This window comes from Podarcis raffonei, chromosome 14 (assembly GCF_027172205.1).
Source record: "Podarcis raffonei isolate rPodRaf1 chromosome 14, rPodRaf1.pri, whole genome shotgun sequence".
NCBI lineage: Eukaryota > Metazoa > Chordata > Lepidosauria > Squamata > Lacertidae > Podarcis > Podarcis raffonei.
The window spans coordinates 38,465,103-38,587,190 of record NC_070615.1 but is presented as its reverse complement, the minus strand read 5'-3'; the positions used below and the strand labels follow the sequence as shown (position 1 = coordinate 38,587,190).

At 43.5% G+C, this 122,088-nt stretch overlaps 6 protein-coding genes and 1 long non-coding RNA gene across 14 annotated transcripts in view; 1 reads left to right on the top strand and 6 right to left on the bottom strand.

Moving 5' to 3' along the window:
* Window positions 1-838: 838 nt before the first annotated feature.
* NTAN1 (N-terminal asparagine amidase) lies at window positions 839-16,235 on the bottom strand. Of its 2 annotated transcripts, none has more exons than XM_053364021.1 (10): window positions 15,880-16,235; window positions 10,826-10,928; window positions 10,678-10,743; window positions 9,519-9,627; window positions 8,635-8,708; window positions 7,333-7,386; window positions 6,208-6,261; window positions 4,432-4,529; window positions 3,765-3,878; window positions 839-2,260 (listed from the first exon to the last, which is right to left on the bottom strand). In XM_053364021.1, exons 1-10 carry the CDS (start codon window positions 15,883-15,885, stop codon window positions 2,081-2,083), a joined length of 858 nt encoding a protein of 285 aa, XP_053219996.1. In that variant the 5' UTR covers window positions 15,886-16,235; the 3' UTR covers window positions 839-2,080. The 2 variants fall into 2 exon arrangements, with proteins under 2 accessions (XP_053219996.1, XP_053219995.1); XM_053364020.1 differs by lacking the exon at window positions 15,880-16,235 and adding an exon at window positions 13,659-13,838.
* A 6,970-nt stretch (window positions 16,236-23,205) lies between these two features.
* On the bottom strand, window positions 23,206-38,897 carry RRN3 (RRN3 homolog, RNA polymerase I transcription factor). The gene is made up of 18 exons (XM_053364018.1): window positions 38,683-38,897; window positions 37,200-37,302; window positions 36,734-36,790; window positions 35,007-35,096; window positions 34,783-34,912; window positions 34,596-34,652; window positions 33,661-33,724; window positions 32,675-32,744; window positions 31,997-32,095; window positions 31,249-31,329; window positions 30,218-30,335; window positions 29,453-29,583; window positions 28,855-28,985; window positions 26,890-27,074; window positions 26,132-26,240; window positions 25,573-25,725; window positions 24,766-24,853; window positions 23,206-23,608 (listed from the first exon to the last, which is right to left on the bottom strand). The coding sequence occupies exons 2-18, from the start codon at window positions 37,290-37,292 to the stop codon at window positions 23,465-23,467; spliced, it is 1,800 nt and encodes a 599-aa protein (XP_053219993.1). The 5' UTR covers window positions 37,293-37,302; window positions 38,683-38,897; the 3' UTR covers window positions 23,206-23,464.
* A 2,482-nt stretch (window positions 38,898-41,379) lies between these two features.
* LOC128401245 (transmembrane protein 238-like) lies at window positions 41,380-47,339 on the bottom strand. The gene is made up of 2 exons (XM_053364022.1): window positions 46,117-47,339; window positions 41,380-42,521 (listed from the first exon to the last, which is right to left on the bottom strand). The coding sequence occupies exon 1, from the start codon at window positions 46,895-46,897 to the stop codon at window positions 46,193-46,195; it is 705 nt and encodes a 234-aa protein (XP_053219997.1). The 5' UTR covers window positions 46,898-47,339; the 3' UTR covers window positions 41,380-42,521; window positions 46,117-46,192.
* An 843-nt stretch (window positions 47,340-48,182) lies between these two features.
* On the bottom strand, window positions 48,183-49,526 carry LOC128401248 (uncharacterized). Its single transcript, XR_008327449.1, has 2 exons — window positions 49,174-49,526; window positions 48,183-49,131 (listed from the first exon to the last, which is right to left on the bottom strand). It is a non-coding gene; the product is annotated as an uncharacterized LOC128401248 (long non-coding RNA).
* Window positions 49,527-57,837: 8,311 nt separating this feature from the next.
* Window positions 57,838-66,583, bottom strand: RSL1D1 (ribosomal L1 domain containing 1). Its single transcript, XM_053364019.1, has 9 exons — window positions 66,469-66,583; window positions 63,762-63,904; window positions 63,175-63,313; window positions 62,478-62,626; window positions 62,282-62,383; window positions 60,919-61,012; window positions 60,582-60,704; window positions 59,904-60,128; window positions 57,838-58,543 (listed from the first exon to the last, which is right to left on the bottom strand). Exons 1-9 carry the CDS (start codon window positions 66,505-66,507, stop codon window positions 58,367-58,369), a joined length of 1,191 nt encoding a protein of 396 aa, XP_053219994.1. The 5' UTR covers window positions 66,508-66,583; the 3' UTR covers window positions 57,838-58,366.
* Window positions 66,584-73,193: 6,610 nt separating this feature from the next.
* On the bottom strand, window positions 73,194-108,286 carry GSPT1 (G1 to S phase transition 1). 2 transcript variants are annotated; one of them, XM_053364016.1, is made up of 15 exons: window positions 107,396-108,286; window positions 92,586-92,633; window positions 92,377-92,418; window positions 90,343-90,570; window positions 88,650-88,683; window positions 87,868-87,945; window positions 87,004-87,184; window positions 86,170-86,324; window positions 84,078-84,218; window positions 82,800-82,893; window positions 81,277-81,357; window positions 77,588-77,761; window positions 77,147-77,236; window positions 76,178-76,346; window positions 73,194-74,946 (listed from the first exon to the last, which is right to left on the bottom strand). In XM_053364016.1, exons 1-15 carry the CDS (start codon window positions 108,057-108,059, stop codon window positions 74,894-74,896), a joined length of 2,232 nt encoding a protein of 743 aa, XP_053219991.1. In that variant the 5' UTR covers window positions 108,060-108,286; the 3' UTR covers window positions 73,194-74,893. The 2 variants fall into 2 exon arrangements, with proteins under 2 accessions (XP_053219991.1, XP_053219990.1); XM_053364015.1 differs by having other exon boundaries at window positions 90,343-90,567; window positions 107,396-108,014.
* Window positions 108,287-111,995: 3,709 nt separating this feature from the next.
* The window catches only part of SNX29 (sorting nexin 29), a 213,788-nt gene continuing 203,695 nt past the window's right edge, over window positions 111,996-122,088 (top strand). For 4 of the 6 annotated variants that reach the window (XM_053364012.1, XM_053364010.1, XM_053364011.1 and 1 more), the window contains exons 1-2: window positions 111,996-112,156; window positions 120,792-120,856. In XM_053364012.1, coding sequence (XP_053219987.1) covers window positions 120,843-120,856 — 14 coding nt within the window. In that variant the 5' untranslated portion in view covers window positions 111,996-112,156; window positions 120,792-120,842. The remainder of the gene's footprint in view (window positions 112,157-120,791; window positions 120,857-122,088) is intronic. The other 2 variants (XM_053364008.1, XM_053364009.1) reach the window with 1 other exon arrangement.

Below are 122,088 nucleotides of genomic sequence, written 5' to 3'. Positions count from 1 at the left end.
ATTCTGTTCCTATTGAACTTGCATCTGTTCATGTGGTAAGAAAATCCTAGGAGAGAGTCGATGTGATCAATCCCCAGGCCAGTCTTTGATCAATTACTTCAAAATTCGTAGTTTTTGTTTTTTAAGGGGGATTTATCCCTTTTTTCCTAAAGGATCTTTCCTGGAGTTAATAGCTTCCTCCTTGCAATGACTGGTAACGAACTACAGCCTAATCCTATACTCACACGGATACTGAGTAAAACCATGGCAGTTTGCAAGGGAATATTACAGTGATTATATTTTGCCTTCCTAAATAATGTAGTGGCAGCACCCAGGCACAGAAAATGAACATTCAACAAAAGAGGAGTCCACCATGTCATAGTGGAAGAAGTTGCTTGTCTGAACTGCTTTGAAACTCAAGTAACCAAACACATAGTGAAAGTACATATAAGCTGAAGGTCAGACTGAAGGCAAAATGCACATAATTTCCCACCCTGCTATAAAGATAGTAACTTCTGGTCCAAGTTACATTAGCAGTCAGTTATGTGTGCCAGGCGTGGAGAAGGTAGATGGTGTGAGGGAATGATAGTTGCAATATCTGGTTTGGTCCCAAGGAAGCAAACTTCTCTGACAACAGGCTTGTAATATCCTTCAAAGTATTTTCTTTGCTAGTGGATTTTGATGAGCAAAATGCATTGGGCATTGCCTTGATGTGTGATGAGGACTACTGTTAAGTGTACTGTTGATTCATTCTTTACTCTTAAGGAACTGGGAATCCTTAAAAAACAGACAACCTTAATAGGTTTGCTTTGTTTAAATAAGAACTGGGGTGTTTTTTGTTTTCTTTTTAAAGTACAAATTCTCGTCTTCCTTGGCATTTTATTTGGTAAAATGAATATTAACTTGGGGTTCACTGAGGAGAAATGGGTTGAAGTTATAATCGTTAATACAAATTTTAATGTTTTTATATTGTTAAGCCAGCAGTTTTGCTGGGATACAGACCTAATTTAGATACTTCCCAAATGCTTCAATAAAGGTTCTTCAACTTGTTAGTATCTGAGTTTGTGTCAAGGTTTTCACATGTAAGCAGTTCGAGAGGAAAATAAACTTTTGTGCTCAGGCTATCTTCCCGTTACCCCAAAAAGGGTTTCCCATTCATATCCATGGGATTGGCAACTCCCATCATCCTTGACCATTGGCCATGCTGGTTGGAGCTGATGGGAGTTGGAGTCTGCAGGGCCAAAAGTTACACATCCCTGTAAAGCCGCCTGTCAATCACTGTATTGGCAAAAGCATGTTACCTTTTTCCTGTGTGCAATTTACTTCCCTCGGATAAGTGCAGATTGCTTTTCTGAGCTTCCATTTGAGATCTTTCCCCTTAAGGCCATAACTTTGCTTTGGAATCCAGTTCCTTCCGCAGATAGCTGTGCAGCGAGTTCCTTGCATGCAAACTGCTCCAGAGATTGCCACAAATAATCCAGAGATGTTCCATACTAGCTGCAATCCACCTGTTTCAAATAAAGCTATTAAGGGGGGAAAACACTGGGCAACTGGCTCGAGCTGGCCTTTTAATTTTTGGCAATGCCCGAGACAACACGACAGTGGGGAGGCCTTAAAAAATGAGGGCTGGACCCAGAATTACAATGCTATACTCAGCACTGCAAGCCTGCCAATTGTGGCTCGGGACAAGGGGAGAATGACAGAGGACTCTTGGCTCAGAGCTCCCACAAATCCAAACAGCACCCCAGAACTTGAGAAGGATGTACATGTCTGAAGGATACTGCACCCTCCTCAGGTGTGGAGGGTGACAGGCGTGACAGGGATGCCTGCTTTATACCTTGATCCCCACACAGACAGAATCTCATCCAGTAAAAATATAGAAACCTCAAGTATCTTTGTTATTATTTGAGTCTTTGAGAACTTTTTGAGGCTATGCCGCTGTGCAAACAGGGTCGGCTTCCACAGTCTTGTTTCATATTAGCAAAAGGGAAAAAAACGCTATTCATTGAAGTCAAGTGCAGTCTCTGCCATGTGGAATGGCTGTTCCTCCTTTGGCACAATTCACACCTCACTCGGAGTCTCACTCGGACCCTTTCAAAAGTCACATCTGGTCGGAAGAGACCTTCTCCCATAAGCCACTCTCATTTTTCTTGTATATCCAAGGTTTTCTGCTAGGAAACAGTGTCTTATCCGGAAAGGGATGCTCTTTTAAGTACATCAGAGTCGCTCTAATGTGGGAAACAAAGTGAGGCGGTTCAGCCAGAGGCGATGTCGAGAGATTCTGGAAAACAAATTGCAGAGTTAAAATACACCTTCGTCACTACTTCTACCTGTCCCCCATCCCCCCACCTCCAAGGCAATCACATCAGCATCAGAAAGGCCTGGAGTATCCATGGGCTAGAATGTCAGACTAGGGCTGGAGTAACCTAGGTACAAAATCTCCATTTGGTTATGAAGCTCACAAGGTGACCTTGGACCAGTTACACACACTTAGTCTAACTTGCACACAGGGTTGTTGCATTGTCAGGGTAAAGTGCTTTATGTGGGGATGCCTCTGAAAATGGTTCAGAAGCTTCACCTAGAACAGAAAGTCAGCTCCCTGACTTTTGACAGGCTTGAGGCAAACAGATCATGCAACACCCATTTTGTTAGGGCTTTAAAGCCCTAAACGGCCTTGGCCCAGTATACCTGAAGGAGCATCTCCACCCCCATCATTCTGCCCAGATGCTGAGGTCCAGCGCCAAGGGCCTTCTGGCAGTTCCCTCACTGCGGGAAGTGAAGCTACAAGGAACCAGGCAGAGGGCCTTCTCAGTAGTGGCACCCGCCCTGTGGAATGCCCTTCCATCAGATGTCAAAGAGATAAACAACTACCTGCCATTTAGAAGATATCTGAAGGCAGCCCTGTTCAGGGAAGTTTTTAATGTGTGACATTTTAATGTATTTTTAATCTTTGTTGGAAGCCGCCCAGAGTGGCTGGGGAAACCCAGCCAGATGGGCAGGGTACAAATAATAAATTTATTATTATTATTATTATTATTATTATTATTATTATTATTATTATTATTACTACTACTACTACTACTACTACTACTACTACTACTAGTACTACTACTACAGCTACAGTGGCTGTATGCTTCTGGGCCCAATTCAAAGTAGTGGTTTTATTCATTATTATTAAATTCCTATAGGTTTTCACCTATAAAGCTTACAGCTTATACCCCAATATATTCTGAAACACCTCTCCTAAATATAAATCTACCCAGAACTTCTGAGGCCTTTCTCCAGATCCCTGCTCTTCAGAATAGTGACAAGAGAGGGCCTTTTCAGTTGTGGCTCCCCATCTGAGGAATGTTGTCCCCAGCAAGGTCTGCCTGGCACCTTTGCCAACAACTTTCTGGCCTTGCCTTTCCCCTCAGGCTTCTTTCTAGACTGAGATCATGTTTTGTTTTTACTGCGCTGTCAGAGCTTCCTGCAGCTGTTGTTTTGTTTTTATGTTATAATATATTAATATCATTTTTTTTTAATGTGCCTAACTCACTTGGGAGAGCTTTGGGTAATGAGTGACTAACAAATCCAGTATTTTGTTTGTTTCGTTCTGTTTTTGAAAAGGAGGGGACAACCTCACATAAAGCCATTTGCCATCTTTCCCAGGAAGAAAGGTGGCAAATACATTTAACAAATAAGGGGCATGAAACTGCTTAATCTTCAGAAATGAAAGCACCCCCAAGTTTCTCTGGGCATTTCATTGGGATCCCGCCACCATCTTGTTCATAAGGACCAGTTACCTGCAAGATGTGTTGATCATCCTGGGCTAGCCAGAAGTCCACATGGGGAAAAGGCATCCAAAAGTAAGGGCCAATGCACAGTTGCTCCTTTCTCGAGTCATAAACATTAACCATCTACAAAACAGCAATTTCAGAACAGCGTGTTAATGCCCCCAAATGAAAAGGCAGCAGGAGAGTCATGTATGTATTTATCTGGAGGCTTTGCACATGTGCGTGCGCACACACACATAATTCCTGTGTTTGCCCATGCTAAAAATACAGTCATACCTTGGGTTACAGATGCTTCAGATTGCGTTATTTTGGGTTATGGACCCGCCAAAACCTGGAAGTACCAGAACGGGTTACTCCTGGGTTTCGGCAGTCGTGCTTTACGCATGCGCAGAAGCACCGAATCGCAACCCGCACATGCACAGACGCGGTGCTGCGGGTTGCGAACACTGCGGGTTGTGAACATGCCTCCTGCACAGATCACGTTCGTAATCCGAGCGTCCACTGTAATGAATTAATGGTGTTTGGGATTCTGATTTAAAACTCCTACAGTCTATACTGCAAACTGAGCACCAGCTTCAGAAACACATGTGACGCAAGGCAGGCAAATGCCACAAGAAGTTACATCTCACAATTACATTTTCTAATCTCCCGAAAACTGAAACACGTGTCTGCTTACCTTGGCTCCTGTTAAGATACTGGCAGACCGCAGATCCACATCGGGCCCCTTGTCTGGAAACGTTGCGTGGAAAATCTCTCCCGTTTTAACATTCGCAGCTGGAAAAGCAATATCAGATCACATGGAAAGGCGGTCGCACAGAGGGCAGGGGCAAATTTGCTCCCTGTTGCTCCAAACTCTTAGCATGGAGCTAAAGCCCACAAGTTACAATTACATGAAATGAGATCCAGATTAAACATTAGCATCAGCTTCCTAATGGTACACTTCTCAGCCGTGGAACAAGTGGCCTTGGAAGGTGGTGGGGGCTCCTTGGTTAGATCTTTCATTAGAGGTTGCCTGGCAAGGATGCAAAACACCATTGATCTCGTGCATCAGTTGTGGGTTCGACTAGGTATTTTCGGTACATGTGAATTCATATGATTCTGTATCCCATTGCAGTCATGCTCAGAGTAGTTCCACTGAAAGTAATGGACACTAGTAGCTTATGTCTTTTAATTTCATGGGTATACTTTAAGAGGAACTTTACCTTCTAGCTCAGCGGTTCTCAACCTGTGGGTCCCCACATGTTGTTGGACTACAACTCCCATCATCCCTGAGCTCTGGCCTTGCTAGCTAGGGGTGATGGGAGTTGTAGTTCAACATCTGGGGACCCACAGGTTGAGAAAGGCTGTTCTAGATCCATTTCAATCAAGGTTTAAGCCCTGTTTGGGCAAAGAAACCGCTTTGGTCAGCCTGTATGATGCTATCTGCCAGGAGACAGATAGGGGAAATGTGTCCCTGTTAATTCTCCTCAACCTCTCAGCAGCTTTCAATACCATCGACCATGAAATCATTCTGGAGCGGTTGTTCAAGTTAGGGATGAGTGGCACTGCTTTGTGGTGGTTCCAATTCTACTTGGATGGACTGTTTGGCCCTATGGAGCCTTCAATGTGGGGTTCGTCTGGGTTCAGTTTTATCCCCTATGCTGTTGAACATCTCCATGAAACCACTGAGCATGGTTACTCAAAGGTTTGGAGTCCATTGTCAACGATAAGCTGATGACACTCGGCTCTACTTCTCCTTTACATCTGCAGTTGAGGCAGTGGAAGTGCTGGACTTGGTAAGAAACTTGATGAGAGCCAGCAAACTGAAGCTCAATCCAGTTACGACTGTTAGTGTGTGGTTCCCTAGACTGGATGGCTGGGAGGTTGCCTGCTCTTGTTGGAGTTATACTCCCTCTGAAGGAGCGGATACACCTCTTAGGGATACTCTTGGATCTTTTGCTATTGCTTGAGGTTCAGGTGGCCTCAGCAGCACTGAGTGCCTTCTATCAGCTTTGGCTGGTAGCCCAGTCGTGCCCCAATCTGGACAAAGATAGCCTAACATCTGTCATCCATGCTCTGGTAACCTCTAGGTTAGATTACTGCAATGCATTATATGTGGGGCTGTTAGTTTAAAGGCAAACGTTTTATATCTCCTACTTCTCTGGCACCTAAGAGAGGAGAGGAAAATGCATGGAAGAACCATTGGTTGGGCAGCCTTATTGATACAAAAGGAAACCACGGTTTTACAAAACATCTGAACTTGGCATAAAATTAGAAGTCCAGGAAAAGTTTAGATTTCTGATCTGGTGAAAGCAGACAATATACCTACCAGAATAGGAGCTTCTCCTTTAGCAAAAAACCAAAACAAAACCCTGGCGATTTCAAAAGGGAGAGTGTTTGAACCTCTCATTAAACCACCTGCATCGTTTGTAGCCAGCTTGATAAATTGACACCAAATGTGAACGTTACTCACCAATTCCATAAATGAATGGCAAATGTTTGCCTTTCTCTTGCCGGTCATTTAATTCTGTTATTTAAAAGAGAGGAGGAGAGAGGGAAGGAAAGATATAACTAATTCTTCCATGGAAGAGGACCCGTTTAAAAAAAAATCAACATCAAGCTTGGGAAGAAACTGAGCTATAAGTCCCTGCCAGGTATACACAAATATAGGACTCATCAAATATTCATTCAAATTTGTGACATCAGTCTGGGGTTGGGAGATGCTACTTTTAAGAATAGTCTCCCCGCAAGGCGACCTGAAAGTCAAAGAAACGCAAAAATACAATGCGGAAATCCTTCTCCAGAACAAGGACTGGGATCTGACATCAACATGCATTGTGACATATGGCTATAGTTGCCATATGCATACCATACATTTAAAGCATGATACAGTACTGCTTTAGGGATGTGGGTGGCGTTGTGGGTTAAACCACAGAGCCTAGGACTTGCCGATCAGGTCGGCGGATCGAATCCCCGCGACGGGGTGAGCTCCCGTTGCTCGGTCCCTGCTCCTGCCAACTTAGCAGTTCGAAAGCACATCAAAGTGCAAGTAGATAAATAGGTACCGCTCCGGCGGGAAGGTAAACGGCGTTTCCGTGCGCTGCTCTGGTTCGCCAGAATCAGCTTAGTCATGCTGGCCACATGACCCGGAAGCTGTACGCCGGCTCCCTCGGCCAAGAAAGCGAGATGAGCGCCGCAACCCCAGAGTCGTCTGTGACTGGACCTAATGGTCAGGGGTCCCTTTACCTTTACCTTTACAGTACTGCTTTAGCAGGAACAGCTTTTCCCAAAGGATCCTGGGAACTGAAGTTTGCTAAGGGTGCCAAGAGTTAGGAAAACCTTATTCTCTCACAGAGCTACAATAGCCAGAGTAGTTTTTCAATCAATCAAAAAATCCATTGATTGCTCTGAGGGAACTCTGAGAGCTGTAGCTCTGTGAGGGGAATAGGGGGTTTCCTAACAACTCGCACAAGACACAACTGTTTAAAAGTGGCATCACGGTGCTTTAAACATACGGTGCTGATGTGGCCAGAACACCTTAGGCCAGGTAGCTGAGAAGATGGGGAGCAGAGGAAAGTTGCCCATTGGAAACAGTTACCTGTCACACAGAAGGTCACTAAATGGACATTATCCTGCAAGCGGTCAAACGCTCCTAGGAATAACAAGAGGGGAAACTGTGAGACCTGCGCAACAGAACGAGATACTTCCAGGCTACATAGAAAGAGTACTTTTTTAAAAAAGAAAAAAGGCAACATTGGATAAAAATCCTACATTAGTCCCACTCAAAATAGACCCACTGAAATTAATGGACATGACAGGAGCTGGCCTATTAATTTCAGCGGGTATCTTGAGTGGGAGCTGGTTGACTCCAAGCCATATTAATAACCAATTCATTCTACTTTAAGCAGTCATGGTTTCCCCAAAGGACCCTGGGAACTATAGCTTGTTAAGGGTGCCAAGAACTGTTAGGAGACCCCTATTCCATCACAGAGCTACAATTCCCAGAGTGGCTTAACAATCAATCTCTCTTACAAGGAAACTCTGGGAACTGGAGCAAACAGGGCTTAAACCATGAGTAGGCAAACTAAGGCCCGGGGGCTGGATCTGGCCCAATCGCCTTCTCAATCCGGCCTGCGGACGGTCTGGGAATCAGTGTGTTTTTACATGAGTAGAATGTGTGCTTTTATTTAAAATGCATCTCTGGGTTATTTGTGGGGTATAGGAATTCGTTCTTTTTTTTTTCCTTTCCAAAATATAGTCCCGCCCCCCACAAGGTCTGAGGGACAGTGGACCGGCCCCCTGCTGAAAAAGTTTGCTGACCCCTGGCTTAAACCTTGATTGAAATGGGAATTGCTGTTGCCTCAGAGCCATATCAAGAGGGCTCATAACTCTCATAAGATTCATAACTCTAGGGCAGTCCTTCTCAACCTTGAGTCTCCAGATGTTGTTGGTCTAGCCAGCATGGCCAATGGTTGGGGATGATGGAGTTGTAGTTCAAGATCACCTGGGAGCCCATGGGGGGGGGGGGGAAGGCCCCAAACCATGGTTTGCAAACCCACTGGAAACTGTGCTGTCAGATTCTAGTTTGCCAACTGATCAGAAACTGTGGTTTGCCAGCTCAGCCATCACGCCAGGCCACACTTAAACGTCCTTCCATCGCTTGATGCAATGTCTGAATCCAGTCTCTGTGGCACAGCAGAGGCTGAGGGGCATCCCCAGTGGGCAGGGCTTAAGTGCCATTCATTACTCTTTGTCCCTCCCCATGGAGGACCTGCATGCAGGATTTGGTGTGAGCCCTTGCTATCCCCAACAGTGTAAACCTCTCAGAAGCTCTGCAAGCTTTACCAGCATCCAGTCGGAATTCTAAACTTTAACAGAGGGAGTGGGAATGCAAACTTACTCAGGAGCTGATTGGTAAGTCGCTGGGATAAGTGCCTGTCATCGCTGAATCCACCAATCAGGTGTACTTCCAACCTAACAACAAGGACAGAAGCTGGAGATATAACCTGTTACCACCGGTAGATTAATCGACTAAAGCCTAAGTTGAATGGGATCCACTGAAATTTAAGATCAAGCGCTTTATTCATTTATTCACTTTTACTCTTATCTTGATTCTGGTGAATAGAAGAAGAAGAAGAAGAAGAAGAAGAGGAGGAGGAGGAGGAGTTTGGATTTGATATCCCGCTTTATCACTACCCGAAGGAGTCTCAAAGTGGCTCACAATCTCCTTTCCCTTCTTCCCCCACAACAAGCACTCTGTGAGGTGAATGATGCTGAGAGACTTCAGAGAAGTGTGACTGGCCCAAGGTCACCCAGCAGCTGCATGTGGAGGAGTGGAGACGCGAACCCGTTTCACCAGATTACGAGTCTACTGCTCTTAACCACTACACCACGCTGGGAATGTAAAATAAATTATTACAGGGTTCTGTCATCCGTCCGTCCCCTCCCCACTTATTATTGAGTGGTAACAAACTTATCATAGTTTATTTCATCTCAAATTTCCTTAAACATTGTCAAAAAGGCATACATATCTGAAGAGTTTGGAGGGGCAGTGTGGCCTAGTGGTTACAGTGGCTAGACGAGGGTTCAAATGCCCACTTGGCCATGATGCTCACTGGGTGACCTTGCGCCAGTCATGGCCTCTCAGCCTAACCTACCTCACAGGGTTGTTGTGGGGATTAAATATTAATAAAATATCCATATTAAGTAAATTAACTGTTAGTTGATCATCTGCCCTTTTCCAGTTTGCTTGACAGCCACCAACAGTTAAAGGGAAAAGCTGACCTTCCACATTCCGTGTTAGGAGAAAGCACTTTCACTGCATTTGTGATTAATAAAACTTCTGTCTCCGTATCCGATCCATCACAGTGAGTCAAACAGATAGCCCCGCTGCCTGAGGGAAACAAAAATACAATATGGATGGCTTGCATGTTCCAGGCAATGGCAACTACAGTCTGCAATTGCTGCCCGTATGCTATCAGGTTCAAGGTACCTGTATTACTTTAAAAGATAAAAAGGTAAAGGACCCCTGGACAGTTAAGTCCAGTCAAAGGTGACTATGGAGTTGCGGCACTCATCTCGCTTTCAGGCCGAGGAAGTTGGCGTTTGTCCACAGACAGCTTTCTGGGTCATGTGGCCAGCATGACTAAACCGCTTCTGGTGCAACAGGACACCGTGACGGAAACCAGAGCGCATGGAAACACCGTTTACCTTCCCGCCACAGTGGTACCTATTTATCTACTTGCACTGGCATGCTTTCAAACGGGAGCTTATTGATTTGAACCGCCAACCTTCTGATCGGCAAACCCAAGAGACTCAGTGGTTTAGACCACAGCGCCACCCACGTCCCTGTATTACTTTACAAGGTCCTTAACAATTTGGAGCCAGGATATCTCAAGGACCACCTAATCCCTTACATCTCTGCCCAGTCACTGAGGTCTTTGGGGGAATCACTGTCAGAAGCGCATCGTGACTTGGATGTGTGGCTCAGATGTATCCACCGGGAGTGTGCATTTAATATTGTGAACCCAATTTTAAAGAACTCCCTTCCAGTGAAGGTCAGACAGGCCCCCCTCCCTACTGAACTTCCAGCAAGCATTTTAACTGAAATCCGGTTTCTTTTTTTGTTTTAACCAACTTTTTTTTTTGCACTGTACCTTCATACAAGAGGCTATTGTAGTTCATCAGCATATAGATTGTTTAAATAAAAATATGCAGTGCTCCAAGCTTATCTGGAGTTCAAAGCCCTCCCTGGACCACACCCCAGAATTTATACTTGGTTAAGCATGTCCCTCAACTCTTAAAATGCTTCTTGCCTTCCCAGATACTTGGATGTCATCAGCCAAAACCTGTTGTACTGGCTGAAAAACCCTATAAATCAGAGGCATCGAAATCCAGGGGCATAGTTCAAAAGCAGCAAGGAACCCAGAGCCCAATGACATACCTGTGTGTCTGAGGACCACCAAATGGCAGGTAGTTGCATCATCTGATCCGAGAATAGAGACAGAAGCTGAGGGAAAAGGAGAAGGAAAAGTGAGGTCCTGGTGGATATTTTTTAACCTTTGGATGGAACTTCCTTAGCGCCAACCTACCATCCTTAGGAGTGGTGACTGCAAATTCTCTCTGCTGGACGTAGAGAAGTCCTTTGGGGCCCACTGATTGAGCAGGCTGACCTCTTAAGATTTTGGCTTGTTCCTGTAGAAAATGGGGAAACAAAGTCGTATTTAGGTTCCCAGCTAGCACAATCATTCTGAGATCAGAAGCCCTCAATTCTGAAGATGCACCTGTTTATGCAGGCATTCCCTTGGTCTCCCAACCAGACTCTTAACTATTTTACTGTATTTGAATGGGAACGTTTGACTGTGTGCTGCAATTATGGATGTTCGTAGTTAAATCTTTGTGTTAACTGCTTTTTTATACTTTTGCAAACCACTCAGAAGCATTATTTTGGGACGAGGTGGTCTACAAATAAATAAATAAATCATTTCTGGCACCTAAATCAGCAAACAAAAACCCAAGAGCTTTCCTTAAGAGTTGGAAGGGGCCCTAAAGAGCATCTGGTCCAACCCCCTGTAATGCAGGAATATGCAGCTGTCACTTACAGGGATCGAACCTGCAGCCTTGGAGTTATCAGCACCCAAGCTCTAACCAATGGAGCTATCCAGCTGTCAAAGCAAATCTTCTGAGCCAAATTACAAATCACTTGGAACTGTATAGAGGATTTATTGCCATAAACACACCATGGTGTAACAAACATGGGATGGGAAGAGTTCAGCCCATGGTGATGTACAGTGGTACCTCGGGATAAGTACTTAATTCGTTCCGGAGGTCCGTACTTAACCTGAAACTGTTCTTAACCTGAAGCACCACTTTAGCTAATGGGGCCTCCTGCTGCCGCCGCGCCGCTGGAGAACGATTTCTGTTCTCATCCTGAAGCAAAGTTCTTAACCCAAGGTATTATTTCTGGGTTAGCAGAGTCTGTAACCTGAAGCGTATGTAACCTGAAGCGTATGTAACCCGAGGTACCACTGTACCAATATTGGGCCATTTTGTGAGGACACGTCAAAAGCCAGCTGCTTCATCCTATGGGCCAAGATGGTGACAACCAGACATGGGCTGAATTTTCCTCCATGGAGTGGCTGCTTGCAATAAATTCCAAAACAGGGGTCACGGACATGCTGCCTGCAGGTGCCAGTGTTGCCACCAGTACCTCTTATGGTGGCCAAGAAAGTTCTCAGTCAATATCCCCTCAAAAAAAAGACCACAGTTCACAAGAGACCTTTGGTTTTCCTGCCCAGTTCCTGTTTGCACTAGCTTGGCCTCTCCCACATTGGCAACCTTCCCAATCATGAATTGAACCAACATTGGACATCCTCTTCCATTCCAAATGGAGAAGAGCTACAAAAAGCTCTCTGTAAGAGGTTGGATGACGTGGGTGCATTCTCCCCCACTGACAGGGAAAACAAGTCCACACCATATTTTAGATGTGGCAGCCATTTTGTGATCTCTCTCCTCTTTCACAAACGCACACATACAGTAGCCATTTTGTGGTTTAGTGGTTAGAACATCGGACTGGAACCTGGGATACCAAGATTTGAATCCCCACTCAGCCATGGAGCTCTCTAGGTGACCTGGGGCCAGTCACTGCATCTCACGTCTAACCTACCTCACATGGCTGCTGTGAGGATAAAACCATGAATGCCATCTTGAGCGCTTTGGAGGAATATAAAAGTGAAAATAAATAAGCGAGATATTAAAGACATTCCAAAATTCCAGACTGGCCCCCAAAAGGTGGGCGGTCCCCGTTAAGTACATAGGGGAAAACCTGTTTCTCAAGTATTTCAGGAAGCAGGGGAGAAAATCAGCGAAGGTTTGAGGAAGACACAAGAAGGGCATGAAAAGAACATCTGCAAAAAGAGCTGGGGTGGGAAAATTTGGTTGCATTTTTTAAAAAAAGGGCAAGCTGATGGAGAAAAGTCTGAAAGCAGCCCATGTAAAATAGAAGTTGAGACTTACCTTACATCAGGACATTCAAAATAAATTAAAAGTCACAAGCTCTCAAGTCATTACCACCATTAACACCAAAACAATGTGCAGCATATTTGACTGATTGTATTTATAGCCTACTTTTTTCTCCATGGAACATACATGGTTCTTCCCCTCATTGTTTAATTCCCACAACAACCCTGGGAGTTAAGGATGCCCAGTGAACTTCATGGCTGAGTGGAAACTGAACCCTGTTCTCCCAGACCCTAGCCCTCTAACCACTGCACTGCACTGGCTCTGTATTTAAGCTAGAAGACACCACCTTTTGGTAGCATCCATGCACCCTGGCATTTGCATTCCAAACACCTGTGTCCCAGTGCATATTTGCTCAAAAGTAAGGCTGTAATCCTTTTCTGCGCCAGGGGTGGGTGTAAAAACATAGCTTTCCAGATGCTGCTGAACTGCAACTCCCATAATCTCCAGCAAGCGTGGCCAACAGGCCACTTGATTGTGGAAACTGACCCTGGTGGTCCCTTCAAAGTCTACAAGTCTGCGATCAACATCTGGAGGACCAAATATCCCCGCAATGCTGCTATACAAGCACAAGTGCACGCGCACACACTCTTACCTGAGAGTCATTCCCATTGAACTCGATGGGGCTTACTTCAAAGTAAGCATGCACATGATTGCACTGGCATTGTTGTTTCTATTTTAAAAACTCCCATAGAGTTCAATGGCGCTACTTTCCAAGGTAAGCGGTGCACAGAGACGCAGCCTCCGAAGGGTACCAGAGCAGAGCAAACGAAATACATTTCATTTTATTTTAAATATCTGCATCTAAGGACGCACCCTCCAACTCACACCCTCAGCCCTGCCCCCCTTTCTTCTCTCTTCTATTAATGAATAATTCCTATAATCAGCTGCCAGCTCGCAGCTCACCTCCAGCTCCGGGAAGGTGTAGATCAGCTCCCTCGTGGGCTGCGACAAGTCGACCCGCTCCCCATTGACCAGCAAAGGCATCTCGGGGAAGCGCCCAGCCAAGGAGCCGCGGAACTTCCTGCCGGGGACTCTCAGCTGAGCGCCGCGCCACGAGGGCGAGGCCAGACCGGGCTGCAAAGGGCGCTGGGAAATGTAGTCCGCGGGTGCATTGGGAAGAAGGTGGGGCGGCGTGGGAGGAGGGTCGCTCTACACCACTTTGACGTTTTCTATACAAGTTAGTGGCATATAAAATATTTTTAAATTAAATAAATAAAAGCTATGCCCCTCCCATTTCTTGCTTTTGTGGTTTGTTTGTTTGTTTTGTTTTGTTTTTTGACCAAGTGCCTGTGCTCTCCAGCCTGTGAGCTCTTTTCAGACTCACCCCCTGCCTCTGAGAAAGAGGAATAGCTGCTCAAAGTGTTCCTTGGAACTGGCTGTCTATCTATCTCACTGGGCAGCTGGGAGGTTAGCGAATGACTGTTTGCCCTAAAGGGAGGGGGAAAACTCTTAAGAGGTGGAGGAACTTAAAGCAAACCACTGTCGCCATGCTGGAAACAAAACAAAACAAAAAGCCCAGTTAAGTTAGCCCTTTCTGGTAGGGCTGCCAACTCACCAAAAACAATTGATAAAAACAGGAGGAGGAGGAGGAACACCAAGCACACCTGAAAGCGCTTTGCTCTGATGCCACCCATCATCTCACCTGCAGGCAGCAGCACCAAGAGGGACCAGGGCCTTCTCCTGCATAAGGACACCTAGGCATGGCAAGTGCTGAGGTGGCCACACATACCTGAGAAAGCCAGCAGCTCCATATGCTACAACAGCAGCAAGAGTTTTACTAGCAAAGTATTGGAAGACACAAGAACTACCCACGCTGGAAGAGTGGCAGACGAAGGTGATTGACTACATGGGACTGGCAGAGATGACGGGCAGAATCCGTGACCAAGGGAAAGAGACGGTGGAAGAAGATTGGAAGAAATTTAAATTTTATCTTAAAAATTGTTGCAAAATTAGTGAGTGTTAAAATGTCATGGGTAAAGCATAGCAGATTTGCAGCGATAAATGATTGGATAAGAGGAAAGAAAAGGGTTAAAGAAAGGGATTTATAAGTAATTTAGAACAGGGGTTGCTGAAAAAGTTTAAAACAGGGATGCAGAAAAGGGAGGCATGGGGAAGTCGTTGAAATTGGGTATAAGAAAAAAAGATTATGAAATTATACATGTTTATATGTTTGTTTGTTTGTGTATTGTTGTTTGTAATGTCTTATATGTTGAAAAACTAATAAAAATTTTATTTAAAAAAAAAGAGAAAGCCAGCAGCTCCAAAAGAAGCGATTTGGGGCTTATTCCAAGAGAGACCACAATTTTTAAGCAAAACCTTCTATTCCGAAATGTGTTGCCATACAGCCGGGCTTCCCCGGACTCCCCCCCCCCCCCAGTTTGCAATATTTCCCCTGTAGCCTTATGAGGCTTTGCCCTCGGGTGGGAAAAATATTGCGCCCGGGAAAGGGAGATGGGAGTCAACAGACACTCAAGGAATAGTTTCGGGGGGAAAGCTTTATTTCTACCATCCATGAACTTGTAGAAGGAGCAAGTGTGATAGTTCACAAAACAAGCACAGGTTCACAGTCATTTGCACAGAGCATATATTCCCCTTCCAGTTCCCTCCCCTTTCTCCTCCCTCAGGAGTCCTGCCCCATGAGTTCCCCTGAGCATGAACAGAAAGCTGTTGTCTTGGGACTATTGGACTCTTCCTAGGAAAGGGGGGGGGGTGAGAAGCCAAGGGGTTTCAGAGTGTTCAAGATGTTGCAACTGAATGAGATAAGATTCAGTTCTCAGGCCTGCTCTGACAGAGTCTATTCATTAGCTTTTTGAAGCCTTCTCGTGCTGATAAAAAGAATAACGTTTTGCCTTGCAACAGCAGAGCAAATGAACAGATGCTTAGCTGCTGAGAAAATGATTTTGAAAAGCTTTGAGCCTGCTTTTGGGGGGGGGTGACTTCGGGTCTAGGTGGGGGTCACCTGTCCTCACTTCCTTCACCCCCTGGACGCCATTTGCAACGTCAGAATCCCGTATATGTCTGGGGAAACCCGGACATTTGGCAGCACTCGTTTTCTGAAATGGGGTGGGGGGGACGCAAGTTAAGAAACAGGAGAATCTTAAGGCAGAAATGAAAGAACACCAACTTGCATAAAATTGTTCTACTGGTCCTTTGCCTTCTTTCATCACACAAAATATTGTTGGTTGTATTTTCAGGAGCTGCAAGGTTCCACAAATTTTTATGGCACTATTCAAGACAACAGATCATTCTTCCATTTTTTTTGTGTGCAATACAAAGTCTGGCAGCTGCTAGAAAGTAAGTTAGCAGTGCCTTCAAAAAGAATTGTTTTAGACTCTAAAATTTAGAGTATCCTCTCATATATGGCCTCCAGGAATTGTCCTTCATCTTCAGGAAACTCCTGCAGCCAATTCTGGAGATTTGACAAGCTGCTGCTGCTGTCTCACCCCGTTGCCTGAGCCTTTAAGCAAAGGCCACAGCCACAAGCGGGTGTTGCCTGCCCCAGCTGTGGACCAGGGCAGTGGCGGAGGAAGCCCAGGTTACTTAAAGTGGTTGCATGGGAATCGAGAAGTCTCGGGCAGGAAGGTGCAGGAGAGGCAAAGAGGGCAAGGGCTTAGTCAGTAAAGAGCGGGAAAAACCATGGCAACCAGTCCTGGGTCAATGTTGCAAAATGGAACTAGGAGACTAGAATGTGGGTTGAGACACTCTTAAGCAGCAATGGGTCTTATGGCTCGGGGTTGATTCACTCCCCCAATAAATCTATTTTCCTAATAGCTTCCCGTACAAACAAAGGGGAATCCTCTAATCTGCTGGAAAGAAGTTTTGCCTGAAATCTTAGAAATCATCTGCCAGTCGGTGGGGACAGTACTGAACTAGATGGAGCAATGGTCTTGTTTTGGTATAAGGTAAATTCCTCTGTTCTTCCTACCAGGGGGCGAGTTTTTAATTTAATACATGGGTAGGCAAACTAAGGCCCGGGGGCCGGATCCGGCCCAATCGCCTTCTAAATCCAGCCTGTGGACGGTCCGGGAATCAGCATGTTTTTACATGAGTAGAATGTGTCCTTTTATTTAAAATGCATCTCTGGGTTATTTGTGGGACATAGGAATTCGTTCATTTCCCCCCCCCCCCCAAAATATAGATTGGCCTGAGGGACAGTGGACCAGCCCCCTGCTGCAAAAGTTTGCTGACCCCTGGTTTGACGGCACAATTGTGGACCAGGCAGGCTGAGTGATAGTGTTCTGAAGGTGCAAGTTGCTTTTCAATCTGGCTCCTCTTTATGCTAATTTTTCATCTCTGTTTAGTTACAGAGGTCTGACTCAAGTGTTTATCTGATTTTTCCAAATCTGCACCCTGAAGTCTCCCAATGTTCACCAACTGTTTAAAAGTGTGTTTTGTTTTTAAAAACGCATGCTTGCTTTTCAAGTGGCTTTTATTGGTTATTGGTGGTGTTTTTGTTATGGTTAATATTACTCATGTTTGTGGTTCTTTGTTCTACAGAGGCAGTCTTGGGAGTTGCAGTTGCAGCAGCCCCCTAACAGCTCTCAGCTCCCAGAATTATTTGGGGCAGCCACGACTCTTCAAAGTTGTATCATAGGGCTTTAGGATTGATGGTGTGAATGTAGCCCTGCTCTAGGACTTTGGCATTGTTTTGTTGCCAAACAGTTTAGCCAGCATATAATAGGTTGTTGAACCAATTCTTTTTCCTACTTTAAGTTACAGGATTTTTATTAAATTTTCTGTTTTACAATTTAAAATACTCATTTAAACACCCTTGAAATATCAGTAGCTTCCCATCTTCTCTTTCCATGGTTCATTTTGCATATCATAAATCCCTGTGTATTTTACAAAAACTAAACCATTCAGGATTCCATTATTACATCCATCAAAACTGATTTACATGGTTGAATTTATCTCAATGCTGCCAAAGTTTTCAAGTGTACACCATTTCCCCTCCCCATTCAGTAAACGTTTTCCAATCTTCTCTAAACATATGTTCCTCTTGTTCTCTTATTCTATATGTTAAATCTGCAAGCTGCGCATATTCTGTCAACTTAAGTCCTTCTTTAGTTGGGACCTCACTCGTTTTCCATTTTTGGGCTAACAAAACATGGGCCGCAGTAGTGGCATACGTAAATAACCTTTTTTGAGTCACTTTTAAGAAGATTGATGGATGGATGTAGCACGTGAGTAGCTGAAATGGAAAACAATGATTACCGTATTTTTTGCTCTATAAGGCTCACTTTTTCCCTCCTAAAAAGTAAGGGGAAATGTGTGTGCGTCTTATGGAGCGAATGCAGGCTGCGCAGCTATCACAGAAGCCAGAACAGCAAGAGGGATTGCTGCTTTCACTGCGCAGCAATCCCTCTTGCTGTTCTGGCTTCTGAGATTCAGAATTTTTTTTTCTTGTTTTCCTCCTCCAAAAACTAGGTGCGTCTTGTGGTCTGGTGCGTCTTATAGAGCAAAAAATACGGTATTTAGGGCCTCACACAGTTCAGGGCCCCCACTCTCACCTGTTAGCTGAGATTCTGTGGCAGGGGCCTCCAACAATTCCAAGTATTTACTCTTCCTTTACAGGAAAGGTAGCCAGTGTGGACCCACCCAAAGGTTGTTGGACTACCATTCCCATCATGCATCTGGCGTTGATGGGAGTTATAGTCCAGCTACACCTGAAGGGCACCAGGCTGGTGAATTAGGTTCTGCAGCAAGTGGTTCTCAAAGTGTTTTAGCTAATTTAATTTTTCTATTTTGCTTTTCCAAAATTGAATGTTGCAAGGTGCCGCCACCTGATTTTTGCTGACCCTCACCCCGTTCCACATTCAAGGCATTTGTGGATCTCTTGGTGTAACTCTCAGACTTTGGAAGGTTGGCATCACTGAATCAAGTCAGGTACCCACTAGAAACAGGTGGTTGGCTCGGGTACAAATGTAGAAAGAAGGAAGCCAACACAGGAAATGCAGGTAAAAACATCACGTTTAATTGCAAGTTATTTCAGTATGAAGTGTCCTGTCTTGGCCTAGCTGCAGGGAGGGAAGATTTAACAAGGATTTAATCAGAATTGGCGTCAAGAGGGTGGGTAGTTGAGAAAACCTGCCACCACTCTTCCCAGGGGCTAAAAGGTGAATTGAAGGGCTGAAATGAGGCCTATAAATCCTAACCAGTGTTTAGACAAGTAACTCATCGTGTAGAAATTAGAATTTGGGGGTTTCCTTAGCCAGAGCTGGCAACCCTACTTGGTTGGCAGAGAAAATAGCCTGGCTCACATGAAATGGGTTTATTATGTAGGTTGAAAGTACAGTGGTACCTCAGGTTAAGTACTTAATTCGTTCCGGAGCTCCGTACTTAACCTGAAATTGTTCTTAACCTGAAGCACCACTTTAGCTAATGGGGCCTCCCGCTGCTGCCGTGCCGCCGGAGCACGATTTCTGTTCTCATCCTGAAGCAAAGTTCTTAACCTGAAGCACTATTTCTGGGTTAGCGGAGTCTGTAACCTGAAGCGTATGTAAGCCGAGGTACCACTGTAGTTTTGTGTTTTGGAGCTCAGACCCCCACTTCTACCTTGTGCTCAGTTTCTTGGACAAGTTACCTGTATTCTAGCCTCACCAGTTTCACCTTGTATGAAATGGGTGTTTTGTGTTTGCCCATGTCCCCCATCCTTGGCAGCCATTTTGTGACGGTGAAGTTTGGTTTACATTTACAGATAGGTAGCCGTGTTGGTCTGCCATAGTCAAAACAAAAAAAAAATTTCCTTCCAGTAGCACCTTAAAGACCAACTAAGTTAGTTCTTGGTATGAGCTTTCGTGTGCATGCACACTTCTTCAGATACATGGTTTACATGCCATTGAAAATTTCCGAGAACTTTCAAGTGCCACTGTGTTGTATGCTCCAGGGCAAAGTGGGAGATTAAAATTTCAGCTCCTTACCACATTTGGAACATTGCTGCTGTCTGGACCCATTGCCAGGTATGCATCAGTTTAAGAGGGGGCCTGACTAACCTCTCAGAACAAGCCCTGAGCAGAGAGGGCTCTTAAGTTTTTCAACTGCAGCATAATGGAAACAGCAGGCTCAGTAAAAATAAACAAATTACCTATTTCCCAGAAGACTTACGGAAGAGGGGCAGTTACAGAAAGGTAGCCGTGTTGGTCTGCCATACTCAAAACAAACAAACAAACAAATTTCTTTCCAGTAGCACCTTAAAGACCAACTAAGTTAGTTCTTGGTATGAGCTTTCGTGTGCATGCACATGCACACGAAAGCTCATACCAAGAACTAACTTAGTTGGTCTTTAAGGTGCTACTGGAAAGAAATTTGTTTGTTTGTTTGTTTTGGGAAGAGGGGCAGTGTGTTATATCCATTCTGGTTGTGGAGAAAGAGATTTTCTTCCTCAGCAGATAGCATAGAAACTTAAGTCGCTCTTGGTTGGAAGAGGAATGGAGTGGCTATGGACAAATCCTGCTCAGTGCTTTCCATCAGCCTGCTTTCTCCCTTGTATGGAACTCCTGGTCGCTTGTGGCGACCAGGCTAACTAGCTCTTCACCACAAAGCTTCCTGGCCCTTTTGGAATGTCGACGCAGATCTTCGCTTGGCTTGTGAGCCTTTCAAAGTCAGTTTGAAACGTTGGTTAGGGCTGAGCAACCGTTAAAAGAGCAACCCTATCCTGCACCTGGGATGCAGGTGGTGCTGTGGGTTAAACCACAGAGCCTAGGGCTTGCTGATCAGAAGGTCAGCGGTTCGAATCCCTGTGACAGGGTGAGCTCCCAGTGTTCGGTCCCTGCTCCTGCCAACCTAGCAGTTCGAAAGCACGTCAAAGTGCAAGTAGATAAATAGGTACCGCTCCGGCGGGAAGGTAAACGGCGTTTCCATGCGCTGCTCTGGTTCGCCAGAAGCGGCTTAGTCATGCTGGCCACATGACCCGGAAGCTGTACGCCGGCTCCCTCGGCCAATAAATCAAGATGAGAGTCACAACCCCAGAGTCAGCCACGACTGGACCTAATGGTCAGGGGTCCCTTTACCTTTAAAAGCATGTCTACTCAGAAGCAAATTCTTTTGGATACAATGGGGCTTGCTCTCAGGCAAATGGGGTTCAGATTGTAGCCTTAAGAGATGAAGAGGGAGGGAAGAGCCTTCTTTTGGTTTATAGTCTTTGGCTATCCTGGCAGTTACTTACAGTGTGCAATAGGGGCTGTTCGCTCATTATTTTTCGATTGATTTTGCACATCTCCTTTGACAGCCACCGTTTCTGCCCCTTTCTTCAGCCTGCAGGTCACACTGATGATCCTTGCTCAGCAATGACGCCACAGAGAGGATATTGCCATAGTTACTTCTTGAACATGCTCGTTTTTAACGGAGATGTTAGGGAGCGTGGGAGGTGTCGGGAATATCATCCGAGTTGTTGCCCAAGAAGTCAAGGTTCCTCTTTCTTAAAAGCTGGACTGATTGCAGTGAAGATATTGCGAAGGAAAGAGCTGAATATGCTTGCTGTTTGGGGCCCAGAAATGCATTTTGTAAAGCAGAGGTGAGGAGAATCTCTAGCCTTCCAGATGTTGATGGACTACAACTCCCATCATCCTTTGCTGCCTGGGAGGCTGATGGGAGCTGGCAATCCAGCAACACAACACCTGGTGTGAAACTATTAAGTTTGGGGAAACACAAAGCGACTTAAAAATACATTCTATATCCTTCCTGGGATTCTTCATACTCTCACCCTGAACTCCATTGTCTCCAGGATTATTATGTGACCCCAACGTGGTGCGGCCAGCACTGTGGAGCAGACTTCACCGCTGTCTCTTCCTACCAGCTCTTGGCTCTTGCCGCTCAGCTCACCGCCCTTCTCTTGCATTGATATTTGGGGCAGCAGCCAGCTGTACTCATAGGAAGAGCATGGAAATGGGCAGAAGCAGGAACAAAAGCCTCCTGACTTGGTCGTCGTCGTCCCCCCACACACACAACTGATGTTCGGAAAAAAGAACTTGGGCAACCTCTTGAGTGCAATTCTCTTCCTAGGAACGGAGGTGCTGGAGAAATGCTGTCCAATCCTAACCAGTAGATGACCAGGGACCAGGAGCTGGAGTTCAGGAGAAGAGAGGAAGTCGCTCTCCTGTGTGAACTAACACAAGGGGCTGCTGCTGCTGCTGCTGTTCGGATGATCTGCAGCCCCAGGAGGTGTGACTTTATCATGTATATGACTATCTGCCTGCTTAACTGTGTAAGTTTAATAAATTGGAATTATATAACCTGTAAGTGTGAGAAGGAAATGGATTAAGAATCGAAGTGGTGGGGCATAGCAATTAACAATAATTTTGGGTTTGGGTGCCTGAAGGAGGGCTGTAGGGTGGGGAGGGGGCTGCTGGGACCAAAAAGCTCAGCATTAGGAAGAGCTGCCATAGGCATCGTGGGATGAGCATTTTCATCTCTACCTACATTCTTTTTTAAAGAAAAAAATCCCAGTTGAACTATATAGTAAAGCTGCAACATAAGCTCCCTTTACATACACGGTTGCAACCAGAAGTGGTTGGGTTGTTGTTTTTTTCTGGGGGGGGGGTGTCAAATAAAAAATAAATAAATGGGAGAGTGGAGGAAGTCCGCCATTCCTGGCTTGGTATTTATTCTCTCTCCGCCCCCCGCCCCCAATGTACCCAGTGGGTTTTCTTGTTTACCAGGCGCTGGAAAGGTTGTAGGACGACTCTGGAAAGCTCCCAGAACCTTCATGTCTTCTCCCCTGAGGTGGATAAGCAGCCCTCCACCTTGCGGGGTCTAGGGATTCCAAACTTTGCACACAGGTCCCTGGACCTGAACCCATAAGTAAGTTGGAGGGGTTTTGGGGTCCAATGTGCTATGTCTTTGTGCAGAGCTTTTGCATCCGGCTATCCTTACACATGAAACATACCCCTAGCACAATATGGAATCCAGATCCAGCCTATCAACGAAACTTGTAAATGGAACTATGCATGGTTGCCATATAATCCATGGTGAACTTAAAACTTTGGGCGGCGCTAGTTTTCTAGAGAGAAAGGTGCCGGAACTCTCCACGAATGCCCCCCTTGTTCTCTTTTAATGGCAATGGTGCCCACCTGAGAGGTGCCGGAACTGAGTTCTGGCAAGTTCCAGCTGGGAGGGAAAGCTCTGACTTTGGGAATTGAGGATTATCTGCACAGATGAGTTCCAAGATGGTGGCGCGTTCATACGCTGCGGCTCTGAGCCTTCATACAGAAGGTTGCAGGATCCACTCTTGGCATCTATAGGTTGGGCTGGAAACCCTAGAAAACTATTACCACTCAGTGTAGGCAAGACTGAGCTAGATGGTCTGACTCAGTATAAAAAAAGCACCAGTTTTCGTATTATATTTTCCATGCTTTGGCAAACGCTTAGTTCCAAAACTTGGAATGGAGCTCTTTGCTGCTGGGGCAGGACATAGTCAAAAGCTTGGCTGGGCATCCAAGAACTAGCAACACACTTCTCTGATTCATAGTCTTTCATATATTTAATACATTAGATGAGCCATTGCAAATCAAAAGGAAATTGTTAAATTCATACAGCTTACAAAATGAAGTGAACACACCCCAGTTGAAAGTTATCCACACGCTTGTTTCAGTTTTGCTTTCAGTATTGTTCCAAGAAATCGGTTTAGGAACTGTGCAAATAAACAAAAGGGTCTCTATCAGAACGATTGTCCCAACGACTTTGTATATGCTCTTGGAAAGTCACAGCAGCATCTATAGCGATGGAACTGGCAGTGACCCTATGCAGTTTTCTGAACTCTGAAGTGTAGAGTCAAAGGAGCCTGATGTCAGTCCACCAATGCCATCATTTTGAGGAGTTTCGCCTTTCAGAAAGTCATCTTCCTCTTCACCTTTGCTCTGCACACACACAAAAAGGAAACGGAAGTGCTTTTCACTTGATTTCAGGAAAGAAGATACAGCAACAGGTTAAGAGAGCAATGGGAGGAACCTCCCCATTTCCTCCAGGAACCGTACCCTAGTTTTCATAGCCTTCACCACAAAGCCCGCTACCACGTGAGAAATCCGTGGATCGGCGTCCACCAGTAAAAACTTCACTTGGTCCTCAGGGTTGGCTATTGATTTGGGAATAGTTTGTAACATCGCATCCCTGAAGGCCGAATAGATGGGACAATACAACATGTAATGGGTGAGATCCTCTTTGGTTCTCATATGACAAGGACATATACGCTGCTCTACTGGGATTTTTGCATATCTGCCTGACAAATAGGCCGTAGGAATGGTTTGAAAACGGGCCATGGTGAAAGCTCTCCGAAGGGTGGGGTTGGTGATATTCGCCAAGTAATTGGCGCAGGTTTTGACTGATTTCAGTCGGGGAAACCAGTGGGAGAACCCTGGGTTCTGTATTTTTGTAATATCTAACAGAGCGTCTCTCTCCAGGATCCATTCCCGAACTTTGTCCGGGCTCCACAGTTTGAGAATATTAAACTCCGGTAGGGTGTATCTAACCAGGATCTCAGATAGGTTTTGACGCCAAGTGGTGTTCTTTTGAAGAGATACAAAGGCTTGTTTGGCCAATAAGGTGTTTGAAGTGTTTGCAAGGTTGATGTAAAATCGTAGGAATCTTAAGTGGGCCCTGGCAGACACAGAGGGTAATCCAACTTCCACCCTCAAGAAAGCTGCTGGTGTTCCTTGAGGAAGGCCTAGAATCCTCTTGAGGTAATAATTTTGCAAAATTTCAAGCCGTTCCAACAGTCTCTGGTTCCACCCCCAGAGTTCTATCCCATATAACATCTGGGGAATAGCTTTCCCAACAAAAGCTCTTAATGCTGGGATCACCAATTGTCCTCCCCGGGTATGGAAGAAACTAAGCAGGACACCAATTGTTCTTCGTGTTAGGATGGTTACAACCTTAAAGGAAATTCACTTGATTTGTTGTTTCACTCCGCTATCTAGACTCAGGATTTTGTACCAGACCAAAAAACACGGGAACAAACATACTCCAAGGCAAGGCATCACATCAGAACTAAAGGCAGTGTTTGAATAAAATTGCTCACCTCATTAATGGAGTCTGTAGCCTCTATGAGGTCTTCAGAACACTCCTCTTCCCAAAACTGATACAATGGGTTGATTATGTTCTTTGATCTGCAAAAGGCATGAGATAAAGAGAGTAGAAGAAAGCAGATACATGTGCTGATCACAAGGCCATTCCAATGCCATCCAGATTCCCCTACAGTGGAAGAAGCTGTCCTTCAATGGGTTAGTTACCCCAATGCAATAGGACAAAGTCAATTTAATGGCCATTCTATATAGTAAAAAGTCTTCCTCCAATTGGCTAGCTCTGAGGCCAGGTGGCCACGCCAATGCTTTCTAGACTTGTCCTCCCCTCTGGCTGAAAAGGACATGGAAATTTTAATAATGAAACCATCCTACATGCCAATAGCAAACTCAGTTTGAGCAGCCAAAACAACACTTTGTATGAATGAGAGGGGAGGCATCAACAAGCTCAGAGGTTTCAAAAGTAAAAAATGGAACAAGCACCAAGAGGAAATGAGAACCCCACAAACAGTGTAACTGGTACTGAGGAAGGACTCTTTCCCCCCCCCCCCCCACAATCCTATGCTGGTGCTGCACCACCAAAGTATCCAGCTGGACACAGCTGCACAAGATTGGCATAACACAGTTCCTCCCCACCCAGATCGCCACAACACTACTGCATCAAGAACTTGTAATGGGAAACGAAAAGCAAAATACAGCCTGTAAACCTGAGCTGAAAACAGTAAGGAGTGCTTTGCTTGGAAGTGCCAAACGGCCTCTTTCCATAGTAAGTAAAAGAAGGTTCGCTGATGTCTGGAATTAGATACCTTTTGAGAATATAAGGGTCAAACGGGAAATAGCTGTCAAGGGGGTTTGTGCAAGTCTCAACAGAGTCACCCCCACAGCTGCTTCTTACAACTGGCAAAACTTGCCGCCTGTTCCTCTCGATGATGGTGTCACAAAATGCGATTTGGTATTTCCTGGAAGAGAGCAAAAATGGCTGGCTGAAGTTTCTCTTTTAAGAAGAGATATGCAGCCACAAAAACAAGCGCACCAAAAACAGCTAAGCCCCTTTCTATTGGCTCAGGTGGGACCCAATCACATCTGGCTTCTCCCCTCCCTGTACAGGCACTCCCACAATGAGGGACGAAAATTGCATATATTGGGAGCACCCTGGAGGGGTAGCAGGGCTTGCACAGCTGAGATGCTGGGCAGGGGGTTGAATTTACTGTCACAATTCGGCCTTCCAACCTACAAGCATTGTCCAAACAAGCAGAACACACATCTGCAAGGGCCTATTATTAGAAAACAGAAACATATTTTGACATCTATATTTCTGTATTAACAATATTCAAGAGAGCTTTTTTTTTTTTTTAAGACACTTACCTGGTAATGGCAGCAAAGAAATTCACAATGGAAGGCAAGCTGACCTTCAGGGGATTTAGCTGGCACATCACAATGCGTTCAAGGTTTAAGCTCTGCAGGAAAGCCAAACCTTCAAAACAAAACGAGCAAAGAACATTTAGCACTTGGGAAAGCAAAAACTGTTTAGCCGGTATGCAATTTTCACAATGCACATGAGGCTCGGAGCTGCTTTGAATGCTACAGGAGAAAAGTGTTTGTTACTAAAAGCTGCACACATGCAACAAGAAGGCACGGTCAGGCCTGGCTTCCTGGCAGATAAAACATACAGCATGCATGCTACTAAATGCTTTAAATGCATTGAATAGGAATGTCTAAAACAGTGTCCAGTGGAGATGGTGTTATCTGGTGGGTCAAAGGAAAGTTAGGAACACAGAAAGCTGTCATGCCAAGGCAGACCATTACTCAGTATTCTCCACAGATGGCCAGTAGCTCTCCTGGGTTTCAGGGTCTCAGCCCTACTTGGAGATGCTCTACCACTGAGCTATGCCCCTCCTAATTCAATTGAATTAACTCCAGTTCAGAAGAGGAATCTTCTAAATGCTCTTCCACCCAGTATTTGTTCTGCTCTGTAAACTTATTCATGGCTCCCCAACTGAGAACGCCAAAGATGTGCCCAAGTACTAATGAGAACAGTCCCCATGCAGCTGCTTCTCGCTGTGATCCATTCAGCTATTAAACTGCCAAATTCTGCCTGAGCTGTGTTTTTCCCATATACACACCTTTCTTTAGGTTTCCGTCCACTATTTGCTTGTGACGAAATATGATCACGTAGAACACAGCCTGGCAGGCGGCATAAAAGGGCCCGTGAAGAGTGATGTCGCAAAAGGCTTTCGCCCCTGTGCCTTGGTTGTCGATGTACACGTGCAGCCAGTTGACCAGCAAGTCCAGGCAGGTTTTCACTGTACTGCAATGGGACCAAAGAAAAAAAGCCTAATTAAGGGCAGCTGTCCCGCATTTCACAAGTGAGTTGGTAGCTACCATTTGGGACAAGGTGCAACGAGGCAACTACATTCTTGTTAGCAGTTCAGGCTTGGTCACAAAGCCAAAAATGCATCTGGGCGTGCCAAAAGCATTCCATCTTTTTGCAAAACAAAACCAGTATTTGGAAATCAGCTGAAAGGACTCCAGCTACAGAGCAGAGCAATAAGGGAATTGAAGCAAACTAGAAAGGGTGAATGGCAGTAGCTGAAGTCCAGGTGAAGACTGAAGGCTTAAGGTGTATACAATGATGCACCTGAAGTGAGGGAAGCAGATAAGTAAATACAGTCATACCTCATGTTACGTTTGATTCATGTTACGTTCTGTCGGGATACGCCCTGCGGCGACCTGGAAGTACTGGAAAGGGTTACTTCCGGGTTTCGCCGCTAACACATGCGCAGACGCGCAAAATGACATCACACGCATGCGCAGAAGTGGCGAATCACAACCCATGCGTGCGCAGACGCACCGCTGCGGGTTGCACTATTTTCATGTTGCAAACGGGCCTCTGGAACGGATCCCGTTCACAGCCAGAGGTGCCACTGTACCAGAACACTGATGTAAGATTCAGAGCAAACAGAAGGAAGTACAGTGGTACCTCGGGTTACATACGCTTCAGGTTACATATGCTTCAGGTAACCCGCTAACCCAGAAATATTACCTTGGGTTAAGAACTTTGCTTCAGGATGAGAACAGAAATCGTGCAGCAGCAGCACAGCTGTAGCAGGAGGCCCCATTAGCTAAAGTGGTGCTTCAGGTTAAGAACAGACCTCCAGAACGAATTAAGTTCTTAACCCGAGGTACCACTGTACTTCTTTCACACAGTGCATCATTAAAGGAGTTCGATCCTATAAGATGGTAGTGATGGACAGCTTTAAAAGAGGATTCCACATATTCAAGGAGAAGGCTGTCAAATTTCTACAAGCCATGCTCTCCTTCCACTGCCACGGCCAAGATGCCTCTGAAGACCAGCTCCTGGGAATTGCAAGCGGGGAGTGTGCTGTTGTGCTCAGGTCCCGCCTGGGGGCTTCCCACAGGTTGAGCAAAGCGAGAACATGATACTGAACTAGATGGCTTTTGGCCTAATGCAGGAGGGCTTCTCATGTTTTTGCACAGACAAGTCAGAGCAAGGGCTGACTTGAAGAAGGGCTTAAGACAAAATTCCTTGTGTGGTTCTGGATATCAGAGTCTTGACCACCAGATGCCAGAAAAGAAGCTTGGTTATGGGGACCTCTCTACCTATAATGCTAGTCAAGACTTAGCTCAGGGGTAGGTAACCTGTGGCTCTCGGGATGTTCTGGGACACTCCATCTCCCTTTGCATTCTACTGCCCCAGGCAGCTGCCTGCACGGCAGAATGGGACACCAAAAATAGGAAACACTTAGCAGTCCAGGATAAGCTAGTCCTTGGGAAAGGTATGTAAGCTCAGTAGTAGAGCATCTGCTTTGCATGCAGAAGATCCCAGATTCAATCCCTGGCATCTCCAGGTCAGGCTGGGAATGTTCCCCACCCAAAACCCTGGAGAGCTGCTGCCAGTCAGAGTAGACAATACTGAGCCAAATGGGCCATTGGTCTGACAGTGTAAGGCAGCTTCCTATGACAGCTGAGTCTCCATCGCATGAGCTCCTCCACTGCACTCAATTCCACATATATAGCCTTCCACAGCAGATCAGTAACTACAAAAAGGAAGTTGGTAGGCTACTTACACAACCGGAACAAACTTTGCCCGTGCCAAAAAGCTGCCGGTGTAATTGGCAGCAGCCTGCCTGATCACGGCCGGAGTATTTGGATTACGAAGCATTTTCCAAAGATGCTCCGCAAAGGCTTCTGCAATCCCCTGTAAGACAGAGTCACACGTGGCAAGACATCAAATGCTGTGGAAACTAAATCCATGGACTCTATTTGCAGGCATCAATTACTTCTGGGAGTAGGGGTGAGGAACATGTAGCCCTCCAGATCGGCTCCAACTTCCATCAGTCCCAGTCAGCACGCCCAATGATCAGGGATGAGGGGAGATGTGAGTCCAGTAACATTTGAAAGTCCACCCTGACTTCAGGGAGATACCCAGCAAATAGGGACCTTTTTGGCAGTGAAAGCAATCAACATGCCTGCGTATGTTGGAAGTAGTGTCCTTTCTCAGATCTTGCTCACCAAGAAGACTGCGGATGCTTTTAGCTCCAACCCCCAAGGCCTAGGCCACAGTTCCTTGCACCCCCCCCCCACACATTTAGGGGATCTGGGATGGCTCCCCATATCAATACGTGGGAGCAAAGCACAGCAAGAGAGGCAACTAACTATACGCACCAGTTTGAAGCTAGAGAGGTAGAACATGATGTACTGCACGTGACATGAGCCATGGGTCGGCAAAATGAGCTTATCAAACACTGTCACCAGATCCCGATACAAATCCTTGGTGTTGCCAATATCAAGCTTCCCTGAGAACAAAAAAAAATTCTGTTACCGCAGCATCGTACCAAGAAACAGCATGCCTATTTTTCATGTTTACAATAATGTTTTTCAAATCAAGATTTTGTTGGCCAACCAAATGCAGGTTATAGCAAAAAACAAACAAACAAAAGAAAAGCAAGCAATTTTAGCAAGCAAGCAGTGGCAGTAAATATAAACGTATGCAATAAAACACATGTAATACACAAAACCATACACATATATCAGGTTGCAAAGCTGGTCTCATGGGTTTTCCCAAGTTGGGAAGGTTTCACAGCACACACAGCTGTATTGAACATAACAGGCTTAGCCAAATTTGATTTTGTTGATGTCACTAAGAGTGGCAATCGGCTCTAAAAAAATATTTACCGGTAAATATTTTGCCTAAAAAAACACTGATAAAACTCCACATGGTTAATCTCATCTGGCATAACTTTCTCCTGCCCTTAATACAAACATCTACACACAGGCCTGTCTTGCTTCCTCTTACCCACTTTAAGCCTGCAGCTCTGTATTCAGGAATCTCCTGCTAGGTTGTCCCACAGATTATTTCTATCATCTCTGCTGCCTCCTCACTATTGATCTCAAAGAAATAATTTAAGCACATTGTGCAGGGGTAATTACCGTTCACATGGCAGATATCTTTAATGTATGAAAACAAGACAATCATCAGGATGTCTAGGCGCTCTGCAACTGGGTGAGCCATCACCTCATTCTTCTCCGGGTTTTCTCCATCTTCATCCTATTAAAATAAAAGGACTGAATAAAGAGTACTGAATTCTGGTAACGTCTGGAAAATCACCATTGTGGAGAAGCTTATGTATCAAATGTACATCATCAACAACATTAAGGGGGAAGTAAAACAGGATGCCTTCTGTTCAGAAGGGAGGTTTATTTTTCTTGCTAATGAGAAAAATTCAGGCAAATGTGTCTTCATCTAAATTATACACAAAGTAGTGAGAATTTCAGAAAACATCAAAAACAGATGTTATATATATTAACTACAGCAAGGATATTTATTATTTGCTAAACCATGGAAGCAAAGCCAGGTTCTGAGAAAGCAAAAATTAATTAAAAATATATGGGAAAAGCTGGAATTTATAAAGTTAACAAGGATGGTACATCCATATAAAATTGTGAGAAAACTGGTAAATGGAATTCAACAATCAAATACACACACACACACACACTATGTATGTATGAAATAGGTATAACATTCAGGTTCATATTGTTTCCTGCTATAAAGGAAATATAAGCAAATATTTAAACATTTGATATTGAAATTTTTTTAGAGATAATTTGAACATTTATTAAAAGTAGACTGACATTCAACCTATATTTTTGAAAGTGCTACAAAAAATAATTGTCAAAGGTTTCATTATCAAGATATTGTAAGAATACTGAAAGGCTTATATAATAGGATGTGTTGCATTATATAACATTCTTACTAATATTTGTATTATCATGTATTATTCGTATTACCAAGAACATGGATTCCCCCAAAGAATCCTGGGATCATGATTTGCTAAGGGTGCTGGGAACTGTAGCTCAGTAAGGGGGTAAACTACAGTTCCCAGGATTCTTGGAGGGAAACCATGTGCTTTGCACGTATGGCTCGGATGTGACCCATTGCACTGCTCAATAAGCACACTTGCCATGTCAAAGAGTCCTTCTTCAGCAGCCCCTTCGCTCTCATCCTCTTCAGCAGCTTCAATCTCTTTTCTCGGAGCGCTCACCTGTTGTAAGGAGTAAGGATACTGAACATTTCTAAAGGCGTTTGATACGCGTGCAAATGAAGGCACACAACAATTCTTAAAACTTAGATGTCCCGCCCCCAGCTGAAAAGGTAACGAGTTGGATTGAAATATTACCAAATGCCACATTTATATCCTGCCTTAATTGCAAGGAGCTCAAGGCAGCACACATAGGGGAGAATACTCCATTGTGCAAGCAGAAATCCTCGCGCTGATGAAACTTTCAAAAAATCGTAGAATTGTAGAGTTGGAAGGGACCCCAAGCAATGCAGGGATCTCAAGTGCATGCAGAGCTACTTTGGACACAACCCCTATAATTTACTTTCCCACCCAGGAACAGGGCAAAAGCAGGCTATCCATTAAAGCCAGTCTAATAAAACCATCTATACAACCATCTCTTTTGTCCACTTTTTATAAACACTGACCTGGAGATGGTATGGACCAGGCATAGGCAAACTCGGCCCTCCAGATGTTTTGGGACTACAACTCCCATGATCCCTAGCTAGCAAGACCAGTGGTCAGGGATGATGGGAATTGCAGTCCGAAAACATCTGGAGGGCCGAGTTTGCCTATGCCTTCCTTTTCTAACATGTAATACAAAATAAAGGTGAAAGAATTAAGTCTTTTACGAACCACACTCTATACTTACATCGATCTTTAATACCCTTTCAATAACCAGCTCCAGAATGTCATGCCTCAGAGCTGGGATATATCCGCTGATTCGTAGCATGTTATGCACGTAGCACTGCTGCAATGGAATTCCCCCACAAAAATGATAAATTAAAAAACATATACAAAAAATGTTCTTCTTGTATAGAAAACCATTTGAGTACTAAGACTCACAAGCCTCTTCAATTTGTAGTTTAAACACACTGCAGATTGGATTTTCTCAAGGTGGGCCTTTGTTTTTCAGTTTCATACTGCTTGAGCTTCAGCAATATAGGTTTGGGTCAGGGATTTTTTTATGGTGTAAGGCACCACACAATAGAAGGGACCACAGCTCGTGTTTTGCATGAAAGAGGTTCCAGGTTCAATCCCTGCCAATATTCACAGTTAAAAGGAAATCGGGCAAAGGGAGATAGGAAAACAAAACAGCCAAAGCAGAAAATCCCTGGTGAGATGGAAAGACGAAGAAGGCATTAACACCTGAAGGAACAAAAAAGCTTCTTCATGCTGACAGTTCTTTATGCTCATCCTGTATCTGCACCATCAAGGTCTGTGGATGCTCAACTTCTGCCACTTTTATTTCAAGAGGGTCATTAACAATAGCACTGACGCAAGACACACAAAGGAAAATCCCATTTTAAACTGAAGGCTGATTACTCACCAGGGTTCTTTCTGATTTGTTAACAAAGGGAAATTTGTCAACGAGCACCGGCATGAGAAACTGCGGTGTCCTGCAATGCAAGTGTAAAGAAGCTTCAAAATAAGTGTGAACACAGGACAGCCCATTAAACAATCTCAGCAAACGAAACATTTCAGGAGCTGAATGATGAAAGTCTCATAAAAAAGAGGCACAGGCATTGATTTCACAATACTGTTTTCCACCCAAGTTTGAGATAGATTTCTTAACATAAATATAGGTCTACTTAAGGAAAGTAAACAGTAATGCTATAAATAAGATTACTGGGCTATCGTGCACATATTATCTCTCAGTGGAGCAATTACAATTTAATCCGTTTATTAAATAAATTATTAATTTCATTTATTGACTGTTTTTAATTGGTTACATCTAGTTTATCAGGAAAAATAAGAAACAAGCCCCAACAGCACAGTGTACACATGCAAAGTCTTTAGTCTTTTAAAAGACTCATTGGAAACTCAAGATGGAGAATTAGATCTGTCTTCAGGGAAGAATAATCACACATGCGGTTAATCGAGAGTAATTTATTCCCTACCAAGATAGTTACTTCGCAATCATACTCCACCTAAAATCATGCACTGAAATGGGGGGGGGGATACACTTTATACATTAAGCAATTTAATTGAAAATACAAATTATTATGATAATTCAGTAGCACCCTAAACACAGGACTAAGGCTTCTCTTTCTTACAACCTTTCACACGTCATACCGTAAGCGATTACAACAGTAATACAGAGGAACCAATCTAGGGGAAAACATAATTTGAGGGCTGCTAAACATATTTATATGAATTAATACCACTGACCTATTTTGAACTGCAGAATATTATCAATTTAGGTAGCTTTGTCACTTGAAGTTAATATGCAAGATGTGTGATTGTGTTTCAGCTAGCAGGTAGAAAAGGCTATGAATTAACTTAGGGGATGTACCAAATCAATTATGTACTTACAAAGGGACGTATTTTGCAATTGTTTGCAGTGCTCTATGGCAAGTGTCAAAGCCTTCGGTAACATCTGCAAGAATTGAACATCATCAAGCATGTACGTTAATCCAGAAGTTTTTCTTATATAGATTTTCATGTTATATTTTATGGGAGCACTTCCTTAATCACTTAAGGTAGATAGATTTGGTGCAATTATATTGTTTAAACCAAGCATAGGCAAACTCGGCCCTCCAGATGTTTTGGGACTACAACTCCCATCATCCCTAGCTAACAGGACTAGTGGTCAGGGATGATGGAAGTTGTAGTCCCAAAACATCTGGAGGGCCAAGAGTGCCTATGCCTGGTTTAGACTCTATATCTAATGTATGTGAGTGGCAGGGCTGGGCGATAACTGGTTTTCATCATTGTGATATATCACCTGCTACATATCATAATATACTGATATATCAAGATGTCTGAAATAAAAATGGAGCTATGTAGAGACATTAACTGGCTTCACGGTTTCCCCCACATTGTGATTTTTGCATAGCACACATACAGTACACATCATGATTTGCGATATATCACCAGGTCAAAAATTATGAAACCGAAATCATGATATGGACTTCAAACCGGTTTTGGACAATATATTGATATATTACACAGCCCTAGTGAGTGGCAACGGCTGCTAGCTTAGATAGCTTTTAAATCGAATTAGGTAAATTCAGGGAGGCTCCTGCTGTATGCAACCTCCAAGTTTCATTCAATGGAAAGCCACAAATATCAGAGAGAACTAGATTTCACCCTTAACCTTAACACTAGAAGCACCAGTGTAGTAAAATGGAAATAATATGGAACACAGGAAGCTGCCTTATACTGAGTCAGCTTACACTGACTGGCAGCAGCTCTCCCAAGATTTTGTGCTAACATAACTGACCATTAGACATGAAATGGCTACTCACTTTCATCATCATCTGAATCCGAAATCTCCACATCGTTCTCTTGTATGGTTATTCGAGCTAGGTGGAAACAGCATTATTCTATTATTATACACTTCACGTGAGAATCTGATTGCCAAACTTAAGTTCGAAATGAAAATGACCACCTGGTCAACAATACAAGGCAGAAGAAAAGAAACCCAAAACTCACGCGGTACAAAGTGCGAGACAATCATTGCAAGACATGGTCTAAGGTAGATCGTCTGTGCTGACACCAAGTTGCTCAGGAAAGCCAAATACTCTTCCACCACAGGCTGGCTCCTTTTCAGCCACTGCACCCTCTGCAAAGTTACACATATGCTTAAGTTTGAATGCACGTTGCACAGACTGAATCAAGACCAAGTACAGCAAACATTAGAAATGGCACACTCTTACCAATAAGATGCTGACTAGTTGTTCAAACTCCTTGGTCAAGAGTGTAACGGAAGACCGAAACTCACCCAGCCAGTTTATAATCTGGTCATCCTGCAAACAGAACCAATTTCTCTTTAATAGTCTGAACTTTATAAGGTGTGTAAAAAACAACGACAACCTATTAGTAACGGGGGTATTTTTTTCAAAACTGAGTTAATCCAACAGAAGGGCTATTAGCTTCCACATATCACTCATTACTGGGAGTGTGATGCCACCCTCTAGTGTGATGAGCGACCAGTCTTCCTCTCTAGTTTGAAGCTGGAGAGTGTGCAGGGTTCATCTATGCAGTTAAGTAGTGATCCTAACCCCACCCCAGCTCTAAGGCTGGCAGGAAGGCCAGGAACTCTGTAGCAGTTGTGTGGCTAAGGTGTCCAGGGCACCTCCGGATGACCCCTGCTCCCACCCACCTCTCCTGCGCGAAAGGCAACTGAATAGTGGGCTAGGATGGCAGCTGCCACACAGAGGCACTTCCGGGTAGACTTTCCTGTAATGAAGGTAGAATGGAGTGGGGTGCCTCTTGGGCTGTTCTTGGGCAGTGGCCAGGCCAGGAGGGAAGGATGGCAACATGGCAACCAGCAGGGCCAGAAAAAAACCTGCTGGGAACCCATGATAGCAATTGCAGAGATAAAGGATAGGGCCTACTTGGAAGTGGCTCCTTAATTACAGAACCCCCTCCCTCCATATGCTGTCAATTATGATGATTTTGAAGTACACTCAAGTCTGTTTTCCAGAGCTTTTATTAACTTGTTAGTGATTTTTCATCATTTAATGACTTACAATGGATCTTGAGGTTTCGGCTGCTGTTTTGTTACTGGTTCTGGTATACGTAGTAAATTTTACACTGAAAAACTGAGTGAACTTTTCTTTTTTTGTAGATACATAGTTGACCTTAGAATTACTTAAAAGTTAAATTTCTGTTCACGTGAATGAGTTGGCAGAGGGGGCAGGGAAGCCAGACACAATAACACTGCCTTCACATCAGTCAAAAAACAGACATATTGCTGGTGGTACTGGGTGATTTCCCCTAAGTCAGATTTAGAACTGAGCTCTTAAAAATAGGGGAAACAGCTGAGTTCTTTTGAACCCAACTGTGTGCATATTTCAGACCCTGTTATGCCTCCAGTAATATCACTGGAAGCACAACAAGGCCTGATCCCTCTCTCAATGAGCCCCCAACAACCCCATTCCTTATCTTTGTTGCTGCTCTGCCAATGGAAGCATAGATGGTCTCTTTTGCCCCATCCCTCTTTGACACCAGACACAAAGATTCAAGAAGCAATGGGTAACATACAGAGCCAGCAGCACTGAGCAAACCACATTACCTAGCATTGCTTGTGTCTGACATGCCGCATGACAGGCATTGAAAGGATTGTGCACAACCCCCCTCCACTCCTCTAGTGTCAGAACAATTACAAGGGTAAAGGTGGGAGTGAGCTAGGGATAGAGGGAAGCCATAAGTTCCTATGTAGCTTAGATTTTATCCAAGTCTCTGGGCTTGTAAGGCTTCCTTGAAATCAAGTCTAGCATTACACGCCTGTATTCTAAGCTGTGGTCAGATCTGTTACTGATTATCCTAGTTATAATCATAAATGGTACACAAAACTGCAACAATTCATTTTGGTTCATTTTTTTCTTACATTTAAGAAGTCATGCAGAGCACTGAAATACTTGGATGAAAAAATCCTTACTTTTAAGTCTGGATCTAACAGCTGATGCTTCAACAAATCAAATTCAGTTGTCTCACCCTTCAAAACAAAAACATGAATGAAGTTGTACCCTAACAAATCATGCAGCCTTGCATCAAAGCTTATTCGATCCCTATTGAAAATAAATAGAGAGACACATTGGGTATATTACTGTTTCAAAGCATAAAAGCAATTAATAGAGGTTCTCTTCTCTCTCTTTTTGCAACATATGTTACTAACTTTACTGTAGCTCCCCAAAACCTTTTTTTTCAGATTTAGTGACTATATCTTGTTTTCCTTTCACTTCTTTTGGTGAAAATAACTAAGATACTGCCAGAGACAGTGGGAGTATACAGCTAAAAGACAATCTCTTAAGGCCAAACTTGCATTTTTCATTAAAAAAAAAAAGCAACAACCACCTTTCAATAGAGTCAGAAAATACAAAAGATGAGACAGATAACCATACTACCTTTTGGTATTTTAGAAGGATGTCTGTCAACGTCCCACCAAATCTGACTGTTTTCCTCGGTGGAGATTTTAGAAACTCATCTGCAGCCAACATGTCAGCAGTCCTAGGCAGAATAAAATATATGAATGAACACAGTAAGCCAATGCTTGAAAGTGTGTGTGAGAAACCAGCAAGGAATGAATACGTGTGTGTGTGTGTGTGTGTGTGTGTGTGTGTTAAACTCCATACAAGCAAGTGTTCTGAACACACTTCCAATGTTGAATTGCAATTTCAATTTATTCCTTATGTTGATATCCCACTTTACCTCCAAAGAGAATTAATGTGGCATTGATTGATTGCATTTATATTAAACCATTCCTCCAAGGATCTCAAGGTGGTGATGTGCATGACCCTCCCCTGTTTACAGCTAAAGAGTGTCAGGATAGGTCCATATATCCTCTTGGCCATTTAAGCTCCCAGGGTCAGTGAAGACCTGTCACTGCCGTCGCAGCCTAGCCTACCTCACAGTGCTGTTGCAAGGAGATAAAATGTAGGTTTGGTAAAAGGATGGTAAAAAAAAAAAGCCACACCCCAAGTCTTATGAGGAACAGTTGAGGGAATTGGGTGTGTTTAGCCTGGTAAAGAGGAGACTGAGGGTAGATATGATAGCCACCTTCAAATACAGTACAGTGGTACCTCTGGTTACATGCTTCAGGTTACAGACTCCGTTAACCCAGAAATAGTACCTCGGGTTAAGAACTTTGCTTCAGGATGAGAACAGAAACTGTGCGGCGGCAGCGGGAGGCCCCACTAACTAAAGTGGTACCTCAGGTTAAGAACAGTTTCAGGTTCCTCTGGAATGAATTAAGTTCTTAACCCGAGGTACCACTGTATCTAAACGACTGTCACATGGAAGATGGAGCAAGCTTGTTTTCTCCTGCTCTGGAGGACAGGATTCAAGTTACAAGAAAGCAGAAAACATCAGGAAGAACTTTATGACAGTGAGAGCCGTTTGACAGCGGAACAGACTCCTAGAAGAAGGTGGATTCTCCTTCCTTGGAGGGTCTTAAGCAGATGTTGGATGGTTACCTGTCAAATATGCTTTAGTTTATCCAGATAAACTTTCAAAGCATGCCTCAAAGCACGCTGTTTTCTTTTACACAACCTTCCCAAATTCCTGCATTGCAGGGCATTGGAACAGATGACTCTCGGGCTCCCTTCCAACAATTCCATGATTCTTCGGAGATTCCGAGGATTTCCACTGGGACATCCCTCCCCACGCCCCTAAATCTGCCCTAGGGGATCCCACCTAAAAGTAGACTTAGGGAGCAGGAGAAACTTCCCACTGCGTCAGCAGCAGAAGTCCTTGTGCTGACAGGACACGTTGGTGGAATACGATTTGGAGCAGCTTTTTGGAGACGCAGGAGGCAAACACGATGCAGTCAATGAGCTTCCCCCCCAGCGCACCTCCCTCCCACCCTGGCAGCCTCCACCTCACCCTCACCTGCGCTTCGCCGAGGCCTGACTCAGGGGCTCAGCCTGCCGCCCAGCCCGCGGGGCCGCCGTTCTTCCTTCCCCCACGAAACCCACGAAGCCGCCGCTTCTTCCCTTTCCATCCTCCTCGTGCGCGCAGCCCAAAAGACGCGAGTCTTCCCCACGCAGCACAGCCAGCGCAGAAGTCTCCCTCGGACGTCCCCGGAAGTGAAACAAGAGGTGATTTCCGGGTCGGCGGGGGGGGGGCGGGCCTTCCGCAGTTTAAAGGGCCACCCGCAGGACCGAAGGCGCATCGGCACTTGTGGCTCTGCGTCCCGGAGCGGCTGGAAAGAGGCTCAGTCGAATGTGTAGGCGCCGCGGTATCTGGTAATACGGAGCCCGTGGTGGTTTGGACCGGCGGACTAAGAGCGGGGTTCGAATCCCCCGGCGGGTGACGTTGCCTCTCCGCTTGACCTGCCTCACAGGGTTGTTGTTCTTGTTGGGTGAGGATTCAAATGGGAGAGGGGGCAAAATTCTGGACTAAATCGCAGGAACATGTTCTGGTCTTCCCCGCAAAAAAACACAAAAAACCCCACTCTGGTTTATACGCGTGGAGTTCTGTCGATATGTATGTGATAAAAATCATTTTAAAAGAATTAATAAAAGTACTTTTTTATTTTGAAAAAACGGAGGTGGAGGGAGAAGCGTTGTTCGCTACCTTGAGCTCTTTGGCGGGGGGGGGGGGAAGGTGGGACGCGAATGGAATGATTTGTTTGTTCCGTACAACTGATATAGCACTTTGATTGTATAAAAAAAGACTCAAAGCAGTTTACAAAAGATAAAACGGTAGGATCAAGAAAGGTTCGCAAGCCTACTTTAAAACCTACAAGTTTTTTTTAAAAAAAAAATGCTACATCAGATTAAAACGACCTTCCTAAGCATCTGAGTAAGCTTGTCTAAGCAGGAATGCTTTTAGCAAGCACTGAAAAAGAGTACAGTGAAGCTGCCTCCTTGATCTCAATAGGCAGGGGGTTCCAAAGTGTAGGCGCTGCTACACTAGATCAAGTTCTTGCAAATGAGGGACAGGTATTATGCGGCGTCTGTAATAGTGCCAATTCCACCAATCGGGATGGGGTAAGGCGATCTCGTAGGGATGAAATAATGAAATACAAATAAATTCAGTGCAGTTCTGCATCGTATGTATGTCTACTTGGAAGTGCTGCCAAGATCTAGGATTTCATCCTTAGCCTAATAATAGATCCCTGCCTATTTCGGAACTGTGTGTGGCAGCACACATCCAATGTATGATTCCCTGTGTAACCTTTCACGTGATCTCTTTGTCGATTTAAACTCAAAGGGGGCACACTTCTGAACAGGTATGCATAAGACTGAATTCTTAATTATGCAAAATACACTATCTGTTTTGCAGTTTGTAAAAAAAATGACAGTATTTGAAGCTGGAGTGGCTTCAATACTTTTTCACAATTTAATTTTTGTTACGTTTTGCGGTTTATTTGATTTTCCAGTTAGGTTTTGGGTTGAACATGGCAGGAACCACAAGTAAAGGAACGTCTGTCTTAAAGGACGTGATCATGAATTATTTCCCTTACACGGGCTGCATATACACCATGCACGACTTCCCTCAAAGAATCCTGAGAACTGTAGTTTGCTAAGGGTGGTGCAGGTAATAGTAGCTCTGTGAGGGTAAAATATGCCAGTATTCCTCTGGGGGAAGCCATGTGCTGTAAATATATGGCATGCATGTGGCCATGGTCCCATTCTGCCCTGTTCAAAGCCAAATGAAAATGAAGGGGAATTCTGACCATGCTTCACATACAATTTCATGTGAAACCACTGTAAGATAGTAGCGAAGTGTTGTACTGAGGAGACCCAGGTTCAAATCTTCACTCACTGGTCGAACAATGGCTGGCCCTACCATTAGGCAAAATGAGGCAGCCACCGCAGGTGGATGCTATGGGGCAAAGATAAAAGTTGTATGAGCCATGTGGTGCACCCTGTGTCTTTTAAGCTTGCCTGTTGCTCTTAGGACTCTGCACCCACCAAAAGCACATGGTTCCTGGAATGTTGATTACTAGGGAATGGAGCATGAGAGGCAGGGGCTGCCAAATTTTAGCATCATATAGGTGCTGAATTTGAGCATCTGCACAGCAAGGCATTGAAGACATTGCTACATGCTACGACTTTCAGGCATAGGGGTCAAATGAAACCTGGATGGACATAGATAACATCAAACATGCCAAAGATAGAATTGACTTGAAGGGGATTGTGGGGTAGAGACTGTACAAATCCACCTTCTCAAACTAAAAAGACAAGTCCCCCCACAAATATCTGATCCTAGGAAGAAAAGGTGGGTGTGTATGAAGCAAGCATATTTCCAGTGGGTCTGCTAATGAAATCTTGCACACAGAGACACAAGCTCAACATGTCCCTTTCCCAAGTTTTGAAAATGTTTTGTTATGCAATGCTTTAGCTCTGTTGTGGACAAGTTAGTTAGTGGTACTTAGGAATGTGGCCCCAGAATCTATGAATAGATTCTGGGGCAGGCAAGTGAGCTGAAGGAGGTGAAAAAGGGAAACCTAAGAAGCTAGTAACAGTATATTTTTAGTAATGGAATGCCAGATTCTTGTTTGACGCAATATCTACTTTTCTCCTTGTTTAAAATAATCTCTGCCTGTTCCTTCATTCTATCAATTCAAATGTAAAGCAGAATCACAAAGAAAGACAACAATTTTTATTAACAACAATTTTGCCAGTAGCAGTATTGAATCAAGGTGGCAAAACTTAATTAAAATTTAATGAGGTAGGTAGAAACAGTAGACCTTCTAGTTGCCTTTGTCATACCAGCATTCTTTAGAAACATTTCTAGAATTATTATTATAATTTTTAAAAAATCAATGGCCAAGTTTCACCTATTTCACATTGTAGTAGAATCTAGTGCATTTCTATTTTTTCTCTAAGATGCAACATTTCTAATTCCAAGCCAATAAAAAAAGGGTGGGGGACCTGAGAATTTGGAAGACTGGACATTTCATTCAGTACATTTTACAGTATAAAAATCCACAAAATGACAAGGATGGATCCAAACTTAAGTTCACCCAACTAGGTCCCACTAAAAAACAGTAAGACAAGTCCCATTGGGTAGATCCAATGTCAGTCATATTCAGAGCAGACCCACTGAAATCAATGGACTTAAACCACTTGCCCATTGATTTCAATGGTTCTATTCTGAGTATACCTTAGTTGGATATCACCCATTGATTTCAAAGAGACCCAGGTTCAAACAACCTAACCCAAGTTAAGTCTTGGGATCCAACCCACTTCAACAATCATTCATAAAGCTCCCTTCACCAACGGATCTTAAGAGCATTCATATAAATAAGACATGTCATGCATTTAAGGCACTTTTGAGGACTTCTAAACCCTGCTTTCAGGGTGTCAAAACTACTTCTCCAAGATCTTAGTCCTGTGAATACTTCCACATAGAAGTTTTAGTCAGTAGCGCACAATTACAGTTTGAGGATCAATGCCCTTGTTTTAAGAGTAGGAATGTTATTCAGTTTATGGAAACATTAAAAAAAATATAAATCCTGTTGTCCTTAAGTAATTGTTAAGTTGAATAACTGAATATAAATCCTTTTACACTGCTTAAGATATAGGCAATGCTGTTTTCCAGCAGAAATTTGAAGCATAAATATTTGGCAGAAATGTGGTTTCATAACACAGTGCAGATTCCAAAGAGTTCACAGATGGTTCTATGTAGTTTTTCCAGCATCTGGTGACTAAGATGATGTCCACATTTGTTTTTCATCATAACTCACAGTAATAGTAAGTAACAGTCTTTGATAATTCCTGAAAGGAAAAACAAACAATGTAAATGAAATATTTTAAGTATCAGCCTTTTTGAAAATATAGGAAAATATTTCCTATCAAGAAAAACAATTATGGAATCAACAAAATATGCCCTGAAGAGTCTTCAAAGCATCTTAATTACCGGTAAGTCTGATTACACTGTCAGACTCAGATCAATGTATTATACATTTTTACCATTCCATGTAACTTAAGTATTTCTTATAATACTAATAGTGATGCTATTCTTAGAACATCAGTAAGCCAACTCTTCCATATCTCAAATCTTTCAGCGTGTGTATCCAATCCCATTCAACCTGATCACTTTCTTTTAGACTAGAGCTTATCTAACAGTGAGAACTGTTCTTTGATTAAAAAGCTACTATTCTTAGAGGACTACTTTTCACAAAACTCATTAGGTCAATAGTTTCAGCTCATTGGTATAAGAAAATCAAATTAATTATAAGATGAAAGTCAGTTTGTGTTCTGTATTGTACTTGCATATTTAGAGTGGTACAGATGTAATTAACTCTGGTTGTAGAAGTGGGAAATTATGCAATCACCCACTCCTTCCCTCTCTTCCTCTATCTTGTGTGAATTCCCTTATACCCGGATGTTCTGCATTAGACCATTGCCAATGCTGACTCAAGCTGCTTCTGATCTCCATGATGCAATTCTAGAAAGAAAACCAAGAAGCAAACTTAAAAACAAAGAAACTCGTGCACAAATCAAATGTCTTTTGAAATAAAGACTGGACTGTGCTCTTAAAAATAGGTATTAAGAAGGCACCACAGGTGTGGAAACTCTCTGCATCATGCTACCCCATATTTAACCTCACAAACGTGAGGGGTCTGGAACAGGACCGTTTTGCTCAAAACACAGGAAATGGGGAACCTATGGCACCTCCAGATGCTGTTGTACTCCAACTCTCCTCATTCCCAACCACTGGCCATGCTGATGGTGTGTGAAGGAGGAGGGTCCAACATCTGGAAGGTGACAGCTTCCCCATCCCTGCTTTAGAAATGTAACCAGCTAGTACCCAGAAGCTTATAGCCAACCAGTCTGATGAGTACTGGTGTAACATTAGGTCCTACACCCACTAAAAGCCAATCAGGTGCATTCTTCTGACACCATTAGCAGTTTCCCAAGTTATTTTCAACAGTAGCTTTGAAAATAGCATGCTGCAATAACTGATCCAAGGGGTTGCCAAGGAATCGAGTGGCACAGTCCCTGTGCTCCAGACAAGCCTAGAAAAAGCACTCTTCACCGTGACCAGAATATCCAGAGCAAGTTCAGTTCAAGGAGTACTCCCAACAGAAAGTTTAATCCATAACTCAATTCCACTCTAGAAGGGGTAGATCTCCTTGACTATGTGCCCCCCATCCCTATGTAGCATTAACATTTCCATCTGATCAAAATAAATAAATAAAATCTGGATTCAGTTTCAGTTTGCTAATCGTTATTTAGCCCCAAGTAAGCTCCAACATAAATTTGGAGCCATTACTGCTGCTTGAGTTTGAAGTTACTAGCATATTGATAGTGTACTGATCATCCATATAGTACCTCCCACTTGAACAACTGCCTCACATAAATACAAGTCTGTAAAGATTTAACACAGTGATAAAATAAGGATAAGATAAGGAGCATTGGGAAGCACCAAAATCATTTGTTTTCCTTTTCAATAAAACAATTTGGATCAGAAAAGAGGAAAAACCCTACAACTTTACTTAAACATTTAAGGTTTGTAGGAAATAATGTATACACATTCGTAATGAACTATGAATTATTACTTATCTTTAAGATAAGCAATTCATTAAGCTTGCTAAAGGACTCCACCAAGTACAGTCATCAAACGATCAATGGGAGGAGGCAGTGTCAGGTACGAAGTACTGACCTAAGTTATACTTGTTGGCATCTGTCTGTCTAGAGAGACAATGGAGTGCGCCTCTGGGGGTGAAGTCAAACCGCTGTGCTAGCAGCTCCAAAGCAGATTTTTCCCTTGTTTGAAACCTGAGAGCCAGTGTGGTATAACAGTTATAGTGTGCAAAACTAGGACTAGGGAGACGCCAGTTCAAATCCTCCACTCAGCCATTAAGCTCTCACTTGGCCCAGTCACTGCCTTGTTTTGAAACAAGTGACATGTACCGTATTTTTCGCACCATAGGACACACTTTTTCCCCTTCAAAAATGAAGGGGGAATGTGTGTGCATCCTATGGAGCGAAGACAGCATAGCCCCGCTTACCCTCTCCCAGCTAGAGAGGTGACACGCAGCTATTGCAGCAGCCTCTTTAGCCGTGCGCCATCTCTCCAGCCGGGAGAGCACGCGCGGGGCTAAAGAAGCCCCCCGCGACCCTCTCCTGGCTGGAGAGGTGACATGCGGCTATGGCAGGAGCCTCTATATCCGTGCGCCTTTGTGCTGCTCCCCGACCTGCTCTTTGGGGCTGGTGGTGGGCTTCCCCCCGCCAGCCCCAAAGAGCAGGTCGAAAGGAACCTGAAGCCTGGAGGGTGAGAGGGGTCGGTGCGCACCGACCCCTCTCGCTCTCCAGGCTTCCAAGGTAGCCGCCTGAAGGCGTCTGAACACACCTTAAACGGCACCTTGTTTTAGAGGGGGAAAACAAGAGGGGAAAAATTCTCTCCCTCTCTGCGCAGTGCCTCCTGCCGCTTCGCTGAAGGGGCGCTGGGCAGAGAGGGAGAGAATTGTTTTTCCTTGTTCTCTCCCCTCTAAAACAAGGTGCGTCCTATTGTCCGGTGCGCCCTATGGTGCGAAAAATACGGTAACCAAGGTTTATTGCTGGTTACAGCTCCTAGACGAATGCTTAACCATGAGCCCTGGTTCAGACAACATGCTAAGCCAAGTATCAGCCAGAGAGACTGCGGAAGAGCAAAGCCATGGTTTGTCTTAACAGGTTACCAGCAGTGCTCAGCCTGACCTACTTTACAGGGTTGTTGCGAGGACAATGATGTACTCTGGGTTGTATTCAATGTTATTCCTCCTCTTAGAAGACCCACTGAGATTAATGGACGTGACTAACTTGGCTCTATTAATTTCAGTGGATCTACTCTGAGTAAAAGTTAGTAAAATATTGTAACTCACTTTTCAGGAGGGAAAAAACCTCTTTACAAAGTGGCTCACAATCACAGTATCAAAACCATCCCTGACACCCTGCGGGGGTACCATACACATGGGCATAGCCAGGATTCATGTTTGGGGTGGGGAGGACACCCACCTGCCATCATCCTCTGTCTATCTAGAAGATTCGGAAATGTCTCACCAACAGTGGTTTTAAATTACTTTCTTTTGACCCCAAGTGATTGGTGGAAAAAAAATCTTTCTACAAGTTCCAAGTATTATTATTTTTGAGTTATTTACCTGGCTGTCGGGGGCGGGGAGCTATAGCTGCCCTCACCCACCCCACTTTTGATCTCCTTGGGGCTGGAAACGCAATATAGGAATGAATAAAGGCAGGCAGTTGGAGGAGGAGAGGCAAGACACACTTGTCCTAATGATGATGATAAGGACCATGCAGCTGCCATGAGCGAGTGGGGTCCTGCGGGCCCGTCGGGCGGCGCGTCCTCCTTCACCCCCCCGGCACTCACCTCGCCGACCCGGCCCGCCTCCCGGGCCTCGCCGTCCGTCCTCGCCTCGCCTGCTTCCTCCTCCTCCTCCTCCTCCTCAGGCCGCCTGCAGCTCCACCGAGCTGGATACCGTCGTGGCCACCGACGCCGACGCGGCGCTGGCGAAGTGAGCCCTCCTGACGGAGCCCGGCTGGCCCTCGGGGGTCCGGGAGAAGGCGGTGAAGGGCCCCGAGAAGCGCATGCTGAGGTTCCTGACAAGCCGGGCCAGGCCGTGGCCTGCGGGCGCCCCGACGGGCGCCGCCTTCTTCTTCTTGGTCGAGTGGCGCCGGAGCCCCACGTCGTCCTGCAGCTCGGCGGCGGGCACCTCCAGGTTGCCCACGTACCAGAAGACCCACCAGAGGAGGCTGAAGAAGATGCCCACGCCGCCGCCATAGATGAGCAGGTCGGCGAAGAAGACGTCGACGAAGACGCCCACCAGCAGGATGGCCAGGCCCACCGCGTCGAAGAGCAGCGCCATATAGAAGGCGCCCGCGCACCGGCCCAGCCCCCCGCCCAGCGAGGCCATGGGCGCCGACGCGGCGGGCAGAGAAGTGGCCGACTCCGGAGGGGAGCCGAAGGCGCTCGACAAGGAGACTGCGCTGGACCAAGGCGAGAGCAGCCCGTCCGAGGGGACGGCGCCGGGCACCTGGAGCACCTGGAGCGCCGCTGGCCCGCCCCGCGCACCCGAGGCCACACCTGCCGCCCCTGAGGGGGGCAAGCTCCCCGCCTGAGGCGGCGGCGCCTTCCCCAGCGCCACAGCCATGCTGGGCGAGCAGGAGAGAATCCCGCCTTACCTGAGGGACGGGGAAGGACACGCCCTCCTCCTCCTCGCACCTGGCGGGGCGGGGCGCGCGCACCTTGAGGAGGCGCGCGCGTCCCTCCCACCGCCGCCACCCCGACAGGTGTCCCCTCGTGGACTCTCTTTCCCAGACGCCTCAGGCGGTTCCCCATCGCTTTTCCTTCCCAACCCAAAGGGGAGAGAGCAGCACACTCGTGTGTGTTTGTGCAAAACGCACACCAGGGATAGCTCCGTCGGTGGAGTATGAGACTCGTGGTCTCGAGGGTTGTGGGACTGAGCATGACACGGGGCAGGGCCGGATTTAGGTTTGATGAAGCCCTGAGTTACTGAAGGTAATGGGGCCCTTTATATGTCCAGCTGTCCTTTGTCAACAACAAATTGTCGCTGTTTTTGTATTGAATATATGCTATATGGTAATTTATGGACCTAATAGGTATCTCAAGCCGTTTGCACAGGCAGAATGTAGGCACCCTATATATAGAAATGAGCAAATCAGTGATATTTTAGGGAGCAGGCTAGCAGGCGGAGGCATTTCTTACATCATAGGAGCCTACACAACACTGTTGCTGTATGTAGGTTTTATTTATTTTTTTAATCTTATATTTTGGAAATGTACATCCAGGTTTTTTTTCCTTTAAATTTTTTTGGGGCCCCCAACTAAACTATAGCTTATATGATTAGCTTATAAGTAAATCCAGCACTGACATGGGGTTTGGACTAGATGACCCTGCCAACTCTGTGAGTTGCATTCTGGCCAGTTTCGGACATCATCATTGCGAATGATTGCAGTTTATTTTAGGGCTAGTGCTTTACACCGTGGTTGTGCATAAATAACCTCCTGCTTTGGAAAAAGAAGTGAGATAATCCTTATCTTACCAGGGAAGGACTTGCAGTATTAACATCTATGCATACTTACTCAGAAGTAAGAATCACCAAGAGTATGCCATAGTGAAGCCTCTCAATTTTTGTATAAAGCTGCAGCTATTCCTGGTTACTGTTCTTAAAAAATTTCATCTCTTGGAAAGCTGTTTATGTGGTCTGTACTATGCCAAGTGTATTTGAAAGCAACCTAATGAAGTTTAGTTTGTTAAAATCCATTTCAAAATCAGAATTAGTGTTCCATGAGGAAAACACCTCAGGGCTCAGGGTAAGAGCACTTTTTTCCATCGGCTGTTGCGGGGGTGGGGGAAGCATACTTTGTGCAGGTTAGCTGTGTTAATGCAACAAAAATAACAAAGAATCTAGTGGCTCTTTAAAAATAGATTTATTGCAGTAGTTAAGGGAACAAATGTGGAAACTGAGATTCTGTATACATTACTGTTTGCTTCAGCTCCAGTGTGCTCTCACTTTTTAGAGCTGAGTACACATGATATTATCCACAATCCAGATGTACCCTGTAGTTTCTTGAGAAATATTGCTGCTTGATGCATTTTCCCTCAGACCAGCTTCCATCCAATTTGAAAACATAAGCTATGGTTAAGCTATGATGTGTATATTTCAGACATCGGTTCCACTCACACAGATGACAGCACATGAGCAGATGACGGCTTTGTTGAATAGGAGTTGGGGTGGCAGCGCCAGGGTAATGGTGTGTACAGCAACATCAGACATGACTTGAAAGACAGTGAGGGTGCTAATTTGTACAAGCAAAAGCTTAGTCGCTTGAACTTCATCTTTAAAAGGCACAGGAAATCTGCCAGAGGAATTTTTTTACTGTGTTTACTCGAGTGTAAAGCACCATCGAATCAAATGCACACCTTAATTTTCGCAATGTAATTTGGCCAAAAAAAGGTGAGCATTAGATTCGAGTAAATACGATACATGGCATAAGACCTCTTTCCTCTCTACTATTTTTTCCTATCACCACTGCCAATAAAAATGTTCATAAAAGTAAGTGGACCCCTAATGCACTTTAGGAGGAGAAATATAAAAAGCTCTCCCCAGGCTTTTGGCACAAGCATTGTTTGGTTCCTCCTTAGAGGAGGACCGTTCTTCCTCCTGTAAAAAGCTCTGGTGGTTTATATCTGCTAGAGGTGCAAAATTTCTCATGAGGCAAAAAATTAAGGTAGTCATGTTGGCCCATTAGAAAAATTCTATGCACAACTGCACTACTTTTATTTGGGAACAACAGAAAGTGGTGAGCATGTTTCCTTTACGCAAAGGAGAAGACCACAATATTTATAGGAAAAAGCAAAATCCTTTAGCACAAATGTCTGTTAAACCAAAGATAGTGGGAAAACTATATTTGCAAGCAGGATATCACTTTAAGTATTTTTTAATAAATGGGGTTTATTTAAAAATTGCATTGATTGTAATAATATGAAGTCTATGGTAGCCTTTGAATAGCTTCTATAATTCACTGAATAAGTTAAAGAAAGTACATTATATTTGAAAAGGAATTATTATAAACAGAGATGAATAGTGCGGTGGATAAATACATAGTTAAAGCTATATGGAATTGGTGGGATGTCACTGGAACCAAAAGAAGACTGTGATAAAGTGTAACAGATATTGATATTTTTTGTTGTTTATTTTTTTATTATGGATAACTATGATTTTGTGTTTTGTTTTTTTAAAGTTCAATAAAGCAATTTAAAAAGATAAAAATAAAAAAGGATATCACTTTAGAAAGTATGGCTCTCAAGCGCTGAAGTCTGTAGGGCTTCCTGTTAGAAGTCCATCATATCTCAGGCCGTGCTTAATAATGGGTAGCCACACCATTCCTGTAACGAAGAACATGAGTCCAATGGAAAGACAAACAGGCCCCAGGGCAGATGGCACATCTACAGTGTGGACCAAGTGCAAGGCAGAAAGGCCAATCCCACTAAGAAATACAAGGAGTCCAATGGCAATAAATGTAAGAGGCTTATTGTAGTACACCCAGTTGCTTTGTTCCCCGATTATAACAGCCTCGTTCCTTGTTCCTGAAGGGAAGATTGAAGCATCAAGAAGAGATGGTAGCCCCTCCTGGGTGGGGATTGGCTTTATCACAGACATGCCACAAGATGTACTCCAAAGAGCAGAGGACCTAGAAAGTAGGACATGCTTCAGTCATTTAGTCTAACCAGTTAGAATATCAAAAAGACTATTCAGTAGAATGTAAGATCGTTATTCCCACTCTCTCCCCCTCCCTCTCTCCTTTTCCCTCCTCCAACCACATGGTGTCTAGGATAGGGGTCAGCAAACTTTTTCAGCAGGGGGCTGGTCCACTATCCCTCAGACCTTGGGGGGGGACTAATTCCTATGCCCCACAAATAACCCAGAGATGCATTTTAAATAAAAGGACACATTCTACTCATGTAAAAACACGCTGATTCCCAGACTGTCCACTGGCCAGATTTAGAAGGCGATTGGGCCGGATCCAGCCCCCGGGCCTTAGTTTGCCTACCCATGGTCTAGGACATCAGGGTCCCATACTGAAAGCAAATGAATTGTGAAAAACACTCTGTGAATTGAATATGCAGACACTATATGTACTTTTCTTTGTTTATTAGATTATTATTTTTTTGTACCACAAGAAAATACTTAATAAAGACTAATTTTTAAAAGATGACATTATTCTGAAGTTAGGTCCATCCATCTGAGCAGCAGATGCACAGAAGCTAGCCCCAGCCCTGAACTCGCAAGCCCTGCCATCTCTGCAAAAGGGAAGATTTCATGTTCATGGTTTCACATGCTTTCCTTTTGCAGACATCGGCATGGGGACCAGGATAAGTTTTCAGTTCAGAATTTATATCCCACAGTGGTGGCTGATGCAAGCAGGATGCTGCACCACCAACCTCAGTCTGCCCTTTAGCCAGCCCCCTCCTGTCTCACTTTCTTACAACCAGTTATGGGGTAGCTCTAACTGTCATTGGCTGTACCATCACATACTGTTGATCTCCCTGGATTAAGCGCCATGGCCACCAAACACCACATGGAATCCAACAAAACGTAGTTATGACAAGTGGGAGCTCAGAATGAGAAAAACTGGTAAATGAAACAAATATTAACAAAATGCTTTAAATGTCCACTGTGCATTCTCATCTAAAGGAAACCAAAACCCACTGCAGTAGCCCTGGAATATCTCACTCATGAAAATGGGGAGCCATAATTTATTGGCTCAAGTAACATTTCCATAAAATAGCATTCATTTAGTGTGCTAAGACAAGAAAGTGAGGAACCGGGACCAACCCATCCCCACCCCCTGATCACATTCAGTAATAAAGAGAACATAAATATTAGCCCTAATCACTAATTGGCAACAGGCACTTGAGATGTGTATTTGTAATAAACCATATTGAATTTGGAGTTTATGTTATTGAATCGTGAAGCAAGCATTCAAGTGGTTCCCCCCCTCCCTCTAAAGTTAATAAATGCCTGCTTTAATCTAATCAGTTAGATATATTGATCAGATTACAGAAAGAGTTTATTAATTCTAGTGAGAAAAACAGCAGTTGCATGCTTGCTTTAGAGATAAATGTTCTGTGCACATGGAGAAACTAGAACACATCATAATGCTATCTAATACCTAGGGACAGGTGTGTAAATACACAAGTGGCAACACTGCAGAGCACTCAGGACCTCAGCGTCTGTGCTGTTTTTGCCAAACCTTCCACAATTTCTTCCAACTGCTAATAATGGGTGCGGTGCTAAAGTCAGAAAATATAGAGGGGTGTGTGTGTCATCTTAAAGAGTTGTTTTTAATGGTTCATGCAAGGAAGAAAATAAGATCTATAGCAAAACAAACACCATAGGCCAGTTCCCTGCTATTAGCTGAGATAAGAGTTCTTCCATTAGTAAGGACAAAGTTCACGATAGGAAACTCTACAATAGCTTATCTTGATAGCCTGGCAATGTGAAACTAAAACCTGGCAGTATTGCCTGTAGTTCGCATTATACAATTCAGAAAGCTGAAGCAACAAATTATTTAAAAAAGAGTGCATAAGAGCATATTAATGTTCTGAACCTTTAAATAAACAATAGATCAAACCAAGGGTCCATCATTTTAAATTAGGGCACAAAGTCTCTGTGGATCAGTGTTAGAAAAGCTGTTGTTGGAATTTAGGTCCCATAATGATCCCACTGCCTGAGGCTTGATGGGAGTTGGTGACCAACAAGATTTGGGGGGCTATTCCCAGACTTGCAACAGGAGGGCAGCATTTTGCCTTATAGTATAATCCAAGGATATGAAACCTATACTACTACAGCTGTTGTTGGACTACAGATCCCATCGTCTTTGACCATTGGCTCTTCTGGCTGGGGAGTCCACAGCTGGAGAGTCACTGTTTCCCCATCCCCAGTAATTCTATACATGTTTATGTGGAAGCACGTGCCATTGTTTTCTCTTCCGTATAACCATGTGCATAGGCGGTGGCAGCCTAAATTTGTTTTAAAAACTGAACTCTTCACCGTTTGCAAAACACTTCTTCAGGCAAGATTATCCAAGGAAAACATTTGAGGTACTATTTCAATAAAATAATGTAAACAGGCAGAAAAGCTGGCAGAGAGATGCAACCGTTTATTTGGGGCTGGAAGAAATAACGACTGACAGCCTAATCCTGTGTACTCAGTGCAAAAGGTATCATCAGCTGCAGCACCAACTCATCACTGTTGTGCCTGGACTTTCTGCACAATGAAAAGGGCCTAGCTCAGTGGTAGAGCATCTGCTTTGCATGCAAAAGGTGCCAGGTTCAATCCCCAAAATCTCCACGTAAGGCTGGGGAAAGACTCCCTTTCTAAATACCCTGGAGAACTGCTGCCAGTCAGTGTAGACAATACCAGGTGAACCAATTGTCTGACTTGGTAAAAGGCAGCTTCCTTTGTTCTTTAGAAAAGACTCTGCGTTCTAATGTCAATCCAGGCTGCTTTGCATGGGAACCTTTTATGTGAGTTCTTTGCATATGCATCTCCATGGCAAAACTTTCACACTTTTGTTTTAAAAGTGTAGCTTAGTTTCTTAATTGTGCTAACCGTAACCTTGCTGCTTTCTGCTGCCAGTTGTATGGATGTTTACAGGTAAGTCCTATTGAAATCAGTGGGACTTGCCTCCAAGTAAACCGCTGAGGTTAGGCTACTTGCCATTTTGAGCAATTGCTTCAAGGTCTGCAGGCAGGTTTTTAAATGAAACAAAAATGAAAACATTTATTCCTTTAGGGTGCCTTGATAAAGAAAAGTTTATCAGTACACACTACAAGGTGGTTTTCATAGCCATTTTATGTAATGCTTCTAGAATTATTTTTAAATTTCAGTTTTGTTAAAAGTTGTGGTTAAATCTACATTGCAGGAAATTTAAAAATACACTGGTCACATACACACCATACATTTAAGGCACATTTATATTACAAATCATTGCTCCCACCACAAAGAATCTTGGAAACTGTTGCCTCTCCCTCAGAGCTACAATTCCCAGCACCCTTAGAGAACTAAAGTTCCCGGAATTTGTTACAGGGAACTATGTGCCTTAAAAGTGCTTTAAATATATGGTGTGGATGTGACCACTTTGACTAAGAGCAAAAATCCAGAGGCAGATTTTTACATTTTAAAACCTAAGCAGACATCACAAAAAATTAATTGAAAGCAAGATTGTTCACAAAATGCCTTTAACCATGCAACCCTAAGAATACTTACTCAGAAGAAAATCCCAGAGTTTAATGGGATTTACTCTCCAGAAGCGTGTTTAGGATTGCAGCCCAAGATAAAGAGCACCTAAGGGTATGGCTGCTAAAACATGCCGACTATAATTTCTTCAGAGACATTCTTCCATAAAAAAAGTTGCACTGAAAATTCAGTTTATGTCCACTTGCAGCCCCTCTCATAAATGAAGTCTGATGGCGTCTGCAGGGGGTGAAAGCAACCCAGTCTTTGCTTTTAGCACAGATGTATTTGACATGGGTGAGTTTTGCTATTCTTGTGGAACTCACAGGATTGGACGATTAAACAAAACAGATTCTGCACACAGCACATTTCTGTAATCTGAGATGCAACAGATTATAGTAGAGAAGAATTGGGACAATATGGAGTATCATTCCTTTGAAACATGTTAGAGTCAAAAAGAAGTACGCATTTGAGGACACCCCCAAATCTAGCTCATTGCAAGAGGCCCACTCCTTACTATTGCAGAAGGTTACATGCTCCAGTTCAGTCATTTACAGCCTGCTGATTTATAATGCCAAGAGGGTGATAGTTATTTTATTAGTTTATTGATTGCCTTCCCCACACAAATCTCAAAGTGATGTACAATAAAAGAACTTAAAAAACCCAGTTAAAAGCAACACAGAAAACAGCAGATATATTTGAAAACAAAACCAAAACACAACCACCCAAAATAAGACACCCATGGCAGAAATCCATTGATCTGGCTGGGAAGATCAAAAATGTTCTTCTGTTGTTTCCAGAAAGTGCTGACAGTGAACTTCTCCTGTATCTTGACAGGAACGCTGTTTAACAGAATAGGGGCAGCCACGATGAAAGCCCTGCACTAAGCAAAGGGAGATTTAGGGGAGCGTGACCAGTTCACCCACAGGGTGCCACAGGGGGAGCTACAACAAGGACTTAGAACAGAAGGTGAGGTAGCGGAACCCAATTTTGGTGTTGCACAGGGCACTGCTGAAATTCGAAAGCCCAGAGTCCACCACTTCTCCAAGTTACTGTGAAGTGGGCTTCTAAGATCTTTGGACTTGGATAAACTCTCCTGCAGAACACAGGGGGATACATAAGGGATAAAAGGGTTTCTCAACCTGGTTCTCCTCATATGTTAGCACCAGCACCTTGAACTTTGCCTGGTAGCAGAAAGGCAGCCAGTGCAATCTCACAACCAAGGTGCTGTACACTGGCTGCACTTTGCCTTCATAGCCATCCTTGGTTAAAGATATACTAGGAAGCAAACAAACATGGTTGCTGTAGATTGTCAGCCATTTCAAATAAACCCGGAGATCGCAAATGTGAAACATATGAACGGCATGTTGCCTTAATGTTCATGTGCCACGTTTTCTTGGGGCTGATTTACAGAGGGTTAATTAAGCACCTGGCAACAAAACCAAGAGTCCTGTGGAATTTTAAAAGCACGTTATGGCGTAAGCTTCATGGATTAGAGCCCACTTGGTCAGATGCATTGAGCATCAACCTCACTTGTCAGATATATCCGGACATGGGTGGAAGTAATGTAAAGGTGAAGCTAAATAGCAAGGGAATGAATAAACCAGTCTGTGGCTGTGTATGCGCCATATTTTTAAAGCACATGGCTTCTCCCAAAGAATCATGGGAATTGTAGTTTAATCCTCACAAAGCAGTTCCCAGCATCCTTAACAAACAAGTTCCCAAGATTCTTGGGAAATTCTGCTTCATATATATGGTGTGTGCACACAGCCTCTGACAACAACTTAAACGTATCCTCATAACAGCAGTAAATGGTGACAGCACAACCACCTTCACTTTGCTAAACAAAGTAACACTACTTGTGCCACAGGAAATTATTGGGTAATATCCACTGGCTAGTGCTATTCATGTTCATTAGTTTCAATGGATCTACTCTGAGTAGGACTAGCATTGGATAGAACCCATTTTTTTTCTATTCCAACCCTAATGAACAGAATCAAACTTACCAAAAAAGGCGGAAGCAAGTCTTAAAAGTTAGTAAGTTGCTTCTTACAATAACTCCGTTGGATTCTATTTTAAGAGATTCTAATAGATGATAAATGTTTTGCACTTAAGACTAGACACGAGTTTAATTTACTTGCCATATGCCTTGAAAAATTAGTAATTGAAAATAGCTTGAAGAGATGGAAGCCAAATTAGCCAACATACACAGATGCACACAGACAACGGAGTAAGAAAGTTTACTAAAAATGTTATGATGTAGAAATTGCAAGATTGTACTTGATGACTCTGAAATAGAGTGTTTACATCTGACCTTGACTTTGTAAAGTGCATTGGATCTGGCAACACACAGTACAGCTATTAAGCACTAATCTGAGTGTTTTTGCAAAAAACCTTGCTAAATACTTCTCAAGATAAAGAGATAATGTGTGCAATTTCAAACAATTTTTAGAAGGTTATCTTTGATCTATATGTACAATACAAAACCATTTGCTCAGCTTCAAAACCTTTTGATAGAGATGTAAATGCTTTATTGCATAAATATTAGGACTACTGACGTAAAACTCAGAATTTCTATAAACAGCATTTGACATAGTCCATATTAACTGACCTCCCTAACTAAAAGCCACTAATAGCACAATTTCAAGTCCAGGCGCAACTAAGCATTTAGATTTACAAGATTTTTGTTATAGTGAAGCCAGTACTTTACCCTTAAATAAAATCACCAGCCTATAAAATGCATAAGGCTGAGAGAGATTGTCCTAACTTCACTCTGTGAGGTTCAGGACTGAGGGGATCTGAGCATCCTCAGTCTTAGTCTCACACTCTAGCCACCATTGGCTCTCTAATCCGGGGCTTTCAGTACCTGCACTTACAAAATTGGAGATGTGGGAATTGCAATCTTGGGGGGGAAAACCCAAAAAAATTCCCTCTTGCAGAGGAGCAAACGCCTCTTTTGTTATTCTTGCTGCAACATATGCCTGTATCATTTGAAAACAAAGGAAATGTGCTATTCTTAAGTATTTGGTTTTATTCATTTGCAAATTTAATCAAAATCTATTAGACCAACTTTGCTTTCTTTAATCACGTGGCAGCCCCAATTTCACTGGATGCAAACTCTCACTATACATGTTGGGTGGATAGGAACCTCATCCCCGGGGGCCACATGCAGCCCTTCAAGCCTCTGCAGGGCCATCTGGATTCTCCCCAGGCCACTCCCCTCACTGGCCCTGCTTCAACCCCCCCTTGCTTTTATGCCTGGCTGCAATGTGTGAACTATTCATACCTCCTGTTTGCCTTAATGAAGGACAGAGTGGGGTGTGTGAGTGTATAGAAAATAGCCTCCTGCAGAAAAGCAAACTTTGTATTTGTTGCTCAGTTCAGATTTGCCCATGGCTGGCATGTGGCTCCCAGAAAATTGCCCAGAAGGGAATGTGGAAAAATCTTCTCCAGCCCTGATGCACATATTCCATCTCACTAAAGCAGGGCTGTGACACCTTTTGGAGCCCAAGACTGAATTTCCTCAGACTGTTGTTGAACTACAGCTCCCATATAGCAGGCCCACCGATCAAGCTTGTTGGGTCTACCATGCTTGCGGGGCTTTTCTTTCAGATCCACAAGTCCTGCAACTCACAAGCTGATCTCTGAAGACCAGTCTGGCCACCAGTCTAGATGTTAAACCAAGTACACAGGGGTCAGAAGAAAGTAAAAAAGTACAAAAATCAACATCTCCATATTGAAACAGAGTTTAAATGTAGAATCATTTTTGTACTTTTTTTTCTTCTGTTCCACCCCTACCTGCACCCTGTCCAAAACAAAGAAACAAAATATCAGACCCTACTCTTTGTAACATCCAGACTGATGGAGAATACCGGAGAACTGGAAAGCTTTTTGCTATTTTGGTTGGTCCTGATCAAAGTCATACCCAACTGTGGATTTTGAAAATAGCATGCATTCTAGAAGATGCAATTACTAATAGCAATCTGGAATTGATATTGGGGTTACTAGCAGTTTGCTAAATTAAGTATAATTTTCAACTAGGGTTAGAAGACAACAACTCAATTCTGTTGATGTCATGGGCTTAATGAACTTTTAAAAAATAAAATAAAATAAATATTCTCACCAGGTGAGAAGTATCTGAATAAATAATATATTTGGAGTATTAGGAGGTGTTTTGTAAAAATAAAAAATCCTTGTTACCCAAGAGACTAAGGTTAGGAAATAGGTCCATTATTTAACTTTTATGCTATAATTGTAAGTCATATTAAATTGTATAATTTAAAATAGATAATGAAGTACAGGCAAAAAAAGATGCAATGCACTTGTCATAAAAGGAAAGTCTGACTTTATATAGATCTGAATAACACAGGTCTGTATTAGCAGTTAGAAACAAGATTACAGATTGCTAAGAAAAATGCTGGCTCTCTATAGCCACCCTATTCTCAAGGTGACTTTTCTGCTGAACTCCATTGACGTTTACAAGTTGTACTCAACAAAGTCATCCTATTGGTGCAAGGACATCCAGTTGGGACACAGAACATCTCCCCTCTCTCCTTGCGCTCTCCACATCTGCTCCAGAGGGTTTGGAAGGAGGTGGGGTGGGGCACACGGGAGGACAGAAGAGTGAGCGGACAAGTCCTTGTGCTAACAGGACAACTTTGGTGGCTACAACCCTATGTTGAGGAAAGCAACTTGACAATGTGCTGCAACGCTGGTCATGTTGACTGTGGCACCTTCATTTCCCCAAGTTTAAGGAGCTTTCCTGGCAGACGTGACCAATTTCCCTGGTTTAGGGGTCACAGAAGACTTTGCTTCTGTCTTCTTTGGGGTCTTTGTCTGCTCCTCCTCCAAGACGTTTTAGCTTCGGGTCTTGGGTTTCTTGTCTCGTCCGAGCAATTTCGACCCAACTCCAGGTGTTTTCAGTTGTGTTCCTGGAGACGGGGATGTCTTCCTCTTGCCAAGCAGAGTTAGAGTTGCTGCAGCTTTTTTGCCTGCTTTGATTTCTTTTCCTGTGGCAGGACTAGGCTCCAGCACCTATATTGAAGAGGGAAAGCAAGAGAATAAAGGCACCCATCAGGAGTCAACAGGCTTTTTCCTTTTAAAAATTGATGAGGGGAGCAATGATGAGCAGAATTCGGAACACATGGTAGTTTGATCGATGAACTCACCTGTGTTTGTTCACCATGATATGTGTTGAAAATAGAAAGATTTTATTTTTCTCCCCACTCACTACCAAATGTCACTGAGAATAAAAGCTAGTGTTGGCTCTTACTTTTAAAGGCCTAAACGGCCTTGGCACTGTATACCTGAAGCAGCATCTCCACCCCCGTTGTTCAGCCCAAACCCTGAGATCCAAGTCTGAGGGCCTTCTGGCAGCTCCCTCACTGTGAGAAGTGAGGTTACAGGGAACCACGCAGAGGGGCTACTTGGTAGCGGCGCCCGCTGTCTGGAATGCCCTCTCATCAGATATCAAGGAGATACAACCTTTAGAAGACATCTGAAGGCAGCCCTATATCAGGAGGTTTTTAGTGTTTAATGTCTTATTATGTTTTTGCATATGCTAGAAGCCACCCAGAGTGGCTGGGGCAACCAGTCAGAAGAGTGAAGTACAAATAAAGTAACAATTATTATTATTCCTATCTGGCACAAACTGCACCTGAACATCATTACTGGATTTTCTTCAAATCTCAAGCAAAAGATCCCCTGCCAGTTTGTCGCTTTCCCTTTCGACATTTTCTGTCCTTTGCAGATACAATGATCCCTTTCACGAAGCAGTGTAAATGCTTTTTCGTCTAGTGCACTCTTATTAAAATGTATTTGCCTATTTTCTTAAGTAAGTTATGTATTATATTTCATTTATTTTACAAGATTTATAACCCACCCTCCGCTGTAAGATCCCGGGGTGGGTTACAGAAGTTGTATCTAGAAATGGATAAAACGATCAAAATGGTAAAAACAAGTAAAATGGTTCCTGATGAAACGAAACAGTGAATCAACAAAAGACGTGGAGTCCCCTTGACAAAAACCATATTAACTCCTTCAAAGGAAAGGGTAAAGAGTTGTCTCTTCCGCATACGGGAGAAAACCGTAGAGTGAAGATAACCAAATTCACCTTTGTGGGGATGGAGTTCCACAATTTAGAGGCTGCCATGAAGGCCCTTTCCCGGCCTACTGTTCCCCCTGCTTCCGAGGGTGGCAAAATGATCACACAGATACCCGCACATTCCATTCCATGAAAGTACAACCCGTGTCCCTGTGCATACAAATAATTCACACAAACACCCACAGCTTGTGTTCAGCATACCGTGTGGACAGCCCTGCAAGGTATCTGGAACAGAATCTTCAGTCAAGTTGAAGCTCCAATTTCAACTCAGCCAGAACAAGATTGGTTTACCTTCTCATTTTTCACACCGGGAGATGCTTCAATTGGAACCAGCTGTGGAATGTCTCCATCCTCATCTTCTTCCGCTTTGACAACGGCAGAGACTGCTGCTGCTGCCTTCTTTTCCCCAGCAATGGCAGGAACCGGGCTGATTTCTCCTGTTGCCCCGGCTTTAGCCAAGTTCTTCTTTCCAGCTGTCTTTTTCCCTTTCTTTTTCTTCTTCTTTGCTTGGTTTTCCTGGAAGGTATTTATTAATTTCCTTAGCACCTTCATCAAAAGACCACACCAATACAGACAAATGGGTACACACCATGTACCAATGCACATTTCCCAGAACGTTTTTGGATCTTCCCCCTAGTTCCACATAACAGCCAACCCGGCACCCTCCAAATAGTAGAACTACAATTCCCAAATGTGCCTACTCAACTGCTTTGATCTGTGGAACCCAATATTCATTCTGCAGTCATAAGAAATCCGTATTCCAGCGGGGCAACACCTACATTTTGTAACTCCCCGTCTATTGACCTTCACCGCTCTCTTTCCTGTGCCTACTTAAAACATTTTTGTTTAAGCAGGCCTCTTCAGACATACAGAAGTTACAAAATACTAAATAGCTGTAGTTATATAACCAGCCAGGAGGACCACCCTTGCTGAAAGCGCCCACAATGTATGGATGAGTCAGTTTCCTACCTGTTCAACTTCGGCATCTGACTGTTTCTGAGGAGCGCCTCTTATGGGATTACTACAGGTAAAGATCGGAAGAGCAACAGATTTGCTCATCTTGAGATGAAGGATCTTAACACTTTTCCAGATCTGCAGCAATTGTTGTTTTTATTTAAAAGAAAGAAAGAAAAGGAGGTTAATGAAAGAGGGCAGGCACAAAGCAAACCGCTTTAATAAAAAGATGGACGGCCCAATTCCATGCATATTTACTTGGAAATAAGCTCCACCAAGATTAATGGGATTTACTCCTGGATGAGTGTGCAGAGGAGATACCTTAACCCCTCACCTGACTGAGCATCATTACCTGGGGGGCTTTCGTGGCTAACACTTTCACGGCAGCAACAACGTTTTCACAGATCTCCGAGGCCTCCATGCCACTGTGACCAACACGTATAGAACTGAAAAGAGAGAGCAACATCTGGAGTCAATACCCTGCTGAATGGCAGTCCTTCAACTGTCTGTTCTTTCCCTCTAAAACAGGGTGGTGCAGACTTTGGGGGAATGGTCTGGCGGGCCAAATGCGGAGGCCAGGTGGGGAAGGTTCAGCCTGTGGGCTGGAGCTCCCCACCACCTGCCCTGGAGGATCAGACTGAAGGCCCATCTAGTCTAGTCTTCCGTGTCTTACAGTGGCCTCTGGGAAACTGAGAAGCAGGGCACAAACACAACAGCCCTCTCCTGTCCGTATTTCCCAGCATTCCTCAGAGGAATGCTGCCCTTGAACCTAGAGGCTCCACCTTGGTGCTTCTGGATTGCTCTCTGCCACAGTCTCTTCCTGCTCACTAAACCCTGTTGCCTATTCAGCTTCTGACACCTCCTCCTCCTCCCAGTCTGCTCCCTCTGACCACTGATCATCATCCCACCACCAGTTCCCTGGCTCTGAGCCTTCTTTCCCTGGGGATTCTCCAGCTTGCTGTCTCCCACCTCTCCTCTGCATCCAAGCCAGTTCATGACATCTTCCTTAAAATAAATACCAGGGGGAAGAACTACAAAGCACATAATGATAATGATAACACAGTCAACTTGCAACTCACTGGGAGATTGTAAAGCCGAAATCGCATATAGCCAAGAGATTCCCGGAACTGCCTCCCACCCACGACCACCCCTACCTTTCTGAAGTCGGTGCGCTGAGCGGGCTTCACTTACTGGCAACTGGGAGTCTCAGAGCCCAGTAAGAAAACCTGAAAGCTCTTTCCACACTGAAAGAACCGTTAAGCTGTCTACCTTGTGTGTGTTTAATCTGTGCAATTTCAGACGGCCAACTGCCAAGCCCGTAAGGCTGCGATTGTGCAAGTTAAATGTGCACAAGTTGAGAGTCAACTGTGGTTACCAATAATAAAATAATTTATATACCACCTTTAAGTTAAAGAAGAAATACCATGACTAGCCTGAGACAAGTCTCCTTTATTAGCTTGGGTGGTACTCAACTAAATTTTACGCAGAGAAGACCCACTGAAATTAACAAACAGGACTGAGTCAGGCCCATTGATTTCAAAGAGTGAATGTTGAGTAAAAATTGGCTGAATATTCCCCTTTGTCTTTTGGAATTTCTTTGGGTTAGCATCATGTTGTAAAATGTCTCAAATGCCTGAGAAGCAACACATAAACGCAGCCACTAAATAAATTCATAGCCTGGTTGATGAAAGTTAAGTATCAAAATTACTACTTACTAGCAACAGCCCTTGTTCGTGACTGGAAGAATAGTGCCTTGGAGATGCTGGTTTATTTCCTTAGAGAGGTTCTTCGCTTTTAGATTCACAGATACAGGAGCCCTTATATGATAGAAAAATGCAAGAGTTCAGGAAGAGTTCAGCATCCTTAGTAGAATTTGGTAGAAATGAAACATGGACAAGTGAGGGTGCTTACTTTTTACTCCTATAGAAGTGTTTCCCTATGTGCGATGGCAGAAGCCGTCGAATCCGGTCATCAGCCAAAAAGAGAGAAAATCGACTCAGGAGGCGACGCTTTGCTTCATAAGGTTTATATTCTTTTTTCAGTGTTTTGTAGGAGATGACCTTCAGATACAGGAGTGAGGTTGGTTAGATTACACTACAGCATTTAATTAAAAGATAAAATAATGATGATTACAGTTTATTTATATAGCACTTTAGGCTCCAAGCGAAAAACAGAATATTGAAACAATAAAATAGAATTTGAAGGAACATAAAATGACATAGATCACAATGATTCCAATGTATTTTATATGCCGCTTTAGACCTAAAGCAGTGAAGAGCATTTTCAAAATGAAATGTACAATAAAGCATAACGTGACATGGATGCAAACCAATATGAGGCAGATTACTGCATGGTATATAAATACTTTAAATCAGTTGTGGGGAACCTTTGGCCTGTCAGATGTGACAGGAGAACAACTCTAGTAACCATGCCTGCTAGGACTGATGGGAGTTCTAGCTCAGCAACATCTGCAGGGCCAAAGGTTCCCCACACCTGATTTAGGGTACTTATATATCACTTAAATCACTGACATTTCTAAGATGAGGCCTTAGGCTGCATTTGTATGTCAGGCTAAACCAATTGATGAAGCTCAGAGTTCTCTCTGTACCTCGCTGATCCTTGTGATCCCATGCTGGGACAAGAGTTTCCTGTACAAGTTCTCAGTCTGCTCAGCTGTTAAGCCTGGCTCATCTTTTGTGAAGAGGCAAACATCTGATGTGGCCGGCAAAATATCATGAGGCAGTGTTCTAGAATGAAGAGAACAAGATTTTAAGAATGCACAGTAGTTTCTAGATGGAGTCCAATCTCAAAAAAGGAAAATAGATTATTTAATCAGTTAACACAGATAAGCTGTGAAGGCATGTTACCGTTCTGATTTTTTTTTTTTACATGATTCTAATTATGTTTTTATTTTATTTTCTCAATTATATTGAAAAGGTAGGTAAGGCTGAGAGGCAGTGGCTGGCCCAAGATCACAAAGTGACCTTCATAGCTGAGTGGGGACTTGAACCCTGGCCTCCCAGATCAAAGCTTGCTTGAATGTGGGTAGTGTCATTTTGGCTACATAAGTGATGTCACTCACAGCCTGGCCATTGGAAACAGAGGGAATGACTGACAATAGTCATGAATACAACTGAAGCAAAAGGCATCATGGTCAAAGACATTACAGCAGAGCAGCAAAACCCAGAGCCTTACATTTTGATGACTTGTTCACGTGGAGGGATTTTCCAAACGGTGACCATCAGAAATACATGCTGGTCCTCATTCAACAGAAGCTTCTCTGCCTTTTTTTGCTTACTGGCGCTGAATGCAAGGAGGGCCTGGGCTGCTTTTTTAATCTGAAAGAGCAAATCCACAAGAAAGTATCATTAAAAAAATAAATAAATCTCAAAGCAGGTAATAACCTCAGCTGAAACCTCAAATGAAGCATTACAGATGTTATAGAAAATGTGGGGTTGGCTATTGCTGCCCAATTCCCCAAGGCACTGAGTCTCCTAAGTCCATGATTGGTCAGAGATGAATGGATGGAGGCAAGGATCCAGTAGAAAGCAAGGCAGATCTTTTTTTCCTGGTTGCAACAGAGTCCCCCCCCCCTTGCAAGAAGGTGAGAAAGACCCAAAACAAGAGTCCGTAAGCCCCTATAAAGACTTTTGAAATTGCCCACCCCTTAGCCCAAAACCACCCCAAAAAACATCATAGAGACATCACAGAAGGAGGTGGTCTCCAGCAGTACTGTGAGTGCAACTTCTCTCCTGTCTATCAAGGTACCTGATGAAGCCTTTCTGACTGCATTTGTCTGGGTAGCCCAGCCATTACTTTCAGGCTGCAAATACTTCTTTCCTGACTCTTTTTAAAAAAAATTACGCCTGTTGATAATTTGTTCACCTTCCAAGATATTTGCCAGACTGGGTTTGCAGGGAGGATTTGCAAGTGAAAAGAAAGATTGGAAAGTTTTCCCCATCCTCCTCCTGCAGAAAAATATTTGAGGTACTTCAGAATTGCTCTCCTGTACTATTTTAGACACATGGTTTATATACTTATGTATGTGTGTTTCTCCTGCCAACCTAGCAGTTCGAAAGCACATCAAAGTGCAAGTAGATAAATAGGTACCGCTCCGGCGGGAAGGTAAACGGCATTTCCGTGCGCTGCTCTAGTTCACCAGAAGCGGCTTAGTCATGCTGGCCACATGACCCGGAAGCTGTACGCCGGTTCCCTCGGCCAATAAAGTGAGATGAGCACTGCAACCCCAGAGTCGTCTGTGACTGGACCTAATAGTCAGGGGTCCCTTTACCCCTTATGTGTGTTTACTGTATGCAATTATGAACACTGTTCTATATCTGAGACCTTTGAATTCTTATAACACAGATGAACTCCACAAAACAGCATGATTAGCAACTAAACAAAATTTCTAATACAGAAACTACACCCACACTCCCCTTCCTGATACAGCAACCTCTCCAAAATGCATCCTTAGCAATAAAGTACTCCACATCCAAGCACCACTCTAGGCATTCCAACCAACCATACAGATAACTAATCCCCAGCCAACCCATTATTAAAGAGCAAGTGTTTTGTCTACAAAAATACATAGTGGCATTAAGCATAATTTACAATGAGCTCAATCCTTCACCTCCATCTAGTGTAGAGATGGGAAACCTGCGGCCCTCCAGATGTTGATACACTCCAACTCCCATCATCTGTGCTGCCTGGGGCTGACGGAAGTTGGAGTCCAGCAAGAGCAAGATCTGGAGGGCCCTCAGGTTTCCAACCTCTAATCTGGGCCAACGCATTGGCATCCAAGCAGCAAACCGCTTCACACCTTCCTCCATGTCATGCATAGTCTTATAACCTTCTATTATGCCGCCTCTTACTCACCTTTTCTCTAACCTAAAAAGGCCCCAGAGCTGCAACCTGTCCTCATAAGGGTTTTGATCTATCCCTCTATATTTTTGGTTGCAGGGGCTGTCCTTTGCAAACAGTTCCAAGTTCCAATGTGTTTAAAAGTTACTTAGCAGTCGGGTTTCTCTCCTATGGGGTTCGAAGTCACAACCGGCTGTTCTCTCTCCTCTCCTCTTCCCCCCTTAACCCCCCCCCCAAATTTAGGGCTAGGCTGAGAGGGCCTGGCCCTGCTGAACTTCACCAGGGCCAGATTTCGGTTTAATAAGGCCCTAAGCTACTGAAAGAAATGGGGCCTTTTATATGTTGCCATGCAACCAGTCCATGCAAAATGTAGGTACCCTGTACAGTGGTACCTCGGGTTACATACACTTCAGGTTACATACACAGACTCCGCTAACCCAGAAATAGAACTTTGCTTCAGGATGAGAACAGAAATCGTGCTCTGGCGGCACGGCGGCCCCATTAGCTAAAGCAGTGCTTCAGGTTAAGAACAGTTTCAGGTTAAGAACGGACCTCCGGAACGAATTAAGTACTTAACCCGAGGTACCACTGTATGCAGAAATGAGCAAACCAGTGATATTTTAGAGAACAGGCTAGAAGGGGTCCATTACTTACATCACAGGCGCCTACACAACACAAAACACTGTTTCTGCATGTGGCTTTTATTTTATTAGTTTTTTATCTTATATTTTGGAAATGTACATCCACCCCCCCTTAATTCTTTTGGGAGCCCCCAAGAGAGTGGGGCCCTAAGCTATAGCTTGTTTAACTTATACATAAAGCCGGCACGGTCAGATCTTGATGCCAGCTCCCCTCAGTCCTACTCCAGCACCCGTTGATCGCCACCCCGCCAGACTCCGAATCGCAGAACCGAGAGGCGCCCGTTGGTGCCGCAGAAAGCCCAGCGGCTGCCTCCGCTCCAGCGGGGACCACGCCGGAGAGAAGTCCCCAAGTGCTGCATTCCTTCCCCCTCCCCGCCAAAGCGGCGGCCGCCTCTTCTTACCTGCCCTTGATCCACAGGAAACTCCGTAGCTGGATCCATGCTGCCGCTTCTCCTCGTGCGCCAACACACCTCGGCGAGCGGCAATGACGTCACCCGCAGCCGACGCGTAAAAAAGGCGAGAGAAGGGAGGAGTTTCCGCGGAGGCTGAGAGTGAACCAGCTAGACTTCCGGTCTTGTCTCCATAGGAGCCGAGGGGGAGACGCTTCCTCTCTATGGTGAAACTGGAACGCTAGAGCGGCAACGCTCGAATCTTGTTTCGTTCGGGAGCCATTTTTGGACTCTCTCGGGGCGCAGATGCAGAGGGGAGAAAACCCGAAATTTCAATGCAGCTGTTGCTGTGCTGTTAATAGCCTCCCACCCGCTCTAAATAAAAAATAGAAAAGTCAGGAGCTGCAGCCCTGATGTCTTACCACATGTTATTATTATTACAGTACTATGATCATTGTTATTCCGCCTTTTCTCTAGCAGGGACTCAAGGCGTCTTACAGATAAAATAGAAACAGCTAAAAGCATTGGGGAAATGCGCTTTGAATTTTTCAGCGTTTCAGAACGGGAATCGTGCCTGTGCAAAGAGTCCAGTGGAGCACCGTGTCTTCTGCTAATGGATCTGGAATGAGAGGAAGTCCGAGGGGACGATTTAAGGAGATTGCTGCAACCACTGAAAGGGTTGTGGTTTTTCTGCAGGGACGGAGTACAGGGCGTCTTTGGGATTTAACTTTTATTTCATAAAAATGTATACACCGCTTGTTTGTAGAACAACTGCAAAGCGGATTACAAAAAACAACAACAGTGGAATTGCAGGTAAAACAATCAAAACATTCAGAAACAATAGTTAAAAAACAACCCAGATAAAAGTATGCATCAGCCTTAAATACTTGGGTAGGCACCAATGGGCCGAAGATTCCAATCTGATAGGCCATGAACAGGCCGGGTTTAGACCTAATCGTGCTTCTATTGACCATGCAATAATTCTACATCATTTGGCGCGGAAGTATTCTTCCCCCACTCATGGTCTTTTATGTGCCGCTTTTATAGACCTGAAGGCGGCTTTCGACAGTATCTCTAGAGAGCTGCTATGGGAAAAATTGGCAAAGTGGGGTATAGATAAAAGGCTGTTGTGGCTAATGATTAAATTACATGAAGGGACAGCCGCTAGGGTGAGGTTAACACCTGAGGGCGATCTCACAAACTCTGTTCCAATAAATAAGGGGGTCCGACAAGGGTGCATCCTTGCCCCCTATCTCTTTAACCTCTATATTAGTGACATGAGAACTCCCCTAGTTGAGGCCCAAACCACCATTCATGCACCCAGGCTTGCAGACTATCGCTGCCCCTTACTATTGTACGCTGACGATGCGGTGATCCTCTCATATTCAAGAATCGGTTTGAGGAGGGCCTTTAAGATCTTCACGTTATACTGCCAAACAAATTTACTTACTATTAACCATTCCAAATCTAAAGTCCTAATTTTTTCCAGGAGTCGTAAATTGTATAGGTGGGAACTCGAGGGGAAGCCAATTGAACAAGTCTACAAATTTCAATATCTAGGAATTTACTTTCAGTATAATATGGGATGGAAAGCGCATATCACATACTTACAAAATAAGGGCAAAGCCCTTATCTACGCTCTATTACGCTTTTTCTTTACAGAGGGGGCTATGCATGTTCCATCTGCCTTAAAAGTTTATAGTGCAAAAGTGGTTGCAACTATGGCCTATGCGGTCCCTCTATGGGGCGCTTTTGTAAACTTCATGCCTCTGGTGACATTGCAAAATCTTTTTCTCAGACGCCTTTTGAAACTACCCTCCTGTGTAAGCAACTCTGCTATTCGCTTAGAACTCAAGACCCCCTCCTTAGAGATCCTGATGTGGAGACATGCCTTTAATTACTGGCTGTCCCTTTGGCATAAATTGCCCAATTACCATCTTATTCAGTGCCTTTGGAGAGATGAATTTACCAGCCCATGGGCAACAAAAATCCATTCCAAACTGTTGTCTTATGGAATCTCTCCTTCCGATATACTAAATTTAGATCTAATTACAGCAAAAAAGGTCATCAAACAAAGATTGGAGGAGGTTGATTTGCAACAAAATCTTACTACAGGTGGAGGTACATGTTCCCCGATAAATCAGGGCATTACATTTATGTCCCAGATACCTCGATATCTGTCTACCTTATCGGTTGCGTCGCATAGATTCGCTTTTGTTAGAGCCAGATTTAATGTGTTCCCCTCAAATGTGCTGAGTAATAGATTTTCTAACGGTAAAACCTCTGTTTTATGCGCATGTGACAGCAAATCAATAGAATCCCTTTATCATATCTTGTTTAATTGTCCTTTATATATTGTTCCCCGATCAAGGATTCTGAGTTCAATCATCTTGGAAACTGTTACTAAACCACCTGAATTACATCTAGCCTATTTACTCCAGGACATTGACTCTTATAGAACATTACAGGTTGCCAGATTCCTGAATTCAGTTCTTTCATATAAAAGACTTCATGGAATGCTGCATGACTATTAAAAATCTAGTAAACTTTATCCACCATCTTTATATTCAAGGCCACAATATGGTACATCTAGAGATTGTATGTAACGTGAAGGAGATTATGCGTTGAAATATTTTAGTTGATATTTTAGAATGTAAAATGCTATTTTATTTATTGATTGGTTTTACCTTGTGGGCTTATAGCCGAATAAAGTATTATCTATCTATTGGGTAGGCTATAAACAAAAGCATGTGCCCAGAACTGCAGAGAAGGCACCTATGGACGCTTACCCGAAAGTGGTCGAGTCGGCAGATCACAAGGAAAGTTGTCAAGGGTTTTATATGCTAATATAAACCTTGAACTTGTCTGGGAATCTTTAGCTGGGAATGCATACCAACTTAACCTTAATACTTCTGTATTTCATAGTCACTGCTAGTGCTTAAGAGTGTCAGACCAGGGTCTTGGAAAGCAGGGTTGAAATCCCCGCTTCATCCAAAAGGCTTATCTGGTTAGTCATTTTCTCTCAGCTTTAGAAGAGTCACAGAATTGTTGAGATGATAAATTGGGAAAGTGGGTAACTATGTTTGCCACCTTGAGCTCCTAGGGTGGGGCAGAGGGAAGACAGGATGAAAATGCATGGGAAGCCCTCTCAGTGCTATGCATAGAAATCAGAAAACTGAAATAATAGTTTCATATGGATATGGGGTAATGTTGCTGTTTGGTCGTCTTAGTCGTGTTCGACTCTCTGTGACCCCATGAACCAGAGCATGCCTTGGAAACTCATTTTCTTCTCAGGGCACTTCCCTCTTATTTGCCAGGTCTTGGTTTCTAGTTTTTCAAAATTATATACTTTATTACATATTTGATACCACTGAGTTGGGCAATGGTTTAGATTCATGTAAGATGCTTTAAGTACCGAGTCGTCAAAAACCTGCAGGTAGCAGGAGTATATTGTAATTTCATTTAAATGGAAAATAATGGATAAAATGATTGTCCGTGTAAAGCAAAATTCTATAGCTGGGCAACAGAACACATATTTGTGTCTGTTTACTTGAGAAATACCTCCAAAAAGTCCTCAAGCTCTGCCAGATGCAGAATTTGAAAAGCAGCGGGGGAAACTTGCACTAATAAGTAACAGTGGTGCTTTTTACATCCCCAAAATGCAGCTTCCACATCACGGGTGGAACCTTTTTCAGACTGAGTGCTGCCAGGTAAGCCTCTCTGGGGAGAGCATTCTACAAATGGGGAGCCACCACAAAAAAGGAAACGTAGCATGTTAAGGAAATTTCTCATCCTTGGGTATTCCTTTCCTGCAGTCTGATGTGATACAGCTCAGAGACAAATTGTTACAGGCTTAGTGACAAGGCAGCAGTATTCCCTTCACACTTTCATCTATGAGAGCAGTAGGGAGCCTGTGGGCCTCCAGGCGTTGCCGGACTACAACTCCCATTAGACCCAGCTAGCTGCTTGTAGTCTAGCAAAATCTGGAGGTGCACAGGTTCTCATTCAAATACTATAAGAAGCTAAGAATGCCATACATTGTTAAACTGCATTCTCCTGTCAGGCAAAGGCACTTACTAAATCTTTATGTGCAAACATTCTACTCTTAATTCCCACCTTAGAGCTGAACTCCTGTATTTGATGGCACCCGTTAAAATGTCGTAATACCCTAAATAATTTTAGATGTACAGTGCATATGTATGTCAATTATTTCCAAATATTTCATATTTAATTTGATAAATTTAACTCTGGCTTTGCCAGCAGCCTAATACCACTATCATCCTATCCATGATTTAGGTTCACATCCAATATTCAACCAGCAAAACAAGCAAGCGTGTTTCGATTGGTCAGAGACACGACACTAAGCCTTGAGTTTTAAAAGAAGTCGCGGGAGGCGTGACACAGGTTTTTAGTACTCTTTATTGGACCACAGTTTATTCAAGTTGTTTGACATGGAAGGTAAGGGGAGAAATAAGACTGGAAAATGTGAGAGATTTTAGATGTTTTATGATTCCAGCAAAAATGATTGACATTGGATGGGTAGACTCTTCTCAAATGACATCTTCTGCGACACATAAAGGGCAATGGATGTAAGATTTGAATCAATAAAAACCCTCAGTTTTTGCAACAGAGACCTGGGATTGGCATTTGTCATTGACAGAAGGCAACCTTCATGCCACTTTCATTCATTGCAAGGACTGGGTTTGTTCAACTGCGTGCAGAAAATGCAGCAGTGTTTCCAATTTGTAGGTAGTAGAGGGCCAGGAACCACAGGCTCTGGGGGTGAATGCAGCCCCCGCTCCTGACTCTGCTTAACACACCCCTTGGGTGTTTTCTTCCTAGCTGGAATGTGTCCTCATAGTGACTCCCGCTTGCCTATGCAGGGTGCATATAGAAACCAGCTTACTGTACGAAAGTAAAATTTGCATTCATTGCTCCACCTGCCACTGGCATGAGGCCCACAGGGGTTGCCCAAGAGGATCCTCACCCGTTACAGAATATTAATCAGGAGGCTTTTATGGCACATTCAAGTTTTGTGTTTAATCAGTGCTTGCATTACTAAGCTTTCAGATTCAAGAACACACTCCAAAGTCATTTATCATCAGCAGAGTTTGAAATAATAGTTTTAAGTCATGGCTATTAACACAGTCAATCCTTTCCAATCTCACATTTCCAAGCTTTTTCCTCAAGCCTAGCCAGGGTTTCTATTTTTTTTCCCCCGAGAAGAAAAATACATAACAGCCATGAACATTGATGAAGTGTTTTTACATGATTAGTAGCAAGATGTGGTCGTAGCACAGCTGCAAATTGTTTAACAGGAACTTCATTACTTGACTTAGAAACATTCATAAAATTGTAGAGTTGGAAGGGACCCTAAGGATAATCTAGGCCAACCCCCTGCAATGTAGGAATATGCAGTTGTCCTATACAGGAATTGTACCTGCAACCTTGGCATTATTAGCACCATGATCTAATCAACGAAGCTGCCCAAGCAGGAATTTATGTATATAAATTTGTGTGGAATGAGTAAACCAGAGGGTTTAAATTGGAACCTTTCTATCTTGGGGAGAAAAGATGGAGCTTCCAGAATTTACTTATTTGACTTAGGATACTAGCACTATCCTTCAGTCAATGCTTTCACAGCTCCTGAGGCACACACCTTGGGTTTAGTGATGCCTCACATGAGCTCTGGTGCATGTAGGAAGCTCCCTTACCAATGAAGGTGCCTCCATTCAGTTCAATGGGCAGGGCAGAACTTGTGTGTAACTGGTGTGGGGGACCTCTGACCCTCCAGACATTGTTAAATCCCATCAACTCTGGACATTGGCCAGGCTTGCTGAGGCTGATGGGAGTTGTAGTTCAGCAATACCTGAAGTTCAGCATGATTCCTCAGACCTGCCCAAGAGGTTGCTTTACATTTACCAGGCTTGATTTAATACAATGAAGAGAAGCTTGCAATCTAAATCACGTAATTGGAGAAGTCTTTGGGACTTTAAAGCCTGAGGTTCTGAATGCAGTGGTAACACACATTAACACCCAAAAGCCCCAGTTTTCTTGAATCAAGTCCTTTCCATTTCAATTATATTTAACCCTGGAATGAGTGCATTCAGCACTGCAAATATAGCTGAATTCCATATGCCATATGACAACTTCAGTTAGCATTCCTATTCTTAAGTCCTGCAGTTCCTCAGCAAACGCACATTTAGGGCAGTGTAACTGGTTCACCCACACTGATCACTGAGCCAAGGGGTGTGCTGCAAGTATGATATAAAGCACATGCAGAATGGAAGGCGAGAGGGGGCTGAATTTTCGCACAGGGTGTCACTGAAATTTGAAAGACCAAAGTCTGCCCCTGTCCTCAAGTGCAACTTTTGCTCTAAAGAATGACTGCATTCAACGACTACTAGCTTCTTTAGCTGCATCTCTGCCTCCAAGAATTGTCATTTGCTATATCAGGAAGAAAAAACCCTTCACCAACTACATTATTCACTAGCAATCATCTCAAAGGAAAGAGGCGGAGCTTGAGAGACAAACACAGCACAACGTAACACCTGAAAATGGTCAGCTCATCACCTCAGGCAAATCTTTCAAAGACTCTTCCTTCAGCTTACGTTATAAAGTAAGAAAAAGAAAAATCTGGATTATTTCTGAATTTTTCAGCTTTATCTGAATTCTTTGTTTTAAAAGTTATCGACTTTAAAAGCTTTCAGATTCCCAGAAAAATAAAAGCCCAGAAATTTGCAGACATAATAAAATTTATTTAAATTTCATGCATTACGGTAGCTACAAGTGTAGTCATATGAAATTGAAGGACAATAAACTTTGCTTCGTCCATACAATGTAGCCTCAAGTGAAATGGATGGGAGGTTCCACAGTTACAAAGAAACAAAAAAGGGCAAACATTTTAAATTTAGAATTGTGTAAAATGAAACAGTCACATGACTGTAAACTTTAGGGGAAAGGGCACATTACTATTTGAACATACACTGCAAAGGATTTAATTGGAGAAGCACTTTGAACAATATTGGAAGTCAGCCTTCTTATATGAACCTAATAATGGAGATTTGCCATTAAACACTTTGAATATCATTGCACCTCCCTTTCAACTCTTTCCCTAATTGTTTATAGCAATGGTACAGACCAACATTCAGCCAAGTATAAAGTTTACAACCCCTGTTCCTTTGAACTGCCAACCACAAATCCTTTTATTCACTTTTGCTTTCCCTTAACTCAAATTGCTTTGATATGCAGAAATTTATAGACTGTGCTTGATTCTACTCTCAATTTTAATGAGCAAACAAACCTTCTGGATTAAATAAGTGGCACTTGCTGAATGAGCCATCATTCAGCTGCTGCCAGTTGAGTGAATACCTACCACTCCTCTATGGCCTATTTGGTTTGCTTCAAATCTCTTTTTTTTAAAAAACAAAAACAAAACCCAGCAACCAAAGATTCTCCCATCTTCCAAGTTAAAAGGTAGAATGAACAGCGCAACTTTATCATAAACTGGTACTTGTGCTTAGTTTTTAGACCAAACATCATGTACCAGCATTATTGCCAGAGATGTCACGTAACAGTCCTACTAATTTTATTGGTTAGCATTTTCTGCCAGAAAGGATTTGATGGTATAATTCAGGTCACTGTAGGTAGATCTAGCTCACCCCAGTGCCTAAAAAAAATCAAGTTAAGTTTGTTTGTAGATAAAGTGATGCAACACTAATTAAATAGTACCATACTTGCATGAACATATTTAATTTTTTTTAATCCACCATAAGGAAAGGGAGAAAGAAAGTTTCTTTAGTACAAATTTTGTCAATTGTCTAATTGCTTCATTTATAACTTCGTCCGGGAGGCGGCAAAGGGAAAGAGTTGGGTTTCAGAAAAGCCTAAGTAATTGAATATTCAGATTACTTGGCAGGTTAAAAGCTAATGCAACAGGTGTTACATCTGGATAAAAACATTATTCAAAAGCAATTAAGATACTGAAAAAAGATTTCAAATTGAATAGTTTATTAACATGGTAATTGTCTTTGTAACATGTGCACACACGCTTGCACACTCTTAATGATCTGCCTTGAAAAATGTTTCAATATGCTGGGAGAGGGGAAATAAACATAAATCCTATAGATTTTTCATAATTCTAGGCAATTATGTCCACATCACTTACAAAGCTATTGCCAAATCTTTCCAAGGAAGCAGAATTTAGGAGGAAGGGAGAGGGAAAAAAAACTTTGGGGGGGAATTCAACAGTGGCATAGCAGAGCTCTCAATATGAGAAAGCTGACATAATGTGGACCTTTGCTGTGAAATCTCATCTTTGCAAATATAGGGAGAAGGTTATCAATGGGAAGAAAATAAGAAGGCGATGTGAAGTAGGCTTTTGCAGAGTCAATTTTTTCCCCTCACAGTATTTGTGCAGGCTTGTCAAAAACAATGCTTAATCCTTCTCTGGAACCAATTTCAGAACTTTTCCAATTGCAATGGTCTTACCTAAACAAAACACAGAAATGGTTTGTTAGGAGACATACATGTGTGAACCTTTAAAAAAACCTTCCAAGTAAACAAACAGTCACACAGATTTCACACAAAAGCTGGTTTGCACTTAACAATGAACTCTTGGGGGGGGTTAGCTTATTTGTACATGCAAGCCTGTCACAACCAACTATGGTTTGTTTGTGGTCAACAAACCAGAATATGAAACCATGCTTCGGATGTTGGCTTATGTATCTTGGCTTGCATTAAACATGTTTTCTCTTTACCTCTGAACCTTGGGCTTAACCCTCCTTCGTTTTTGCATCTTGCCCTATACGCACATGGCGATAAAGGAGCAAAGCAAGAAAATATAGAAAATCAAACCAATGTTAAGTGGAACAAGCCACAGTTATTTTGCTTGTCAGAACCTGGTTTGTTCAACAAACTATGGCAGAAACAAACCATTTAGTGCTGCATATGAATGTAGAGAGTGCTACCTCAATCTACACAGTAGTTTTTGCAGAGAAGCTTATTCTCTTCTTAATGAACTGTAATAAAATCTTCCTTCCCAACAATGGAAATGGATACAAGGCTTCTGATTATTATTTTTTGTACCAGAGAATCTGCATTTCAGCCCAAACCAATTTGCTCCCCCAAAATTCTATGCCAATTTTTACATTCCTCTGGATATTTACTAAAGTTCAATTGATTTTCAACAGCTGACATGCAGTGCTGTTTATATATGACAGTCAGCAGTTTGCAATACAGTGGTACCTCAGGTTACATACGCTTCAGGTTACAGACTCCGCTAACCCAGAAATAGTACCTCAGGTTAAGAACTTTGCTTCAGGATGAGAACAGAAATCGTGCTCTGGCAGTGTGGTATCAGCAGGAGACCCCATTAGCTAAAGTGGTGCTTCAGGTTAAGAACAGTTTCAGGTTAAGAATGGACCTCCGGAACAAATTAAATACTTAACCCGAGGTACCACTGTATCATATTCCAGCCTTCCCCGCCCTGGTGCCCCTGCAGATGTTTTGGATTACAGCTTTCAGCACCCTGACCACTGGCCAGGTTGGCCAAGCCTCACAGGACTTGTAGTCCAAACATCTGGAGGGCTGTCATATTTGTGCCTTCCAGAATTAAAGCTGGCCAAAGCCAATACATCCAAAGCATAGAATTTTATTTTCTATGATTCAGCAACACAAAGTAAAACAAACAAACAACCAAGCCATTTTCAAATCCTCTTACCCTCATCTCTTAAGGTGAATCGACCCATCTGAGGGAAGTCTTTGAATGTCTCAAGGCAGATAGTTCCTGCCGTCCTTAAACGGGCAATACATACTTGATCTTGTTTAACAAAACGGGGCCGTGTCTTGCTTTTCTCTCCTGATTTTTTGTCTACCAGACAGATTAAGGCCTACAGAAGGAAAGAGAAAAGATAAAACATGGGCTCTCTTTTTCCAACAGAAGCCCCAGTCCTTTGATAGCTGTTTATGAGGTGTCCAGCAGGAAAAACCACAACAGTTTCATTGTTATTTGGTTCTTCCCCACCCCCTTAACCTGAAATAAAGCCTCTCTCAAAAGAAGCTCAACACCTCAACTGAAGTACAGGAAGAATGATAGGTTGTATCCAATGCTAGTACAATTCAGAGCAGACCCACTTAAATTAATAAGCATGGCTAACTTAGGTCCATTAATTTTAATGGGTGTACTTAGAGTATAACTTAGGTGGATGTACCACTATATATTCCTTTCACAAGTAGTTTTACCCCATGTTACTTCACCTGATACACACTTTTAATATTCTTAGTAAAATACTGTTTCAAATCATGATGATTTTGAACTACACAAATGCACTGGGCCATTAAATTAGGCATGCCCAAAGTCCGTTTTGGGGGCCTAATCCGGCCCGCCAGTCAGTTTAATCCGGCCTCTGTGGCAGTTTATGTCCTAAAAAAAGCTTAACAACTTTGGTCGGCCTTCACTTCATCAAATCTGACCCTCTTTGAAAAAAGTTTGGACACATTTAGACTGCATTTAGCCATAGGTCATTACAACATGATGCTGAGACCATCTAATGGTGGCTGTGGGAGATTACTAAATATACAGCAAAAACTGAGACAAAAAACCCCATCTGCACAATTAATAGACACTTCACTCAAACCTTTTGCCACAATTGTGTATCTTTTAATCTAAGAAGATGAGAGCAATACTCACTGTGATCTCAACTTCTTCAATACAGGTATGAATATGCAGCACCGCATTGTACCCTGGGCAGATGATGGATTTATGCTCAATTATCACTATCTGTAATCAATAAGAATAACTAAGTAAACATAATGTAGAAAAACACCAATTTCTTATGGGTATTGGGTAGTAATTCCCTCATCTCTCTTTCCCTCTGGAGGAAGATATTGCTTCAAGCAGAAATATACGCTAGGACAATTAACCAACTTGCAAGCAAACAGAATTTCTTTTCTAGAAGGTGAAGACTTTCAAATCAAAGGATTAACAATTTAATTCGCACATTTATACCACTGATTTCTGAACAAGATTTAATTGCTGATATACCCTCAACCTATGCAAATCTGGATCAACCAACTCTAGTATTATTCATTTATCGGTTGAAAATCAAACATGGTTTTCCAACAAACATACCTGAGCATCAAAAGTGCGTCCTGAATGACACAGGTTATTAAGATCACAGAGTATAAACCCTGGGAGGATCTCCTCCTCTTCAATTCCTTTCAGTCGAATCTTCAGATTTTCACCTGGAGCTACGGATTCAGTTTCTACATCATCGGAAAGGATTCCAAGGACTTCCACATTATGCTTCAAGAAAGCAACGTTAAGGCTTTAAAACATTTCTATTTATTCATCAAACAAAATGTATATAACACTTGGTTGCAAAAAGCCAGATAAACATATAAGCCATTTACAGCAACATAGAATTAAACATTAGAATTGACAAAAACAGTTATCAGGAGCAGTTATCGGCAATAAAACACCCGTTGTCAGTGAAGTTAACGTTTTTCAAATAAACCAAAACAGCACAGGCCTAGTGACCCCAGCAACTCTTCCCAGTAGGTCTTGCCCCAATGAGGCAGTAAAGTCCCCACCTTCTCATAGCTGCCTAAGGTGGAATCCACACACATATATAAAACGTTCTGAAAATGCTTTTTTTAAAAAAATACATTGAATTTTCCATAAGGCTCACCATCGCCATCTAGTGTCACATTGTATGGTGCACTTAAAACAATTAAAACCTTTTATTTGCAGCTGTATAGCTGAGTCCTAAGTCCCCTCTTCGCCAGAGTTTTTTCCAAGCCACCTGAGACTTCTCTGTCTTTGCTCCACCCTTTTCGTCTCCACCCCCATCATTCTGCCCGGACGCTGAGGTCCAGCGCCGAGGGCCTTCTGGCGGTTCCCTCATTGCGAGAAGCAAAGCTACAGGGAACCAGGCAGAGGGCCTTCTCGGTAGTGGCGCCCGCCCTGTGGAACGCCCTTCCAGCAGATGTCAAAGAGATAAACAACTACCTGACATTCAGAAGACATCTTAAGGCAGCCCTGTTCAGGGAAGTTTTTAACGTGTGATATTTTACTGTATTTTTGGTTTTTATGGAAGCCGCCCAGAGTGGCTGGGGAGGCCCAGCCAGATGGGCGGGGTATAAATAAATTATTATTATTATTATTATTATTATTATTATTATTATTATTATTATCATCATCATCATCATCATCATCATCATACCTCTTCTGGTTCTGGGAGACCAGGAGGCAGGGAAGCTGGCTTTTATATTGTATAGCTAACTCTTCCCCCCTTTAAAAAAAGTTTTATATATTTGTACATTTGTACAAAAATACTTTTTAAAGTTTCCTTTTCTATAATGCGGTATGTATTCATTGCCCTGTTATTCAATATTTTAAAAAGTCTAACACAGAATCCCACATAGTGGGATCACAAACTGCAGAGAACATTCATGTTTGCTTATGCTCAAGGCAAGCAGATTTAATTCCGCGGCTCCAGAGTTACTGGTAAAGTAACTGAATGCAATAGCCAGGAAGTCACTAAATATTTGCAGTCAGTAGAACGTTTAAGGCAAAACTAACATATCCTCTTCTCCCTGACCTTTTGCAAGGAAAAAGCCAAATACTGTTACAGAAGGAAGTGATTTGGGAGTGAATCACATAATACAGGGTGCCACTTTCCAAACATCTCCACTTGCAAGCTACTCAAACCTTTCCTTGCTCCAGACCGTTATAGCAATTTGCAACATTTCTCCACCCCCAACCCCCAAAGTTGCTTACAATAATTTAAATACATGAGACTGTATCCATTGCTAGTTTTACTCAGAAGACCCACTAAAATTAATGAACATGATTTATGTAGGTCCATTAATTTTAAAAGGTCTACTCTGAGGAAAACTCCATTGGATACAACGAAGGGCTTGGTAAAACTAAACTATCAAATCCAGAAACAAAACAAAAAAAACCCCCTAAACAAAACAGTGCTTCCCAACACATCTACTTTGCTCAACCTCTACCCTTTATACCTCGCACCAAAGGATCCTCTCCTCTCTCCCAGAAGGCTCCTCTATTAGCAGAAACCTCCCTTCCCTCTGCCTCTTCAACACAATGACTATCAACTTAATATTGCTCTTTGGTAAGTAAGTGTAGAAACAAATTTAAAATTTGTATTTTGAACGTTACCCCTCCAAACCCCACCCTCTGTTTTATTGAAGACTGGAGTCACGAAGGTAAGCAGAGAAAACTGGGTGCTGGTTATTTAGATCTCTTGCAACCAGATGCCCCAAGCTCAGATTTCAGACACAACATGAAACCAGTACAGGGTTGTGAAACAAGGCAACTTGCTTGGAGGAGTATTTCTGAGAAACACCTGTTTTGAAAGGAGCCAACTCCTGCCAAAATCAGATAAACCTGATGGTTTGTAGCAGTGTGTAGCAGGGACTTGGAGTTCTTAACATATAGCTTTTAACTTTCCATTGGTCTGTTAATAATGAACAGGGTTCACATAAAGTATGCAAGGCAGAGTAAGCTGGGTTTCAAAAGTTGTTCCAACAGATACAGATTTCAGAACCACAAGGTATGAATTTTACATGGGTGCGTGAGACCCAAGCTCTGGAAAGCTTCCAGGGAAAAAAGTGCAACAGTGGAATTTTCTGCCTTAAAGACGGAAGAGACTGGTGGTTCAGGATGACTCGTTCTCTACTTTATCAAAGCAACCTTTTTTTAAAAACGGAAAATCTGAAATGTTTTAGGCTACCTAGCACAGATATTTGAGCTGAAACTTAGCAAGCCTTGCATAAAAAGTAGCCACAGCATACACTCAACACTAAAGGACAGCATATTTCAAGCAGCTCAAGAGCTTGTCTGCGTTGGCGGCAAGATGAAACAACCCAACTCTGGGCAGGGTAAACCACAGCATTTCAAGGCAGGATATCAGAATATGTTAAGGTTCCCCTTTCCACCCCAAATTCCAAACACTCGTGATGATTGCAAAAATGCCAACACGGGACTTCAAGAGAAGGCCTAAGTTTACACTGCTCTTGTTTTGCCAACAGATGAAAATATACCTTTTCCCCTGGACTATGGGAGAAGGTGAGGTGCACTGGGGACTCAGTGTTTCTTTGTTGCTGCTAATTTGTCTTTTAACTTTGATTCTGAATTTTGTATTTATTGCTGGTTGGGTTTTTTTACTGTTAAGTTTGATTTCGAGGTTTATGTATCTCCACCTTGAGACCTTCAAGAAAAGGGAGGATTATAAATGATCAGTGCGTATGTGTGTGTGTACGCACTGGGTGCAATTTTCTTTTTTGGGGGGAGAGGCAGATGAGGTAAATCTGCTTCCCTTAAGAAATTAGGGTTTCAAGGGTATAGCAGAAGGTTTAACCTCTTGTGTCTGTGACAGTACTCATTCACTTTTTCTAATCAAGTCAATGACTGCCATCCACTCTTATGGGTTGGGGGGTGGGGAAAACAGTAAGATCTGCTTGTGGAGACTTTATTGCCTATGAACCAAACATAAGCCTTCTGCCTATTATCTTCCACACTGCAATGTGTGTCCCCTGCATAGAATCCCTGGCCATCCCCGACTAGGATCCTGCTAATTGCAACTAAAAAAAAACAGCAGCACATGTTTCAGGAGTTCCTCAAACTAAAACTAGGCTGATCATGTGCATATTTCTGCTTATTAGTGCCTAAGCAGACTAAGCCTTCTCAAGAGCAGAAAAGAAACCTCATAGGGGAATGCCGATTTTCAACATCAGAATTATTTTGTAGGCTTAACACTAGAAAGTTAAGCTTCTTAAGAGGAAAACGTGCCGTACCTTGTTTGGCATCATCACAAGCTGCTGTCCTTTGCAGATAGAGCCTGATTCCAGCTTTCCCAGAACTACCGTGCCCATATCCTTCAACATGGAAAGAAAGGTTGTTTTTTAAATCAGCAAAATAGAACCTACTGCACTTTACAAAAGAGAACATCTGGCATAGTGCTAAGGAATTTCAATCAAAGCAGTAAGGAGCTTTTGCTGGAGATAAATTAAACCCAAGGGGTAAAATATTGGGAGTAACCACTAGTTAACTGTATGCTCACATCTACATGTTATCACCCTTATATTTAAGATCACACGAGAGCACCACCTTATCACCAGCAACTGCACCTTGTTAGGTGGCCACACTGACACTCTGAGGATAGGGTAGGGTGCAAAGACAAATCTTAATACTTAGGGGAGGGGATAGATCTATTCAGGGCTGAGGTTTAGGAATGCTAAATTTCAACTGGTGTTAGCTGAATTTTAACTGGGTTACTTGTTTTTGTGAGACCTTCAGGACCTGGTGGATTTAAACAGGTAAGCATGACATACTACCAACTCAGCTGTAGAATTTATCAAGTCTACCATAGACTAATGAAAGTCCTGCAACTATGATGCCAGTTAAATGCACTGGATTCTATTCCAAAGGCTCCTGCCCCTCATTCAAGGGGGACTCCCTTTGATAGAGGAAGAAAATCTTTGTATCCAACTCCATGTGTAAGCAACTCTCAGGCAGCGATGCTGTCCAATTTTCAGTAGACACTTAAGACAAAGCTATGCAATTTTTAGTCCCACTGATACCAATGGGGAAAGTTTAATGTTTAAAATTCTGCTTAATTCTCTCATTCAAGTGAATGGGACTCAGTACTCAATGCTCGCTGAAAAATGTGACACATGTATTTCAGTTCATCTCAATCTTTTCATTGTGAGAAAATTACACAAATTGCTGTGACACTACATTTACAGAAAATGGAACCAGAAGAGTGCATTAAGGGTGCACGCAGGCACACTCCAGTTCAGTCACAGAATAACAAAGTCTTCAGCTTGAGACCTATAGGTTGCATGTTTTAATAATTTCACTGAGTGCAGGGAAATGTTCTGAAATATTACTATGAGTTGTATTCAATGTTTCGCTAGAGAGATCATTTAGTGAGTGCAAATTATCTCTCCTCTCCTCTCCCTGCACATTCTTCTAGGGCTTCTCTCCTAGATCTGAGGAGGGCCTGGGGGTGTAAATGGGGGAAGTTCTATCATGCTAGTGGAAAATTTCGTGCTAGTGCAATGAGTTAGCTGAATATGGCCCTATGTTCTTAACACTCCCAACTGTCATATGTCACCAAAACAGGTTAAGGTACAGTACCTAGATAATAGAAGAACAATTCAATTGCATTTTGCACATTTTAGTCCAATGGCAGGCTTTGGATTAACGTATTTGGGGGGAAGGAGGAAGCAGCCATGAGACACAGCCAACTATAAATGAGAAACTGAGCAACTAAAGCAATTGTGTCAAATCTTCAAGGTAGCTGTTATTTGAGTACCTTATATTTATCAACAATTGGCAGCCTGATTGGTCCATCAACCGGTCTGTTGAAATTTGGCAAGTTATCCAGATATGGAATAAACGGTAGCCCACTGAAAAAGAGAGGAGGGAAAATAATGTCATGCAAATCCATGGTATGTCTTTGTCTTGTTTAAGATTTTGACCTATAATGGTTCTTGGAGACAATTAACTTCTGAGACAGTAACATTATTCATGAGATGAATATACCTGCATCACATTCATGAATTACCAACTTTTAAAGGCACTGTATAAGCAGAAATTCTACCAAATCTGATATAAAGTTATTTTCCCTACGATCATAGAGACATTTAAATATTCCTAGGAACTGTAAGAGTTCTTGCTTGCCATCTTAACTGAGGCAACAAAAAATACAGACAGGTGCCCTAGCTTTGATAATGGTTCATTTGAAAATGTAGTTTGAAAATAGTTCAAAGCTACCACCCTACCAGCAGTGCTTAAGTTTTAACATGGATCAAATCTGCAGATAATCAAATTTTAACAGAAAGGATTTGCAGAAGGGCTATTTGAGCAGCCACTCGCCTTGTGATCACATCAGTACTGGCCTGATCACTTTTCTTCAAGCACACAAAACAAATATCAGCTCACAAACTGGGGTGTCTCTTAGTAGCCTGCAGCACTCTCCCCACCTCAGTGCTCTAGGCAATCACTAAGAGGCTGGCCAATGGCAACCTTCCCATGGGCCTGCTCTCCCCAACACTCCGAACGACTACCTGGGCCTAAGCGGAAACTGCCTGTTTCAGACAGTTTCCTCTTGACCCAGATTGGAAGTGTGCTGTGACAGACACCAACAGGTCTGTCAGGCTTGCTCTCGTCAATAATGATGATGATGATGATATTATAATAACAACAACAACAACCACAACCACCCAGCCAGCCACTCTGGGCAGCTTCCAACATAATATAAAAACACAGTGAGATATCAAACATTTTAAACTTCCTGATACAGGACAGCCTTCAGATGTCTTTGGAAAGTTATGTAGTTTAGGCAGGTGCTTGAAACTCGCTTGTTCAGGCAGGCCTTTTACAGTTAATGGTGGTGGCTTCACTGAAGTGTGAAACTGTTTTGATTCTCTGCTGCTATGTGGGTCAGTAACAGCTATTTTTATTAAGACTACTTAAATTTGATTTTACAGGGTTTTATGACATGTGGCATTTCGCATTTGCTGCTTTGGAACTAGCTCTCCACAGAAAAGCAGGGCATCACGTTAAATAAAATAAAGATAAAGATACATACATATACCAAGGACAGAAGTCCGATTGTTCCTTGAGGTTTGCTCCAGTCAATCCAGAGCAGGGCATGAAGTGAATATCTTTTTTCGGATTGAAGCCAACTTTCTTCAAGAATGGCACCAATTTCTCTTTACATTCCTCATACCTGAAAGTTTCACCCAACAGAAGAAAAACTTTAACAGACTTTGGATGGTCTTGGAACAGCTATGTCAAAGGTGCTGGGGTGAGACAATGGAGCCAGGAGTTGTGTGATACTGCCAGTTTCTCTTTACATTTCACCTCGCAATGCTTTCTTGATGGATCTGAGCTTGAATCAAGTTTAAGTGAACATCTTTCCCAAATAGCAGACCTCTAAAACTACCTGCCTTTATCCAGAAATTTTGATGGAGCTGTTTATCTGCCAACAATCATAGGCACCAATGTAGAATGGAGACCACAGAGAGCAGGGGTGGGCAGACTTGTTAGATCTGCTTTGTATTAGAATCTGAAAATCTACCAGCAAGAGCCAGATGGAAGAGACACATGCCAAATGAAAGAAGAGGGTGTCTCTATGTACATTCTGATCCTAGGATTCATTTTCAGCACCAGAACTGAACTGACCTCAGGGTTCTTTCATACAAAAGCCCACTCCTGGTTACCCTTTCTTCATTATAGTGGGCTAATGGAAAGGGAAGTGAGGCAAAAGGTCCCTTTTTGTCATTGTTAAGCAATTGGGAGCCACAAATCCTTGCCAATCTACTGTAAATTTCGCAGGTATCTTTGCCCTCCTCTTCTATAAGGGATAGTCCTTGTATAAACAGGGTTAGAGGTTTGTGGGAATCGAGGAAAATGACACTGTGGTAGTCCCTGTAAGACTGTACTGTGTCGGAATGCACATGGGTGAATCTGGCAGTGTTCTTTGCAAAGCACAGGCTTAGTATGTAAGAAGGAGATTTGAATTAGCAATTGTTTACTTATACAGTGGTACCTCGGGTTAAGCACTTAATTCGTCCCAGAGGTCCATTCTTAACCTGAAACTGTTCTTAACCTGAGGTACCTGAGCTAATGGGGCCTCCTGCTGCCGCCGGAGCATGATTTCTGTTCTCATCCTGAAGCAAAGTTCTTAACCCGAGGTACTATTTCTGGGTTAGTGGAGTCTGTAACCTGAAGCGTATGTAACCTGAAGCGTTTGTAACCCAAGGTACCACTGTACTAGGTCAGACTATTCATTCAGCTAGCTCAGCAGTGACAGCAGGTGCCCAGTCTCTCAGACAAAGACAGGGGTCTTCCCCCATTACTTACTACCTGAACCTTTAAAGGGGATGGCAGGAACAAAATCTAGGACCCCTGAGCTATTAAGGTAAAAGGTAAAGGACCCCTGGACAGTTTGGTCCAGTCCGCTATGGGGTTGCGGCACTCATCTCACTTTCAGGCTGAGGGAGTCAGTGTTTGTCCACAGACAGCTTTCTGGGTCATGTGGCCAGCATGACTAAACCGCTACTGGCGCACGGAGGACAGTGATGAGTGCCATGAGCTATTATAGTCCTTTCTACAATATTCAAGGAAATATACAGTATTTAAACTTATTGTGAAGGCAAAAATGACAGCATGAAAACTTCCTTGAGCATCAGCAGACCTCCTGAAATAAGCTGCTATAGAAAACAACCAGAGATGGGCTCTTCATCATGTCTAATTTGAGGGATTATTCCAAATTCTAGGGGCCATTCCAGTGAAGTCCTTGCTGTCCCCATTCTAACTAACTACTGTGAGGGCATATAAAAGATGGTTTGATGATGTGATCGCCACATGAATACTAAAGTAGTAGAGCCACATGCAGGAATTTTAGTTATGGGTCAACAGGGCCTGTGTGAAAAAGAGTCCTGTATTTCTGCAGCATGCATTTCAGTCATGTAATGGGAGTGATCTTGCACCCCAATGGCAACATTTAATCTTCCCTGTAGCTCTGGAACAACTCCACCTAGGTTTCCAGAATTTAGGACACCAGGGTATATTAGGTAGGAGAAGACCAATCCCATTTCTAATACAAAAAGATAACATACGCACTGTAGATAAAACATGTAAAAACAAAACAAGAATTTAACAAGAGTTCTACTCACCTTTCATTGCTCCAGTTCACAGTTGGATCATCCATTTTATTAATAAGAACTATTAAATGTTTTACGCCTGCAGTTTTTGCTAACATGGCATGCTCTCTCGTTTGTCCCCCTTTCTCAAAACCAGTTTCAAACTCTCCTTTCCTTGCAGAGATAACCTAGTTGGAAGGGAGATAAACCAACAATGTTTGAATTATTAGGGCTATAGCTCAATTCCTTGCTCTTCTCCAGTTAGAATTAAGAACTGTCAGAGATTTTAGGCCTTGCAAGGTGACCTATATTGAGGATTGCTCCTTTAAGTCAACTGTTCAAATAATCTCAAGACTACAATTTTTATATTAAAAGCTATTATCTTACAACTACTAATTCCTTAGGAACGGGGGTGTGGAACCTCAAGTTCAGGGGCCAAATGTGGCCCTCCAGGCCTTGATGTGGCCCTTGAAATTTTCCACAAGCCTCACCATTCATTGTCCCTGCTTTCCACTCCAAATGTTTTTGTATGGTTAGGTGTCCTTGAACTCTACTAAGGGCTCTTTCTCGTCCAGATGGAGGATCAAGATGGGTGTGCAAACAAGTGTAGGAAGTTGTCTACTATACCAAGGTAAAAATTAAATTTGTTGCTTCATTCAATTTTGCCTCTACACCCACCCCTGCACTGGCATGTGACCCCTGCCTTAGTTAATGCATGTACAAAGTAAAAAATGAAATAAAATGAGACCATGAAGCAGGTCACTACAGCTGCAAGAAACGTACTTCAGTAAAAAAACAGTAACAGGTCATCAGCTAAACATCTGCCAAGGACTCCTTAACCCAGAGAGGGACTGAATGATTTCTTACCAACACAGCTAGATCAGCTTGAGAAGCACCACCAATCATATTTGGGACAAAGCTCTTATGCCCTGGAGCATCTAAAATTGTGAAGTGTTTCTTCTCCGTTTCGAAATAGGCACGGCCCACTTCCACTGTTTTACCTTTGTCTCTTTCTTCCTGGTTTGTGTCCAAGGCCCAGGAGAGGTACCTACAGGGAGAGGGAAAAGAGTGATCACATGAGCACTGTGCGGCTCAATGGTTCTCAAAAGCCTTCTAGGCACAAAATTGTATCTGAACATTCCCAGGAACTCACAAGAACTGGGCAAGGCAGCTGAGTGTGCTTTCAAAGTCCAGCGTTCTAGCATGCAACTGAAGTAAAGGAGAGCATTTCTAGAAAATGTATACCCACTGCCTTGCTAGCCATCTTCAGGAGAAGAAAATGTTAGGGAGTAACCCCTACATAAATCCAGAGTGGAGTCCCTAAGGAAGCTGGATGGCAGCTAGATGGCATCTTGTACGCTTCCTTTAGGCAACTCCTGCAGCCAAGCTGGTGCTGATATATTGCTTTCCTTTCCTTTGGACCACATCAGTGAGGCTGAGAGGGGAGGTCCTGTCGTCTGGGCAAGCCAGGACCTCCATATACACTGCCCAGGCTTGTGCCCTAGAGACGTCACTTCAGTGCTGCTTACTCTGAGTAGGACTAACAATGGCTGCAACCCATCAACTACGACAGGTAACAGAGGCTCCTCCTCACTCAGCCCCTAAGCTGGTATTCTCCTAAGTCAGAACCTGCTCTCCAGGAACTTTATCTATTTCTTGCCAAAGAGAGAGGAAAAAAACAATCCACACAGGTTAAAGCATGTTCATCATAAGATGTAGGGGAGTTCATACCAGGTTTCTCTGTTTTTTTCTTTAGCTTCTCTTTCATATTTTTCAAGTGTTCTTTTATCAACCATGCCTGTCAAGTACCTAGAAAAAAATAGATTCGTATGTTGTTTAGAATGTAGAAGCTGCCTGCAGAAAGCAGCTTTATTTTTAAGGAGATAGAATGAGGTGGTAAATAAACCATCAGGAAGGTAAATAAACCATCCATACAGCTCACTGCTTCATTGGCATACACAGCAGCATATAAAGATAGCCAATCCACAGAAAATAGTTAAGACAAGCTGTTTTGGGACTACAATTCCCATCATCCCTGATCATTGGTTCTGCTAGATAGGAATGGGAGTCATAGTCCAATAACAGCTGGAAGCCCAAGTATGAGAAAACCTGGACTACAGTGCTGCATGAGAAGCAGGTTTTGATCAAACATTTACATTGAGAAACAGCATTTAGTATGGGCATATGACATTTTGTAATTTATATCAGGACTGGGGAAACATGTGGCTCTCTGGATGTTGCTGGACTCCAACTTCCATCATCTCTATTGGTCATGCTGGCTGAGGCTGATGGGAGATGGAGTCCAATAACATCTTGAAGGCCTCATGTTCACCATCCTGGTAGAACTACAGGAAAGTTTAGGAAAATGTCTATGGACATTTACAATAGACTTCACAATAGACAGAAAACAATTGGTAAGAGATTCAGACTAATGCTGCACTGCAGGTAAGTCTACGTCAACAAAAGCAATCAAGCACAAACATTTCAAAGATTTGATAAATTAAGCTGCTTACATTATTTGTCCTCCAATTGTTGATTTGCCAGCATCTAGCCAAAAAAATGTAGAGAGCAATTTTTAAAGAAAAATGGATTTTCAATGTATGCTTTCCCCAACCACCTATGCTACTTCTCTCATTCTATTAAAGTGCTGGATTTCCCCATCATAATGTTCTTTTGTCTTTCATATTAGTATTGCCAATGATGCGGGGTCAAAAATTGTCTGTGGAAATGCTAAGAAAAATCTTCCATTGTTAAATTTTTTTCCTTTTCTAAAAACGCATTGCTTCATAAAATGAACTAGCAACAAAATGAGTGGATCCAATAACGGAGTTTAACTGGGCAGTTTGAGAGGTAAGTTGTTCAGTAAAGGAGGATGTAATGAACATATGAAGGCACACTAAGTGTGCAAATGATTCTGAAAGGATGTGAAGCAAATATGCCCTTTTCTATTCTCTGTATGCTGCTGCTGCTGTTTTTTGTTTTAAAGTCCACAGCATTAGTTCTAGATGTCAGTGTCCTTAACAAGCATTTTATTTATTTTACTCTCCCTGCAAGGAGACTTTTTATTAAGGAGAAAGAGCCCAGACACCACGTCATATGAGCAAGCAGGAATTCTAATTAGCAGTTCCTCCCCCCTCCCTGCTGCATTATGCATTAACCAACCATTATAATTTCAGGTTTATCAGCTTTATGCGTAACTGCAACCAAGTCATTTAATTGACAGGCAATGCATATGCTAGAGCAAGTGTCGGAAAACTTTGGCCCTCAATGTTGTTGAACTACAACTCCCATCAGCCTCAGCAAGCGTGGTCAGTGGCCAGAGATGATGGGAGTTATAATTCAACAACATCCGGAGGGCCAAAGGTTCCCTGCATAGCCAGAGGGTATTCCTGCATAGCAGGTACCACTGGACCTACCCTTACACACCCACTTGAAGGATTCAGTAGCAAGCACTGAAAACACTGCTGTCTGAGACTCTAGAGCAGGGGTCGGCAAAGTTTTTGTGGCTTGGGCCGGTTCACGGTCCTGCAGATGCCACTGTGGGCCGGAGTGCGCACATGCACACACGCGCAAACGCTATTTCCGGCGCTCCTTCCAGCACGGAAGAGGCGTGTGCAGCTTCTCATTGGCTGCAGGAGCTTCCTGTAACCAACGGGAAGCTGGCCAGCGTCATGGAAGGCGGTCCCCGCTTGTGGCCCATGGGCCTTAGGTTGCCAACCCCTGCTCTAAAGAGCTGCTTCCAGTCAAAGAAGATAATACTGAGTTAGGCAGGCAGACAACTAGATTATGACAGCTTCCTGTGCTTCAGATGTCTACTCAGCAGTAATCGTGAATGAGTCACTCTCTGCTGCACCTATTTGTTTTGGTGAGACACGGAATAAAGGAAGGCTTGACTATGCACACTATTCTGAACTCTTCCGAGGAGGATAATTATTAGGTTGCCATCCTATACAATCCTCTGGGACCAAGTCCCACTGAACTTCAAAGAAGACATGCCTAAGCCTGCACTGTCGCTAGCAAACGTACCATATTCTTTAAACTTTTGCCAAACTGTATGAAAGGCAAACCTGCAATTTTATATAGAATCTAACATTAGCATCTAAAAAGGTATACTCCGAAAGCATTAAAGATGGTCCCAGTAATAAGATCAGGTTAAAAAACATATAATGCACCCACCCACCCTCCCTGCACTTATCAGCAGCTTACCTACATGTCCAATGAATACTACATTTACATGTTCTTTTTTGGGAGCACCTGGTGGTGCCATCATAGATTTAGGTTTTGGTAGTTCCTCTTCCTCCTCCATCATTTCCGGGGTGCCTTCCTCGGTAGGTCCTGCATCTCCAGAAGGTCCACTTGCTAACTCAGGTTCAATAGCTTCTTCTTTGTGATCCCATGACTCTTCAGGGGACATTTCCGTTTCTCCGTTTTCTACTGGAATTTAACAAAGAGTTTATCTGAACAAATGGAAAATTTTCATCTGCTTTCTTTTAGGAGAAAACAAAAGGTTAGCGGTACTTCAAAGGCAGGTATGTTACATCTAAGCAGTTAAAAGTTCTACTGCTGCAAGTTCCATCTTTTCTGATCTTGTTCTGCTGGCTGAGGCTTCTTTTCCAAAAGCTTTGTTCTAAACTGGATATTACAAGTCATTTTCAAAGCATGCTACAATTCATAGGTATCAGCAGACTATTTTAACACAATAGAATTTTCAGTTGCAGAACACACACAAAACACATCAAGATTATACAGTTTTTGAAGAGACTATACAGTTTTTGTATACCTATATTTATTAATTATTATTATTACTCAGTTTATGAGGATGACTGAACACTTGCTCCCTTCCTTCCTCATGTTCAAATTGTTTCAAATATACGGTAATCACAGAAATGGAAGGGACCACAAGGGTCATCTAGTCCAACCCCATGCAGTGCAAGGATCTTGCCCAACATGGGACTCGAATTTACAAACATGAGATTAAGAGCCTCATGTGCTACCTACTGAGCTAAGTTAAAATTGCCCATGAAAACTGGTCAGTCTACCTAAAGTATGAGACTATTTGAGAATTTGAAGCATGACATCAATATACTCTTACTGGACATTCCACAATAGAGGTGGGAAGAATATGGGTAGGCAGATTTCAGGTGTTTGAAATCTACTCATAGTGACACCAGGTGACACTATGCTTTGAAATCTTGACTGTTGGGACTTCAAAGTGCAGCAGGAGACTGGATGAAAACCCTTTTGGAAACAGCCCTGTGCTGCTCTTTGAATCTTTGGTTTTTGAAGCTTTAAAGAGCAGCTTGGGACTGCTTGCAAAACAAAGGGCTCTGCGCTGTTTGAAAACTCATCAGCTTTTGCAAACAGCCCTGCACTGAGCTTTGGTTGCATGTGCACAGTCAAACCGAGAAGGGTTTAACCCCTGTTCACCAGCTGATGAGCAGAGTTAAATCCGGCTCAGAGTTTGGATATGCATACTCTTCCACAGCAGTGGAATTGGGGTGTACAGTCAGTGAAGAACCAACCCCCTGCCCTGCCCACTAGCTGGCACTGGATCGACAGCAACTGTTGGGTAGGTAGGTAAGGCTTTAAAAGAATGGCCTCACGGGCCTAATTAGACACTCTGGAAGACATAGATTGGCTTGTGTGCCAGAGGTTCCCCGTCCTTCAAGTGAGGCAGGGACAAAAGGGTGGCTTGAGGGAGAGTACAACACACTTGGTGGTATTCAAAGTTCTTGCTTCATTCAAGGAACAGTATGCTCATGGAAGGGGTTACTGTGTGAATGGAAGCTTCTTCTGTTTGCAGAATGAAAACATTAGATACCATTCACTTAAGGAATTAAGGAAAATGCTTGACCACATGCTGATCCCAGAAGGAGTTTGTTTTCCGTATAAGATCACAGTCATTTTACAGAAGAATTCAGTTCCATTCCCTCTCCTCAACCTGCACTGCTGCTTTTAAAAGTCCAGTTTAAAGTGGAAGAAGCCCTTCTCAATACTATCGTTTAACAAGTGGTAGTCAGAAACCTTTGCACACCAACTTCAAATCACCCAGACCTTTTAGTAGATGCTCAGATCTACCTTCTGCCCACTGGCTTGAAAGATTTTCAAATACAGGTACAAAGGGGCTACACTATGTTCTGTCACAATAAAACAGCAAAGACTCAATTAGCAGTATCTTCAATTAAACAAGTCTAGTGCTATCAAACAGCACTTCTAGCTGTATTACATAACTGCACTTACCAACTGGCTCTGAGATTTCCATACTGACTGCAGCATTTGACCCTGTTGAAAGAGAATCAAATACAGAATGTTAAATATGTGACGTTAACTCAAGATGCCATGGTTAAACATGTGTTTAGAACACAGCATGTTAGCAAAAGTTTAACAATGTATCCTAAATCACATAATTAGATCCACTTTAGATTTTCCAGCAAACACATGCATATTACCTTCACAAGGCGACGGTTGTTCCTCTTGTGAAGATTCTGCTGATGCCCCTTAAACAAATAAGAGATTCAGCATTGATATAAATACAGATAACTGCCTTCAATAAAAGCTCAAGAACCAGAAAAGCCAGCTAATCTGAAGTAGATACAAGGAAAGGGTTCTAGGCTTTTCACCCTACTGTTTGCCCCCTTCCTATTCCCTGAACTCCTTAAAATTGCACGTGTTGAGACATGCACAAGAATCTGTTCGGTGAGGTTTTTGGGACACTTTGCCCTGTTTTGCATGCGATGCTAACCCATTGTTTAAAGCAGCAGAAAGCCTTGAAATTGTGTGCTCTCTCTCCCCTCTTCCAGCAATGCCACAAGGACATCAAAAGCAACCACTTTTAAATGAACTAAAGTTCCCTGTAACACTCAAACTCAGGGAACTCTGATTAGCCAGCGGTTTGCTAGTAAGCCAGGATCATAAGCCATGGCTTGACCCTGGCTTGCTCAAACAAGCCATAGATTAAACTAATCAGTCTTGATATTATGTGGAGTTCTGGTCAATTAAAAAAAACCTTCTGAACATGCTTGGGTGGGGGTCCAAGACAAGGCTCACTGCTGCTCATTCACATAATCCTAAAACATGGCTTACTGTTGCCAAATGTGCCCTTTAAAATTTCCCAATTTAAAAACAATCTTTTTTTGCAATGTAGCACACAAAAAGCTATCTATTTGCCTGTATCATCAAATGAATCAGACTCCAGAGGTTGTGATTCTAATGACCCTGTTGTAAGCAGAATCAAAGCACTTTACAAACATGTTGAACTTTGAAGCACCACAGCGGTTAGGAGTAATTTTCCAAGTATCATTACATAGGACAAACATGTAGAAGGGAGATCTGGTGGTTTGTTTACCAGATTCCCTACTATCTGGTTGATCCAAATACGAATTTGAAATGCTTCTGAAGCCCTCAAATTTCATTTTAATGCATTTGAACTTAGTTATGTTCACTATAAAAATTATGCATTATTTAAAGCTAGCAAGATCAAATACAGATTAGAATATTCACATAAAAGAAACTAAGTGCCAAAACAGCAAACTGAGAAAAAGAAAATACAAAAATGCACAAAAGCACCAAACTCGGGGAGCTGATTTCTGTAAGCCATAGGTAAAGGTAAAGGAACCTCTGACAATTAAGTCCAGTCGCGAACGACTGCGGTTGCGGTGCTCATCTCGCTTTACAGGCCGAGGGAGCCGGGGTTTGTCTGCAAAGTTTTTCCAGGTCAAGTGGCCAGCATAACTAAACTGCTTCTGGCAAAACCAGAGCAGCGCACGGAAACGCCGTTTACCTTCCCGCCGGACCGGTACCTATTTATCTACTTGCACTGTGTGCTTTCTAACTGCTACGTTGGCAGGAGCTGGGACCGAACAATGGGAGCTCACCCCGTCGCGGGGATTCGAACTGCCGACCTCTCGATTGGCAAGCCCAAGCGGCAGAGTGGTTTAACCCACAGCATCACCCGTGTCCCTATCCATAAGCCATAATGCCCAGCAAAATATGGTTATATTTGGTACTCACTTACTTTTCACATTTAAAATAACAAATCTCTCTTTTGGTGTAGGGTGGGAATCAGATGTGTGCTTGTACACCCCGCTTAGCATTTGGCAGTAATTCAGAATGCTGGCTTACAGCACACCAGTGGATTTGTAAAGTAAACGTACTGTCTGCTCACACTACTACAGGAACCAGACTCTCAGCCACTTTTTTGGTTCTGCTTGCGCTGCAGGCTCCAAAAGAATAGAGCAAAGCAGGCCGTGCTGGCAGAAGGCCAATATTACAGGCACGAAGGGTGAATGCAGGTCAGGCAGAGCAGAACACAGAAGATACAAAGGCAACAGCAATACCCTCTTCAGGGCAGTAATTAGAAATGCTAGATGACATTGGACAGAGTGTACAGTTGTGCGGGAAGCGGCTGGCACTGATGACATATCCTCCAAGGGTAGCGATGTGGGTTTTCTGGAAAATGCTGCACTGGAAAAAATTCTGGAACTAAAACCTTGATATAAATTATAGTAATGTGTAGTGGGTTTTTAAAAAACTCTTTAATGCCCTAGAGCAGGGCTTCCCAAACTTGGGTCTCCAGCTGTTTTTGGACTCCAATTCCCACCATCGCTGACAACTGGGTCCTGCTAGCTAGGGATGATGGGAGTTGTAGTAAAAAAAAAGAGCTGGAGACCCAAGTTTGGGAAACCCTGCCCTAGAGCCAAGGAATCCAACATAGTTCCTCCAGATGTTGCTGACTCCAACTCCCATTACCATACCATTGGCAATGGTGGCTGAGGCTGAAAGAAGTTGGGAGTCCAACAAGAGCTGAAGACCAGCGCTTGGCTACCTCTACCCTAGGGAGTGTTCTAATTCAGCATGTTTACTTTACCTTTATTTAGTAAACAAAGCTAATAAAAATTCCCCATGTTAATTTTATGCCCCAATGCACCACAAGTATTTCACCTGAAATATTTGAGGAAGCAAATTAAGGCACACTTAATGTGCTTTAAAGATGCTATTAAGGAGAACCGAACTGGAATATGTGCTTGTAAAAATCTAAATACATTATCACGTACTTCCCTCATTTTGTTTAAGCTTAAGAAAAACAAACAAAAGTACTGGAAACCGTTGGCGCAATAAATTTCAGCAGCGCAAAGAACTATATGCAATTTGCTGACTTGCATAGGGACAATCACCTGAAAACATTCATTACAGCTATGAAAACGTCAGGCTTGCCTAATATTCTTCAATAATGCTAATATATTTATGACATTGATCCCCCCCCAATAGTGATAATAAATCCTTGCCTTGGAAATTTGCCCACCCCACATCACTGTCCAAAGGTTTAAACAATTTAGCCAGCAAGCCTTAACACGGTGTGCTACAACAAAATAATGATCAGGAGGCCCAGATTTAGAACAGAGGAGAGGGCAGGCTTCCTCCAGAGAATCAACTCTTCCTCCTTTGCAATTTCATGGAGCCAATTATATGGGGGATGGAAGAATGCTCACCTCTTGAGGATCGGATGCTGGTAACAAAAGGGGGAAGTCATGACATCCACCCCCTTATCAAGAAGCATCCAAATTGCTGCTGCTGGGGAACATAATCCTAGGCCCCATCTACACTATACAGTCAAAGCAGTATTGTGCCACGTTAACAGTCATGGCCCCCACTAAAGAATCCTGGGAAGTGTAGTTTATCAAGGGTGCTTAGTGTTGTTAGGAAGCCCCTATTCCCCTCACAGAACTACAGTTCCCAGACTTCTCTGAGAAAGGACTGCTGTCAAATCTCTGAAAATTGCAGCTCTGCGACGGAAATAGGAGTCCCAACAACTCTACACTTCCCAGGATTCTTTGGGGGAAGTCCTGGCCTTCTATGGGTTTGACATTTAGGCAATCCATTTGTCATTTCCTCCCTCATTCTTTGTAAGTCTCTGCAGGTCTAACCATCCACAGATAGGAGAAAGCAGTAAGGAAGAAAAACCAGCTGGCTTTTCAATTTGTGTCTCTCTTTTGCTTCAAGAGCAGTATGCGGCCATGAGAACCACTGCCTTAGAATAAGATAGGGGAGAAGGAAGGAGTTAATGCTACATAATCACTGGGAATGTAAACTGAGCGAGCTTAGAAATGTCGCAATCCTCTATCATTTGCACAAATGGCAGTGAATTACTAATCCAAAAAATATGTTAGGGACAGGGAACTACTTTAAGTCACACTGAAGTGGCCGAACACGCCCAGTGGGATTTAACGTTTCCTTTAAAGAGCAGGTGCCCATGTCATGCCACTACCTGCTTTTGAGAGTCCCCTGGTTTTCAAGAGTGGTTTACCACATGGCACACTGGTGCTGCTCAAGAACTACGCTTGTGCGTGCAAAACTTTGAATGCAGGCCTATACTTATAAACATGAAATCTCCTATTCTTGTGCAATTACAGTGGTACCTCGGGTTAAGTACTTAATTGGTTCCGGAGGTCCGTTCTTAACCTGAAACTGTTCTTAACCTGAAGCACCCCTTTAGCTAACGGGGCCTCCTGCTGCTGCCGTGCCGTTGGAGCATGATTTATGTTCTCATCCTGAAGCAAAGTTCTTAACCCGAGGTACTATTTCTGGGTTAGCGGAGTCTGTAACCTGAAGCACCTGTAACCTGAAGCGTATGTAACCCGAGGTACCACTGTACTGTAAATATTTATCATTTTTTTAAAAAGATGGAGAGAAAACAGGAAAATTAAACCAGAGTAGAGGTCAAAATCTTACTTCGAGCTTATGATGAGCGGAATGAGACTTTGTGCTGACCATCAAACAGTGGCTTTTTCCACTTGCCTTGCTCCACCCTCCAGCCTTCATAAGGGAACTGTTTCCAGAGGAAGAACTGTGAGGGGAATGAGACTTTGTGCTGGCCATCAGCAACGGTTTTTTCCACCGGCCTGGCCCTTGGGGCCCTAGGAGCCTTCAGAACAGAGCTGCTGCCATAGGCATTATGTGTATGTGTCTTCTGATGAACTGAGTAGAAGATTATGAGTCATGGGGTGAGGAGAGATAGTGTGTGTGAATTCAGCAGTGCTTCGTTTGGTTTTGGTTGTAAGATTGTAAATGTTAATTTTGTTTTGTGAATTATGAGTGCAGTGATGCTTTGTGAATCTTACATGACTTGTTGTGGTTGTGCTGCTTAGCTTATTTTTTTAGTTGTTATATTAATAGTGTTTTACAGAAGGTGGTTGTTTTACTGATGATTTGTTATTTATTCTATATGATTTATGTTCTAACTGGGATGCTGTACTATGTTATAGTTATTTATTGTATGTAAGCCGCTTTGTGATTTGTGTGTGTGGAAAGCAGCATAGAAATATAATAAATAAAATAAATTTAGTAACATACAAAACTATCTAGTTCTAGTTAATCCTTTCTAGTTCAGGATTTAAGTATTCCTTCCAATAGCAACTGCATGATAAAAATAAACAAAAACTGTAGATTTATGAATGCAGTGAACTACAAATCCAAAACCTTTTTCGCCTGTACTATTGCCAAATCACGTTATTATGAATCCTGTAGCTGTGCATTTGATTTCTACCCATACCCCAAAATGCAGAACTGCTGCACTTGTCTCTGCTGAATTTCATGTTAGTTTAGGTTGAGTTTTCCACTCCATCAAGGTCATTTTAGAACTTTATTCTGTTATGGAGCCCCAGCATTAGAATAAGCACAATCCTTACAAGAATCCTTGAAAAGCTCTCAAATTCTTTTAAAATAACATTAAATTTCTAAGGCAGGCAACCCATTGTTTCCCACATTTCTAACTTTTTGAAAAGGTTTTCCTCCTTGCTTAAGTCAGAGAAGCAGTTGTGGTACCCACATGACCCAATTTGCATCATGTTGAATTAATGTAAAGTGTGTGAGGTGTGTGTGTGTGGGGGGGGAGATTTAAGGTACATGTGGTTAAGCAGAACTGAATCCTTCCCCCTGGGTCACAGGTTGGCAAACTAAGGACCGCGGGCAGGATCAGGCCCAATTGCCTTCTGGATCCGGCCCATGGACAGTCCAGGAATCGCCGCGTGGATCGCCAGCGCACGCATTCTTTCCCTCTCCCTCCCTCCCTCGGCGGCGCTTTTCTCCTCAGGGACGGAGCAATCTTGTTCCACGCCGGGCGCCGTCAAGGGTCGGCTCGCCTGCCTGCCCACCTCAGCAGGGCGGCACTGTGAAGGTGGCGTGTGACACCGGCTGCTGCTGTGTTTTCCTCCTGCTCCTCCTCCCTCTCCCTCAGTCCGCCCTTCCTTCCTTCTCCGTGCTCCTTTTCCACACTGCTCCCTCGCACGCTTTCTTCGTTGCCGCCTGCCTCCTTCATTCCTCCCATGGCATTCAGGTGGGTTATTGCGGTGGCCGCGACTGCCACTTGCGGATTGGCAGGCAGCTCAGTCTTCTTCTCCGCAGTGCCTCTTGGGAAGCAGCAGCAGCAGCAGGTGGTGGGTAAAAGCTCCGGTGACGCCCCGGTTCCCCTACCTCCGTCTGTGCCTCCTCCGCTGGGGCTGCTGCTTTTGTCTTCGCCGGCCAATGCAGCCTCCTACCCCGTCATGGCACCTGGCTGGCTGGAGAAGCCCAACTGCAGCTATTGGGATGACAACTGGGACAGGTAAAATGAAGCATCTTCAGGCCTCTTCGTGGGCAGGTGAAAATCGTTCACCCCCCCCCCAAATATAGTCCCCCCCCCAAGGTCTGAGGGAGAGTGGACCAGTCCCCTGCTGAAAAAGTTTGCTGACCCCTGCCCTAGGCTGTGCTTTCGTCCTCCAAGCTGCACAAGGAGAAAGAAAACTAAGTAATTCTGGGGGAAGTTCAATATCCCTCACATCCATTCCTAATGTGCTTTAAATCCCTTCTCCACGTGGAAGCCTTGGTATTTTTCCAAGGCCTTTTAAATTTTGATTTCAGTCAGTCCGGTGCTGGACTTTTTGTCTGCTGTGCCATTTTATTTGTGCTTTTTGTTTGTGTGTGTTCATTTTATCATCATAAGAATTCTGGTTTTTTAATGTGCATTGTTTATTTATTTTTGCATTGTGAGCCACTTTAGGCGCAAATCATTGTGGAAGAGCAAAATATAAATAATAAACTTTACCATAATTGAGTGTGTGTGGGAGACAGAGAGAGGAGAGAAGTGTACCATAACATATTAGCAAACTCTTTGCCCTAAATATTCCCCTGGAGGTTATGCTCAACTATCGTTGTACACTTCAGTTGTGACTGTTACAAAGCCTCCTTTAACTCTGATGACTGCAACAGAAAGCCAAACTTGCTGGACCTTTCCATCTTTTTACAAGGGCAAACTTTGGTACTGCTTTTGGACAACGCCCTATTAGGCTTGTAAACAACTACTGTACTTGCTTGCCTGCCTGAGGCAAGCGAGTATCAGCTCCCTGCAATCTGGCAAGGCAACTCAACTTTCCCCATTTCAGACTATCAATGCATTATATGGTTACCTGCTTTGGGAATTTGGAACTTCAGAAATTCTAAATAAACTACTAACAAACATGGGCAGATAATAAACACACAAATGTGCACTAGTAGCTTTTCAGGTAAGGCTGCACATGTGGTGTCTCTTCTCATAAAAAAGAAACAATTTTTGTCATCACCCTGTACTGTAACTAAGCCTACATACACGTAACTGAAATACACACACATTTCTCTTCCTCCTCCTCTCTCCTTCCCTTGTATTCTCTGTACTGAATTACAGGTTGTGGAAGCCCCTTGGAGCAAGCACCTATCCTCTTATACTCTATGAATAATCACACACATTGATAGCACAGAGAAAAAAGCTCACAGGGTGTTCAGCAACAAACACTGCCTTATCTGGGAAAGCAATCCAGGGAAGCTACAAAACAAATTACAGCAAAATTATTTAAATGTAAGCAACATCGTTATCACCAAGGCACATATGGACTCATTGGGAAAAAATCCTTATACAGGCACAATAAGAAGGAACTATCCTAAATTAAAAACATGACTGTTTTAGTAGCAACAGTAATGGGTGAGAGAGAAATCCATTTTGTTATGTGCAGTTGGCAACACAGGACAGACACCACATATTCGACAAGGATAAACAAAAACAGGAACCTTTTACATCATCCCAATTATTACATAATCCAAAATATGTGGTTCTGAAAAACTGAATCATATGTCTATAACAATGGGCTTGCACATATGAAGGCAGTTTCTGCTAGTGCTGTAGTAGAAAGTGAGGGGCAGATGGGGCTCATCAACCTGGCAAGGTAGCCCATCTAGGAGAACAAAATCGCTGATCCTAAACCTCCACTGCCTTGTGGGATATATTTGGGAGAAGAAAAGGCTATGGAGTAAACCCTACACAAATTTGGAGTGGAGTCCCTAAGATGGTTGGATGACACCTTGTATGCCTCCTTCCAGAAACTCCTGAAGTCAAACTGCCACCAAACGTTTTGCTCTGCTTTCCTCTGGACCACATCAGCGATGTGTCTTGGTGTCTGGCAAGCCCAGGACCTCCATACACACTGCCCAGGCATGCATCCTGGGAAGGTCACTTTGGTGCTGCTAACAGAGCACTTTGACTTCACCCCTGGAAATGTACTCCATTGTCCCTTGAGACAGATAGATGCCACCACCAACAGCAACACCCTTACACTGAAACTTGTATCCCAAGGTAGAGGCCACAACACGCAATTTCGAATTCAGACTGCTTAACTATACAGTCGACTCTCAACTTACGCAGGAGTTACATTCTGGGGTTGGTGCATAAAGACAAAATCACATGTAGTCAAAGCATATTCTCCAAAGGTGAGTGCAATGGCAGGTGGGATTGCTGACACACACACCCCGGACACCTGCCCTCCTTTTCATTTTTTTCAGCCAAGTACATAAAGCTGAAGTCGCACAAGTTAAATGCACTTAAGTTGTGAGCTGACTATACTACTTTAGATGTCACCTGTGGCTCCTGACTTACCACACTTCATTTATTATACTTCATAAAAAAAGACTGTGGAAAATAATACAGGGCAGAGACTACAACAAAAGGGAGAACTGGACATTCCAGATTGGTTCCTGAGAAGTTCAAAGAGCACCAAGAGACATTATTACCTGTGTGGTTGTCGAGTAAACAAAGCAGTGAATGTCTCAAAAGGAAACCCTCAAAGTGTAAGGGCTTTTGTTTTATTTTTCTATAGCAACAATGCATGGACAGTCCAGTCATGGAATATTTTCAAGAAGTCCTGTAATAAAACATTAGACCACATGGGCGGGGTATAAATAATAAAATTTTTATTATTATTGCTTCCAAATAAACTTTCCAATGTTACAGGTGTGCTTCTCTTAGTGCTAAATAAAAAAAAAATGGCAGACACTGCATTTCACAGTTGTCTGACGTCCACACCCTCAGACCACAAAGCCTGCTCCCTATCTCAATTATTGTAATAATTAGATTTTTACCACGCCCTTCTACCAAAAGAAGCCCAGATGTTTGGGGCCTGGTTAGCATAATTTAGTGAAGAGGGAAAGGGACTAACTACTTTGGACAGTGAAACAAGCTCTGACATCTAACACATAATTGGGTTCAAATGAAGTCTATTTAATGTATACAGAAATGTTAAGAAACCATTTTGAAGAAACACGCATTTTAGAAGCTTGCAGATCTTCCAAAATGCTTTCTCTTTGTTTCTAACAATATCAACAAAAAATGTACTTCATGAGCCAAGGTATTAATCGCTAAATGAATTACATTGCCTACTGCTGACTGACACAACCCTTTTGTTTTCCCTGTGAACATTTAGCGAAGCAAATAATAAGCAATAATTAAAGTGAACTCTGCAGTAAGGTCTGGGAGAAGACAAGGAAAGAACATTAAATATTTAACCGCCCAAAGACAGCAGTACTTGTTGAGCAGGAACTATGCCATCTCCTCGCTACATTCGGCCTTCCTGTTCAAAGACAAGAATGCAAGCAAGGTAGGATGATAGTCCCATCGACAGGCGCAAGATGAATCACCAGTTATTTTGTGTCAAGAGCAGTTCTGATCTCACAACACCATGTGGGCATCCCAGACTGCTTCTGCAGCACAGCAAGACTGATGGCAGAAATCAATTCCTGTAAAACACAACCCTAATCTATGCAAGAATGGGCAGACCCAGGATGACTTCAACCCCAATCCTAACCTACAAGCAAGTGCTTTCCATCTAAAAATGGAAGAGTCACCTACTTCAAGTTTGGAACAGCTGAGTCGCCTCCTTGCCAGATTTAAGATGCAGTGAAGGGCTTTGTGTGAAAAGGGTTGCCGGACGAAAGTCAGTCCTTCTCCACTCAATCTTTCTTTTTGCTTAGCAGCCTTACACACAGTAGTCTAAATGGGAAGTTACTATGAAATGTTAGGGTGTCTCTTTCAAGGCTGTCTCTTTCCAGGTTAGGGCCACAGCCTGCAGACGTGCCTAAGGCAGTGAAAGGCACTCTGGATGACACATGCTACAGGTGCCTCCAGTGGGAAAGTTACATCGTGAGTACCCTCAGACTGAAACCTGGTGACTGCAACCCCCTTCAGAACAAGTTGGCCACCACTGACCTGGGGAGATGAACATCTGTCTTGCCTGGATTGAGTCTTTTAGTCTTCATCTAGCTCAGGCTTCCTCAACCTTGGCCCTCCAGATGTTTTGAGACTTCACTTCCCATCATCCCTGACCACTGGTCCTGCTAGCTAGGGATCATGGGAGTTGTAGGCCAAAAAACACCTGGAGGGCTGAGGTTGAGGAAGCTTGATCTAGCTCATATTTGTCCTCTTCTCACCAGCTTTACATAATGCCTCTTTCTTGCAACAAAATCCTATCTCTACAGCTCCACACAACAAAATACTCATGATATTCCATGCTTTATGCCCATCACGTGGTTGAGCTCCTCACTGCAGGCCTTCGCTACAAAAGTTTAGGGCAGTATCCAACTGAGCTTTACAGAGTAGACCGTTGAATTTAATACTTACATTAGTAATGCTATTAATTTCAGTGGATAAACTAACAACCTGCTCAACATAGCAGTGAATAGTGATCTGGAAGTCCACTCTCTCTCTTAAGAATTTCAGAACTAAGCATCAACAAAGATGAAAGAGAGAGCTGGCTGAGATAAGAGTGTTAAGAGATGGGACACTCATCCTCTATCAAGCAAGCCTTCCTAAACCTAAAAATAAAAAAAAGAAACTAGCCTGAACTCTCCAATAAAGACAAATCAAATATTGGAGTAAAGGTAGTTGAGTAGCTCTGTGTGTGTTACAAAGTTTAAAGCAAAGATTGGCATTGATGCAGCTCCTTCTCCAAGTTAAGCAGACCTGAGCCTGGCAAGTAACCAGTGTTAGAAACTCAGATATATGAGCCCCTTAAATCAGGGATACTGTACAGTTGCCAGACAGAATACCTGGTGGCTATTTTCGGGCTGGATGGCTCAAAAGCCATATTTTTCAACATGAGTTTTTGGTTCCTGAATTTCATTTTGTTGGGAAGATAAAATATAACGAATAGAATTCTACAGGGTGTGTTGCTAATGTGTGAAAACAGGCATGATCCAAGGATCCCCAGGCATGCAGCTCCAGATGGAGGACAAATCAGGCGCCATCCTGGCAAATTTTGAACACTGCAAGTAACCCATGAATGTTGCCTTGAGTTCTGGAGACAAAAAGTAGGATAAAAGTGAAGCTAGTAAAATAAATAGCCCCATGCTTTCTGTCTTACAAAAAATAGTCTACAGTAGCACTGTCGAATAAAATAAGCTCCTGCATCACGTTGCTTAATGAACTGACTGGGTGTGGGTTGCTGCCCCTACCAAACACCCATTCAGTAAAAATTTAAAAGCCTCCCTTTTTAAGAATCACTGCTCTATAAACATTTTCCAATGTTAAATTATGCCCAAGCAACTCTTCCAGACTGGCATTCTCCTCAGAATGCCACCTTTCCACAGTTCAAACCATGCTCAAGGCAGTTTACAAAGTGAAAACACACGCAACATAACAAAAGTAGTCATAAACAATAAAACAAAGCATTATAAAATACACAACCAAAGTGAACCACATAAATCACTACAAGAGCTCAACAGTGACAACAGCAACACCCCCCACAAAAAAACCCCAGCCCAGCCCATGGCACCATATTGATAATGAATGCCTAAAGCTTTCTTAAATACTCAAACCTGACTTAGCCACCACAAGCATATGTATATGAATTGAAACAGTAACTAACATCTTACATTCTGTATACAGAGATATATTCTAGGCTGTCAGAGGCTCTTAGATCACACAAGGATAGTAAGAAATTGAAGGAGAAAAAGTTCCTTACATCTCTGAACTTTCACATGTACCGTACAGTATAACAGCTGCTGCTACTACAGATCCTGATCCCAATCTATGAAATGTTATGCACAAGGCCACACACACCACATATTATATCAGTATAGTGGCTTGGCTGCCTGTCAGCTAGCTGATATGAAAAAGACTTCATGAGAAGTGTTCATTTTCAGTCATTCCTAGTAATTAAGGGTGTCTTTGGGTACATATATATCATGTTTCAGCTATCAGTTGTGAAAGTACCCAAACAACTATGATATCCCCAGGAATAAGTCAGGCAGTGTTGCCAAGCATCTTTATACCCATGTAGAGCAATATAGATATTCAACCAGTTAACTGAGATGATAGGAAACCATGAGTGTGACATTCTCAAGATATGCTTTACATAATACATGCAATATCTTAGCTTGGACAAACTTTTATTTTCATAGATAAAAAAGCAAGAAAGCTTTGAATTTATGAAGCAGAGGGGCAATCAGGACTTATTTGGAACGCAAGGCTTCATCTCATGTATTCTTATTTCAACCCTGGTAAATGTGAAGAAATTACTAGACCCATCCCTCCCTGCCCACTAGCCTTACACAGAGCTATGTTAGTTATCTGCACCTCACTGACAACCTGAAATAAAAAGCCAACTTTCTCCCAACTAAAACAAAAAACAAAATCCCTGCCTGCAAGCATTTTTTTTTACTTTACAAAGGTTACCTAAAGAGTAGCTACTAGGAAGGATGTTTTCTGAACTCAATGGGGCTCACTTCTGAGTAATCAATTGCAGGATTATGCTGCAATTGAGCATCCCACTTCAAGCAGAAAGTAATCAAGGGACATTCCTTAGCTAACATGCTCAACTATAATTACTAGCTGCGATTTGGTCATGACTACAAGATCATGTAGACACCCTATGAACACATTTAAGATTGGGGTAGGGGGAATAAAAACTTAAGCAGGTCTCAGTCTGGCCCATGACTACATAGGAGCCTGTACGAGAGCATCATGTAAGCTGCACTGAGCTTTCTGAAGAGAGGGATACAGACTCAGAATCAAGCCTACCTAATAAAGTAAAGCCAAGAGGAAAGTTGTTTGAAATAGGATACTTTACATTAAGGCAGTCTTGCCACAAATACTGCAAATCTTATGGAGATATTAGGAAAAGGCATGCTTTCCAATTCACAGTTCCCATTAGCATGTTGCACCATTCTTCTTGATTCACCTGATGACCTTGAAGCAATACATCTATCCCTTCCCCATTTCCAACCTAGCCACTGACTCAAGCACCCACTGTAGGAAACACTAAGATTCAAGTTAAGGGAAAGCTCCAGTAACAGTATTATGGAGGTATAAAGCAGCCAGAGTATTTCATGGCATTTTAAGCATGAATAAGCTTAATCAACCTATAAAATAAATAGCAGCATAAATCTAACACCATTAACCTAAGTTAAGTCAGATGCTTAGTACCACCTGGTGAAAAAGATGCCCATGTGCAAGATTCCAACTCCACCAGGGTTTTTACTGCCTAGTAGGTAATACATCTGGATTAAAAAAAACATAAAGGGCACTACCAAGAGTCCACAAGGACCCCTATATGAAACACAACATCTGAAGTGCACAACACACATTCAAATAAAGTTTTTGCTGATCTGATCATTCTAACCACTACCAATACTGTAAGAAATACCTTTCAAGTGTAATTCACCATGTTAAAATCTCTCTCCTCATATCCGCTATATTACTTCTCCTGTGTCTTTCAGATTACAATATCCTCTTTTCTGCACTGGTTGCCTTCCTTATATTTTGCTACCTTGGAAGACAACCAGTGTAATGTAGTTGATAAGACTGCTGAACTAGGGAGAATCCATTTCCAGCTCCCTGGGTGACTTTGGCTTGCTATTTTTCAGACTAGCATATTGTGGAAGAAACGTTCCTTAGAGGAGGAGCAAGGGAAAAAGGTCACAGCCTTTTTTTATATATTAAAAAACCCGTCATGTTAACAGGTGGTTTAGGAACATAATGGCATCAAGGAAGTCTTTCCGAGTGGCTTTCATAGCAACTCTTCTAATAACCGGAAACAGACTTTTTCCCTCCTCTGCCAACGTAGGCAAGTGACGTCCTGCCTTGCATCACAGCCACTGAGCTGCCCTGAGTCACTCCTCATTTCTGCTTGTCCCAGTGCAGTCGGCATGGCTCCACACTACTGCCAGAAACAACCACAACACAGGACCTCTCCCTACCCCAATCTCTCAGGTGTTCAAGGTTCCCCAAGGGTCACCCCAACCCCATTCAACTATCTTTCAAACACATACACTAAGACCTTCCGTGCTGTTCGCCTCAGGGGCACATTGCTAAGTTGGCCCACGTTGGCCTTGCCTTCTCAGATCATAGTCAATTCCCCGCTCCCCATCCGAAGAACATGACCACCTCTCTGCCCCCATTTCTAAAAAGTTCAAATACTGTACTGGGATTGCTCCTTTCCTTCTCCCTAATCTGGGCTCCTGACCCACCAGCCTAAGTCACATTCTTCCTAAAAAAAATCACACACAAGGCAGGAGAGAGGTTAGACCATCCAGCTGGGAGGAGAGAGGAGGCAAACATTTCCCAGTAATGAAGATCGCTGGGTGGCCTTGGGCCAGCTGATCCTCTCTGAAGCCTACCTCGCAGGATTGTTGAGTTAAGCAGGTGAAAGGAGGGGGGGAGGCGAGGGAGAATAAATATACCACTTACTTACAAATGGCCGTAATAAGGAACTGCACGTGATCTGAGCGCAGGTTGTTGTTTTTAAAAAATATATATCTGATTACTATTACTGTATTTTTAAGGTTGCAATCCCACGCACGACTTACCTGGGGGCTCAACAGGGACTGTTGAAACACCCCAAAGTTCAAGGCCTCCAGAACCGAAGCGACCCCGGAGCGATTCCCCCCTCCGCCCCAACCCCTTTTCCTTCCTTCCCGGATAGGTTACCGTGTGGCAGCGACGTCAGGGGCGGCAGGCCCGGCGGGGGCGAAGGCGGCGGCGGGAGTCCCTGCGCGGGCGCGGAGGACGTGGAGGAGGAGGAGGAGGAAGGCGACGACGAGGAGGCCGGGCCTGGGCCTCCCCTCAAGAAGGCCGGCACGAACTCGGCGGCGTGGACATTGGGCACGAAGGGCTTGGCGTTGACGTTGAGGTGCCGGCTGAAGGCCGCGCCCAGCAGCTCCTCCTGCTGCTCCGCCGAGGCGGCGTCGAGCTGGGCCGGGCTGGGCACGTCGGCGGCGGGAGCGCCGGGGGCGGAGGAGCCGGCCGAGCCAGCGCCGGGCTCGATATCCGCCTGGTCCCAGCAGTCGGGCGCCGAGTCGCTGCTGCTGCCGCTGCTGCCGTTCGCCTCCATTTTGTCTCTGCCCGCCCCCCCACAAGCCTCTGCGCTTCCCGAAGCGGCTCCCGACGTCCTGGGAGGAAAGCGGGCTGAGGTGGGGGGCGGCGGCGGCAGGAGGGGAAGGGGCGGGGGAGGGGAAAGCGCGGCAGCCGGGAACGCGGCACCACCGTCGTCGTCGTCGTCTCCGCGCTCGCTCCGGCCGCTCCGCGTGTGCGCCCCACCGCCGCGACGCAGGATGGCCTCCTCGAGACGCCGTACGCCCTTCTCCTCCCGCATCAGCGCCCGGCCGCCATTTTGGTAGTTCTCAGTCTGCCCCGCGTGCCAGCCTTTGGTAGGCACGCCGCCGGGCCTGGGGACTACAACTCCCGGGGGGCCGCGCGCCGGGTGACGAGGCGACGTGAGGGACGCCGCTCTCGCCCGTTTCCGCACCTCTCGCGAATCGAGCCGATGAGAAGACAACAACTCCCAGCGGCCATTGCGCAGCCTTCCTGTTTCAATCTTCAATCACCCCCCCCCCGACCGGCAAGAAGAGGTCTCGAAACGTAGCGCAGAGGAACTACAAGACCCAGCGGGCTTTGCGTTTCGCATTCGCAGGCGGGACCAGATGGGGAATGTAGTTTCGTGGATGTATAAGAAAGTTGATAGAAGCATTTCGCAAAAGGGAGGAAGTATAGACAGGGATATTCCTTCCACACTCCTCGCACAGAGGAGCGAGAAAGGACAAGTGGGTGCTGTTACCGAAGAGGGAAGGAGTAATAATAAATATTTTCCAATGGATTGAATCAGATTGTGTTCCACGTGGTTGCTGCACAGCACGTGCTTGATAACATAGTTTGCCACATGGACAGTTTTATATATTGAATTTCTATCCCACGTTTTCTTCCAAGGAGCTCAAGGTGATGTACCTGTTCTCCCCCTCCTCGTGAAATTCTTCAACAACCCTATGGGGTAAGCTGAGAGGCTGTGACTGGCCCACAAGGTCACCCAGTGAGCTTCATGGCCAAGTAGGGATTTGAACTCTGGTCTCCAAGACCCAACACACTAACCACTATACCGCACTGGTTCACACTGGTTTTCAGCCTGCCTCTCCCCAGTCATTGTAATTAAACCAGTAGAGGCTGGTCCATTAGTGTGAATGGGGCACTGGCCCACCAACCTCAAGCCAGCCCCCAAAGTGTCTGCTTTCTTGCTTGCAACCAGCCCAGTGGGTAAACCAGGCTGTCTGCTTCCTGCTCCTTAGGTTATTATTAAATATGTATACCACCAACCTTCATCTGTAGATCTCAGGGTGTTTCACAACATAAAAATACAAGATTTAAAAAACCCATAAAATACATGGTGTGACATCCACACCATATATTTAAAGTACCGTATTTTTTGCACCATAACACTCACTTTTTTCCTCCTAGAAAGTAAGGGGAAATGTCTCTGCGTGTTATGGAGGGAATTCCTACGGGTGGCATGCCTACGGATTTTCCTCCTCTAAAAACTACGTGCGTGTTATGGTCGGGTGCGTGTTATAGAGCGAAAAATACGGTACATTTTAGCACACATTTAAAACACATAGCTTCCCCCAAAGAATCATGCAACTGCAGTTTACCTCTCACAAAGCTCCTATAGGTCTCCCATGTTGCAAACGGCTTGACAACACGCTAGCTCGGAGCAGATGCTCTGGCACCGTTTTGTACTCTGCTATCACCTGGTTCAATGTGTTGTCTGATTGTATCATGCAACCGGGTTTCGCCCAAGCGGTGTGTGATGGCAGTTACCAGAACAATGTCGCCTGTACATGAAACCGAACAAATTAGCTGTGCGCTGAGTAACACAAGCCAGCTTCCAGGTGCTGTTCTTACCTGTGGTTCAGTAGGAATATTTCTTCCTGTACACAGCTACTGTTATCTGATTACGTTCTGGGCGGCTGCATCCAGCACGTTTCTGCATCATTGGCTAAGCACCACCTCCACTTCTCAGTTAAGCATGCAGAATCAGATGCTGGGCTCCCACATGTAGCCCTGGGCAGTGTTCCAAAGCAGTGCTGTGCCAGAAGACCTGTCCTACTACCGTCACATTTCAGCACAACATTGCTGCAGTATGAGAAAGGCAATGGCAAAAAAGAGGGCATTGAATGACCTGACCTGCTTGAACTGTAATAGGAGTCTCAGGTAGCAAGACACTATGGTGCCTAACAGGTGCTTTTACAGTGTTGGTGAGAAAGTACTTGATGGTCCCTTTGATATTGTTGCCTCTCCAATTACGGGGTGAAAGACTGATGAATGATAGGTAAGAGGATAGGGAATTTTATTCTTATTATTATTCATTTATGTATTACCCACCCTTTACCCTAAGGTAAAGGGCATGTTACAACATTAAAACACAATATTTAAAACAGTTTAAAACAACCGACAATTACGAAGAAGATATGGGTCCTTAAAATATATACGGTACTTCAAGTGTCAAAAGCCAGGGTAAAAAGGTGCGCTTTCACAATCTCCAGAAGCTGTATATTGAAGACACCAGGTGCACATTTAGGAAGTATTTAAAGCACCCTGTTCCAATACTGTGAACCGTAGTTTGTCAGTGGTGCTGGGAATTGTAGCTTTGTGCATTTTGAGAAACGCCAAGGATTTCACTGACTCCACCCTGCCCGCATCACACAAATGGTCATGAGTCTACTACTGTACCTTGCTTTGCTCCTGGACAATTTGAGCACACCCTTTCCCAGAGCTTCCTGTTCCAGGGAAAAGAGGAAGCTTGTGGAACAAGTCTGGGCACTTTGGATACTCCTGTCCTTCACGTTTGCAAAGGCCTCAAGTATTCCCACTAGGATGGATGATTTGTTCATATAAAGGACTAGATGACAGCTGTGTTTACGCAGCCCTGTCCTTTTCTGGCTAGTTGGAGGCAATGCGACACACCCTAATATTTTTTCTGTCCTTCAGTAATTTAACACGTGGAACAAAGCTCATCCACTCCTTGGAATATCCCCTATTAATTTTTTGCCCAGGCCAGCATGTATTGCTGTACAGGACTGCCTATGTGTGAAAGGTCATGTATTTAAGCTCTGGGTAGCAAAGCAGCCAGATTTACAAATTCGGGTGTGCATGTGACCAACCCCAGAGGGGCCATCCGATTTGGCAGCAATAGATTGTAATGGATTGCACTGGTCAGTTTAGTACCAGGCGGTGTGGGAATCGTCACCCACCCACCGCTGCCCTGTTCTTTATTTTGCCAGAACAAAGGTGGCACCCCTATCTACCACCTTGCCCTAGAATGAGATATTGGAGACTGGCCGATTAATTATCCATTGCAGTGGGGATCCAGACAGGGCTTTTCCTGTAAAGGTATCACAACTGCTTCTGAGCACAATACAAAGTGTTGGTGTTGACCTTTAAGGCCCTAAAAGGCCTCAGCCCAGTATACCTGAAGGAGCGTCTCCACCCCCATTGTTCTGCTCGGACACTGAGGTCCAGCGCCGAGGGCCTTCTGGCGGTTCACTCGCTGCGAGAAGATAAGCTACAGAAAACCAGGCAGAGGGCCTTCTCAGTAGTGGCGCCCACCCTGTGGAATGCCCTCCCTTCAGATGTGAAGGAAATAAGTAGCTATCTTATCTTTAAGACATCTGAAGGCAGCCCTGTTTAGGGAAGTTTTTAATATTTAATGCTGTATTGTTTTTAACACTCGATTGGAAGCAACCCAGAGTGGCTGGGGAAACTCAGCCTGATGGGCGGGGTATAAATATTATTATTATTATTATTATTATTATTATTATTATTATTAAACTACCTGACATTCAGAAGACATCTGAAGGCAGCCCTGTTCACGGAAGTTTTTAATGTGTGACATTTTAATATATTTTTAATCTTTGTTGGAAGCCGCCCAGAGTGGCCGAGAAGACCCAGCCATACGGGCGGGGTACAAATAATAAATTACTACAGTATTACTATTACTACTTGGGGAGCGCTGCAACCCCGCCTTGTTGCAAGGCGGTGGCAATTAACACGCAAATAATGAGTTGGGGGCCCAAAATCCTGGAAGCAGAGGGAGGGGAGACTCTCTGCTCAGAGCGACTGCAAGGAGAAGCAGGAGGAGGAAGAAAAAGACGGAGCAGCATGGTTTTACCCCACCCTCGCCGCCATGGAGACTACAATTCCCATGACCCCCCGGCCTGAGATGGTTTCCGGGTTCTACGTGTTTTGCTTCCGGGCTCCTTGATGATCACTTCCGGGTGGAGGGGCAATGTGCTGTGGAGTGCTGGTGGCTTTGACGGGAGGGAGGAGCCCCGGCGGGAGCGGAGGAGGAGTCGGAAAAGTCGGAGGGGGGATCCCGAGGCTTTGCTTGCCCGCGGAGGGGAACTCCGTCGCCGGCCATGAGCGGTGAGTGGAGCAAGCTTTGCTTGGCAAGGGAGGAGGAGGAGGAGGTGGACGGGCTGGCTAGGTGCTGCTCTTTCGCACAACAACAACAGCAGCAGCAAGGGTGGTGCTGGGGTGGGGTGTTAAAGCGTCCCTGCTCCCACCTTTCTTAATGGCACTCTGTGTATGCTCAGACACACCCTGCCGCTCTGCTGACAGAGGAGCAGCAGCATCCCTGGAGCCAGCAATTGTATCTTACCATGACAAAAAAGAGAGAGAAAAGGGTGTTCAGATAATGCCTTACAGCGACTAATTTCCGATTGCAGTTTTTTGTTAATTAGCGCTTGTGTAGCTTGCTCATCGACGAATATTTCTCGTGGCCAGGGCTGCGAAAAAGTCCGTGTTGAGAACGCAACAGGACCCTGCTCTACTCTTGTGGTGGCAGATTGTTTTAAAACTGTTTTTGATGTTGTTGTTTTGATTGGTGCACCCTGCCCTGGGGCTTGATGGTGAAGGGCAGGCAATGAATTGAAAGAATATCAGCAGCAGCAGCAACATGAAATCAACAGTAAATGACAATGCAAACTCAAACCAAAGCCCACCTTTCCTCATGACATAGTGTATGAAGTTATGCAAGCCCATAACCTCATCGAAACTGCATGGGGTGGGGTGGAGCTATAGATGCATGCAAATAAATAATTAAAGCTGCTAGCAAGGTAAATCTGGAATGGAATTAAAAGCACTGTTGTTCTTTTAGAAGTATTAGGACATTGCTCTCTGGCACTGGGTATTCTGTCCCTGTTTAGTAGTTTGCTGTCCCTTTCTCTAGACATTCCCTGTTCAGGGAAGTTTTTAATGTGTGACATTTTGATGTATTTTTAATCTTTGTTGGAAGCTGCCCAGAGTGGCTGGGGAAACCCAGTCAGATGTGCGGGGTACAAATAATAAATTATTATTATTACAGTGGTACCTTGGGTTACATACGCTTCAGGTTACATACGCTGCCCAGAGTGGCTGGGGAAACCCAGCCAGATGTGCGGGGTACAAATAATAAATTATTATTATTACAGTGGTACCTTGGGTTACATACGCTTCAGGTTACAGACTCTGCTAACCCAGAAATAGTGCTTCAGGTTAAGAACTTTGCTTCAGGATGAGAACAGAAATCGTGCTCCGGCGGTGCAGCAGGAGGGCCCATTAGCTAAAGAGATGCTTCAGGTTAAGAACAGTTTCAGGTTAAGTACGGACCTCCGGAACAAATTAAGTACTTAACCTGAGGTCCCACTGTATTATTATTCATGGGTTAGAGAATGCGAAGCTCTGGCAGCTGACTTATTCACATACTGTGGGATGCCTCCATTACTTTTTTACGTCACAGCCGCCTGGTACTGAAATGAGAGCCAACTAGGTTGTACTCAAAGTAGACCCATTGCTATTAATGAACCCAAGATAATCATGCCTATTGATTTAAGTGGGTAGGCTCTGAGTAGGGCTAGCATTGGATACAGCCCCTAAAACTTGGCCAAATGGATCTGCTTGCAGTTTCCTCCCACACCCTAACCATTTGGGCTTCTATGTATATCTACTTATTTACTTATGCCATTTGTAGCCTGCTTTCCCCCCAGGAACTCTTGTTCTAAGCAATGGAGTGAGATCTCCCCCTTCTCCATTTTATTCTCACAGCAACCCTGTGTGGTGAGGTGGAGAGGTAGTGTAACTAGCCCAAGGTCACCCAAGAAGTTTGTGTCTGAGTGGGGTATTGGCCTATCTCTTAGAGCTAAAGTATTTATCAACCCCCCCTCCAAATTTTCTCTAGAGTTTTCCATCCCTTTGTGGCAAAGTCACACAAGTCTGATGATGATGAGCTGAATAACCTGAAATAGTTAATTGTCAATAGAATTGCTGACAATACTTCTTCTGCTGAAATTTCACAATCCACGTTTGGTGAATTTAACATAAGCATAAGGAGTTTGGTTCTAGTTTGTGCAGACAGCCAAATCCTCCTGTTGCAAAAGCTGACCAGATATCAACTGTTTAGTTCTAATAACTGATGGCTTTATAATAACTTCTGTTATTAAGCCAATTCCATCTCTTTCAGTTCTCCTAAGTTTTCATTAGTTGTTGTTGAGTCCATCTGTTTGGTAAATGATGATTCAGGAGTTAATAGTGCTTTCTTTTCGTTGTGCTTTACATAAAGGTTTATGTTGCATCTTATATTGATTATGCTGCTTGTTTTTCAATGTTGTTTCCTTAAACCACAACAAAGTACTTATTATTAAAATAAGGAATCTATATTATTTATGTTGATTAGTTAAACACTTTGAAAGTGTCTTAAATTTTCTAAGAAGAACTAGTCCAGGATTGGAGGACCCGAGTCTTCGTTAGGATAACATAGGTTGAGATGCCTGTGCTATATTTGAAGCATATATTCCTGCAATGTCTTCCAACGTCCAAATTAAAATAATACCATCTGTGATGAGAATCAATTTGCAAACAACTGAAGGCTGCAACAGGATTTTTATTTTATTTATTATTGTGTTTTCTCATCCTTCTTCCATGCAGTTTACAGCATTGCACATAACAGCATTGTCCTACCATTTTATCCTTCTTTTTTTGCTTTTCATAATTTATTTATTTATCATTTTAAGTTATATACATTTCAGTACTTTTATAGTCATTTTAACATTTCAAAACTTGACTTCCTTCCTCCTCTTTCTGTGGTTTCTTAAATGTATTTTTATCATTTCCTGCATATTCTAAATTAACTTATTCTTTCGTTCATCTACTTTAATTATATACTCTTATGAAACTGCAGGTTATTACAAAATCCTGCCAATGTCCTCAACTGTTTACAATTTGTTTGTAAATATTCAATAAATCATTTCCATTCTTTTATAAAAAGTTTGTTACTTTGACTTCTTATTTTTCCAGTACGTTTTCCATTTCTTCATAGTCCATGAGTTTTTGTATCCATTCTTCTTTTGTCTGGACTTTTCTTCTTTCCATTTTTGGGCAAATAACATTCTTGCCACTTAGTCGCATACATGAATACATTTCTATACTGTTTAGGTAGTTCTGCTCCTATAATTTCCAGAAGAAAAGCTTCTGGTTTTTTTAAAAAATGTTATTTTAAACATCTTTTCCAGTTCATTATATATAATTTCCCAGTAAGCTTTAACCTTACTGCAAGATCACCACATATGATAAAAAGTACATTCTTTCTCTCTGCATTTCCAACACTTAAATTTTGATTTATACATTTTTTGCCAGTTTACTTGGTGTTAGATACCATCTCTATAACATTTTCGTATAGTTTTCTCTTAAAGCATAGCATGCTGTAAATTTTATATCTGTATTCTACTATTGTTCCTACACTTCCATATCTATATTATAACCAATATCTAATGCCCAACGTATTGAAGAGTTTACCTGCTCATCCTTTGTCTTCCAATCCAATAATATCTTATACATTTTAGACAGCACTTTTACATTCCAACAGATCTCTCTCCAATTGTGATATTTGTTCCCCAAACCCTCGTTTTCTATCTTTCTTAAATACTTCATTCAAATGATGATATTGTATTCATGTTGTTAACTTTCCTGATAAATCCTTAAACTCTTCTAATTTAAACTCTCTTTTCTCTTGTTTTACTAAATTTCTTTAAGTTGCCCAATCTTCTATCATATTATTTTTCTTTACTGTTATGGCTTCCAACGGTGAGAGCCAAAGTGGTGGTTTTGTCTCCAATATTTCTTTTGTATTTGTCCCATACTCTATACAATTTTTTCCTAATTACTGTATATGATTTGTAAATCCTTTATTTACTTTCACCTTTTCATACCACAAATAGGCGTTCCAACCAAAGATACTATCACGACCTTCTAAATCTAAGATATGTGGATTCTCCAGTATCATCCATTCCTTCAACCAACAAAGACAAGATGCTTCATAATACAATCTCATATTCGGCAGGGAGAAATTCCCCCTCTCTTTTGCATCTATCAGTATTTTATATTTTATTTTCAGTTCATTTGCTCAATATGCCAGAGCCTGTTTTTGCATGCAGGGAAAGTCCCTAACTTACCAAGAGTTTGAGACCCATTGGCTCCCATCACCTAGTTTAGCTGGCCAGTCAAGGCCGTTCCTGAGGTGTGGCCACTGTCACATGCTGACAGCTTCTAGAAACCACAGGTGAGTGCAGGGTGGGGACCAAAGATGGACAAACTGGTCCAGAAGGAGCATGATGTGACCCCCACCAGAGGCACTACCCATCCCTTAACACCCCTAACACCCAATCATCATATTATTCCCTTGATATTGTTACTTCTCCAAGAGTAAAGGGACAGCTTTGCTGTTTCACCTCCTTTAAAGCACTTGTATGGCATAGCGTTGGGACGCGGGTGGCGCTGTGGGTAAAAGCTCAGTGCCTAGGACTTGCCGATCGCATGGTCGGCGGTTCGAATCCCTGCGGTGGGGTGAGCTCCCTTCTTTCCATCCCAGCTCCTGCCCACCTAGCAGTTCGAAAGCACCCCTCTAAGTGCAAGTAGATAAATAGGTACTGCTTTATAGCGGGAAGGTAAACGGCGTTTCCGTGTGCTGCGCTGGTGCTGGTTCGCCAGAGCAGCTTCGTCACGCTGGCCACGTGACCCAGAAGTGTCTCCCGACAGCGCTGGCCCCCGGCCTCTTAAGTGAGACGGGCGCACAACCCTAGAGTCGGACACGACTGGCCCGTACGGGCAGGGGCACCTTTACCTTTATGGCATAGTAGTGTCATGTTATCCGAGATTCCTGTTACACCTTAGTAGGAGGCAGAGGCAACTCTCTGGAGGCCAATTGGTGCCTGCTTCTTCGTCTTTCTCATACCAGGGCGATGTTGTGCTGAAAATTGATGGCAGTGGATCAAATCTTTCAGCAGAGCATGATGGTAAGCACACTGAGGAAGTTGACTCAGGCAATAGAATCCAAGGATTGCCTCTTCTACCATTGGAGAAGCAGCAATGGCTACTTCTCAGTTTGAGTAAGATCTCGTGAAAGCCCCACGAGATCTCACTGGAATCTGCAAGCCACAGTCTCAAGACCTGGTAAGCGAGGCTTTGGCATGGGTGGCAAAGGGTGGTGGTGTTGCGTGGGCAGGGCAGCACCTTCCTGTTTTGCCTCGGGCAGTGAAACAGGGCAGGTCACCCCTGGTAAGCAGAGCACTCACCTAGGGGAGAGGGTGTTTGCTTCTCGGATACTTTCTGTAGCTCATTTGTAGCACATCTGCTTTGCATGCAGAAGGTATCCAGTTCAAACCCTGGTATCTCCAGTTAGACCCAAAAGAAATTCCCGTCTAAAATCCTGGAGAGCTACTTCCAGTCTGTGTAGACAACGCTGAGCTCAATGGACCAATGGTTTGGCACAGCAGCTTCCTATGCTACTTCCTTCCTGCTTATTACCGGATTTTTCGCTCTATAGGACGCACCAGACCATAGGAGGGGGAGAACAGGGGGAAAAAAAATCTCCCCCTATCTTCTCAGCGCCCCTTCAGCAAAGCGACAGGAGAAAGGGAGCCCCTTCCATTTCTCCTCTCACTTCTCTGAAGGGGCGCTGCGCAGCTCTCCCTCTCTGCTGAAGCCGGGAGAGTCTTGCTCTCCCGGCTTCAGCAAAAGGAACCCGACCCCTCTCGTTCTCCAGGCTTCAGCGAAAGCAACGCAAAGTCTCCGGAGCACGGAGGGAGCGCTCCCTCTGCGGTTCGGAGGCTTCGCGTTGCTATCGCTTCACCCCAGGAGCCTGCATTAGCTCGATAGGACGCACACACATTTCCCCTTAAGTTTTGGAGGGGGAAAAGTGCGTCCTATAGAGCGAAAAATACGGTAGCTTTCCCTATTCTTCCACCACGATCTATCATTGACCCTGTTCCCATATGCCACAGATGGGAACCTCCAGAGGTTCTTGAACCTCTAAGAAGAGCCCCAGCTTGCAGGGGCCCTCGTCAGGGTGAGTTGGACTCCCACAGCGTCACGGAGGCCAGTTTGGGTTATGAGCTTGAAATCTATACGTTTCAGAAACGCCGTGAATGCGGCAGCAGGCTGAGTAAGCGTTTTTCGTTCACGCTGACTAATTGAATTTCAGTTCTACAAGCAGAGTGGGGAGTTTGGGGTTTGTTTGTTTTTTGAAACTGTGGTTGCAACAGAGCTGGCTAATGCTGGAGAATATTATGAACAGTATTATGATCATCATAATTATTATCTTAAAAACCACTGGTCCATCATTGAAAGCTGCCTTTAATGTTTTATTGTCTACGTGTAGTGTTCTGCATTCTGTCCACTTCTGTGGCATTTTATGAGATGGCAGTATATAAATACTTTTATAAATAAATAGAAATGCCAAGTCCCAGACAGCTGATCCATGTAGCTCAGTATCGCCTCATCTGACTGGCAGTGGCTCTCCAGGGTTTAAAAAGCAGATTAGACAAGTTCATAGAGGGCAAGAGTATTGGTGACTACTAGTCATGGTGACTGTGTTGTGTTCTTCCTCCAGGACCAGAGGCAGCAGCCTCTGAATGCCAGCTGCTGGGGAACAACGGGCGAAAGGACTGCTGTGTTCATGTCTTGCATTGTCAGCTTTCCAAAGTCACCTTGCTGGAAACAGGACTTTGGACTGGACAGCCCCTTGGTCCTACTCAGCAGAGCTCTTGCAAGTGCTGTTTTCTGCACGTCTGGCTCCTTTGCAGATGCCTCTTGTCAAAACTATCGTATTTTTCCGTGTATAAGACTAGGTTTTTTTAAACCAAAAAATTAGGTTTGAAATTGGGGCTCATCTTATACACGGTTTTTGCTGGCGGTGTTTTCTTAATTTGGACTCCCCCAAAATAGGGGGCGTGTTATACATGAGGGCGTCTTATACATGGAAAAATACGGTACTTGGCATGAAAAGTGCCCCAGCTTCTATTGCTTCAGTCACATACAGAGCTAAAGTTTAGGCAATGTTTTTCATTCGTTGGGTCCATTAGGACACAGTCGCCATTGGTTTCTCTCCTGCTGTCCTTGATACCTTCACTAGGAAGCAAAAATGCAAGTTGTCTGTTGAGTTTGACAGAACTGTTTCTCAGGCTTATGACTTAAAACAGCTGCAGTGGTTGCCAGTTTGTTCCCAGGCCCAATCCCAGATGCTCATGCTGGTGTTTAAAGCCCTAAACAACTCAGGTCCCCAATACCTTGGTTCTCAAACACCTTAGTACTCAAACAACTTGGAACCTAAACACTGTAAACCTGGAAGTAAGTGTTCTGGTTTGCGAACTTTTTTCAGAAGCCAAACGTGCACCGTTTTGAGTGCCACACTTCCGTTTTGAGTGTTACGCTGAGGTCTGTCTGTTTTTGCTATTTATTTTGCATTTTTTTGTGATTGTGCGGAACCCAGTTCAGTTACTGATTGATTGATTGTGTGACTGCAGTACATTCTTTATTGTTTTCATTTTATGGATCAGTGGTCTCGTTAGATAGTAAAATTCATGTTAAATTGCTGTTTTAGGGGTTGTTTTTAAAGGTCTGGAATGGATTAATCCATTTTGCATTACTTTCTATGGGAAAGCGTGCCTTGGTTTTGGAATGCTTTGGTTTTGGAACGGACTTCCGGAATGGATTAAATTTGAGAACCAAGGTATCACTTTACCTGAAAGACCATCTTGTTCCCTGCAGACCCCTTGGGGGTTATGATTGGCAGAAGGGGTCCCACTGGTGTTCTGGTGCCCTCAGAATTTTGCAGCGGCAGCAGCCCTGGAGAAAGCATTCTTTGCGGGAGCCCCTAAGTGGTGGAATTCCTTCCCTACTTCCCTACTGAATTGCTAATCTTCATTAAACAACTTTCAGTGAATGTTGAAGGCACACTTCTTTACCTTGGCTTTTGACATCTGAGGTGTATATTTTTAGGACCCACCTTATTTTTGTGATTATAAGTTGCTTCAACCTTTTTTGATGTGTTCTAAATGTTTAATTCATGCCTGAATAAGAAACAGCCTCCCAGGATGTACATCTGACCCTTTGGCAGGCATCTTAGTCCACTCTGCTTTTTCTCAAACATGACCTCTTCAAATGTTTTAATGACTGCTGTTTTGACAATTTGCTTTTAAAATTTGCTTCATTTAAAAATTGTGAGGTGCTTTCAGTACAATATATCAGTTATGATAATTGATATAAAGGTAAAGGGACCCCTGACAGTTAAGTCCAGTCATGAATGACTCTGGGGTTGCGGCGCTCATCTCACTTTACAGGCCAAGGGAGCAGGAGTTTGTCCACTTCCACAGACACTTTTTCCGGGTCATGTGGCCAGCATGACTAAGCCGCTTATGGCGAAACCAGAGCAGCACACAGAAACACCATTTACCTTCCCTCCAGAGCTGTACCTATTTATCCACTTGCACTGGTGTGCTTTCGAACTGCTAGGTTGGCAGGAGCTGGGACCGAACAACGGGAGCTCACCCCGTTGTGGGGATTTGAACCGCCAACCTTTTGATTGGCAAGCCCAAGAGGCTCAGTGATTTAACCCACAGCGCCACCCACGTATAAGTTACTGTAATTAATGTGATTAGGGAAGGCACTGCTAGGGCAAAAAGCAAAGTATTCCCCCCCCAACTGGGCAGTATATTTAATATATACCCCCCTGTGCTTTCTTGAATTCTAGGGTTGCAGAACAACGTGGCAAAAAGACAGTTTCTCCTGGAGAGATTATTGGATGCAGTTAAACAGGTAAGAAGTTGGGCCTACAAAGAGGAGAGGGTGCCTCCATACTTGAAACCTTGCTAATAATAGTTGGAGCTGTCTCATTTTGATGCAATTCTAAATAGCTGTGTTGCAATATGTGTGCTTGTTTTGTTTTTGCAATGCAGTTATGTTCCCAAATAATCCTGGATCTTAAGGTCTCTTCCAGATGATCTGTTTATTGAGTTTTTACTGAGCTGTTTACTTGCATAAAGCTTGGGGGGAGGTTAAATGGTGCCCAGTCTGGTTGTTATGGAACAGGCATAGGCAAAATCCGGCCCTCCAGATGTTTGGGACTACAATTCCCATCATCCCTAGCTAAGAGGATCAGTGGTCAGGGACGATGGGAATTGTAGTCCCAAATATCTGGAGGGCCAGAGTTTGCCTATGCCTGTTACGGAACATTCATTCTGGGGTTTTTTTGAGCAGAGGTTATATGACGACAATCATTCATCCTGATTTGGCTGTGTGGTGCATATATGTCTTACCACTAACCCCTTACTTTTCATTCCTCTCCTAACAGCAAAAAGTCAGAATTTTTTTAAAAAAGTGTTTGCTGTATCTGGGCAATGGAACACTTCAATCCACTTAGATTTCTAGTCTGCACTTGAATACCTTCTGCAAAATACTGACAGGCTGGAAGCACCCTCATTTTCCTTTGGCAAATCACCACTTAGTTTGAATAGGAATTGGCCAGGACAAGTAAATCCGTAGAGCTCCAGAAATTTACTTGCCGGATCATCTGCGCTCATGGCTCCTTTCCTGTATTCAAAGTTAGTTGCAGAGGATTTGGAGAAGTTTGGCAGCTTTGGCCACATTTCTCATGCGGAAGCAATAGCAGAGACACTTGAACTGGCGCCTCTTCTTTCTTTTTTGGCCTTCTGCAAATTTCTTTGCACTTTTATTTTGAGTACTCGCTGGCTGCTCTTCAAGGAAAAGCTCCCAGCGCAGCTCTCAAAAAGAGGCAGTAACAATAAAGCTGTGGTTTGAAGCCAGAAAAGAAAAGAAGTTACACAAGTTCATCTAGCCATGAAACCAGGTTTGGAGAACTTTTAGCCTTCTTGATGTTGTGCTTCAGCTTGCATTAGTTCCAGCCAGCATAGCCCAGCTGTCAGGGATGATGGGAGTCGTAGGCTAGCATCATCTGGAATGCATGAGATTATTCACCTCTGCCCTAAATCATGGGTAGGCAAACTAAGGCCCGGGGGCCGGATCCGGCC

What these genes read in the sequence shown, in the direction of transcription:
- RSL1D1 (XM_053364019.1), bottom strand. Translation starts at nt 66,507, where the DNA reads ATGGATCCAGCTACGGAGTTTCCTGTGGATCAAGGGCAG. An exon ending in CGTGAACAAGTCATCAAAAT is followed by an intron (nt 63,314 to 63,761) that starts GTAAGGCTCTGG and finishes TCTTCATTCTAG; the next exon opens with AACACTGCCTCATGATATTT. An exon ending in CAGATGCCGAAGTTGAACAG is followed by an intron (nt 60,129 to 60,581) that starts GTAGGAAACTGA and finishes AATACCTTCCAG; the next exon opens with GAAAACCAAGCAAAGAAGAA.
- NTAN1 (XM_053364020.1), bottom strand. Translation starts at nt 13,739, where the DNA reads ATGCCTTTGCTGGTCAATGGGGAGCGGGTCGACTTGTCGCAGCCCACG. An exon ending in AGTCACCACTCCTAAGGATG is followed by an intron (nt 10,744 to 10,825) that starts GTAGGTTGGCGC and finishes CTTTTCCCTCAG; the next exon opens with CTTCTGTCTCTATTCTCGGA. An exon ending in GTATCTTAACAGGAGCCAAG is followed by an intron (nt 3,879 to 4,431) that starts GTAAGCAGACAC and finishes GCTGTTTTGTAG; the next exon opens with ATGGTTAATGTTTATGACTC.
- LOC128401245 (XM_053364022.1), bottom strand. Translation starts at nt 46,897, where the DNA reads ATGGCTGTGGCGCTGGGGAAGGCGCCGCCGCCTCAGGCGGGGAGCTTG.
- RRN3 (XM_053364018.1), bottom strand. Translation starts at nt 37,292, where the DNA reads ATGTTGGCTGCAGATGAGTTTCTAAAATCTCCACCGAGGAAAACAGTC. An exon ending in AACTAGTCAGCATCTTATTG is followed by an intron (nt 34,913 to 35,006) that starts GTAAGAGTGTGC and finishes GTAACTTTGCAG; the next exon opens with AGGGTGCAGTGGCTGAAAAG. An exon ending in AAAGGGTATTAAAGATCGAT is followed by an intron (nt 31,330 to 31,996) that starts GTAAGTATAGAG and finishes TCCTTACAACAG; the next exon opens with GTGAGCGCTCCGAGAAAAGA.
- GSPT1 (XM_053364016.1), bottom strand. Translation starts at nt 108,059, where the DNA reads ATGCGGGAGGAGAAGGGCGTACGGCGTCTCGAGGAGGCCATCCTGCGT. An exon ending in GGAAATCTCAGAGCCAGTTG is followed by an intron (nt 90,571 to 92,376) that starts GTAAGTGCAGTT and finishes GTTAAATTCCAG; the next exon opens with TAGAAAACGGAGAAACGGAA. An exon ending in AGTATTCATTGGACATGTAG is followed by an intron (nt 88,684 to 90,342) that starts GTAAGCTGCTGA and finishes TTTTTTGGCTAG; the next exon opens with ATGCTGGCAAATCAACAATT.